This window comes from Jaculus jaculus, unplaced genomic scaffold, assembly GCF_020740685.1.
Source record: "Jaculus jaculus isolate mJacJac1 unplaced genomic scaffold, mJacJac1.mat.Y.cur u25, whole genome shotgun sequence".
NCBI classification, from domain to species: Eukaryota; Metazoa; Chordata; class Mammalia; order Rodentia; family Dipodidae; genus Jaculus; species Jaculus jaculus.
In genome coordinates, this window is record NW_025423515.1 from 5,706,314 (window position 1) to 5,850,492 (window position 144,179).

Below are 144,179 nucleotides of genomic sequence, written 5' to 3' on the forward strand. Positions count from 1 at the left end.
ACATGCTCCTCTAGACCCAAAATGACCTGCATATCCATGACTTCACCGTGCCTGACACTACCTACACAAGACCATCATAAGAGGAGGAAAAGGTCATGAAATCAAAATAAAAGAGAGACTGACTGAGATGGGGAGGGGATATGATGGAGAATGGAATTTCAAAGGGGAGAGTGGGGGGGGGAGGCTATTACCATGAGATATGTTTTATAATCACAGAAAATGTTAATAAAAATTGAGGGAAAAATAACATTGGAAGAATCATCCAAAACCTCTATTACACAAAATTCAATAATTGGGAAGAAATGGAAGAATTCCTAGAGACTTACCACTTACTAAAACTAACCTCACAGCAGATTAATCTTTTAAACAAAACTATCACATCCATGGAGATTGAAAGGTAATCAAAACCTCCCCCAAAATGAAAGTCCAGTTCTGGATGGCTTCTGAGCTGAATTCTATCAAACCTTCATGAAGAACTGAAACCAAAATTTCTCAACTGTTCCATGTAATCAGAACAGAGAATCCCCCCAACTCCTTTTATGAAGCTAGCATCTTGCAACAAGAAAAAACTATAGGCCTATATCCCTAATGAACTTAGATGCAAAGATCCTCAACAAAATCCTAGCGAGTCAAATTCAACAACACATCAAAAGAATTATCCATAGTGATTAAGCAGGCTTCATCCCAGGCCATGCAGGGATGGTTTAACATATGGAAATCAGTCAACGTAATACACCACATAAATAAACTAAACAATAAGAACCACATGATCATCTCAACTGATGCAAAGAAGGACTCTGACAAAACACAACACCACTTCATGATCAAAACAATGGAAAAAGTAGGTTTTATATCTCAACACAATAAAGGTTATATATGCAGCTCCTAAAGTCCAAACAATACTTACCAGAAGAAAATCAGGAGTCCCCACTGAGATTGGGAACAAGAGGGGGTGCCTGCTCTCACCACTGCTCTTCAACATCACATTAGAATTACTAGGACAAGAGATAAGACAGGAGAAAGAAATATAAGGGATTCAAATTGGCAGGCAAGCAGTCAAGACAGCCCTATTTGCAGATGACATGATCTTACACATAATTGACTCCAAAGACTCCATCTCAAAACTTCTAAAGGTGATGAATTCCTTCAGAAAAGTGGCAGGGTATAAAATCAATGCACAAAATATGAGTAGCTTTTCTATATGCTAAGGACAAATACACAGAGAAAGAAATCAGTAAGGCTTCCCCATTTTCAATAGCAAGAAAAATATTAAATAACTTGCTATAACATTAACCAAGGATATAAAAGAGCTATATAATGAAAACAAACAAACAACAAAAACAAAACCTCAAGAAAGAAATCAAGGAGCACTTGAGAAGATGGAAAGACCTCCCATGCTCCTGAATAGGTAGAATTAATATTGTAAAAGTGGGAATCCTTCCAGAAGCAAAATACAAATTTAATGCAGTACCAATAAAAATATGAGCATCGCCTTTCCTAATCCCTCAGGAAAGTAGAGGCAGTCACTCTTCCCAGTGACACCATCCAGCTGCTGTCAGGAGTGACAACCCTGGGGGTTACAACCCCCGTGGCCTGCACCGAGACTGTGGATGGCACTGGGCCCATCAGCAAGCTGGAGTGCCAGTGCTTGGCCATGGCTGGGTGTGGTGCCTGGGGCTGAGGGTTGCACTTGGGGTGAAGCTGGCTGGGGGGTGGAGGGAGCTGCTCCCACTCAGCCTTCTGCAGCAAGCCCAGACTCTAAGACCACCCCCCAGCCCCATACCATGCCCAGGGACCCTTCGTGGCCAGGAGCTGCCACTGGCCAGGTACTTCATCAGAGCTTTCAAGAACAGCCAGGACCTGCTGCACAGGAGGAAGGATGAGGTTGGTAGAGCTGACACAGTTGTTGGCATTTCTGTAGATGGAAAAGGAAGTCTGGTCAGAAGGTTATGTGGCAGATGTGGAGAACTAGGTACCATGTACACCAGAAACAGCTGTAAGGATTGCCAGCATCAGCAGAAGCATCACCATGGTTACTCTTGCCAGACTGTTGGAAGATGGGAAACTAGGTCTTAATGTGCCAGTGCAACAGTATGTTCCTGAATTTCCAGAAAAAGTCCAAAGTTGGAAAGGTTTCTGTCTCAACAAGATTACTCATTTCCCACTTATGTGGAATATGTCACTATGAAAAGGACATGAATAAAGTGAAGGAAGAGAAAGCTTATAAAGTATGAAGATGAGGAATGGGACAAAGGCATCAGATCAAGAAAAGTAACTGTAGCAGACAGCTTCAGGTTCACTGAGATGAACTTCCAGACAACGCACAGTTATGGAGGAAGGGATATTTATTGAAGCATACAGATCCAGGGGAAGTTCCATAATGGCCAAAGGATCTGGCCTACCTTCACAGGTCCAAGCAAAGAGAGAGAAGCACAAGCCTAAAGCCAAAACCCGCACAGTACACTTCAGGAACTCCTGCTAGGCAAACTTTTCATATCCTTACATTGAAACCTGAAACCCACCACCACATCTTAGGATCCACCCAGTGACACTGCATCCAGCCAGGTAGCTGCAGATGCAAACTAGAAACAATTGAATATACTGGGGGCCATCTATTCAAACCACCACAGAAACTAAATGAGAAAGGAGGGAAAAGTAATGACAAGAATGACTTCCCTAAAGATAAAACTAAACAGGATAGTGAAGTCAAATATCAAAATTCAAAACCCAGCAAGAAAAAAAATAATTTTGAAAAAGGTGAATTATATTTGAAAGTCTGAAAATTCAATTGAGTCACTAAGATTATTTAAAAATGATACTTTAGCCAGGTGTGGTGGTGCATGCCTTAAATTCCAGCACTCAGGAGGCAGAGGTAGGAGGATCGTTGTGAGTTCGAAGCCACCCTGAGACTACATAGTGAATTCCAGGTCAGCCTGAGCTAGAGTGAGACCCTACCTCAAAAAACAAAAACAAAAACAAAAAATCCTTTGTTCCTTAAACCCGGTAGTCAGTTTTTACATTCAACTTTTGGCAGCTATAGTAGAAAGAGCTTCTGGATATAAATATTTGGACTATACGCAGAAAATATTCCATGACCTGGATATACTGACAACTGTGCAGGAAGAAAATGAGCCAGTTATTTACAATGAAACAAGTGTCTCACTTTAGCCCAGGATAACCTGAAATTTTCTATGTAGTCTCGGGATGGCTTCTATCACATCCAATAGAAAGAAAGAGGACAGAGAGAGAGAGAAAAGAAGGAAAAGGAGAAGGAGTAGAGAAGAATGGGGAGGGGAGGGAAAGGCAGAGAAGGAATTAAAGAGAATGGGCACATCAAGACCTCTATCTGCTGCAAACTGCAGACACATGCACCACTTTGTGGATCTGGCTTTACATGGTAGTGGGGAACTGAAATCTGGTTGTCAGGCTTTGCAGGTACGTGCCTTAACCACTAATTAATCTCTCGAGTTCCCAAATAAAATGTTTGTTTGTTTTTCAAGTTAGGGTCTTGCTCTAGCCCAGGCTGTCCTGGAATTCACTACGTAGTCTCAGGTGGGCTTGAACTCCAGTGATCCTCCTACCTCTGCCCTCCAAGTGCAGGGATGAATGAGGTGGGCCATCTTGCCCAGCCACTTTGAGAGTTTTTAAGTTTTGCATTGCAAGCTCCACATTAGTTTATTCAATCGTCCTGTGGGTTTGACTATTTCATCATTTGAAATTGTTAGCTCATTTTAAAGGAATAAATATGCATTGCAAACCAATGAATCTGCAGTCTGAAAGGACCAGAAGAAATTAGGTTAGCAACAAGCAATGACTTTTAATGTTGGAAAAGCCTGTAGTTCTCGACCACTTCAAACTGTGTTTAAAATAGTGTTACCTGATTATTATTCTTAGGTCTAGCATTGTATTCTACTGGAAATCAGAAGGGACAAGTGTGAGCACCCATGTCTAAATCTATAAAAAGGTCCTGTAGTACAGATGACCCAGATGCTTGACTTTTGTACCTCTCAGCATTTGAAAATGCATGTTTAGGTGTGGATAAGGGGAAGGACATGGTGTGTACCAGGTCAGCCCCATTCCTGATCTGTGGGTGTGCACACCGTAGAGCAGCTATCATGTGCTGGTTCTTGATGAATAAATTGAAGAGACCAAAATATGGCATATGATGTTAAGTTAGCCAAAGGAATCAGGTTTGATTTCACAGGACCCACATAAGCCAGATGCACAAGAGGCACATGTGTCTGGAGTTTGTTTACAGTGACTATGGGTCTTGGCATGTCCATTCTCTGTCTTCTCTTTCTCTCTCTCTCCTTCTTCCCTCCTTCTCTGTCTGCTGCTCTCAAATAAATAAAAAATAAACAAAAAATTAAAAAATATTAATGTTCCAGAAGGCATCAAAGAGTAAGTTTGTGAGCTGAAGAGATGGCTTAGCGGTTAAACGCTTGCCTGTGAAGCCTAAGGACCCCGGTTCGTGGCTCAGTTCCCCAGGTCCCACATTAGCCAGATGCACAAGGGGGCGCACGCGTCTGGAGTTCGTTTGCAGAGGCTGGAAGCCCTGGAGCGCCCATTCTCTCTCCCTCTATCTGTCCTTCTCTCTGTGTCTGTCACTCTCAAATAAATAAATAAATAAATAAATAAATAAATAAATAAATAAATAAATAAAAGAGTAAGTTTGCAATGGAGTTCAATTAAGCACAGACATTATGAACCTCTAATTGCTTAATTTTGTAACTGACTTTTTATTGTAAAATTAATGATTCACACTCACAGAAATAACTATGCTTCTACTTTTTGAAGACAAAGTATTAACTCTTGAAATAAAATACTCTGATTTAAAAAAATGTAAAAAAAAGAAATAAAAACAGCATCATTCTTTGCAGAGATTGAAAAAATGACCTCAAAATTCTTATGGAATGGGAGAAGGCCTTAGATAGCCAAAACACCACCTCTGGAGGTATCACCATACCTGATCTAAAGCTATATTATAAATACAAACATGGTGACAAAAACAACATGATACTAGAATAAAAACTGAAACATATACCAATGAGATGGAAAACCCAGAACTTAGGTCAAGTAACTACAGCTGCTTGATCTTTGAAAAAAGTGCCAATAATGTAGACTGCAGAAAAGACAGCATCTTCAACAAATAGTGTTGTACAAATTGGATGATCATATGTAGAAAAATGAAATTAGAACCACTCATTTCATAATACACAAAAATCAAGTACAACTGAATTAACGGCCCCAATATAAGACCTGAAATACTTCAACTACTGGAAGAAAACACAGGAGGCATGCTCCACAATATAGGACTGGAAAAATCTTCCAGATCACAACCCAAATAACCCAGGAAATTAAACAAGCACTCATCAGGTGGGGTGGTACAAATATTTAGTCCCAGAAATGGAAAGGCAGAAATAGGAAGATCACTGTAAGTTCAAGGCCACACTGAGACTAGATTGAACTCCAGGTCAGACTAAGCTAGAGTGAGACACTACCTCAAAATCCAAAAATAACTAACTAAATAAAAATACTTTTTAAATGCACTCAACTAATGGGATCTCATGAGTTTATAAAGCTTTTGCACAGACAGACATACCATAAGGACAGCCAATAGATTACCCACTGAATGGAAGGAAAATATTGGGAGATAGTCCACTGATAGAAGCCTAATATCTAGAATCTACAAAGAACTCAAAACACTAAACAATAATAATAAAAAAAAGCAACCCACTTCAAAACTGGGGCAGAGAATTGAATTGGGAGTTCTCAGGAGAAGAATTACAAATGGCTAACAGACACATGAGAAAATGTGCAACATCCCTAACCATTAGGGAAATGCAAATTCAAACAACTGAGATTCTACCTTATCCCAGTAAGGATAGCAAACATTAAGAAAATCAAATGAAAAGAAATGTTGGTATGTGGAGAAATAGGAACACTCATACACTGTTGGTAGGAATGTAAGTTGGTACAACCACTATGGAAATCAATATGGACACTCTGGAAAGAATGAATATAGAGTTACTAACAGACCCTGTTATTCCCTTCAATGGGCATTTACCCTAAAAGCACCACATTTCAGTTTAGAGACATTTACACAATTAGGATTACACACCAGAGGTTAATGGTAAGACCCTACTGCAGAAGACACTATATGCTGTTGGCACAGACCATGGACAGACCTAGTTGGAATTAGCCCATCTAGTGCTAGAAGGTGCTACATGAGCTACTGGAGGAAAGTGGCCAACATCTGTCCAAGCAACTAAAAGTTAAGTGACTCAGTAGCAAACAACCTGATGTGATGCTCACACAAGTTCAAACAGTGGCACACAGCCATGACTGGTAAACAACTGCACTTTCATTGGCTGACAAATCTATTCAATGGAAAGGAAACCATATCTAGAATGGGAAAATATGTCAGAATCATATCCAGATAACAATTTTGCTTCCCAATGTCAAGCTCCCACTAATCTTGGTATATAAGTGGGTCTACACCCTTTAAATTCTTTCTAAATTAATAACGGTTATACCATTTAACCAATGCTGTCTTCACTCTTGCTGCTCCTCTTTTTTAGATGGGAGCAGGGTCTGAGGAGATAAACAACCCAGTGCACTTCACCACAGAGGAAGTGGGAAAATGAGTAAGAGTGCTCCTTTCTCAGTGAACCTGGTATCACTACAAGGGTGAATGAGATAGACACAGGGGACACTCAACATCTATCAAACCAGAGATCCAGAGGCTCCTAAGAGGCCATCACTAAAATAGATATAAAACCCACCCAACATGGTTCAGGAAACTTTGCAGAAGAGGACATGGAAAGATTGTTAGAGCCACAACTTGGGACATATTTTACAGAGACATTGCCTCTCCCCCATAACTAATTGCTGCCCCATAAAGCATGACCCACAGTCTCCATGAGGTTAACCTGCCTCGCCAACAAAAAAGGCCTCTTCAGGAAAGGGTCAGGGAGGTGGGAAAGGATGGTATCAACAGTGTTGTTTAAATACTAAAAATGTCCATATCTAATAAAAAAAATTAAGACTGAGATTGGAAAAATAGATATATTTTATATAAAGGAATCTGCATATATGCTGGTCTTGGTTTGTCCTGTGTTAACTTTTTATCTAGATACAATGCACAGGCTATTAGCTTTGGTGTATATGAAACCCCCACTATATGGAGAGAAAAGTCTACAAGGAGACATACAGAACCAGTAACACCATAAATCTCAGAGTCATGACTGATTACTTGTCCAAAAAAAAATTAAAATGGTTGCCTTTCTTTCTCCTACTGTATTTACGGTTAGCTATAGATGATATGTAGGATATCCCTAAGAGAAGATGTCTTTCTTATTCCAAATTGCCAGCTCTTGCAATACAACACTGGTTTAAGGATAAATTCCTGTCTTTACTTGCTTGTCTCTGAAAGTACAAGTATCAAGGACTGAATTCTCGTTTGAGAAATACTGAATCACTGACATAGATAACAGTTGTAGAAAGAAAAGGAGATTCTGAAACCACCAATCAGTGGGGTGAGAGGGAAATGATGTAACAAAGACTTCACACACAACAATGTCTCATACATTAGACCCTCAAGAGATAGATACATCAGAGCCCTGAGCAAACTCCCTGCTTCACAGGCAGTCTGAGCTTGGCTTCCTGTTTCTCCACCTGGTTACTTCTTCCTCCACATCCCCATGAAGACCAAACCACAGTTTAGAGGAGAACCAACCCAGCACCAATTTCCAGAATGGGAAAGGTGGGTTGAGAATGGTCACTCATCCTGCCCAAGGCATGTGGTGCCTTTTCTCCCTATGAAGAAGACCACACCTACCTACTTCTATCCTGGTGATCTGAATTGCACACACTCCATGTTCACTTCTAGTTTCTTAGATTTTTATTGCCTACTCCGAGTGCCAACGCCAGTGTAGAAGCCCAGGGACCAGCCTCCCAGGATGTCCTCACTATGAAAAATGAGGTGATGGTTGTGTGTCTTTGGTCCTCTACCCACTGGCTCTCTTCTGCTCCTGTCCAGTGGCTGGGAAGCCACAACACGCATGTGAGTTTCATGTAAGCCCTATGGTACCCTGCCTGTTGCCTCATATTTGGGCTGTGTGCTTCAGGCCATGTTATTGGCTATATCACAGAAAACATCCTTGTTCAGGGAGGTTTGAGGTGTGCCATTTCAGGAAGTTGAATAGGTCTCACACATCCACATATCAAATGAGGGGTCAAAGGAGATGGTTAAAGGTACTTCCTTACAAGCTTCACAACTCCAGTTCAATTCCCCACCATGCACATAAAGGCACATGCACAGAGCACACCAACTCCAAGGCAATGAGAAGTGGAGCCAGGAGAACCGAGAAGCTTGCAGGTCAGTGAGAACAGTGCACATGAAGCAGAAAAAATGCACAGCACACCCAGTAAAACAAGTGCAATCTTGTGTTCAGCAAAGTGGAAGTTGTCCGCAGACCTCCACATGTACTCTGTGGCATGCACATGCCCATTAATGCCCCATGTAATTGAATCACATCAGTTCTCTCTTTAATGCCATCTTCTTCTCAATTCCTACAAACACCCTAAGTATCACATTAACTAACAAATCTGAAGATCTCACTCAAATAACAGGTTAGGCATTTCTGTGCCTGGAATACTCTGTTGTTCCTTTTGATCAAGTACCTAACTTATTCTTCCCTTCATGAAGTGTCAGGCATTTCCTGACATCAGCCGGCCCCTCCCAAGCTGTCATCTCTTCACAGGTCTAATTACTCCTCTAACATTCTCTATCAGCCTCTCACCTTTTGTACATTAGGTCGACACCTTTTCTCAAATTAGAGTGAGCTTATTAAATTTAGGACATTCCTAATTTTATTAATCACATTCAGTAGTACTGGATATCTGTTTCTCACATCCCAAAAGCTTTTAAAATTTTGAGTTAAGCCGGAGACTAGTAAAGCCAAGACTTCAATTATTCTCCTTCCTGCTTTTCCTTCTAGCATTTAGTACCTAACACTTGGTTTTTACTTTCTGTCCATATGCCCAGGAACATGAAGGCGCTGTCTCCAAGCACATCACACTGAGGTCAGAAAACCGGCATGGGGAGATGAAGACATTGGAGGCGGCACGCTGGAGCTGGCTGTGGGCTGCTGCCAGGGTCCTCGCTGCGTCACCAGGGAGCTCCCATGGACCCCTCACCACACCTGACCCTCCTACCTGATGCTGAGTGGTCTGACTTGCAAGGAGATCACCGGGGCGCCTCCACCACCACCATCTCACCACACAGAGGCCCAGGAACCTGAACTCTGCTACTACCTCCTTGCCATTTGCGCCTCCGCGCAGTGCTCTGGCCGAGCTGCAGCTCTGTGACATCACGGGCTGTTCCACTTGCCCTGGGTATGGGGGAGGGGGCAGAGCCATCCACCATTCCTGACGGGAGGGGGCTTGCAGAGGGGATTGGGACGCAGCTGTACTGAAGCAGGGACTTTGCAGCTCACAGGGATCATGCCCCCACCTACCCACAGAGCAGATGCAGGACTCCGGGGGCCTGAGGAGGCCTCATGGGACAAGGTGACTCCTGGCCCGAAGACCCCACATGCCCACTGTGTGAGCCTGACAGCACCATGGTCAACCCACAGGGACTGACTGCACTCAGGCCTGGGTTCTGCAGCCCTGCCCTGCTTCCCTTGCTCGTCCTTCTTTTCGTCCTCCCTTTCTCGACTTCCATTTCCCCTTTTTTTCTGTCCTACTTCTTTCACTACCACTCTCCATCCTTCCTTAAATTCCTGTCTCCATTCTTCGCTGTTTCCCTCACACTTTCCCCCTTTTCTTCCTTCCTTCCTTCCATTTTCTTCTTCCCTTTCCCCATTTTCCCCTTTCCTTTTCTCCCTGTCTCCCTTTCCTCTTTACTTACCTTCTTGCTTTATCTCCCCCTCTACTTTCCTTTTTGATCTTTTTTTTTAAATTTATTTATTTGAGAGCGACAGACGCAGAGAGAAGGACAGATAGAGGGAAAGAGAGAGAATGGGCGCGCCAGGGCTTCCAGCCTCTGCAAACGAACTCCGGACGCGCGCGCCCCCTTGTGCATCTGGCTAACGTGGGACCTGGGGAACTGAGCCTCGAACCGGGGTCCTTAGGCTTCACAGGCAAGCGCTTAACCGCTAAGCCATCTCTCCAGCCCTCCTTTTTGATCTTTTGATTTTTGACAGGGGCTCTACATAATCCAGACTTGACGTCAACCCTTTTCCTTCCTACTTCTGCCTCCCACTGGGGCTACAGGGGTGGGTCGCACCCAGGTTTTGGGAAGGAAGACGCCTGCATGTGCGGGTGTGTGTACGTTTGTAAGCGCGTGTGCGTGCGTGCGTGCGTGCGTGCGTGTGTGTGTGTGTGTGTGTGTGTGTATGGATTCATGTTGCAGGCCGAGCTCTGGAGCGGGTGGGGCGGCGGCAGCGCACCCCGGGTTCCTCCGGCGCCTCCCGGTCCCCGCGGCCCCTCGCGGTCCTCCTACCCGCAGGGGGCGCTCTCGCTCGCGCACAGGCCCGCCGTGGCCGCCGCCGCTCCGCAGCTCGGTCTCGGGAACAGGAGCTCCGCGTCCTCCGCTGCTCACGGTCCGCCTTTCACGTCACGGTTTCTGGGCGCTTTCCCGGCCGCAGACACGCCCCCGCCGCCGCCCGCCGAGCCGCTGGGGAGAAGGTCGGAGAAGGAAGCGCCCCCGCCTTTCTAACCTCCCACGTCCGAGGAGGCGCTGGTTCCGCCGTGACGTCACGGGAGGTTCCACTGCCCGCGCCGCGGGGGGGGCGGAGCCGTCCACCGGTCAGGGGGGGCGCGGCTGTCCAGGACACAGTACTGACCATGCAAGTGTGAGGACGTGAGTTGAGCTACAGATCCTCTGTGTAAAATGCCTGTAATCCCAGCACGGGGGAGCAGGACACAGGAGGATCCCTAGCAGCATCATTGAGCACTGGGTTCAATGAAACCTTGTGTGACGATCAACTAAGAAACACAAGCTCAACCCCTGCTCTCCACAAACACACGTGTATTGCACCTGCACACGTGCACACATATACGCTTACCACACATACATGCACATACAACTTTCTGTGTGTGGATTTTGTTCACACCATTGGAGACGTGGATACTCGTAAGTAACTTCTAATGCAGAGGTGGATTCTTGACAACACAGTGTGGTAGGGACCTCCACCGTCAATTGTGCTACAGTGGACACTCCTACTCTAAGAGTTCCATCATTTCCTGTGGACAACTTTTTCTAGCCTGTGATAACCAGCCAGGAGGAACTTTGCCTTACAAGGAACATCAGCCTGAAGGCATTTTGAGGTGTCCAGTAGGATGGCAGCTGTGCACACAAACATCCAGCAATGCAAATATTCAAAAATGCACACGAAGGAGAAATAATTATCCACCTCCAAATATCCGCAGTACGAACGCTGAGAAACCTGGGTCTATATATACAGCAGCTGCTCCATCATGATCCATGGTGTCACTCTCTGTGGTAGCAGAGATAGACAACCTCGGACTGCAAATGCCAGTATTTGTCTCAACAACTTCCCAGACACAGAAAAAATACATCCATGTTTCTGATTAGATTAGATCCTTGCTGTGTGTGGTGTGCACATCTGTGGGTATGGATGCATGTGCACGTGTTCATGCATGTGTGTGTGCAGATGATCATGCATTGAGTGCATGTATGTGGTGGGGGGCCAGAGTGAATTTTGAGTGCCTTCCCTTCCCCCTTTTTTTCCTAGGTGGAGTTTCACTCTAGCTCAGGCAGACCTGAAATTCACTGGGTAGGCTCAGAGTGGGCTTGAACTCATGGCAATCCTCCTACCTTTGCCTCCTGAGTGCTGGGATTAAAGGCGTGCACCACTATTCCAGGTCCTTTTCTTTTTTTAATATTTAATTTAATTAATTAATTTTTTCTTGAGAGAGAGAGAGAGAGAGATTGGGTGTGCCAGGGCCTCCAGCCACTGCAAACAAACTCCAGATGCATATGCCAACTTCTGCATCATACTTTATGTGGGTACTAGGATATAAAACCCAGGTCCTTTGGCTTTACTGGTAAGTGGCTTAACTGCTGAACCTTCTCTCCAGCCACTTTCCCTGCTTCTTTGAGGCAGGGTCTCTCTCTGAACCTGGAGCTCACCAACTCTGCTAGAGGAGCCATTTAGAGCCTGAGGGATCTGTCTTCTGTGTCTCTCTTATGCTGCGATTACTGGCACACCCCATTGTGCATGGCTTCTATGTGGATACTGCAGATCCAAACTCAGGTCCTCATGTTCATGTGGCAAGCCTGTTACCTACCGAGCAATCTTATTAACACCAAAGTACACTCTTATAATTGTTTTATTCCATGATTCTTATTTATGTAAGAGTAAGAGAGAGAATTGGAACACCAGGGCCTCCAGCCACTTAAATTGAACTCCAGAAGCATGCAACTCTTAGTGCACGTGTGACTTTGCACACTTGCATCACTGTGTGTATAGCTTATGTGAGACGTGGAGAGTTGAACATGAGTCCTTAGGCTTGCAGGCAGGCACTTTAACTGCTAAACCATCTCTCCAGCCCAATGTCATGATTCTTCATTGTTAATGATCCAGCTGTGTGTATGGCATTAATCAAATTTTTTTTTTTTGTAGTGGGGTGTGGTGGTACATGCCTTTAATCCCAGTACTCAGGAGGCAGAGGTAGGAGGATCATGATAACTTCAAGTGCAGCCTAAGACTACACAATGAATTCTAACCCATTAAGTACCTCATACCTTCCTTTCTCTTCCATTTATATCTCCTTTCTATGTTACTGGCCTTTGATACTGAGTTTTCTTCTACTCACATAGAAATCCAATCATCTCTAGCTAGGATTCAGATATGAGAGAGAATATGCAACATTTGGCTTTCTGGGCCTGGGTTACCTCAGTATAATCGTCTCCAGATCTATCCATTTTCCTGCAAATTTCATAACTTCATTTTTATTTACCACTAAGTAGAACTCCATTATGTAAAGGTGCCATATTTTCATTATCCATGGTTGAGCAAGTATCTCTAATGTAGTGACATGAGTATAAAATAAGGAACTCTGAACATGGAAGGAATGTAAAATTACAAAATACAAAGTAAAGATAGCCACATAGAATCCAAGGAGAGCGACCTGGCAAAAGGAGTCCCTTTTTTTTTTGTTTTTGTTTTTGTTTTTGTTTTTCAAGCTATGGTAAAACTCATGGCAATCCTCCTACCTCTGCCTCCCCAGTGGTGGAATTAAATATGTGTACCACCACGCCCAGCAAAACGTTCCTTTTTTGCGTTATTTTTTTATTATTATTATTCTGGTAGGGCCTACCAGGTTGACTTGGATTTCACTATGTAGTCTCAGACTGGCCTCAAACTCACAGCGATCCTCCTACCTCTTCCTCCTGAGTGTTAGGATTAAAGTTAGGCTCCACAATGCCCAGCCTACATTCCTTTATTTGACAGTCCTCAGGAAGAAATATCTTGCAGTCATGAACATGACCTGGCATCACAACTGTAATTCATTTCTTTTCAGACAAGATAATTCCACATCTGTGCATATCTGGCTGTGGTCCTAATGACCTTCTCCTAAGGGGCTGGAGAAATGGCTTATCAGTTAAGACGCTTACCTGCAAAACTAGAGACCCGGATCAATTCCCGAGTACCCACGTAAGCCAGATGTAGAAAGTTATGCAAGGATCTGGAGTTCCTTTGCAGTGGCTAGAGGCCCTGGTCTGCCCATTCATTCTGTTTCTATTTCTCGCCTTGGAAATAAATAAATAGTTTTCTCCTAGACTGTTTTCTTTGAGACCTAGCACCCCCTCCAAGAAGAATCACGATTGCATTGCACAATCGCAAAAATCTCACAGTAATGTCTCTAAAGTGATTGTAATTGAACCTCTGCTAAGCTTTAGTTACCAGGTCTTCACCTGCCCAGTTTCCTTGGGAACTCACATTCTACACCTGAGGAAACTGGCCTAGACATTTATTACTTATCAAAGAACATATGTTAGGTCAGCACAAAATGCAGTTACAGCAGGAGGGCAAGGTGAATCATCCACATTCCTCAAGAAATTGTCCACCCATTCTCTCTCCCCTGCCTAACAAGATTCTAGGTGTAGATTTACTGCTCCCCCACCCTGGCCATCACTCACTGGGTAACTTCTGGTCTTACCCTATGGCTAATGTAAAGAACAGAGATTTACTGGCCCCCCAAACAAATCTTTCCCTTCCTCACATTCCCTCAGCTGAAGAGCTTATAAAGCCCACTATCTATAACCCCAAACTGATTGCTCTACTCTTGAGAGTCAGTCCTGTCAGCTAGAATTTCCGACCCCCTGCAACCGAATAAAAACTTCCATCTTTGACTCCATGTCTACATGCTATCCCGACTTATCTAATCAGTCCCTCACTTCTTTAAAAAAAAAAAAAAAGTATTTGTTTATTTGAGAATGAAAGAGGCAGAGAAAGAGAAGTGAAAGAATGTGCCTGCTGGGGCCTCCAACTACTGCACATAACTCCAGACACACATACCACCATGTGCATTTGGCTTCATGTTGGTCCTGGGAAAGGCTTCACAGGGAAGCCCCTATTTAAGAGAGAAACAGGCAGAAATGGGGGGGGGGAAGGGAAGAATGATAAAGAGAATGCTGGGTGTGCCAGGCCTCCAGCCACTGCAAACCAACTCCAGATGCCACCATGTGCAACTGGCTGTACGTGGGTCCCGGGAATCGAAGCCATGTCCTTAAGGCAAGTATTTCCCCTTTCCCAATTCAAGACCTGCACATTCGAACACGGAAGGAAACCTGGCTAAGCAGACCAGCTTGTTTCTGTGCATAGAAAAATAAATACATAAATAAATAAGCGCTTAGAGTGAGGGACATAGCCAGAAAGGAAGAACTGCTACGCCTGGGCGCCTGCGCAGAGCCGGTCCAGGCCCGCTTGCACCTGCGTGCTTATGGCTTTGAGGCAGGCCTGGAGGAGCGCCTCGTGCGGAATCGCCGCTAAGGGAACGCATGCGCAGTAAGGTGGGGCCACAATGTGAGGACCGTGCGGCTGAAGGAACGCATGCGCAGTACGGTGGGTGCCCACAATGTGTGGACTGTGCGGCTGAAGGAACGCATGCGCAGTACGGTGTGAGGGCGTGGCGACGTCTTGTGGAGCACGAGGTCTCGGGTAGCGGTAGGGCACTGCGCATGCGCAAGGCGGCTCCGGGTGAACAGGGAGGTGCACAACTCTTCCCCGCCCGCACCCACGCCCTTGGTAGCTGAGGAGGCTCCTGTCCAGCCTGTCCCCCACCTCCATCTTCGCCATGGAGGGAGTAGCTTCCGGCAAAGGCTGTCCCTGGGGAGGCCTGACAGCGAGGACACTGGGCCCAGATACCATGCTTCCGGCCGGCGGTCACGTGGGCTTGCAGTCCCTTTGCGGTCACTTGGCCCATGGACAGTGACCACACCAGAGAAGGCCATGCCCCTTCTTCCCCTCCCGACCCACCAGTGCCTTTGTGTCCCCATCTGTATAATAACCCACAGGCTCAACTACCCCCCATCTACCCCACACCCCTTTCTCCTATCCTACCTGTGCCTCAGTTTCCCCTTCTGTAGAACAACCTGGAGGGTTACCTTCCCTCCTTCCTCTCCCCTCCCTAACTCCTTCCTAACCCACTGGTGCCTCAGTTTCCAGTACTGCAAAACAGCTGACAGGGTTACATGGCCACCTGCTCCACAGCTGCTGTGAGGTTGTGTGGCACCTTGGTCATAGCATGTCAACACTTTGCCCCATCATCTGGCAATTTTTCTTGTGATATTTTGGGGGTAGGGGGATAGAGAGAGTGTGGGGGGGTGGGTTGAATGGGGTGGTGTAGCCTGGGGTCAGAGTGTTTGTAGGGGGGTGATGGGGGTTTAGCTTGGTGTAGCAGCATGATGTGGGAATGAACACTCCAGAGCCTCCAGTGACTGCAAATGAAATCCAGAGGCATGTGCCACCTTATGCATCTGTCTTATGTGGGACCTGGAGAATTGAACGTGGGTCCTTAGTGAAGGACTCAGGAACCAGATGGGTGCCATGACAGGCTTCAGTGTCCTCAGTAGGCCTAAGTTTCTATTTCCCAACAAGGTCTACTTTTTATTTTCTGGTTAGGGTGGTTTTAACAGTTACTGGAAACTGCTTATGCCATACATTCCTGTAGTCTTAGATAAGTTTAATTCCCCTAACCCCTGCCTGCCAACTTGGCCCACCAGTATCCTAAGCCAATCAGAAGAGTACAAGTGCAGTTACTGTTTAAATCAACCAATCATGTACCCTTCCCCATCTTCTTTGTTCAAATCCCTATAAAAAGCCTATCCTCTCACTACTCAAGGCTCTTGTATGGATCCACTGCATTGGTGAAGTCAAGAGTGAGTCTGAGCTTAAGCCTGAAACAAAGCTCCTAGTACTGCATATGTGTTTGGTTCTCCTTGGTGGTCACTGAGGATGCTGAGAACTGGGCATAACATTTGGGGCTTCTCCCAGATCCCCTCATAGGCACCTGAGGACCACCAACATGTGGAGCTCAGATTGCTGGCTGGTAATTGTGCTTCTGTGTTTTGTCTTTTCTGAAAACTTGTCCTTCATTCTTGCATTCATAAGAAAATTGTGGTTGGGATGACGCACCCCTGGAGGCCACTCTGTCTGGACAGCATGTCTTGAACAGAGGCCATTGTTTCAGTTTTGGTTTTGTAGTCACTGGCCAGCTGAACTTTTTTGCTGTCTCTTTTTCCTTTTCTTTGTTGTAATTACTATTTGTGTATTGGACAGATGGGACAGATGGAGACTGCCCTGCTTTCTTTACTGACAGACCACTTTCAGAACATTAAAACTAGGGCCCCTCAGAGTCAAGCCCTGGACCTAGAGGCCACAGTATTCCCCTCCAGGTTATGGGGCCCTCAGACCAAGATGGTAATCAGCCACATCACTACTGGCCATTCACAACTAGTGATCTTTATAATTGGAAAATGCAAACTCCTAAGTTTTCCAAAAAGTACAGGGATTTAGTGACCTTTTGGATTCTATTATTTTCACCCACCTACCAACTTGGGATGATTGTCAACAATTGCTATAGATTATCTTTAATACAGAGAAAAAGAGAGCAAATCCAGACTAAAGTCCAGAAATTGGTTCCAGGCACTGATGGGAATCCCGCCAATAATCAGGCTATCATTGATACTTTCTTCTCTTTGACTAGACCATACTGGTATTTCAACCTGGCAGGAGGTAAGAAGAGAGCTGTTCAACATTCTCCCAGGAGTGTCTTTCTCTGTTCACATGCTCACCCACCCCCAGTTGCCTGGATGCAGTTGGGGTGAACTGCGGCTGCCCTCCAACTCCCTAGCAAAAATCCAAAAACCCACAGCTGGTACCTGAACAAGGACCTTATGAGATGGACAGGATAGGTGAGTGCTGTTCCAGAGGGACTGGGAGACATCGTCCCATGTGGGCTTGCCTTCATGTTTTTGAGAGCTGGCAGGTTTCTCTTTCTCCTCCTTTATTTTCAGTTCGCACCGTTGTCTGGGACCAGACACAACTAACTGATGGCTCATGTCTCTTGGCCAAGGCCACTCTTCGGTATTGACTGAAGGCCAGCTGTCCTCTGCATGGACCCCAACAGCCTGTTGGGTGTTGGCAAAAACCCTCTACCTATTTATGTCTGTGTGGTTATTTGTATAGAATAGATGGCTCCCAATATATTCATTTGTTTATTTGTAGCTTGCTGGCTGGAGGCAATGTCACTGGGTGTATCTTTAGGTGTTGTGGTGGGTTTCAGATTTCAATCTAAAGATATGCAAAGTGTACCTAGCTGGAGTTCCTAAAGTGTGCTGTGCTGTGTGGCTTTTTGGATTTTGGCTTATACTTCTCTCTCTCTGTTTGGTCCTGTGAAGGCAGGCAAGCTTCTGCCATTTATGGAACTTCCCCTGGATCTGTAGGTTACAATATGTATCCCATCCTCCATAACTGTACCTGGTTTTGAAGTTCATATCAGCAAACATGAATCTGTCTGCTACACTCTGACATACACACACAAAAAAATCATAAACACATCAACCTCATAAAAGCCTGTAGGGCAGGCCACTGGCCTCTTAAACTTGTGGGCAGGCTCACGCCCAGATCTTTGGGGAATCTCCCCCTGTGCTAATCAGCCCTTGGGAATGTTGCCCTCTGGTCTTGGCATTTCTAATCTTTTCTTTCATGGGTAACATTGCCTCAGATTCATGGAATAAGAGCTCTTCTGAAAGTTAAGGAAATTAAGATTTCCCAGAGGGAGGCTGGCTCCTTTTGGGAAGAAGTCCTCCAGGTAATTTCTGGATTTCTGGGCATCCACATGGCCCAGACATGTAGACCCACATAGCTTATCTGGCTAGGAAACTAAAAGTTCAGTAAGGAAATTTCCACTCACTCCCTTTAAGCAGTGAAACTGCAAGCCAAGTGCTCCAAAGTGGTCTGAATCAGGTGCCATGTCTCTGCCTCCTCTCTTAGTGGCCCTGAGCAGGAGCCCCCTTTTATCCCAGCAGCCTCCCAGCAGTCCGGGTGGGCCCCTCTTTCCCAGCAGTCCTCTAGTGGGCCCCCTATTTCTTCAGTGGCTTCCCAGTGGGCCGCCTTCTTCAGAGGCCTCCTGGCAGTCCTAGAGGCCCCCCTCTTTCCCTAATGGTCAAAGGTACCCCCCTTTCCCCTTCAGGTAGCCAGAATGGCAGTCTTGTTGCCATTGCCTCCATGTGTACTAGACCGGACCCCTGGTGAGTGCTGAGAATAGGGCAGGGCTGACCTAAGGTGCATGCAAGCCCTGCCCTGCACCAAAAAGTTCATGAAAAAGTGGCAAGAAAGAAAAAAAAGAGTCACGCTTAACTACAGCCTATAAAGAACTGAAGTTTTACATAAAATAGTGTTATAATTTGTGACATGATATGATAAATATAATTACTGAATTTATATTTATATTTGAGGTCAGGTTCAAATTACATAGAGGGTTATTAAAATAAACAAAATTCTGTCTAAAATGGTAACTTATAATTTGTCAGGTATTAAAAAAAAAAAGGTTGTAATGTCTTTAATGTACTTAAAAGGAGGAGGCAACTAACCTGACTTCTAGGCCAGCCTGCCTCAAGATACCAACAATATTTGCCTTATTTTAGTGTCTTATTGGTTTTAATGACATAAAATTGCCTTTAGACTACTTACTTGTTAGTGAGTAATGGGATTAATTAATTTGGTGTAGTTTCCATAATAGGCTTATACGAAAGATGGTTAAAAATAGGGTGAGATGAATTGATTGAAGGAACTGGGAAGGAATTTTTCAATGTTGGGACATAGAATGTTTGTTAAAAATGCTTTCTGAGTGGTACTTAGATGAGAATGTTAAAGTATGTAGATAAAGGTGTGCATATGTAGGAAAGAGTTTTCAGGCTAAACCTAAATGCCATGCCTAAAGTTAGAGATTTTTCAACTGCTTACATACTCTTAAGGAATGAAAAACTAATTTTCAAACTAAAATATTATGGGACAGCTTACTTAAGCTTTATCAAATTTAAGTTATTGGTAAAACATAAAATTGTTTTATGTTAATAAAAATTTCTGTGATACATAAAATCAATAGCTATCAAGTTTGAGCCAAAATCATTGGTTGTCAAACAATGTTTTTTTCTTTCAAAAAGATATATCAAGGGTTATATTAGAATTTAGCTAGCTGTTTTTTTTTTTTTTAAATGGATTCTTCTCTATAGTATGTAAGTCCAGTGCTTATAACAAAAGTAACTCTTAAGACAGATTCCCTACTTTAGGGTACAACCTCATGCTAAAACAATGGTCCTCATCTGACAAAAAAAAACCAAAAAACAAAAAAAAATTCAAGCTCTGTGGTTCTGTTTCGAGTGTTCTCTGGGTACTTTGTACCCACACACAGGTATCTGAACTAATTAACGATGTTTTCAAACACAGGTGCTAAGACTTTATACTGCCTTACTTGTCCTTTCCTGACAATATCTACATTAAATTAGTTAGTTTGTAAATCAATCGGTACTGTTTTCAAGACTAGTAACAGGTTCTGCCTATATTTATAAATGTTAGATATTTATAATGTGAGGTGCGCCTACATTCTATATCTCATATATAAGGCTTATGCTGCCACAGTACAATAAAAATTTTAAAGATAGGACAAAATGATTTTAGAAGCCCTTGTGCCATTCTTTAACTAAGTCTATTTCAGTAATCAAATGTGCTCTATAGGTACATACTTCCAGGATGGTGTAACTTCCTTTCTCAGTGTGTTAATTACCTACTAGTAGCCAAAGCCAATTGGAATCATCAGTGATTCCAGTTCATGAGGCCACTGGATATGATGGGACACTTCTACACTGGCCCCCTGGTAAGTCACCTGTCTTCCTGAGCAGGGAGGATATGGAGACCCAAACAAAATTGTTGTACAGTCTGAAATGGGAGAGTCACAATTGAGGAGCAATCAGTCCTCCTGACTTCCCAAAGAAGGGAAAACTTCTTGGTCAGCATGGCCCTGACTCATCTGAACAGACAAAAGACAACAGTAAGCTAGGGGCTACTCCTGTGTCTGTAAAGTCTCTTTGGAGAGCTATTAGTGACCTTCAAAAAACATGGGTCCTGGGGAGTTGAACCTGGGTCCTTTGGCCTTGCAGGAAAGTGCCTTAATTGCTTAGCCATTTCTCCAGCCATATTTTTTTCAAGGACAGGGCCTTGTAAAGTTGCCTTAACTATTCTGTTGAGAACCCATCAGAAATAGACAGCACTTGAACTTCTCTTTCAAGAAAAGATCATTAAGGGCTGTGGAAAGGAAGGCTGAGACCCTCCTGAGTGGATATAATTTAAATGTGGAAGGGAAAAAAAGAATAGCTTTCTGTAATTTTCATCCAACCCATCCCACACCTAAGGTCATCAGAAAGGCTCTTCTGTGGCTTTTCTTGGCAGCTCTTTGGACCGCACTCTTAAAAAGAGGTATCCATTTATATCTGTGCTTGCAAAATCCCTGGATCATAGAATACTAATGCAAAAATGAAAAAAAAAAAAAACCATCCCTTTCTCCTTTGAACAGAGCCCAAGGGACGGAGATAATTGTTTTCCTTAAAGGCGTTAAAGAAAGTCATGCATGGAGTACAGTACACTTAAGAGGAAACAATGAACCTCCTGGAACAATGTAAAAATGGTTCTATGACTAATTTTTCTAAATGGTGGCAATTGAAACAAACTACAACTCTTTACCAAGCATCCTTACAGAAAAACAACTGAAGTTAGAAAGAGTTCAATCAGGGGGACCAAAGTCTACGTATTGGAGGGACATGAAAAGGAAAATTCAAAATAAATGATTAAAGGATAAATAGATCTACTAGATCAGTGATTAATGATGGAAAGCCCCATTTGTGGTTGTTTTGCCTCTCACGTTTAATATAGTAATTGAAAGTAGAAGTTCAGGAAATCACAAGTGCTTGACCACACATACATGGGGAAAATGTGAAAACAGTTAATCATTATAGGGGCCTGATGACTTTACTTGAGGTGAATTATTATGGGATTGTTTGATGAAAAGAAATAGCAGAATGTTTCTATGAATTCTGTGAAATTGTACCTTTCCTGAAGTTTGTTCTTACATGACATAATCAGAAAATAAGAGACTGAGGCTAAGAGCTATGGCAGCAGAGAAGTAGAGAAGCATAGAAGCATGGACACATAGAAACAGGAAAAAACAGAGGACAAAAAAAGGATAAAAAAAAAATAAAAAGAAAAAAAAAACAAGAAAAAACAGAAAAAAAGAAAAATAAAAAGAAATAGAAACAGAGAAGAAGGCAGAGAGAGAAACTGGAAAAACACAGCTTCCTTCAGCATAAGCCTGTCAGCTTGCACCAGAACGTGACTTCGAGTCATTATTTTGCCACTCCCTTTCACACCTCTCTTTGGGAAGCCTCCTTCAAGTCAGGGCTGGAACCTGGCACAAAAGATTATCCCAAGGTTGGGAAACAAACAAACCCTTTGATCTTAGTAATAGAAACGTAAATATTAAGGAATGGCCAGCTCTTATCAGTAACACTGAATGTGTATAATCTTGTTTATATGTAGGTGTTAAACTCTTGCTGTCAAATGGCAAGATATGGATACAAAGCCAGGCAAATGGTTTTAGACAATTTTCCCTTTTTATATATTATTTTTTATGAACCAGGCCCTTCTGCGCCTCGGTGCAGAAAGACTGTGTCTGTCTTAGGTTGTCCTCTATGATATTTAGGCCTTCCCCATCATCAGTACATGAATTTTATCACTTATACCCTGTTTTAGGTTGACCTAACTCAAGGGAACCTTACCCATCTTTGACTACCAGCCTCCGTAGGAGCTTTAAGATAACGTGTTAGGAAGCTGGGGTCAGTCCGTAGCTGTATCCCATGTACTTCTGTACAGATATTATTTTTTTTTAATTTTTGTTAACATTTTCCATGATTATAAAATATATCCCATGGTAATTCCCTCCCTCCCTACCCCCACACTTTCCCATTTGAAATTCCATTCTCCATCATATTACCTCCCCATTACAATCATTGTAATTACATATATACAATATCAACCTATTAAGTACAGATATTTATAAAGGATCTTAAAAGGCATTTAATGAGTATGAGCAGCAAACACAGAATGAGCAAAAGACAAACACCTGTAGCAGGAAAGCTTCCTATCCAAGAAGTGAGAGAATTCCATCTAGGCAAGGCAGACGTAAGAGTAGATATTAAGTCATCAGCAGTTTTAGCTGCATCAAAAATAAGATGATTATTTTGCAAAGACAAAATCTCTGAATGTAACTGAATCAGATCTAAGGAAATAGTATTATTATGTCAAATATTTCTTAAATGTATTTTCTTAACACTGTTGACTATCATTATATTTTTTAGAAGTAACATAAATCCATTGAAAATTTATATGATACTCCAAATGAGTTCTAATTTTTAACTCTATTGTATAGAAAGTCTAACAGGTGAAACTGTATCTAGGGTAAGGATCAAGCCCAAGATATTGAAGGGAGGTACAGTTTGAACTTTCTCCAGGAGCTACTTTAAAGCTGTGAGTATGCAGTGAACTTACCCAATCACAGAAAAAAATCACCACATAGTCTCACTCATCTATAGCACCTCACCTGAAGCTACACAAAATACCTTACACACCCAGGAAGCGTCTCATGGACTAGACACTAGGAGGGATGGAGAGGGAGGGGAGGGCATTGAAGGGGTGGGAAACACTAACCTAGACCCAAACAGCAATGGTACCATAAAATTCTACTTCCTAGAAGGCAGACCAAATGGCTGAACCTCCACCAGGCCCTTACAGGAAACACCTGAACCACAAGACACTGGAGAGGGTAGGATCAAGTCTAACCTAAATCCTCTACATCTTAACTCTCTCCCTCCCTCCCCCCTCTCTCTCCTCTCCAACTCCTTTATATCAGATACCTTTTTTCCTGCTGGTTCCTCCCAAGAGGTTAAGGAGGAAGGTGAGCGTACAACGACTCAGACCTCTCCTAGTCACTGGAGAAAAAACACACTGATTTGGGAGTCTTTTCAAAGCAGGAACTCTCTTTATTGTTATGAGCAGTTGTCTATATAATGTTGGGGATGAAGGCAGGGATTTTAGGATGGGGGCTGCAAATGAACTCCACACACATGCACCCACCTTGTACATATGGCTTATGTGGGTCCTGGGGAATCAAATCCTTTGATTAAATCCTTTGGCTTTACAGGCAAATACCGAAATCCCTAAGCCATCTCTCCATCCCAGAAACTGATAATTTTTACAGTGTTGTGTACTGCAACCCAGAGAGGTAGTATGGACTTTTTTGTTGTTTTTGTGAGGTAGGCTTTTGCTGTAGCCCAGGCTGACCTGGAATTCACCATGTAGTGTCAGGATGGCCTTGAACTCTCTGCAATCCTTCTACCTCTGCCTCCCAAGTGCTGGGATTAAAGGCATGTACCACCATGCCTAGCTTTAATTTTTTCCATCTCTCCTGCCCAAGTTTATTAATTCAAATGAAAATGAATGAGTCACAAGCTTCATCCTCACTATAATTACTCAATTTGCATATAATGCCACAATCATATTTTCCATTCTACAGATCAGACCCAGACCCTTGCATATACTAAGCAGATACTTTACCATTAGGCTATATCCTCAGTCCATTAAGTATTTTCATAACCAAGTAACTCTGTGACTTTTCTTGGTACCTTTAAAAAATATGTTTTATTGGCAACTTCTCTACTTGGAGATAATAAACGATTATATTTCTCTCCCCTTCCCAATTTTCCTCTTCACCACTCCACTTTCTATCATATCCCCTCCCTTTCTCCATTAGTTTCTCCTTTATTTTGATATCATTGTCTTTTTCTCCTACAGATATGCTTTTTTTGAGCACCTGGAACAACTATCATGACCTGTTTGAGCATGCTCAGACTCCTTATTGCTGAACACAGCTCTTTGATCCTTTCACTGGGACTGTGGTGATTACAGAATTTGACAAGGTAACTTATCTGGCAATGGGCTCAGCCAGCCACAGTGGTTTCCAGAACTGATTCCCCCCATAGCACTTCTCTGCCTGTCACTCACCATCAACAGGGGCCACAGAGGCAAAAGCGGCAGGTCGATAAAGTAAATAAGCTGGGTGTGATGGTGTATGTCGTTATTCTCAGTTCTCCACTGATGCAGCACCTGGGATGATGTGTGCTTCCAGGGGATGGTGTCTGGGGAAGGGCATACCATGTTCTCAACTGTGGTTATGTAAACATTAGGGCCCCACAGGGAGACATGTATACTCCCTCTCCCTAGCCAATTCCCAGCCTCCTGAGAGTCTCCCTGACTCTAAAGTTTCTCCTTAAACATGGTCAGGAAGACTGAAGTTGATGGGCCCTAGGACCTCCTTCATCATGGCACCCAACTACTCATTTTTGATATTGATGTAACCTGGAGGAGAGAGGTGAAGCAGGGGTATGATGGGCACAGAAGAACACTCAGCTCACAAGCCCATCAATCAGTGCCATACCTTGGTATGTTCCCAGCCACCTACTCCTGATTGGTGGCTTGCACATTGCAAAACCTCCCCCCACCCAGTCTCGAGTTTTCTGCATTCCTACCTCATCCAGCCAGCGAAGCAAAGGTGTCCCTCATGTCTTCCTTGTCAATGAAGCCATCCTAATTTTGGTCCATGATGATGAAGTCCTGACAGACATGGGCCCTGAGCAGCCATGATATACCCAGCCCAGATGGCGATTCACCGTTCTGCAGTGGTGCTCCCCTGACATCTGCTACCAAAAGAACCTCATTTCAGGTTCCTCCTTCCCCTAGCTCTATCCACAATCTCTGACTGCTTATTGCACTTCAGCATGCTGGGAGGCTCCACTCTCAGTCCCTCATTTCACGACCACACCAACCCAAAGAGGGAACCTGAGGCTTAGAGAGGGAAAGGCTTTACTGAGATCACGTGACATACACTCAGGTATAGATACAGGAGACAGAAAGTCATTTCTCCAGGCAAGGTGACATGCCATAGTGGCCAGGGAGAATGATGCCAACATGTGCAGCACTTGAGGTCTCCTTGAATAATTTTCTTTTAGAAATAGTTTTTTTTCATTTATTTGAAAGGGAGAGAGAGAATGAGTGTAGCATGATGCATGAGGGCCTCTTGCCACTGCGAAAAACTCCAGAGACACAAGCCAGTTTGTGCATATGGCCCCATGTGGATATTGGGGAATTGAACACAGGCCTTCAGACTTGCAAGCAAGTGCTTAAACCACTGAGCTCTCTCTGCAGACATCCTTGAATAATTTTCATGTGTTCTGTTAGTCCCTACAAAGGTTGTCTCAACCTCTTTAAACTCCTGGTTCTGAGTCTGATTCAACAGTGAGAAGACATTGGAGCTGGGTCCACTTTCTGCTCTCTTCCAGGCTCTGGTTGGTACCTGTAGGGGACCAATTGCCACTTTCTCAAGAGGTCAGCCAGAACCAGAGCCAAGACTCAAATCCCAAAGTATCACAATGCTGGCTGACAGCCCCTATCTCCTGGTACCCACAGGAATGCCATTGACAGTGTTTGAAATAGGGTCTCTCACTGGCCTGGAACTCACCATATAGGTTATACTGGCTGGCTACTCAGCCCTAAGGACTCTCCTATCTCATCTCCCCTGTGCTAGGAATCCAAGCCTGCAGCATCACACCTGGCTCTTGTATATGGATTTTGGGGATCAAACTCAAGTCCTTAGGCTTACAAGGCAAACACTACCCAATGAACCTAGTCGCCAACAATATTTTTTGGGGGGGACCAGGTCTTGCTATACATATCCCAGGCTGGCTTTGAGCTCATGGTGTTCCTTGTCTCTGCTTCCAGAGTTCTGGAATAACAGGTGAGTATCACTGTGCCTGTTTGTACTCCCCAGTACCCTCCTCCAAGAAGTCTTTCTGGATGCCAGAACTCAGATTTCACCTACACCACACATAAAGCTATGCCTCCCATGTCTCTAGCCTGAATTCTTGCTTCTAGATGTTTCTTACAAAATATCCTGTTAAACAAGAGGCACTTTCCTCTCCACACTGGGCATTCACCAAGTGCATTGTCTCCAGGGCCCACTGAGGGACTTTTTCCTAGAAATCATCATTCTAGCCTGAAACCTTCAACAATAGGAGAGAGGATGTCTGGGATCAGCGCCCTCATCCCAGCCAGCAATGTCCTCCCTGGCCAAGCCCTGTCTAGTTGTCTCAGCAGGGGTTTCCCAAAATTCCTCACCTCTACCCAAACACCTGTGTGGTCTTCCCAGGCCCTTCTCCTCCCGTTCACTTCCCTGAGACTCGGGCCTTGTAGGAGCAGCAGCACCCAGATACTTACAGTTAGCCTTTACTGGATGATTTGTCTCTGCTATTCCTTTGAAAGTGGGCTGAGAGGACCACCAAGGCCATGACATTAGGATGCTGTAAAGCTTCTGTACTATATATAAATCCCTTCAGATCTCATAAAGATAAAAATCTTGTTTGTGAGTTTCATCTCTTGTAATTATACATAATGCAGTTACACATACAATGCAAATATACCTTCCACACTGGTTTAAAAAAATCACTTCTGTTGGTGATAATATTTTCCTGTTCTCAGGGCTGCTTTCCATCTCATCACTCCCAACACACTACACCCACCCCCCCACACACACACTTTTCCACCCCAGCTTTTCATGTCTGTCTTTTGGTTTCCTGTTTGCCAGAACTTTGCAAGGGAGGAAGGCAATATTATAATTCTGACGGGACAAAAGAAACATGAGATGCAGTCCTCACCAGGCATCTGTGCTCCCGAGAAGCCAAAGATAAAGGAGAGAGGAGAAAAGAGGAAAGAAAGAAGGAGGGGAGAAAAGAGTTGGGAAGGGAGGAAAAGAAAAGGAAGAAAGGGAGAAAATAAGGAGGAGAAGGTGATAAGAGGTATGATTATGTGTGAAAAAGAAGGGGGAAAGTAAGGGGAAGGATGGCTAGAAGTAGAAAAAGGAAGAAGGAAGTAAGGGATAAAAGAAATAGTGGGAGAAAAAAGAGGGGTTAAAGAGAGAAGAATGGAAACAAGGTGGAAGGAAGGAAGGAAGGAAGGAAGGAAGGAAGGAAGGAAGGAAGGAAGGAAGGAAGGAAGGAAGGAAGGAAGGGACAAGGGAAAGAGGGCAGGTCTGCAAAATCCTGGTTTGAGCACGGTCAATCTCTGTAGGCTGACCCCAGCGCTGTCAGGTACACACATTGGGCCTTTTGGGATCTTCTGGCTCCAGGAGTCACACCATCACACCAGGCCTCCTCAGGCCTCAGGTGTCCCCACACTTTTTCTCTGGGTAACTGGGGGGGGGGGGCAGCTCTGTGAGCTGCAAAGCTTCTGCCTTATTATAGGTGCATCCTAGGTACCAGGACCTCTTGCATCTGCTGTCTGGGCATAGGCTCTGTGAGCTGCAATGTCCCTTTTTCTGCACAGCTGCACCCCAGTGTCTATGTAAAAGACACAGCTCTCACTTCACAGGAGATTAGAGATATTTTAGTCTTGGGCCAAACATGAGTGACCATGGTCCAGGAACACAGATGTAGGTTACCCTAAATTCCATGTTCAAATGTGTTAAAAGTTTCATGAAGGTTTTTTTTTTTTTTTTTTTTTGAGTTAGGGTCTTCCTCTAGCCCAGGCTGATCTGGAATCCACTCTGTAGTTTCAGGCTGGCCTTGAACTCACGGTGATCCTCCTACATTTGCCTCCTGCTTGTTGGGATTAAAGGCATGTGCCACCACGCCTGATTCATAAAGCTTTTATTGTTACATAAATGAAGGCGCTTTTCAAACATGCTGGTTGGCCATCAGGTAGGCGGGTTTTAGCAAAGCAGTGATGTCTCCATCATGGGCTTCCGATGCTATCAGAAGACATTCTTAGTCCTTGGGTTGGTGGAGGCTGCTGGTCGGTCAGTACACAACTGCACCTCGGGTCTCAGGAGCCGCTGCCTCTGCCCTCTGAGTGTTTGGGGGCGCACACGCTCCATTATCTGCAGAGTCCCTGCTCCAGTCCAGCTGCCCCCTCTTCCGCCAGCCGCGCCCCCCCTGACCGGTGGACGGCTCCGGCCCCCCCCCCGCGGCGTGGGCTTTGGAACCTCCCGTGACGTCACGGCGGAACCAGTGCCTCCTTGGACGTGTGAGGTTAGAAAGGCGGAGGCGCTTCCTTCTCCGACCTTCTCCCCAGCGGCTCGGCGGGCGGTGGCGGCGGCAGGGGCGTGTCTGCGGCCGGGAAAGCGCCCAGAAACCGTGACGTGAAAGGCGGACGGTGAGCAGCGGAGGACGCGGAGCTCCTGTTCCTGAGACCGAGCTGCGGGATGGCGGGGGAGGCCACGGTGGGCCTGTGCGAGAGCGCCCCTCGGCAGGTGGGAGGACCGCGAGGGGCCGCGGGGACCGGGAGGCGCTGGAGGAACCCGGGGTGGGCTGGCCGGGACCCACACCCACTGCAGAGCACCTCCCTGGAACGTGAATCCATCCGCCCAGACCACACCGGCGCACAGCGTCTTCCTTCCCAAAATCCTGGGCGCGGTGCCCTGTTGTAATCTGCGTGGGAGGTAGAAGTAGGAAGGACAAGGGTTGACTGCAAGTCTGGACTATATGCAGACTCTGTCTCAAAGCTCAAGATCAAAAAGGAAAGGAGAGGGAAGGAATGAAGGCAGGAAGGAAAAGGGGGGAAAGGAGGAGAAGGAAGGGAAATGAGGGGGAAAGGGAAAAGAATAAAAGAAGGAAAGAAAGGAGTGAGTGAGGGAAACAGGGAAGAATGGCGAAAGGAATGGAAGGAAGGAGGGTGAGAGAGAGAGAAAAGGAAGGAAGGGAGGGAAAAAAGGGGGAAATGGAAGATGAGAAAGGGGAGAAGAATGGAAGGAAGAGCAGGGGAAGCATGGCAGGGCTGCAGAACTCAGGCCTGAGTGCAGTCAGTCCCTGTGGGTTGACCATAGTGTTGTCAGGCACACACAGTAGGCAGGAGTCACCTTGTCCCATGAGGCCTCCTCAGGTCCCAGGAATCCTGCGTCTGCTCTATGGGTAGGTGGGACGAAAGATCCCTGTGAGCTGCAAATTCCCTGCTTCAGTACAGCTGCATCCAACTCACTTCTGCAAGCCCCCTCAGCTAGGCTCCACCCCCGCTCCCATACCCAGGGCAAGTGGAACAGCCCGTGATGTCACAGCGCTGCAGCTCGGCCAGAGCACTGCGTGGAGGCGCAAATTTCAAGGAGGTAGCTGCAGAGTTCAGTTTCCTGGGTCTCTATGTGAGATGGTCGTGGTGGTGGTGGTGGTCGAGGCTCCCATGGTGATTTCCTTGCAAGTCAGACCTCCGAACTTCAGGTAGGAGGGTCAGGTGTGTTAGAGGGTCCGTGTGAGTTCCCTGGTGGCAGTGCGAGGACCCCTGGTCACAGCCCAAAGCCAGCTCAGGTGTGCCACCCTCTAATGTCTTTACCTCTCCATGCTGATTTTCTGATCTCAGTGTGATGTGCTTAGAGTCATTGCCTTCATTTTCTTGGGTATATGGACAGAAAGTAAAAACCAACAGTGTTAGGTAGTAAATGCTAGAAGGAAAAGTCTGCCTTTTACTAGTCTCTGGCTTTAACTCAAAATTTTAAAAGCTTTTGGGGTGTGAGAAATGGATATTCAGCAATACTGAGAGTGATTCAGAAAATCAGGGATGTCCTAAGTTTAATAAGCTCACTCTGATATGGGGAAAGGTGTCTACCTAAGGCACACATGGTGCAAGGCAGATAGAGAATGTTAGAGAAGTCACTAGACCTGTGAAGAGATGACAGTTTGGGAGGGGCAGGGTGGTGTCGGGGAATGGCTGACACTTCATGAAGGGAAGAATAAGTTAGGTACTTGATTGAAAGGAATAACAAGGTATTCCAGGCACAGAGATGCCTTGCCTGTTATTTGGGTGAGACCTTCAGATTGGTTAGTTAATGTGATACTTAGGGTGTATATAGGAATTTAGAAGAAGACGGCATTAAAGAGAGAAGTGATGTGATTCAAATATCTTGTGTATGTGTGGGCACGTGCACACCACAGAGTACATGTGGAGGTCTGCGGACCACTTCTGCTTTGCTGGACACAAGGTTTCACTTATTTTATTAGGTATGCTTTTTTTTTTTCTTTTTCTGCTTCATGTGCACCATGTTCACTGACCTGCAAGCTTCTGGGTTCTCCTGTCTCCACTTCTGACTGCCTTGAAGTTGTTATGCTGTGTGCATGTGCCTTTATGTGGATGGTGGGGAATTGAACTGGAACTGTGGTGCTTGCAAGGAAGTACCTTTAACCATCTCCTTTGACCCCTCATTTGATATGTGGATGTGTGAGACTTATTCAACTTCCTGAAATGGCACACATCAAACCTCCCTGAACAGGGATGTTTTCTGTGATATAGCCAACAACATGGCCTGAAGCACACAGCCCAAATATGAGGCACGAGGCAGGGCACCTTAGGGTTTACATGAAACTTACATGCATAGTGTGGCTTCCCAGCCACTGGACAGGAGAAAGAAGAGAGCCAGTGGATAGAGGGCCAAAGACACACACAACCATCACTTCATTTTTTCATAGTGAGGACATCATGAGAGGCTGGTTCTGGGCTTCTACTCTGGAGTTGGCAATAAAATCTAAGAAATTAGAACTGAACATGTAGTGTTCACCAGGATAGAAGTAAGTAGGTGTGGTCTTCCTTATAGGGCAAAGAGGCACATGCCTTGTGCAGGATGAGTGCCCATTCTCAACCCACCTTCCCCATTCTGGAAATTGGTGCTGGGTTTGTTCTCCTCTAAACTGGTTTGGTCATTATGGTGATGTGGAGGCAGAAGTAATCAGGTGGAGAAACAGGAAGCCAAACTCAGACAGCCTGTGAAACAGGGACCTTGCTCAGGGCTCTGATGTATCTGTCTCTTGAGGGTCTAATGTATGAGACATTGGCTTTGTGTGTGAAGTCTTTGTTACATCATTTCCCTCTCACCCCACTGATTGGTGGCTTCAGAATCTCCTTACTTTTTTTTCTACAGAAAAAGTGATTCATTGTTTCTCAAAACAGTATTCAGTCCTTGATACTTGTACTTTCAGACACAGGAATTTAACCTTAAACCAGTGCTGTATTGTAATCGCTGGCAATTTGAAATTAGAAAGGTTTCTTCTCTTAGAGATATCCTACATATCATCTATAGCTAACTGTAAATACAGGAGGGGAAAGAAAGGCAACCATTTCACATTTTTTTGGACAAGTAATCAGTCATGACTCTGAGATTTATGGTGTTACTGGTTCTATATGTCTCCTTGTGGACTTTTCCCTCCACGTAGTGAGGTTTCATATACATCAAAGCTAACAGCCTGTGCATTCCCCTGAGTCTATCTCCTTCACCAGGTTCACTGAGAAAACAGCACTCTTATTCATTTTCCCAATTCCTCTGTGGTGAAGTGTACTGGGTTGCTTATCTCCTCAGATCCTGCTCCTATGTAAAAAAGAGAAGCAGAGAGAGTGAAGATAGCATTGGTTAAATGGTATAACCATTATTAATTTAGAAAGAATTTAAAGGGTGTAGACTCACTTATATGCCAATGGGATCTTGACATTGGTTGAAGGAGATAGACTCTGAGGACATTCAACATCCATCAAACCAGAGATTCAGAGGCTCCTAAGACCCTATCACTAAAGTAGACATAAAACCCACCCAACATGGCTCAGGAAATTTTGCAGAAGAGGAGATGGAAAGATTGTTAGAGCCACAACTTGGGACATATTTTATGGAGACATTGCCTCTCCCCCATAACTAATTGCTGCCCCCATAATGCATGACCCAGAATCTTTGTGAGGTTGACCTGCATTGCCAAAAAGGGAAAAGAAAAAGCAAAAAGAGAAGAAAGAAAATCAGGAGAAATTTATGGTTAGGCTCCATCTCACCTCTCCAGAGCCCTTCACTTCAATTGCTTCCTCTAAGGTACTCTTGAGGGTTGTACTTAAAAAAAAATTTATTTATTTGAGAGAGAGAGGAAGAGAATGGGAACACCAGGGCATTTCACCACTGTAAATGAACTCCAGGAGCCTGCGCCCCCTCGTGCATCTGACTTACGTAGTCCTGGAGAATTGAACTGAGACCCTTTGGCTTTGCAGGCAAATGCTTTAACCACTTAACCATCTCTCCATCCCCAGAGTTCCACTTTTTAGTCTAACTTCCAGGATGTAGGATTCTATGGTACCAGTCCAATTTATTTGCAGTTTTGTGTCCGTCCCTCCAGCCCTTCTGCTTGCCCCACACCCTGACCTACCTATTGTCCAAGCCTCAAGATGCCATTCAGGTATGCTAGCAACTCAGGATGATCCAGATTAGGAGCTGCAGATGAGATTGACCATACGATGGTTGTCTTTCTGTGATTGTGTGAATTCACTAAGAATGATCTGTTCAGTTTGACCATTTTTCTACAAATTTCATTGTGTCATTTTTTTCTTACTATTGTTTACTTCACATATAATAAATAGGAAAATATGTAGAAGTCAAATTGCATTTCAGTGTAGTGATCATACATTAAACTATAAGCTTGCCACAAAATTTCAGGATGATTCAGATGGTAATGACACACAGAAAACTGGGTAAGTTATTTACCTCATGAATTAAAGTTTTTTTTTTTTTTCTTTTTCTACCAGTATGGCTTTTCCATACTGAATATATCAGACACTTAATATTCCAAAATGTACTGATTAATATTACACAGTATAGTTATTTGCACAGTGCACTTTCCATTTGTTGTATATTCATAATTCATGGGCTTGATGTTGAATCCTGTGGCACACATGAATTTTATAACTAAAAGTATGCACACTCTGATGCTTAGAAATAAGGTTGATATTTCTTGTATAAAAATACAGTGCAAATGTCATGTATAAAGGATTTGATGTACTACTTCCTTGGTTGTGTGGGGGAGGCTACATTTAGCAAAGCTCAGTTTGAATCCCCAAGGTTCACTACTAAGGTTCTTTTATGTGAGCAAAATGTACAGTTCTTCTTATAGGTCAGATTACTGGAACAAGAATGCAGATATGAATTAATTTCTTATAACAATGGTTTTTTTTTTTGTTTGTTTTGTTTTTTGTTTTGTTTTTCGAGATAGGGTCTCACTCTGGTCCAGGCTAACTTGGAATTCACTATGAAGTTTCAGGGTGGCCCCGAAATCACTGCAATCCTCCTAGCTCTGCCTCGTGAGTGCTGGGATTAAAGGAATGCACTACCACGCCCAGCTCTAGTACATTTTTTTAATTAATTAATTAATTAATTTTAAATTTTTATTAACATTTTCCATGATTATAAAATATATCCCATGGTAATTCCCTCCCTCCCCACCCCCACACTTTCCCATTTGAAATTCCATTCTCCATCATATTACCTCCCCATTACAATCATTGTAATTACATATATACAATATCAGTCTATTAAGTATCCTCCTCCCTTCCTTTCTCTACCCATTATGTCTCCTTTTTACCTTAGTGGCCTCTGCTACTAAGTATTTTCATTCTCACGCAGAAGCTCAATCATCTGTAGCTAGGATCCACATATGAGAGAGAACATGTGGCGCTTGGCTTTCTGGGCCTGGGTTACCTCACTTAGTATAATACTTTCCAGATCTATCCATTTTTCTGCAAATTTCATAACTTCATTTTTCTTTACCGCTGAGTAGAACTCCATTGTATAAATGTATTGTATAAATCTTCATTATCCACTCATCTGTTGAGGGACATCTAGGCTGGTTCCATTTCCCAGCTATTATAAATTGAGCAGCAATACACATGGTTGAGCATGTACTTCTAAGGAAATGAGATGAGTCCTTTGGATATATGCCTAGGAGTGTTATAGCTGAGTCATATGGTAGATCGATGTTTAGCTGTTTTAGGAACCTCCACACTGTTTTCCACAATGGCTGGACCAGATTGCATTCCCACCAGCAGTGTAGAAGGGTTCCTTTTCTTCCACATCCCCGCCAACATTTATGATCATTTTTCATGATGGTGGCCAATCTGACAGGAGTGAGATGGAATCTCAATATAGTTTTAATCTGCATTTCCCTGATGATTAGTGACGTAGAACATTTTTTTAGATGCTTATATGCCATTCGTATTTCTTCCTTTGAGAACTCTCTATTTAGCTCCATAGCCCCCCCTTTTTTTTTAACATGGACAAAAATGTTTATATGTTAAGTACAAAAGTGACATAAAATTTATATACAGTTGAATAACAACTATGTAAACACACCAAAATTCTATGCACAGAAATGTCTACAGGAACATTTAACATCAAAAGAGTAGCAGTGGTACCATTTGGATGGCAAACTGGTTCTTTGTAAAATTCCCAAATTTTCCTTAACAAGCAATAATTATTGATTATACAACAGGGAATAACTTCTTAAAAATACCTTACTGGCTGGTGGTTGAGCAGTGCAGTCAGGTGTCACACAGAAAAGCAGCGGCTTTGGCCAGTTCTTCAGGTGAGAGGCTCTTCCTGATCAACAAACCCCTGCAGTGCCAGCCGTCTTCTCCCTCCTTCCTACCTCAGTGGTCGCACAGCACGTCACTTCCAGCTGCATATGTTCCATTTCTTCCCAATTCAGGAGTCAGCTCTGCTGCCACAGGGCCCACAGGTAAAGGCTGTGAGGCAGTTTTTAAAGAGCATGGTGTCTCAAGCTTTGGGCACAGATGAACTCAGATTTTCCTGTTGCCAGGCAAGCCGCTCTCTAGTTACGGATTATGCAGGTTTTCTTGTTAATCCACAGAGCCAAGCATTTTCCTGACCAGTTACTCCTAGCATGGATCTTAGGTGCTGAAAGTGGGCGGTAACAGCTCAGGCCATTGGGTTTGAAAGGGCAGCCATATGGGAAGACGGAACAACAAACGGGTGGTGTGGCACCACTTGCAGATTTCAATCCTTGCCCTTTCAGTTTGAATAAACGAAAGTGCTTGTGATTCACAGCCTAAGTTTGCAGCTGAACAGAAACAGTGATGGTTTGATTTACCCACCAGCAGCTTTGTACTCTTGGGAGAGTCACAGCCTTGATGGGCCTCGATTTCTGGATCTGCAGGGAGTGTTGCTTACATAAATGTTTGGGTGGGAACTTGTGAAATAACACACCACTCATTCTGCTCTAAGGCGGCCATGCAGAGGAAGGAAAGTTCAGGGGTCAGCTGCAGCTCTTCCCAACCTGGGCCTAGCAAGAGCCCCTTCCTCTCAAGAGAAAGTAAGAAAAACAGCCAGAAAGCAGGTATCACAGGTAAGTGGGCAGTGACATGTAATTGGCAAAGAAGCTTCAGACAAAGGGAAAACACTGGTTCCAGCACCCTGCCTCCAAATGCCACAAGCTAGGCACAGAAGCCATGCAAAAGTGACTGTCACACATACACAGGTGCAGACAGAGCATCATCAGGCAAGAGAGAGACCAATACTGTAGAAAGGGCCCCAAGTATGCTCGAGGAACACACAGGACTCATCCTAAGACCCTCACATAGCTGCCATGGAAACAGCAAACACTAGAAGCTTTGCTTCACTTAGTCTCCTGAAAGGAAAAGGTTAACAGCGAAGACTTAACACTTGCAGCAAACACTATTAGCAAAGACGTTTTTCCCTGGGCTGCAGGATTCCCTTCCTTCAGCTGTCCTCCCAAGAAACTACAGATGACAGATATGCATACACAAAGATATGTGTATGCCTGCACAATATATTTAAGTGGACATGCACACTGTGCTAAAGTACAACAGAAATCAAGGGTCATATATAAAAAGGCTAAATATAACATATAACACAGGCCTAATACCAGCTCTTGGGGGAGAGCTGGGAAAGAGGGGTGCCATCTGCAGACTATGTACACAATTTGTTGTGGGCAGGGAAGGAAGGCATTAGTGTAAACTCAAAACTCATTCCACAATACTGACCCACAGGAAAACGTGATGCGACTAAGGTACAAAAATAGACTCCTACCTTGCTTTTGAATAAACCAAGCTTGGTAGGCACACCCTCCCCCTGCAAACACTGTGGGTTTGTCTTGATGTTGGGGGATCACACCAGGCTTCTAGCCTTTCAGCTCTTGGAACTTACCCACTAACCCCCTTCCCTCCCTTTTTAGGCTCTTGGGCCTTTTGCTACCCAACATCAGAGCTTAAGATTTGCCCAAATCACACACCCTTACAGGACTAATGGTAAAGCTTCCTCACAAGCAAAGTCCCGTGTATCTGTCCCTTTCTGACCCCAATGCATATGAAGACTTTTTTTCTGTAAATGTTTGGCACCTAAGAAACATGATGATTGTGGGATAATGCCACAATTACACAGGGAGACTGAGTAACAAGACATGCAGGGTGAGGGCAAGGGGCACTGAACTGCCCTAGCATCTCAAAACCAGAACTGTGGCTTCCCAAGCATTATGTGGGGGGGGGGGAGGGCGAGAGAAGGATATGCAGAATTGGTGGCTTCACTGGCTCTCCAGCAGCAAATACATTCAAAATTGAAGGAGCCTTGAAAGCCACACCATAACTTAATTGTGAGTCTAGTCACCCCCTTGAAGGAACCTGGTGCAGTGACAGCTGGAAAGGCTGAATCCCAACTGAATCTGCAGCCCCAGGAATCCTTCTGAAGAAGCTCAGCAAAGTCATGTTCTTCTGAGCAGATGTGCAGCACGTCCATGGGAAGGCCATGTGAAAGGAAGTTCTCAGCCCAGTCAAGTGATCCAATCCCATCATCATTTCAATCCCCTCTGAGTTTTTCCTGCTGGCAACCATCACAGTACAGAAACAGCCACGCATTAGGGTCAGTCATCAATGGTGGGCAACCAGAAGGCCATGTTGGAACATGCGCTGGCAAAGGTCATGAACTTGGGGTTGAACTGCAAACAGGTGATGGGACCCGTGTGTTTACCATCCAGTACAGCTACTTTGATACCACTCTCCCCATTCCAGACATGGATTTTGCCATCTTCTGAACCAATCATAATAAATTGAGAGTCTAGAGTAAATGAGACCTCCAGTGTGACGGCTTTGCTGTTAGCATAACCCCCAAATGTGTGCATGACCACTCCTTTAAATGCATCAATGAGACGGATGAAGCTGCCATTGGTGGAGATGAGTATGAGCTTGCCATCATTGCTAAACTTAAGTCCTGTCCACTCACACGTCAGGTCATACTGCATCTTAAAGGTTGCAAATGGTCCCTTATCAAAAGAACGAAGGTCATAAAGTTTGACCGTTTCAGAGTTGACACCTGCAGCAAAAATTAACCCATCTGGACCAAATGAACAAACCGGCTTGCCCTGTAGATGCATGAGACCCTGGCAGAGTGAGATGGAATCTCAATATAGTTTTAATCTGCATTTCCCTGATGATTAGTGACGTAGAACATTTTTTTAGATGCTTATATGCCATTCGCATTTCTTCCTTTGAGAACTCTCTATTTAGCTACATAGCCCATTTTTTGATTGGCTTGTTTGATTCCTTATTATTTAACTTTTGGAGTTCTTTGTATATCCTAGATATTAATCCTCTATCAGATATATAGGTGGCGAAGATTTTTTCCCATTCTGTAGGTTGCCTCTTTGCTTTTTTCACTGTGTCCTTTGCAGTGCAAAATCTTTGTAATTTCATGAGGTCCCAGTGATTAATCTGTGGTTTTATTGCCTGAGCAATTGGGGTTGTATTCAGAAAGTCTTTGCCAAGACCAATATGTTCAAGGGTTTCCCCTACTTTTTCCTCTAGCAATTTCAGAGTTTTAGGTCTGATGTTAAGGTCTTTAATCCATTTGGACTTAATTCTTGTGCATGGCGAGAGAGAAGAATCTATTTTCATCCTTCTGCAGATATATATCCAGTTTTCAAAACACCATTTGCTGAAGAGGCTGTCTCTTCTCCAATGAGTATTTTGGCATTTTTATCGAATATCATGTGGCTATAGCTACTTGGGCTTACATCTGGGTCCTCTGTTCTGTTCCGCTGATCTACATGTCTGTTTTTGTGCCAGTACCATGCTGTTTTTGTTACTATGGCTCTGTAGTATAGGTTAAAATCAGGTATGGTGATGCCATCAGCCTCATTTTTGTTGCTCAGTATTATTTTAGATATTCGAGGTTTTTTGTGATTTCAAATGAATTTTTGGATTGTTTTTTCTATTTCCATGAAGAAAGCCTTTGGAATTTTGATAGGGATTGCATTAAATGTGTAGATTGCTTTAGGTAAGATTGCCATTTTCACAATATTGATTCTTCCAATCCAGGAACAAGGGATGTTTCTCCACTTTCTAGTGTCTTCTGCAATTTCTCGCTTGAGTGTTTTAAAGATCTCATTGTAGAGATTCTTTAATTCCTTGGTTAGGTTTATTCCAAGGTACTTTATTTTTTTTTTTTGATGCAATTGTGAATGGGAGTGATTCTCTGATTTCATCCTCTGTGTGTTTGTTGTTAGAATATATGAAGGCTACTGATTTCTGTGTATTTATTTTGTATCCTGCTATATTGCTGTAGGTTTTGATCAGCTCTAACAGCTTGCTAGTAGAGTCTTTAGGGTCCTTTATATAGAATCACGTCATCTGTAAATAATGATAACTTGATCTCTTCCTTTCCAATTTGTATCCCTTTTATGCGTGTCTCTTGCCTTATTGCTATGGCTAAGACTTCCAAAACTATATTAAATAAAAGTGGGGACAGTGGACACCCTTGTCTTGTTCCTGATTTTAGTGGAAAAGCTTCCAGTTTTTCCCCATCTAGTAATATGTTGGCTGTAGGCATGTAATAATTAGCCTTTATTATATTGAGATATGTTCCTTCTATTCCCAGTCTCTGTAGGACTTTTATCATGAAGGGATGTTGGATTTTGTCAAATGCTTTCTCTGCGTCTTATGAGATGATCATGTGATTTTTGTCCTTCAACCCATTTATGTAATGTATTACATTTATAGATTTGCGTATGTTGAACCATCCCTGTATCTCGGGGATAAAGCCTACTTAGTCTGGGTGAATGATCTTTTTGATATATTCTTGTATTCCGTTTGCCAATATTTTGTTGAGAATTTTTGCATCTATGTTCATGAGGGAGATTGGTCTGTAATTTTCTTTCTTTATTCTATCTTTGCCTGGTTTTGGTATCAGGGTGATGCTGGCCTCATAGAAGGAGTTTGGTAGAATTCCTTCTTTATCTATTTCCTGGAAAAGCTTAAGAAGCAATGGTGTTAGCTCTTCCTTAAAAGTCTGGTAAAATTCAGCAGTGAATCCATCTGGGCCTGGGCTCTTTTCAGTTGGGAGATTATTGATAACCTTTCGGATCTCCATGTTTGTTATAGGTTTTTTTAAGTGATTAATCTCATTTTGATTTAATTTAGGTAGGCCATATAGATCAAGGAAATCATCCATTCCTTTCAGATTTTCATACTTTGTGGAGTATATGCTTTTATAGTATTTCCCTATGATTTTTTGAATTTCTCTGGAATCTGTTGTAATGTTACCTTGTTCATCTCTGATTTTATTAATTTGTGTCTCTTCTCTCTTTCTTTTGGTCAGATTTGCTAAGAGTTTATCAATCTTGTTTATCCTTTCAAAGAACCAACTCTTTGTTTCATTAATTCTTTGGATTGTTCTTTTTGTTTCTATTTCATTAATTTCTGCCCTAATCTTTATTATTTCTTCCCATCTACTGATTTTTGGTTTGCCTTGTTCTTCTTTTTCCAAAGCTTTAAGGTGAAGCATTAGGTCGTTTACTTGCGACCTTTTTAATTTCTTAATATAGGCACTTAAGGCTATAAATTTAACTCTTACAACTGCCTTCATTGTGTCCCAGAGATTTTGGTATGTTGTGTTCTCATTATCATTTGACTCTATAAATTTTTTGATTTCCTTTTTGATTTCTTCATTGACCCATTCATCATTTAGTATTGTATTGTTTAGTTTCCATGATTTTGTGTATGCTCTATAGCCTTTCTTGCTATGGATTTGTAGTTTAATTCCATTGTGTTCAGATAGAATGCAAGGAATTATTTCAATTTTCCTGAATTGGTTAAGATTTGCTTTGTGTCCTAATATATGGTCTATTTTAGAGAATGTTCCATGTGCTGCTGAAAAGAATGTATATTCTGCAGCCTTTGGATGAAATGTCCTGTATATATCTGTTAAGTCCATTCCTTCTATGACCTCATTTAGTCCAGATGCCTCTCTGTTTATTTTTTCCCTGGATGACCTGTCAATTGATGAGAGTGGGGTCTTGAAGTCACCCACCACCACTGTGTTTGGTGTTATCTGTGACCTTAGTTCTAATAGTGTTTGTTTGACAAATTTGGGAGCCCCCATGTTAGGTGCATATATGTTTAGGATTGTAATGTCCTCCTGTTGGAGTGTGCTCTTAATCAATATAAAGTGACCTTCCTTATCTTTCTTGACTAACGTTGGACTAAAGCCTACCCTGTCCGATATTAGGATAGCAACCCCTGCTTATTTTCTAGGCCCATTTGCTTGAAACACCGTCTTCCAACCTTTCACCCTAAGGTAATGTCTATCCTTTGTAGAAAGGTGAGTTTCTTGGAGACAACAAATTGTAGGATCCTGCTTTTTAACCCAGTCTGCGAATCTATGTCTTTTCGTTGGGGCATTGAGGCCCTTGATATTAGGAGATATTATTGAAAGTTGTGTATTTGTGTTTGCTTTTCTTTTTTTTTATGGTGGTTCTGGTTCTACCTGTGCTCTCTTCTGTTAACTAGTATTTGAGTATTGCTTGTTTTTTCTAGGTTCCTTATATGTGTGCTTTTCCTTTTCTTCAGCATGGAGGATTCTATCAAGTATTTTCTGTAGAGCTGGTTTTGTCTCCAAATACTCCTTCAACCTGCTTTTGTCATGGAATGTCCTTATTTCTCCATCTATTTGAATGGATAACTTTTCAGGATAAAGTAACCTTGGTTTACAGTTGTTATCTTTCAGAACTTGGAATATATCACCCCAAGCCCTTCTGGCTTTAAAAGTTTGTGTTGAATAATCTACTGTAATCCTGATGGGCTTACTTTTGTAGGTAACTTGATTTTTCTCTCTAACTGCTTTCAATATTTTTTCTTTGGTGTGTGTGTTTGGAACTTTGATTATAATATGGCGAGGAAAGGTTCTTTCCAGATTTTGTGTGGCTGGGGTTCTAAAGGCTTCCTGTATCTGTATTGGCACCTCTTTCCCAATTTGGGGGAAATTTTCTTCTATGATTTTGTTGAAGACACCTACTATGCCTTTGGAGTGGAATTCTTTTCCTTCTACTGTGCCCTGAATTCTAATATTTGATCTTTTCATAGTGTCCCAAATATCTTGAAATTCCCACTCATACTTTTCTATAAGTTTGTCTTTCTCTTTGTTGGCCTGTATTAGATCTGCCACCTGGTCTTGTAGCTTAGATATTCTGTCCTCTCCTTCATCCATTCTACTGGTGAGATTTTTTACAGAGTTTTTTAGTTCATTAACTGTGTTCTTCATTGCTAGTAATTCTGACTGGTTTTTCTTTATTATTTCTATTTCCTTATTTATGTCTTGTATTGCCTTCTTTATTTCATGAAATTGGTGTCCTGCATCTTCTTTGATTCCTTTGATATCCTCTTTAAGTTCCTCTTTGACTCCTTTGATTTGTTCTCTGACTTCTTTGAACATATTTACCATCATTCTTTTGAAATCCTTCTCAGGCATTTCCTCTAACTCGTTCTCACTGGAGGTCATTTCTGATGCATTAATATTTTTAGGTGGATTTATATCGTCTTGCTTTTTAGTGTTTCTTGTGTTATAATGTATATATTTTTGCATCTTGGATTATGTTAATGCTTGGATTTTCTAGCTAGCTGGGTATTCTTAGCTGTATCAGTTGATTTGATGTTATATATTTTCAGGGTAGGAGCTTAAGGTGTTAGATGTGGCTCTTAAGACTCTGAGAGTATCTACAAAGGTGCTCCTAGGGGTTGAATTTCCCTGCTATGGGAGTACTCAAGTAGGCTGAGTAGAAGAAAACACAGGTAGATTCTAAAAGTTAACTAAACACTGTACCCATTTAGTCAAAAACAGCCCCAAGTATTTATGCCAGAGTAGTTATTGTAACAACCAGAGCCTCTATCAACACAGAGGTTAAGATTTCTGGTCTGTTGAGGGATCTCAGTCAGCTTGTGACCAAGTGAGACCCTTCCCTGGTGCAAATCCAGTTACTTTGGATGAGTTTGGTCTCAGTCAAGTTGCTGTCTGGATCGTCGGGCTGCTGTTCTGATTTCTGGAGCTGGGCACTGGCTTTTCCTGCGGGGCAAACAAAGCCTGGCAAATGTGGCCCTGCAGATCAGCACCCCCGCTGCTGGAACTGCTGCTGCTCCTGGGTCTGCCGCTGCTGCCGCTCCTGGGTCTGCTGCTGCTGGTGCCGCTGGGACCATTTCCTGAGCTGCTGATGTTGCTGCCAAACTCTGCTCCTTCTTGTTCCTGCTGTCGGCTCAAGTTGGCGTGGCCCGATCCCTGGACGCTGCTCTGTTCGCTGGAGCTGGGCTCAGGCAGTGGGGGAGGGGAGGGAGCCGCAGCTACTCCGGTTCTCTCGTTGCTCCACGTGTTGTTCTATCTTGCGGTCTGCTCCTCCGTTGCTCCCTGCTGCTCTCCCTTCACGTTTCCTGAGTTGCGGAGAGTGTGGTGTGAGGGGAAGCTCTCGCCCCTGGTTTTTCTTGCAGCTGGAGCCGAGCTTGGCAGCTTTCTAGTGCACCGCTGCCGCAGTAGTTGGCGGAGCTGCTGGGGCCGCTTTTGCCGGCCTGTGCAGGCTCTGGATTCTCTGGATCTCTCCTACTTCTCCGCTGCCACTTCAGTTTCATATACACCTCACTTTTTAGTAAAAGTGTGTATTTTCCTGAGGTTTTTTGGTCTTTTATCCCCCCAGGCTGCTTTGGCGTGGTACCTACGCCATCTTAATCGGAAGTTGGTTTCTTAATATAGGCATTTATATTTATAAATTTCCATCTTAGAACTACTTTCATGGTGTCCCAAAAGTTTTGGCATGTTTCATTCTCATTGTCATTTGATTCTATGAATTTTTGTTCTTTATTCTTAATTGACCCTTTCATCATTTAGTAATGTATTGCTTAGTTTCCTTGATCTTGTGTATGTTCTATACCTTTTTATTGTGGTTGATTTATAATTTAATCTCCTTGTGGTCAGACAGCTTGCAAAGGATTATTTCAATTTTACTATATTTGTTAAGGACTACTTTGTGTCCTCATATATGATCTATTTTAGAGAATGTTCCATGTGCTGCAAAAAAAGAATATGTGTTCTGTAACATTTGAGTGAAATGTTCTGTATATATGTGTTTGGTGTTATCTGTGACCTTAATTCTAGTAATGTTTGATGAAATTGGGAACCCCCATGATAGGTGTTTATATATTTAAGATTGTAATGGATATAAAGTGACCTTTATTGTCTTTCCTAACTAATGTTGGTTTGATGTCTACCCTGTCAGGTATTAGGATAGCAATGCCTGCTTATTGTCTAGGCCCATTTGCTTGAAACAGCATTTTCCCATTGTAGCAGACAGCTTCAGGATCACTGAAATGAACTTTCAGACCAAGCACAGTTATGGAGGAAGGGATATTTATTGAAGCCTACAGATCCAGGGGAAGTTCCTTAAATTGCAGAATAAGCTGGCCTGCTTTCACAGGTTCAAGCAGAGAGAGAGAGAAGCACAAGCCAAAAGGCCACAGACATACCTCAGGAACTCCAACTAGGCACCCTTTGCATATCTTTAGATTGAAATCTAAAACCCACCACCACACCTTAAGATCCACCCAGTGGCACTGCCTCTAGCCAGGTGTCTATAGAATGCAAACTACAAACAATAAAAAACTGAGTATATTGGGGCCATCTATTCAAACTATCACATTCCACCCCTGGCCCCCAATACATTTATAACCATCGTACATTGTAAATTTTATTCAGTTCAATTTCAAAGGACCCCAGAGTCTTGACCAATTTAAGATAGTAAGCCTTGTAAAATCAAACAAGTTAAATTTTTCCAACATATAAAGGTACACAGTAAACATTTTTAAGTGGTATAATGCATAGGAAGGAGGGTCTAAAACAATGCAAACTCAACCACCATCAAGCAAACATCAAACTTCTGCAGTTTAAGTTCTATACAAGCTGAGACTGACAGTCTCCAGATTTTCCAATTCCTCCCCTCCAGGTGCGCAGAGTGGCCAGGAAACCCTTCCATCTTAGGCTAACAGTGCACTCTATGGTAGCCCTTGCATTGTCCTGGTATGTACAAAACATCTTGAGGTCTTCATGCAAACAGTGGTCCATCTTCCAAAGGCTCTTTCAGCCTATCAGGGTATCAGGCCCCCCTGCCTCATGCTGCATCTTCCATCTTAGGCTAACAGTGCACTCTGGTAGCCCTTGCATTGTCCTGGTATGTACAAAACATCTTGAGGTCTTCATGCAAACAATGGTCCATATTCCAAAGGCTCTTTCAGTCTATCAGGGCATCAGGCCCCCCTGCCTCATGCCGCATCTCAGCATCAGCTTCTGGAACCATGTGCAATTCATGACCACTCCTCACATCTTCCATGCTTCTGAATCCAATACCAGGTGTACAGGACACAGCCATATTCTTATTTCAGGGACAAAATAAATCCTAACCTTGAAAAGCAGGTTCCTTCTCCAGTCATCTCTTTCCAGAAGACTTTGCATTTCTATGATAGTCTTTCCTCAGGCATCCTTTCCATGGTCAAGCAATTGGACCATCTTCCTTTAAGATTGCTAATGTGTGAGAAAATAGCAAATTCCGTAACCTAAAACCAGTCTCAGTGCCTGTAATTTTAACTTGCTTGAGGTTTTACAGCTTAAAATCTTAAAATCTCTCAGTCCAATATCTCTAGCCAAGCACATCAGTCCATTACAAATTTAACCTTGATCAAACTCTCTGGGCCTGGGCAGCAGGATGCAGCCAGCCCTTATGCCAGTAGCTCAGTTCCAACAAAGTCCTCTGTAGTCTTTCGTTCCCCTTAGAAAGCTCATAAGCCAATCTTTGAAGTTCAATACTGTCTGCACTTAGCATTTTCAAACTCCCATCAGAATAGTCCATACAACTTGGCTTACTACTCCAGACAGCATCTTCAGTTACAAGCACCAAGTCCATGGCTATTCCTCAAAAACAAAGGTTCCAAAAGATCAACATCCTCATTGTCACGTTCATCTCAGCCCACTCCTTTATACCAAGTTCTGTAGCAGACAGCTTCAGATTCACTGAGATGAACTTCTAGACCAGGCACAGTTAGGGAGGAAGGGATATTTATTGAAGCCTACAGATCCAGGAGAAATTCCATAAATGGCAGAAGAAGCTGGGCTGCCTTCACAGGTCCAAGCAGAGAGAGAGGAGCACACGCCAAAAGGCCACAAACACACCTCAGGAACTTGAACTAGGCACCCTTTGCACATCTTTAGATTGAAATCTAAAACCCATCACCACACCTTAAGATCCACCCAGTGACACTGCCTCTAGCCAGGTGTCTACAGAATGCAAACTACAAACAATAAAAAACTGAGTATATTGGGGGTCATCTATTCAAACTACTACACCAACCTTTTTACCCTAAGATAGGATCATCTTTTTATGGAAAAGTGGGTTTTTGGATGCAAGGAATAAAGGATTCTACTATTTTTTTCTTTCTTTCTTTTAATTTTTTTTCACAGTTATAATTAACATTTTCCATGATTATAAAAAAAATCCCATGGTAATAGCCCCCACCCACTTTCCCCTTTGTAAGTCCATTCTCCATCATATTACCTCGCCATCTCAATCATTGTCCTTACCTATATACAATACCAACTTATTAAGTACCCCCCTCCCTTCCTTTCTCTTCCCTTTATATCTCCTTTTTAACTTGCTGGCCTCTGCTACTAAGTATTTTCCTTCTCACACAGAAGCCCAATCATCTGTAGCTAGAATCCATATATGAGGAGGAACATGTGGCCCTTGGCTTTCTGGGCCTGGGTTACCTCACTTAGTATAATCCTTTCTAGATCCATCCATTTTTCGGCAAATTTCATAACTTTATTTTTTCTTTACCGCTGAGTAGAACTCCACTGTACAAATGTGCCACATCTTCATTATCCACTCATCAGTTGAGGGGCATCTAGGCTGGTTCCATTTCCCAGCTATATTATAAATTGAGCAGCAATAAACATGGTTGAGCATGTACTTCTAAGGAAATGAGATGAGCCCTTCGGATATATGCCTAGGAGTGCTATAGCTGTGTCATAAAAGATCATTCTTTAGCTGTTTTAGGAACCTCCACACTGATTTCCACAGTGGCTGGACAAGACTGTATTCCCACCAGCAGTGTAGAAGGGTTCCTCTTTTTCCACATCTCTGCCAACATTTATGATCATTTGTTTTCATGATGTTAGCCAATATGACAGGAGTGAGATGGAAACTCAATGTAGTTTTAATCTGCATTTTCCTGATGACTAGTGACATAGAACATTTTTTTTAGATGCTTATATGCCATTCGTATTTCTTCCTTTGAAAATGCTCTATTTAGCTCCATAGCCCATTTTTTGGTTGGTTGGTTTGATTCCTTATTATTTAACTTTCTGAGTTCTTTGTATATCCTACATATTAATCTTCTATCGGATATATAGCTGGCGAAGATTTTTTCCCATTCTGTAGGTTGCCTCCTTGCTTTTTTCACTGTGTCCCTTGTAGTGCAAAATCTTTTTAGTTTCATGAGGTCCCAGTGATTAATCTGTAGTTTTACTGCCTCAGCAATTGGTATTGCATTCAGAAGGTCTTTGCCAAGACCAATATGTTGAGGGGTTTTCCCTAATTTTTCCTCTAGCATTTTCTAATAGTGTTTGTTTGATGAATTTGGGAGCCCCCATGTTAGGTGCATATATGTTTAGGATTGGAATGTCCTGTTGGAGTGTTCCCTTAATTAATATAAAGTGACCTTCCTTATCTTTCTTGACTGACGTTGGACTAAAGTCTACCATGTCAGATATCAGGATAGCAACCCCTGCTTGTTTTCTAGGCCCATTTGCTTGAAACACCGTTTTCCAAACTTTCACCCTAAGATTATATCTATCCTGTTTAGAAAGGTGAGTTTCTTGGAGACAACAAATTGTAGGATCCTACTTTTTAACCCAGTCTGCTTACCTGTATTTTTTGGTTGGTGGTATTGAGGCCATTGATTATAAGAGTTATGATTGAATGGTGTATTTATTTATTCATGCCATTCTTCTTGTTTTGCAGTTCTTTTGGTTTTTCCTTTGCGCTCATGTATTAACTATTATTAGAGTGTGGTTTTATTCCTCTTTCCTTATGTATGTGCTTTTCTTTCTTTTCCTCATAGAGGATCCTTTCAAGTACTTTCTATAGGGCTGTTTTAATGGGCTTAATGTTCATATATTCATTTAGTCTTTTTTTTTTTTTTTTTGGAATGTCCTTTTTTTCTCCATCTATTGGAGAAATTCTTCTTTGCAGGATAAAGTAATCTTGGTCAGCAGCTGTTGTTTTTCAGAACTTGGCATTACATTGTTCCAAGCCCTTTTGTATTTTAAAGTTTTTGTTGTGTAATCTCTTTGTTCTGATTGGCTTGAATTTGTATGTGACTTGATTTTTCTCTCTGACTTCTTTCAACATATTTTATTTGGATTGTGTGCTTTGTAATTTAAATATAACATAGCTGTCAGAGGTTCTCTCTGGATTTTCTCTGTTTAGCATTCTAAAGACTTCCTGTATCTGCATTAGGATTACTTTCTGTATTTGGGGGTGTTTCCTTTTATGATTTTGCTGAAAATAACTCCTATGCATTGGGAATGAATTTCTTCTCCTTCTACTATGCCCTGAATGCTTACTGTTTGACCTCTTCATTGTGTCCCTAATGTCTTGAAATTTCCACTCATGCCTTCCCATTAGTTTGCCTTTCTCTTTGTTGGAAAGTATTAGATTAGCCACCCGGTGTTCTAGTTTAGATATTTTGTCCTCTCCTGGAACCATTCTACTGGTGAAACATTCTACAGGATTTTATATTTGACTACTATGCTTTTCATTTCTAATATTTCTGATTCTTACTTTTTCTTCATTTCTATTTCCTTACTCATTTCTTGTATTGACTTATTTCATTAAGTTGTTTTCCTGTGTTCTTCAGGAACTTCTTTTCTTCTTTGCTTCCTTTGGTTTCTTTGAATTTTTTGAGTATAGATGTAATCTTTTTTTTTTTTTTTAATCTTTGTCAGGCATTTCACTTTAAACAGCCTCACTTGATGTCATTTCTGAAGGACTTAACAGTTTTTCTTGGAGTGTATTGTCTTGACTTTTTGTGGTTTTTATATTAAAGTGCAGAGATTTTTGAATCTTGAGTTGATTCTTGGGTAACTTAAAATATCTCTTTTGCTCTTAATTCTGTAAATCTGATTTTATATGTCTTCTGGGTAGGAGTTTAACGTGCCAAGTGTAGCTCTTTTCTTTTTTTCTTTTTCTTTTTTTTTTTTTTTTTTTTTTTTTTGTTTGGGTCTTGTTCTAACCCAGGTTTATCTGGAATTCTCTATGTAGTCTCAGGGTGGCCTTGAACTAACAGTGATCCTCCTTTCTGTGCCTCCTCAGTGTGTGGACTAACAGCAAGCAACACCACTCCCGGCTTCCAAGGGTAGCTATTATACACCAAGAAAACAGCAGAGGTGACCCTAGGTATTGGGTTTGTCTGCTATTCAAGTATTGCGGTATACTTGGTGGGTCAGTTTTTTGGCAAATTCTAAAATTTAACTGAGCAGTATACACATTCAATCCAGAATACTTATGCTATAGTGGGTGTTAGAATTAAGGATTGACCAGGGTGAAATGAGGGATATAGCAGAAAAATGCCAATCTCAACAGCACAGACTTTAATGTAGTATACTGAGGGACAGCCTTCTCCCACAGGAAATGAGAATGGTGACTCCCTTGATTGGGCATTGGGGATTTTAAGGAGTTAGGCTTCAGGACAGCCTGAGATGAGGGTAGTGGGTGTTGGGTTAAACAGACTTTAGATTGTCTTTATCTGTTGTTTACTTCTCTCTGGTAGTTGATGATGGGAAGGCAGAGCCTCTTCTTTTGTTTATTAATTAACCACTGAGAGGGTATTAGAGCTGGCTCTTAACTGGCCTGATAACTCCAGGAGTTTGGCCACCTTTAAATTGTCAGTTTTATGGTCTAAAAGAATTGAGGCCAGTGATTCATAAATCCTTCATTTCAGACCATGAAGTCATGAAAAAGGGAGCAGGATCAATGCAAGTCTCTTTTTCCTGCTGACCAGTGGGACAAAGTTGGGGTTAGTCATCCTGTCTTCTGGGTCTGGGCTTAGGCATGGTTCTCCTTTGAACTTGGGATGTTCTGGTTGTCTGATGTCTGTTATCTGTTTTCTCTCCCTTTTGTTTTCCTTTTTAATGTAAGCCCTGTGAGAAGAACTGGGGGCAAGGAGAAGCTTATTCTGGGTGATTAGTCATGGGCATGGGGGTGTACGGAGTGCTAAATTCCTTTTTACAGAATTGATTTTTTGTTTGATGACTCAAAGTAGAGAGGGAGCTATGATAATGATGGTAAGAATACTGATCAAAGGACCCAGTAAAGAGCATAATCATGGGGACCATTTTCCTAAACCTGACCAAAAGTTGCTTTATGGATTTTGTTAACATCTTCTTTTATTTTGTCTATCTGTTGTTTAATAATATTGTTATTTTGTGTGATATTTAAAGAACACAGTCTAGAGAATTGCTGACAGCTTACATGATGCTTCAATAATATAAAAGTAACATTGGCTCTGTTTTGTAATACTGAGAATCTTAAGTTCTTTCATTTCTTGGTTAATTTCTGCCAGAACTTGTGTGGTGAGATTAGCAGTTTTGCTAAAGATGAAGGCCAATTTAGGTACTTTCTTTTATATCCCTATCACTAGGCCCAGAATGGGCAGGATAACAGCTGTTTTGACTGCTACCACTTGTGTTCTAGGAGGATTAAATTATTGTCACAATTGGAGGGCAGACTTCAAGTATTCCAGTGAGGTGAGGTTAGGGATGGCAGTAAGGGAAGGGTCCATCCAATAGAGCAGAATCTAGAGAAGTTAGCAGGCTTGAAAGGCCACTTTATTTCCGAGGAAGACATCCCATGAGCAACCATTTCCTGTGGGCAGGGAGGTGTTTTGTTCAAAAGGACAATTAGGAGGTGGTTTAAGTGGACGTCAAGGTGGGGGGATACAAAGGGATTGTTGTTGAACGACTTGGGTAACCGGTAGTGCTGATTCTGTGTGGAGCACAAGATGATCTTGTTTGGTAATTCTATCTGCAGTGAAATTAACATATTAATGATATGTAATACATAGACTTGTGAGATTATTAGCTAACAGTTGGTGGACTGAGTTTCCCTCTTCAAAAAGAATGTTTGTTCCTGATAACAACAGCCAATTGAATCCAGAAGTTTTGAATATTTAAATGCTCAAGAGGCCCAAATATAATGTTAGGGAACAAAAAATTACAGTTTAGTATAAGGGGAAAGCCTATTTTAGCAGATCCTATTGGGCCACTGAGGATATACATGTGTCTGGTGTAGCATAAATATGAATGACAACAAGTATTATTACTAGGATTATAGTAATGTAAAGAGGCGCTATAAGTTTCATTATGTTTCATCTTTAGGAGTTAAAGAATGGATGACACCTAGAAAAATTACCATAAGGAAGCATACCCAGAGTAGTAGTGTTAAGAGGGCTTTTTGGTGTGAGAACACTCTAGAAATTAACAATTACAAGTTCTGTCAACAAGCAAATAGTACTGTGGGAAGAAGGGGTGGCAGGGCATCCCCAAGGCTCTGAGAGGAGGTTGAGGAAGTACAGGGCAATGATAAAGAACTGTATCTGTTCTGGTGTAAAGGGAATGGAAATTCCTTGTAACCAGAGTTCTTATATGTCATCCATGAGCTCATCAAATGTGGAGAGTGGCTGGGGCATCAATCAAAGCTCCTCCTGTATATGAGTCAGGAACAGGTGAAATTGTTGGAAAGTGAGTGCCATCTGGCAAGTCTGGCTTGAGGTGGTCTTGTTCAGGTGTAGGAAGAAGTTCAGTAATCTTCAAAGAGGTGGGACCAATGAGTCTCCCCAGGAAAGAGGGAGGAGGAGATAAGGGGATGATGGGGCTCTTTTCATGTGGAGGGATGTACCCAGGGTGGGAATCCCTGGAATTTGGCTGCAGTGGGGGTTAGTGGGATGACCTTGTGGAGTCCCTGCCATTTGGGAAACAGATTGCTGGGTGGGATGAGAGATATAAGCCATATCTCCTATCTGAGTTATGAAGAGGAGCCTGTGGATTGAGGGAGGGCAGGGTGGTATTAGTTTGTCTCCATATTTCTGTTCTGAGGAATGGGATGAGACTAGTAGATATAGAAGGAATGTGTAGTGGAGTCTCAGGAGAGAGTCTAGGGGGAACATTGGCCTCCCATGCATGAGCTCAAAGGGGCTGATCATGGAAAGTTTTTTGTAGGTCTCTAACTAACACTAGAGGTAAAAGTTTAGTCCAATCCCATTTTAGCTTCATTGTTAGCTTTGTAAGGGTTTCTTTCATGTTTATGGTTCTTTCTATCAACCTTGCCAGAGGATCAGGGAAGGTAGGGAATGTGAAACTTCCAGGGGATCTGTAGGTACCTGGAAATGTTTTGGGAGATGGGGGAGATGAATTCTGGGCCATTGTCTGATTGTATTGAGGATGTCAAGCCAAATTTGGGCACTATTTCTGTTGTCAGTGTCTAAGCTACTATGTTAGCTTCCTTGTTTGTCACGAGGAAGGCTTCTACACATCCAGAAAAGGTATTTGTATCATTTAACAGGGGGCATATGGGTGATGTCTGCTTGCCAATCCATGGATGGTAGAAGGTACTGCATCTGGTGGGTAGAGATTTGAGGGTGTTGATGTTGGAGTTAGGGTTTGTTCTTTGGCAAATATAATATGAGTCTGTAAGAGCTTTGAGAAATTGTTTGTCCAAGGTTTGAAAGGAAGAGAAAATAGAGCTTGGTTAGAAGAATGAAACAAAGAATGAAGGTATGAAAGAATCTCTTGAGTGATGGGGACTTGCTATGCTAGGAAAGATGGGGAGGTGGAGGAGAGGTCTGGGTGTGTCAGGGTGATTTCGTAGGCCAATTTTTCAGCATGGTTGTTTGAGAGGGAGATCTAGTATTTGTCTTTCTGATGGCATTGGCATTGGATGAATGAATCCTTAAGGGGAGAAGAGTGACATCCAGAAGGTCTTGGATTATAGAAGCATTAATAATTGGGATCCCCTTTTCTGTGAGGAAGCCCCTTTCCCTTCACATTGGAATATTTGAGTGGATGATGATATAAGCATATTTTGAATCTCTATAAATGTTAATGGAAAGAACCTTAGCCACAATTAGGGTTTGACTCAGGGTTGTTAGTCAGGAGTTTGGGCTTCTTGGAGAGGGTGATCATTGATGTGAATAAACGGTTAAAGAAGAATTATAAAATTCAGAACATAAATGTAAGTGAGCTTGGGGAGTGGTAGAATGGGGGCAGCAAGCAGGTTAGGTGAATTGAATGTTGGGCAGGGCTGGAAGGACAGGTTATGATCAAGGAGGTATGCATGCAGGAATTGGGAGGCAGGGCCAGGAAGGCTTGATTGGTGAGGAGGCCTTTAAGGGAGTGAGAACAGTAGATGTTTAAGGGGCTATGTAAAGAGATGTTATTAGTTTCATGAATTATTACAGGAGCTGCTGCCAAAACATGTAGGCAAGTGGGCCAGCCCTTGGTGACCATGTCCAGTTGTTTGGATAGAAAGGCTCCAAGGTCATAATTATCTCCTGGCCACTAGCAGAGGAGTGCTAGGGCCTGCCTCTGGTTAGTGTGAAAGAAAAGGCAAAACAGCTTAGAAAGACCTGGTAATTTGGGGGTGGTAACCCCACCTAAAGCTTGTCTTAGGACTTTGATGATTGTATTTAGCATGACAGGAGTGAAGAGGGCTTCATCAAGGGATCTTCTACCGGCTTCACAGAGGGGTCAAGTACTGAGAGAGCAATTAGGTATCCATATGTGGAAGAAGTTCAAAAGGACCAGCAGTGACAGGTTCCTTTTTTGAGGCAGACATGGGAAAGTCTAGGAAAGTTTTTTTTTTTTTTTTTTTTTTTAACCTCATTTGGGGGAATAGCTCAAGTCTGGTGTGAGAGAGATCTGATTAAGCTACAGTCTGCTGACAGATCTCAGCTTTGTCTTTTGAGACCCGATAGCTACACACAACTAAGGGATTAAGGAATTTTAGCAGTGTGTGTAACACAGATTTCATTGGCTGGACTACATAGGAGAAGGTCATCCATGTACTGTAAGAGATGGCTGGAATGCTGGAATGGAGCCTTAGGGATGAGAGATCTCGTTAGAGGGCCTGACCAAAGTAGTGGGGACTGTCCCTAAAACCTTGTGGCAGGACTGTCCAAGTTAGTTGCTGAGCTAAAAATGTCTCCAGGTCCTCCCAAGTAAAAGTAAAAAGAGGATGTTAGTCTGGGTATAGGAGGATGGTTTAAAAAAAAGGGGCATCTTTAAGATCTAGGACAGTCAAATGGGTTTCAGTAAGTGGGACAGAGGAAAGGAAAGTGTAAGTTTTAGGGATGAGTGAGTATGTGTGTATATGTGACTCATTTATATTTTTGATGTCCTGGACTAACCAAAAAGTTCATTAGGGTCTTAACCCCAAGGATGGGGATTTTGTGAGGATAGTTGACATGTCTTAAAAGTTGGGCCTTTAGGAGGCAAACAATTAAGGGCTTAAATCCCTTGTCAGTGGTAGGGAGTAGAGGGTTTTGGTCTAGAGTAACAGAGGGGTGAGGATTTTTTTAAATCAACACAGATAGGCTCACAGTATTGAGCAATTGAAGGGTTTTCAGTGTCCAAAACTGAGGGGTTAATGGCAACAGGGGGGAAGAGGAGGCGATGTGATTCACAGGGTCTTCTATTCAGGTTCAACTGGAGATTTAAAACATGTTTATTGTATCAATTATAGGAACATGGACCCAGACTTTGAATTTTGAAATAACTTCCCTATGAAAGAGAGGCATAGAGCATTCAGGCATGACTAAGAAATAATGAGTAAAGCTTGAGACTCCAAATTGGCAGAATAAAGGAGGCAAAGGTCTGGGATTGGAAGGAGCACCTGAGGCCCCTATGACCATCATGTTAGAACTCAATGTTTTCCCTTTTCTGGAAGTAAGAAGCAATAGGTAGGCCCCGGTGTGTAGGCTAAAGAGACTTTGTTCCCAGCCACTGTCCCAGTCACCCTGGGTTCATTTGGCGAATTGGAATTCCCAATGTGGGCTGAAGAATATGGGCTCCTTCATTAACCCTGTGGGAGTTGGGTGTTCACCAGGGTGTCCACAATGGCTGTCCCAAAGCAGTGAGGACTTGTGAATTGAAATTTCCCAATTGCAGCCAGGTGTGATTATTATCCAATTTTGGTTGTGGCCATTATTTGAGTGGAAATCTGAATTAAATGATTGCTGGTGCACACCTTTAATGCCAGCACTTGGGAGGCAGAGGTAGGATGTTGCCATGAGTTCAAGGCCACACTGTGACTAGAGAGTGAATTCCAGGTTTGCCTGGGCTAGAGGTAGACCCTATCTTGAAAAACAAACAAACAAACAAACAAAAATTGGTTTTATGGTCAGTCACACCTGATGATTCTAAATCTGATTTTATTCAACCCAATGTAGTATCCTTGTGAATGGAGAATTTAGAACTCATTTTAAGGATAGGCAACGCAGTGCTAGATCTTGGTATCAAGTTATCACTTTATATCAAGGTAGATTGGAGACTTTAGAGCTTGATGGAGATTCCAGAAATAGAGACAGGTGTCCCTAATCTTCTCCCTCTGGGAGGCATACAGCTGGAGGGAAGAGAGCAAGAGGACCCCTGGATTCCAAGAGGAAAGAGAACAACAGTTGAGGGTACCTCTGAACTGCGTTTGAGCCTACCTTAATGATGTTTGGAAGGTGTTGGATGGATGGAGGATCAAATGGCAAGTGATCTTTGAGGTGGGAGTGGAGGGGATCGGAAAGGGAATAGGGGCTTGGAGAGGCTAAAAGACTGGGGGCTGAGTTACTCAAAAGTGCCCATAAAACCCAACTCCATGGGGCCTGCACCACCTGCAAAGACAAAAGCTGCAAAAGCCAAAGCTCCAGTTAGTGTGCTGGCCTTTGCAGAAAATATGGCCAACATTTTAGCTCTTGATGGCACCCAGTGTGAAAGGGGGAAAACTAGGGAGGGGGGAGAGTAAGAGGAGAGTTCAGTCCTCTGCAAAGAACCATCGGAGGTCTGGCTAAGCTCTAAAGTCTTTGGACTTTTGTCAGAGAGTAACTCTGATCAGAAGGTCCTTATCTCCACAAGCAAGCTGCCAGTCCCCATGTAGTCCAGCAGGCTGAATGTAGGGAGGACAAAATCACCTGGATAGAGCCAGATTTGGCACCAGTTGTTTGAATTCAGGATTGACTAAGGTGAAGTGAGTTACCGAAGAAATAGGGAAGACCCAACCTCAACAGCACAGACTTTAATGGAGTGTATTGAGATGCAGCCTTCTCCCACAGGAAATGAGAATGGAGGGAGCATTGGGATTTTTAAGGAATTAGGCTTCAGATCAGCCTGATATTGGGGAAGTGATAGGGTTACACAACTTTAGGTTGTCTCTATCTGCTGTTTCCCCCACCCCACTTTGGGAGTGAATAATAGGAAGACAGAAGCTCTCTTGTTAACTAATTACCAACTGAGAAGGGATTAGGGCTGTTTCATAAGTGACCTGATAACTCTAGGAGTCTAGCCATCTTTAAATTTACCAATTTTGTGGTTGAAAAGAATTTTCCAGCAAGGTCATTGAGTCATAAATCTTTCAGTAGATAATCTAACAAAGCCAACATCCCCAGGGGTGTGTGTTGCTCCACACCCGTATTCCTGTCAACTGGGAAGTTCAGATTTCTGTTCTGAAATGATTTCCAGGTCAGCTTGGTGCCAAGTCAAACCCTGCCACCCATAATGACAGAAGAAAAAGAGAAAGGTATTATGAATCAGGGAATGTCAAAAGCAACAATAGTTAACACCCAAATACCATTTATTTGACTATGATAGTCAACCAAGGTTATGTGACAGTAATCTGTCATAACATGAAAGGGGAGATTAGCACTACCATTGCCGGCCTATATACCTGACTGTGTGCTAGTTGGCCCTGTTAGCTTTGGGTATGGCTTCCAATCATACCAGTGATGCGTGCTCACCTTGGTCCCTGTCTGTTTCACTATGGATCTAGTCTTCTGACCATTTGTGCTGGATGTGTGGCCAGGGGAGAATGAGTTCTCTGATGGAAGAGTGATGGGAGGCCATGCAAGATGCCTGAAATTGTACTGGAGCTTCTCAGTTGTTTCCATTTTTGTTCTCCTTCAGCGGGTGCTCAGTTGGTCCCTGTTGTCTTCTCCTTCAGGTTTGTTGACTTTTCAAGGAAGCTTATGTGATTAGAAAATCCCCTCACCTGGTTTCTGCTCTTCCAGCTATGTGCTGGCTGGGTGAGTGGGCATGTGAATTGGGACCGCTGGTGACTAGGAAGGATTCTAGCCAGTTTCCTCCTTTGTGGAATATTTTAGTCGCCCCTGCTTCTCTGTGGTTGATAATAACTTGTACACCTTCTCTTTTAGCTAGAACAGTGCATTGTGCAGGGTTTTTGTTTTTTTGTTTGTTTGTTTGTTTTAATGTTTGTTTTGTTTATTTCCTTCCCTAGCTTTCTTTGGCATGGCTGCTATGCTAACATCTTGCCTGGAGGTCTTTAAAAAAATTTTTACATTTTTCAATTAAAGAAAAAAAATCACCACATTGGGGAAAGATGAAATATCGAGATTAGTCATCCTGTAGCCTCAAAATTTACTTTTGGGGCCCAGACATAAGATTTGTATTTAAATAATGAATGTTTTGCGTAAGTAATCAGTCATGATCAGTATTCATTTATCCATTCTTTTCTTAATTCAGTTACCTGTGCAAGGTGTTCTGAAATTCATGTTGTTTCATTGCCGGAATATTACGTAAACGTCCTCCAGTTTAGATTCTCATGGAGACATTTTTCCCCTCTGAAACCTCTTCAAGCCTCTACTATTCAATTGTATGTCACTATTCTTGTTCTTGGAACTCCCATGAAAATGGCTTCTTACAGTATTCTAAGTTTCTTCAATCTAAACTCAGCCACATGTCCTCAGATTCAAATGCTTACAACCTACATCATCACATTTATCACTATGATACCCCACTTTTTCGTACCTGTTTCTGTGTTAGTTACTTTCTCAGTGTAGGAACAAATACCTACCAGAACCAACTTGGGGTAGAAAAAGGGGTTTTGTTTGTTTTGTCTTAGGTTTTGGAGGGATCTCTTTCATTATGGTGAGGAAGGCATGGAGATTATTTTGTCCCATTTTCACTAGGAAGCAGAAGAACAGGAAGTAATGTTGGGATATAAAACCTTAAGGACCATTGTTCCTCTCAGTTACCCAGTTTCTCCAGCAGGTTTCCATCTGTTGAAGGTACTATAACCCTGTATCTACAAACATCAGCTAGGGATCAAATGTTCAAACATAGGAACTCACAGGTATAGTCTTTATTCAAACCACAGCAATCAGTAAGTTTTATGTTTAAGGTTTCATATTTTGTAATTTGCACTATAAGCATTCCTCTTATGATATCTTGAATATATATGTTAGAGGTGTTGGCAAGTTGTGCTACAAAAGTAAATTGTGGAAAATTGAATTTTCCTCTTATTTCTGCAATAAGCCATGGTTCATTCAAAAGTAGATTGTTTACTCTTCAACTGTTTGTAGTGTTTTTGGACTCCTCTTGCTATTTATTTCAAGCATTAGTTTTTTTGAAATCTGATAAGAATTAAAAATTCATCTCATTTTCGTGTTGTGTGTGTAGCCTTGCTCTGGGGACTACAATCTGATTATTTTTGAAAAGTTTCTATGTATAGCCAAGAACAATGTGTATTACCTTTTTATTGAACACAATGTTGTGTACATGTTTGGAAAGTTCAGTGGATTTAGGGTTTAACTTCTTTGTTATGATTCTTTGTTGATTTGTAATTTAAAAGAGTTATACCAGGTTGTTAATGGTTTTCATTTTCTTGTATGATTGTTTGCATTCACTTTGTTTTGTGCAGTATTCTTGCTAAGTTTCTTTGAAACAACAGGTAGTAGTGTCTTATTTCTCCGTCTTATAAGTTAGATTCTTTCATTTAATTGATCAATTGTTATTCATATTTATAGCTACTATTAAGAAGATGTTGTAACTTATCATTTTGTTAGTTGATAGTCTGGTTGTTTGGATAATTGTTAAACTTGCATTAGCAGTTTGTCTCAGTAGCAAAGCTATCCTAGTCCTTGTTAGGTATATCCAGCTACTCACTAAGAAGCAGCATCTGTTTTTAAATGAAATCTATCATGCAATCATGCTCACAAGGTTAATCACTCTAATGTTCTTCTTTAAATATTAACAGCATGATTTGTATCTTCACTTTTATCCTAGGAACAAATTGACATTAGTATCTGTCACAGTCACCTCCATACTGCTGGGATGAACCTCCAAACCAGATACACTTTATGAATAGAATAGTATTTACTGAAGCCTGTAGCTCCAGGGGAAGTTCCATCATGGCAGAGAACCTGGCCTCCTTTCATAGGTCCATGCAGAGAGAAATACCACCAGTCGCACCTTATGCAAGCACACTCCAGGAACTCAAGGCAGAGCTCAAGCACTCTGCATATTTTTACATTGTATTTCAGACCTGCTCCCAAATGTATCTTCAGGTTAGACCCTAGGATCTGCCCACAGTGACACCTCTTTCAGCCTGGTAGCTTTAAATCCAAGAAGCGTTAATAAAATCAATCTACTGGGGCATATCTATTCTAATGGCCACAACAACTTTGAAGGTTTAGATGATGGCTGAGTAGTTCAAATTGCTCATTTGCCACACTTGCCAATCTCAGCTCCATCCCAGAGATGTAAAACATGAAGCAGTGGTGTCAGATACATTTGGTATTCACTTTAGTGATTCACTGGTGTTCCCATATATACAGGTTCATATACATTAAGATGATTAATTTATCAATTTTAAAATTAAAGATTTTATTTATTTAATTATATGGGGGGCAGACAAAGAGAGACGCACAGAGAGGGAGCATGTGAGAGAGAGAGAGACAGAGACAGAGAGGGAGAGAGAGAGAGAGAGAGTGAGTGAATGGGCATTTCAGGGCCTCCAGCCATTGCAACTGACTCCAGATACATGTGCCACCTTGTGCATCTGTCTTATGTGGGTCCTGGGGAATGTAGCTTAGAACCAGTGTCCTCAGCCTTCACAGGCAAGCAGTTAACTGTTAAGCCATCTTTCCATCACCCAACTTATCAACTTTTTAAGTTGGCATCTTTTCACAGTCTTTTAAAGTGAGATAATTGACTTACTTACTTTATTATACTTTGTAGTAACTTGGGAATATGATGTTCTCAGGGTAAAAAGCCATGTCAATTTTTTGGCATTGTGGTTTGATTTAAATTTTCAGTAAGAAGGTAACTGCAATTACCATCACACCTGAAAGATTTGTTCCTAGATCATGGAAATTTGCGTCGTGGATACTTTCTGGAGGAGTTATGTTCTTGGTATTGGACTTCGGGCTGTAATAGACAGTTCCAGCTTGAGAAACTTGCCTCAGTCTCCTGGTGCTGTTTTCCACCAGATGCTTACAAGAAGATGATGTCCAGTCTCTGCTCTACTATCTCTTCCCTACTATCAAGAAGCTTCCCTTTGGTACTGTCAGCTAAAATCAAACCTTTCTTTCCACGATTTGATTTTAGTCTGATGCTTGATCTGAGAATTGAGAAGGTGACTACAGCACAAACTTGGTGCCTGTTGGGCCTTGCCATGATCAGGCTAGAGCCTTCAGGAGATGGGCCCGAGCTGCCAGGCATGGTTAAGGAACACTGGACTACAGGAGGACGTTCCCTTTCCAAGCCCAGCACACCTAATCTTGGGCTTTGCTCATTGCCCTGTGACCCTTGGCCATTTATCTAGGAAATTCTTATCAGCCAGCAGTCTTCACACATCCCATCTCCCTGTGACCCTCTTTCCACCACTCTGTAGATCACCGGACTCTCTCCCTACATGCTGAACCTGACTCTCTTCTACATGCTTGAATGACCATCCCTAGGTATTTGCTAGTCAGTCCCCTTAGGCCCTCTTCCAACTTTCAACTGTTTTTAAACCCATTTCCCTATCAAAAACTGAGCTATTCACTGGAGACAGCCTCATAAAAGTGGTTCTTTACCCATGCGCCTGGCTGGTCTCTCATGACTCTGCTCTCCACGGATGCCTGGAAGATCCAGGGACCTTCTGCTGGCACGTGAACCCTTTGAGATTGGCCAGGATAGGTGAGTACTCTCCCATGTGCCCTTCCTCCACATTTTTGTGAGCTGCCAGGTTTCTCTTTTCCCTCCTTTATTTTTGGTTCATGTCATTGCCAGGGAGCAGCCCCAATTAACTGTCCACTGAAGTCTCTTGGCCAAGGCCACTCTTTGGCACTGACTAAAGGCCAGCAGTCTTCTCTCTGGGCCCTGACAGCTGGTTGGGTGTTGTCAAAGACCTATCTACTTTTCTGCAACACATAATACAGGTAATACATGCACCTCTTAAAAGCCTGTTAGACAGGTCGCCTGTCTCTTAAACTTGTGGACAGGCTTTTGTCCAGATCATTGGGGCACCCCCTGCAGTACTATTCAGGCCTGAGGGATGTTGCCCTCTTTTCTTGGCATTTTCACTCTTTTTCTGCCATGAATAATAATGTCTCTCACCAAAAGGTAGATTAATGGCTCTGCTGAAAGTTAGAGGAAATAATCTATCACAGAAGGAAGCTGCCTCCTTCGGGGACTAAGTCCTCACAGTCATCCCTAGATGATTTCTGGGAATGCATGCAACCCCAACATTTGGACCCATATAGCTTATCTGGCTAGGAAATGAAAAGTGCAGGAAGGAAATTTCCCCTCACTCACTTGTCATCTCCTTTCAAGTTTCTTTGCTACGCAAGTGCTCCAAAGTAGCTTGGGACCAGTGGCAGGATCATGCATACCAAGATAATGGTACCTTGGCCCATAAAGGCACTAGTTTCCCTGGGCCCCTGGCGGTCCCACGGGCCCCTCCCATCCCAGCAGCCCCTGGTGGTCTGTTAGCCCCCTACTTTCACAATGGCTTCTGACTGTCCCAGTGTCCCCATCCCTTCCTACTGGACCCTGGTTTTCCTAGGGCCCCCCCTCCCTTCTTTCCCCTTTGCAAAGCTAGACTAGGTGGTACTTAGATCAGAATGTTAAAGTGTATGGATAAAGATGTGCGAATGCAGGAAAGAATTTTTAGTCTAAGCCTAAACACCATGCCTAAAGTTAAAGAATTTTCAACTGTTTACAAACTTTCAAGGAACAAAAAGCTAATTTTCAGACCAAAATGTGTAAAATGCTTAAGCTTTACCAAATTTAAGACATAGGGAAAACATAAAATTTCTTTATGTTAATAAAAATTTCTATGGTACATAAAATCAATGGCTATTAAGATAAAGCTAAATTCATTAGTTGTCAAATGATAATTGTTCATTTAAAGGAGATTTGTTTAGCGTTGTCCTAGAATTTAGCTGGGTGTTTTGGCTCACAAAGGACCAGATTCTGCTCTATGGTATGTAAAGTAACTGTTTCATTTTTGGCATCTTATTTCCAGTACTTATAACAAAATTAACTCTTAAGATACATTTACTACTGTAGGGTACAACCTCATGCTCAAACAGTGGTCCTTATCTGAAAATAAATACAAGCCCTTTGGTTCTGTTTCCAATGTTCTCTGGGTATTTGGTAACCACACAGGTATCTAAATTAATCAATTTTCAAACACAGGTGCTAAGAGTTTATATTGTCTTACTAGTCCTTTTCTGACATGTTATAGGTTAAATTAATTGGTTTGTTTTTTAAATTAATTGGTATTATTTTCAAGATTGTTACCAGGTTTTTCTGTATTTAAAACTGTTAGGTATTTAAGTATAAGATGTAACTATTATCTGTACCTCTGTTGTATGGTTTGTGCTGTCACAGAACAACAAAATTTTAAAAGGTCAGACACAATGATTTTAAGAAGCTCTTGTGCCATTCTTTAAGTAAATTTATTTCATTAATCAAATGTGCTCTATATGTACATACATCCAGGCTGGTGTAACTTCCTTTCTAAGTGTGTTAATCACCTATGTAGAAGCCAAAGCCGATTGGAATCATTGGAGCAAAAAAGGGCCAATATTTTGGCCTGTGCTTCCAGGTTATGAGGCCACAGGAGATGATGGGACACTTCTACACTGTCCTCCCCCCCCCCCCCATGTCACCTGTCTTCCTGAGCAAGGAGAATATGGAGACACAAGCAAAAATTGGTGTACATGAGAGTCACAGTTGGGGTCCAATCAGTCCTTCTGACTTCCAAAGAGAAAGGAAAACTACTTGGTCAACACATCCCTGACTCATCCTAATGGAGAGAAAACACCGGTAACTTACAGGGCTACTTATGGGTCTCTAAAGTGGACTTTGAAGAGCCATCAGTGACCTCCAAAATTAATCCTTAATTAAATTTTGGCTAACTGCTTTGTCTTAAATACTCAAAAAGAAATGTATAGCCAAAGATAAAAAAAATACCTAAATATGCAAATGACCTATTAAGTAATACAACAGGAGCTTCCCAAGAGGGGAAACAAACAAGACCTTAAGACATTTTTTCCCCATCTCTAATAGTTGTACTTCTGTAATAATGAAACACAGCAATAGACATCAAAGGGATTTTCTTTTTTTTTAAATTTATTTATTTGAGAGTGACAGAGGAAGAGAGAGAGAGAGAGAGGGAGGGAGGAAGAGAGAGGGAGAGAATGGGCGCGCCACGGCCTCTAGCCACTGCAAACAAACTCCAGATGCATGCACCCCTTTGTGCATCTGGCTAACATGGGTCCTGGAGAATTGAACCTCAAACCAGGGTCCTTAGGCTTCACATGCAAGCAATTAACACTAAGCCACCTCTTCAGCCCCAAAGGGTTATTTTCAAATCTAGAATATTTAAGTAAGTTCTGAAGCCACAATATATTTGTACAGCCTTTAATGACACCCAATGGCTCTCTATTGTTAAGATTAAATGTTGTTTGTATGCTTCTGATAACTCGGATAATATCTCATCTCTTTTACAAACCATTTGGAAACAGATTAAGGCCATGTTAAATGCTATTGTGCCATTCAATGAAAATTTCTGGAATTAAATCTCAGCCAGCTCATGCTCAGATGGCCCTGAGACAATCCAATTCCATCTACCTGGGTTCCCTGAACCACAAGAAGGACTAATTTGCTATTGCATATTTCTCATAAACTCCTTACTTTTATTCTTCCTCCCCAATGTTCTCTTCCAAGACTATCTTCCTGCACTCCATCAGTGCACTTCCAGGGTCCATTAGAATAGTTCCCCTCTGTGGGAGAGAATCTAACTGCCAAAATTTCATGCCCCATTCAGCAGGAAGTAGTAAATGATCTTCCTCCCTTGTCCCCCAGTAGCATTGAGAGTGTCTTCTCAAAAGAGGGTGAAATAAAGGGGGGGGTAGAGTTGGAGTGACTGGGCCTTGGAGGTAAAAAGAGTGGGAATGTTTTTCTTATCTTTTGCCCAATTCTAAAGAATTGTTTTTCCATCATGAGTACCATGTCCCTGGCTCTGTAAAGGACAGGCCTCACTCTCTATGATGTCAGTCAAGATGTGCCTGTCTGCTTGTCCAGTCCAAAGCTGAAAGGAGCTGATATTTCGATAACCAGGATCACTTGTGTCAAGAGACCCATTCTCTTGGTGCAAAGGGGAAACCACCCCATGCATAAATGTTTCCTCTCCCACTTATTGTTCCCCAGTCTTGATTGCTTCACAGGCGTATCTCTATGAGGAAGAAGAAACAGCCTAAAAACTCAGCTGGTGGGCCTCTGTCTCTACATGCCTCTGTTGACCAACAGCCTCTAATCTCTCCAGAGACAATTGAATTCTTTTGTGGTTGTCGTAATTCAAAACTGTTTACCCTTAGACTTCTTTACTGTTGAATATTGGGGAACATGTGTGGTCTGAAAATAATGTTTTTTTTTTTGTTAATGAATCAAATGTTATTAAAAAAATGTTAAAAGTTCCAAAAAACTCTAAAAGTAGCTGCTGGACCACTACAACCCTGAGCACCCTATCACCTGGTTCAAAAACCCTTTAGTAACTTGGCTTATCTCCCTCATTAGCTCCCTTCTTGCTATAGAAACCCTATTGCTTGTAGCCCCCTGTCTCCACAAATTTCTAATATAACAAATGACTAAAATTTCTAAGGTTGCTACTAATTAGGTCCTTGTCCACCACCTAACTCTATCTGGACCTATGGTTAGTTATAAATAACTCAGTCAGAATGACACTGCTCCATTATAAAAACAAAGGGGGAGTTGTTGGCCACTGGCAGGCACTGGTTGGAGCCTTCAGGAAATGCCCTGAGATGCCAGGCATAGCTAAGATTCCCCCGGCTACAGGACGCCACTCCCTCTCCAAGCCCATCACACCTGAAATTAGGCTTTGTTCATAGCCCTCTGACCTTTGGCCAGTTGTCTAGGATACTCCCTATCAGCCAGTACCCTTCACAAATCCCATCCCCCAGTGATCCTTTTTTTTTTTTGCCACTATGTAGATCACCTGACTCCCTACGTGCAGGAATGAATGTCCATAGGAATAGGCTAGCAACTTTTTAGTCCACCATCCCTGTAGGACCCTCTTCCCACTCTCAACTACTTATAAACCCATTTCCCTATCAGTCAAGCAAGCTGTTCACTGAGACTGCCTCCCAAAAGTGGTTCTTTCATTGCACACATGGCTGGTCTCAAGACCCTGCTCTCATGGTTGCCTGGACGATCCAGGTACCCACAGGTGTAGGCAAGTTTCTGCTCTAAGAAACATGGCTTTGGGTCTTTTGGAACTTATTTGCAGAAGGAATTTGTAATATTGGCCCAAAAGAAGCCATGTAGTGTGTGCAACAATGTTTGATGGACTATTCTGGTCAGAGTTTAGAGATCTGAATGCAGTAAGATCTATGGACTCTGAGGTTTGGTTTATGATAAAAATTAAGAGATTTTTCTGGGCTGGAGTAGAAGAAATTTATGTGGAAGTCTTATTTAAGTTTTCCTGTGTCTTAAAAACTTGTGTGGGGTTGTATTTAGAAAAAGATAGCTGTGAGTAGATGGAGGTGGCACAGAAATATATAATCATTTCATGCTAGAGACAGTTCCTATTCAGCTGTAGTTCCTTGAGAATTGCTTAACAAACCATTGGGAATGAGCCAGGTGCTCTGCATTGGGACATCAGAAAGACTGTTGTCTCTTTAAAGTCAGGGTGCCTGAATACTTAAGGAGTGTCTTGCTGTTCAAATTCATCTTTATTCCCCACAAATTTACCAATTTCATAGCCCACCCAGTAGTATAAAGCATATCAACTGCAGGAATGAAATCATCATTAGAATTGCTGCATTTTCTTCAACATGGCCCCTAAGTAATGTGTAGCACAGACATAGTCCCTAAATGTAGACCTTTGGGGCCATGGCATAGATAAACAATTAGCTGCATTAGAAGCCCCAGTATTTTATTGATATCCCATATTGTAAGAGTATTGGCAAGGAAAACCAATGCTTTGGGATAGGTTCTTCCCCAGAGTGTGAGCAGCACAGCTATAGGCAGCACTGGAATACCATGAACTTTTTCAGTGGTTACACACGTCAGAGTTGGAGTTAGTAATTGTACAGAGATTCTAGGATGAATAATGCAGATTGCCCAATTGGCAAAAGGTTTTTTTTTGGGTTTTTTTTTTTTTTTTTTGGTGTTTTGAGGCAGGGTCTCACTCTGGCTCAGGCTGACCTGGAATTCACTATGTAGTCTCAGGGTGGCCTCGAACTCACGGCGATCCTCCTACCTCTGCCTCCCGAGTGCTGGGATTAAAGGCATGTGCCACCATGCCTGGCTTTTTTTTTTTTTTGGTTTTGGCAAGAGTTTTTTGAGATTGTTGTTAGAAGGATGGTTCAAAAAATTGCCTAGTGTGTATGACCTGGAATTATCTGAGTTTTCATTGATTAAAGTATACTATTACTGGTTATTGATTAAAGTAACAATTGTATACTAGTAGATGACTTTCATTATCTAGCCACACTATAGAGCTAGATAACAGTTTCATATTTAAATGCTGAGTAATAATGAGGAAACTTCAAAAACTTCTTTATTTGTAACAGCCCTAAATATATCCAGTGTACCTTGATAAAAATCCTATCCCACCACCCTCTATTTTCTTCCTCTAACATCCAATGTACATTGAGTCCCTTCTTTCCAATTAGTCTCTCTTCTATTTTAATTTCATTTATTTTGCACTTATTTTGCAGGTTTTGTGCAGATAGCATCAAACACTCTGAATTCCTTTTTTTGTGTGTGGAATTTAGATGTAGGGTCTCACTCTAGTCTCAGATAGCCTGAAATTCACGATGTATTCTCAGCATGCCCTGAAACTGCTGGTGATCCTCCTACATTTGCCTCTCTAGTTTGGGGATTAAAGGCATGCACCACCATGCTTAGCTCTGACAATTCTTAACCCACCTCTTCCACAATGGTTCCTAAACATTGGAGTAAGTGATAGTGATGTCTCATTTAGTACTGAGTATTCTACTGTCTACTCTTGTGTGTTGAACATACCCAGTGGTAACTGTCATAAGAAAAAGGAGGCATGAACATATTTAGAGGGCAGATTGGTGAAAATAATATATCAAATTAACAGTATAAGACAAGTAGTTCTCTAAAACTTATGGCTTGTTGTGGTGTTATGATCCAGCTGTCTTCTATAAACTTAGGTGTTCTGAATGCTTGTGTCCCCAGCTGCTGGCAATTGGCAATTGAAGCCTCCTAGATGCACTGTATTGTTATAGCCATCTTTTCCTTGCCAGTGTTTGGCAGACCCTCCTGATATTGATTTGCATGTGATGTTGTCCAGGAGGTGATGTCCACCCTCTACTGATTACATTATTTTCCCTGCCAGTTTAGAGCTTCACTTCAAGTGTGTAAGTCAAAATAAACCCCCTTTTCCCTAGAAGCTGCTCTTGGTTGGCTGTTTTCTGCCAGCAATGTGAAAGCAACAGCAACACCTCCCCAGATAGTGCCTTTTGATTAAGTATTCAGTACCAGGAAGAAATTCCCTCTTATGGAGTATGCCTCAAGTCTAATCACTGAGCATTTGATGTGCCCCATAATTGACATAGCACTATTGTACCAATTGATACATTTGACCTGGTTGAGTATCAATAAAACTTGCATGGCTCACCACAGGCTAACACCATTGATTACTTTTCTATCCCAACAGGTTACATAGCTCTTCCCAGAACATTGATAGCCAGCTAACTGGGAGGAGGCTTCCATCTTTGCTGCAGCTTGATTTCCCAGAGCACTGCATCTCACGCATGTGGAGTCTTTGCAAGATAGTCTTACCATTTGGTTCTGAAGGATAACTAAGGGTCTTGGCAACGCTTGAAGTATTCTGTCACGTCAGTGGATTTTATGACTAACAGTCAGTGAAAGTCAACCTACCCTGGCACTGAATTTTTCTAATAACAATGCATTGCTTCTTTGTACAACAATATCTATCCCTAAAGTACTTGTGCTTAAACTGTATTTTTACATGCAAATTATGAGCTAGACAAGAAATAGGATTTAAATACCATTTATCTGTTAGTAAACCATTAGGGTTCAAGAGAAGAGAAAAAGCCCTACATTATTAACACTATTTGTAACATACATTTGAGCCATGATGTTTCAGAGTGTGTGTGTTCATTGGATTGGAGTTGCATGGCATAGTGGCATGCACAGTGCAATATGCTTGTGTGGATTCCTACAGAAACTGCAGTGAAATTGACTGATGCAACATGGTAGATTGTTGGTCAACAGCTTGAGTTTATTGTTTATAATATATTTGATCTTGTAATAATATTTGGTTATTATTTGTACAGAATCCTTTTAGGTTTGCCATATTCATTATTACCCGAGCATTGGTAACCAGACACCAAATGGAGTCAAAATCCACAACTTTATTGAGAACTATTACACTACTAGTATTAGGAATTGAACCCATGGCCTTGTGTCTTCTGGGCAGGCAGTGTACCATGTTGTTATGATACAAGCCCTAATATACACGCCTTTCCATTCCATTTCACTTTCATTAAAAATATTAATAATCTTAAGTCAGGTATGGTGGCACAAGCCTTTAATCCCAGCACTTGGTAGGCTGAGGAAAGAGTGAGTTCTAGGCAACCCTAATACTACATAGTGAATTCCACATCTATCTGGGCCGCCATGAAACCCTACCACAAGAAAACAAAAACAAACCAAAACAAAACAAAACAAAACAAAACTTTTATTTCGTTGAGTCACTACAGCAATAATCAGGAATGTTATTAGTCTTGAGTCTTTTCTTCCATGGCACAGCACATAAACTTTGTGGTTATTGAATAAGTCCCTACCAAGGTACACATAGAAGCATGAATCCCAGTTTACTAGTCCCTCGTTTGTAGTCTTGGGTTGAAGAGAAATATCTCATTATAGGAGTTGGTGTCATTTGAAGACATAGCTGTGGACTTCACCTGGCAAGAGTGGCAGCACCTGGATGTTGTTCAGCGAAACCTCTACAGAGATGTGATGCTGGAGAACTACAGCAGCTTGATGTTCTTGGGTGAGCTAAACTCCCATGAGTTTCTGAGTAGCAAATCCTTTCTTTTTGGTTGATAAGTATAGTCATTATTACTAACATTTAGTATTGTTTTGTTATTGTACTCTTAAAGTAACATACTTAATGGAACATGTTTTATAAAACAAAGTGGCTTTACAGTGTACGCATATATAATGACAACAGTCTGTCAGATCAGCATTAGTTGCATGGTGAACACCCAAAAATTCTAGTAGCTATTTTGAAATGCTAATTTAAGTGTTGCTAGAAGTATACTAGCTTCTATGCTTTACAACATTAGAAATACTTTCTTCCAAATACATCCAGTTAATTCTAACTATGCTCGTTCTATCCCTTTTCTTGTACTCATTTTCCACATTTTAATTACTTGTTATATTTTCTACCTGTATTATGTAAAACTGGACTTGTAAGTATAATGTGAACATGCAAGATTTTTGTTTCAGTTTGTCATATTTCATTTATATCCCATGAAATTTGGGGGGGACTAAAATCACATCTAATTCGGTGTAATCATGGGGAGATGTGATAGCCCAAAGGAAAAATTATAAATTCCCCTTTCTGAGTGAGCTTATTGGGTTACTTAGAAAGCAAATGCTTCTATGATACACATTTTCACTGCCAAAAAATCAAAACCATAATATGTTTTTTATTGCTTATCTACACATTTCCAATTGGAATATCAAGTGAGAAATTTATAGCATTTATTTCTGGTTGTTAAGTGTTGATTGTCTATTTCCATTACGATAGACTTATGTAAGTATTGCAGCATTCTTGATTTCATTGATAAGACTGTTGAAAATCTCCAGAAGGTCAGTGGAGCTGCTTTGATTTAAGATTATGACAGTCAATTGATAATGCAGGACATAGCTATATATCGTTTCATATGATACTCTACAATTACCTTCATACCACCATTGTTAAAGTTTTCTTTTTATTTGGAGGCTGGATCTCACTGTATCCTAAGATATCTATATCTCTATATCTATATCTATATTTATCTATCTATCTATATATATGTATGTGTGTGTATGTATGTGTGTATTAGGTTAACGTTGCAGTTAACCTAACAGGGATCAGTTATAGAACTACAGCTGTTATGTTACAGAAGTCCACTTAATATAACATAGTAGTGACACAATTTATACAATATTTCCCAATGACAGGGAACTGTATGACCAAGCCAGATTTGATCTTCAAGCTGGAGCATGGATTTGCACCATGTAGTGTCTTAGAAGTCACAAGTCAAAGGCGTCCAGGCAAGTAAATGCATAATGTGTAGCATAGGTCAGTGAGATAGGAACCCACCAGGAATTGTCATGATAAATGTATTACTGTGACTCATCTTTTATGACATGGAGAAAATTCTACTCTTTTTCTGATATTGAATCATGTTTTCTAATTTGTTCCAAAAATTAATTCCTTGTATAGGTTATCTGGGAAAATGTGTTAGATGTTGTACTACATTGTCACCTGACCATCTTCTATATGTTTCAGTACAATAATGACACTAGTCACTTTTCACTGCTGCAACAAAATCATTAGAAGAAACACCTTAAGGAAGAAAAATATTTATTCAAGTATACAATTCTATAACAGTGGTTACAGTGTTGACCAAAAGAAAGTATTTAGCATAAATATATTCATAATTACCTGTGAAATTTAGGTGTAACTGTGAAAAGGCAGCATCAGAGATTCCATGACAAGAAACGAGAACACGTCTGTGCAATGTGCCTGAGAATGAACATGACAAAATTATATTAGATTCTTGAAATATAGGAAGTGTTTCAGAGATTTATAAATAAGCATTTGGGACATTGAGGAAAGAAAATGTAAATGACAGTACATATAAAAGTAAGAAATCATCCATTCTCATGTTCTATATGAAATTAAAATGTAAAACCACATGTACAACATCAGGCCAGACTGTACAAAGAGCTCTTATGTCAAAAGTGGTATCTGTAGTGTTACTAGAAGTATGTGTCTCTCGCAAGTGTTAATTCTAGAGATACAGATCAGTATGGTTGTCACTTAATCTGTAACAGCAGACTCACATCAGAGAAATGCTACAATTAACCATTTTAAATTTTTTTATCCTGAAAACTTGGGTAGTCCAGGGCATCTTTATACATTAAATATTTATTTGTGGGAGATGGATACAAGAAGAAATATTCAATCTGACATGACCAATTGGAGAATTGCTGAACATGGTTTACATTAGAGTGTCCAAGGAGGGAAGTCTTGCTGTTCTCACTCTTCATGGTGGAGAGTCAACCATATTGCTTACTGATGTTCAAAGTATAGAGAATGTTAAGCCTATATTGATTATGCTGTTTGCCTTTAGATATTCTTATATAATAGTCTCATGTTTATTTGTGAAATGACTGAAAATTATAAAACTGGGTCAATTATATGGGTGGAACCTTCCCCTTACCACATGTATGTGATTCTTGCTTGGGTACTTAAATCCCTGAATTGAACTAAAAGTAGTTGGTTCTCATTTTTCACTGTCTGATAGACAAGGTAGAGCCCTTGTATTTTTGCCTGTATGTGGAATAAATGTAGGACTCTTCCTGTTACGTCAGTCTCGAGGTTGTCTAGTGGCTTTGTCTATAAAAACAGAATTTCATTTGCCTGCAGAACTGCCATTGATCTTACTTATGAGTCCATCCATCAAAGCATATACAATACCAACATCAGCAGGGAGCATAGAATTACTATATCAATCTATAGGTGAAGCAGCTTTACTTCTGCCAACAATCACTTGTACAAAGAATGCAGGTGTGGGCTGGAGACATGGCTTACAGTTAAGCGCTTTCCTGTGAAGCCTAAGGACCTCGGTTCAAGGCTTGATTCCCCAGGACCCATCTTAGCCTGATGCATGAGGTAGCTCACATATCTGGAGTTCATTTGTAGTGGCTGGCGGCCATGGCATGCCCATTCTCTCCAACCTTTCTCTTTCTCTTTGTCTGTTACTCTCAAATAAACAAAAAGAATACAGGTGTTCTTCAATTTGTTTTTTCTCCTTATTTCTCAATTGTTTTTTCTGCATTTATAGCTTTGTTTTCATGTTACTGATAGTGTCATGCTTTTCATATTCATATGTTCATCTTTATTTTACTATTATTATTTTTCATATTCTAATGTCTTTTGTTTTTGTTCTTTCTCATGCAGATTTTTTGAGTCATTTTCCTTCTCCTTTTCTCCTTCATTCAGAACACTAATGATTGAAACAATGTTCATCTGTGATTATAATTGCATATTACTACTTAAAAATATAAAAATATCATATCCACAGACATAATGAAATCCAACATTGGGGGGAATCTCCGTGGGTTAATATGCTTTTTACCTAAGCATGAGTTCAGATCCTCACAATAAAACAGAACACTGAGAATCCTCATAGGGCAGAATTTTTGCAGATACAGTCTTTTACACCAGGAGGCATTGTTAAACAAAGGTAAAGACAATGAATGTCACCCAATCTTGACTTGTTATCACAAAGCATGCATTTTGTAACACACATTTCCAAACTGATAAACATTCACATATAAACATATAAGAAGAAAAAAAAAAAAACCTATTTTGAATAAGTACCGTAGAGAAAGGTGGTAGTTGCCAGATTAGAAACAAAAACATAACCTGCCCTAGGTTTTTGTAGAACAATATTATTGTAGAATTTGGAAGTAGTTGTTGTAAATAAACCAAATATCTGTAACGAAAATTTACAGTCAACGTGTGCTAAAATGATGTGTAAACACTTAGGCAAGTAACTTCCAGTGGTAAATATCAAATAAGTTATTTCACTGAAAGTTAAATTGTTAAATAAACTAAAGCCAAAAGAATTACTGTCTTCACAATAAACTAAACCAGAACTTATTGAGGAATCAAGAAAACCAAACACCAAAAAAGTCTTACTGGACATGGTGGTGCATGCCTTTGATCCCAGCACTTGGGAGGCAGAGGTAGGAGGATCACTGTGAGTTTGGGACTACCTTGAGACTACCTAGTGAATTACAGGTCAGCTTGAGCTGGAGTGAACCTCTACCTCAAAAAAATAAAGTTCATCTCACTTAGATGTCTCTATTAAGTTCTGCTAAATAGGAAAGTATTTATTGCGTTTGCACTTTGTTTTGTATGATATGCCCTAAATCAAGGAACTCTTTGTAGATAATATTAAAGAAGTGAATTGAAAAGTAGTAGTATTAGAATTATTTTGAGTGATGTTTTTGTAAATTATAATACTGTACCAAATACTATGAAGCCCTTGTGAGGCAATTTATTTTTAGTATTTTGAATGTAATGTTTGTTTTTATTTCTCAGAAGTAACAAGTCCACAGAAAATGTACTGGACAAAGTCTGATCATTTTAAACAATGCCAGAATACCATTTACCAGAAGTTACATAAGATGTATTATCATGGAACAAACACAGGTGACAAGGTATATGAATGGAAGACAGGCTTTATCTCCAAGTCTCACTTGACTAAGCATCAGAGAACTCAAGCAGGGGAGAAAACTTATGACTGTAATGTATATGGAAAAGCTTTCCTCACCCAGTCACTTCTCACTGTTCATTATCAAACTCACACTGGTTATAAGCCCTATAAATGTAGCAAATGTGGGAAAGCCTCTGTTCTGAACTCAGATCCTAATAAGTATCAGAGAACTCATACAGGTGAGAAGCCTTATGAATGTGGAAAAGCTTACATCACCAAGTCACAGCTTACTGTGCATCATCAAACACACACATGTGAAACGCCATATGAATGTTTGGAATGTAGAAAAGCTTTCATCTCCAAGTCATGCCTTATGACGCATCAGAAAACTCACACAGGTGAGAAGCCATATGAATGTACTGAGTGTGGGAAAGCTTTCATCTCCCGTTCAAAACTTAATAGGCATAAGAGAACTCATACAGGTAAAAAGCCATATGAATGTACTGAGTGTCGGAAAGCTTTCTTCTCCAAGTCATATCTCACAGATCATCAGCAAACACATGCAGGTGAGAAGCCATATGAATGTTTTAAATGTGGGAAATCCTTCCTCTACAAGTCAAAATTAATTACTCACTTTAGAATTCATACAGGGGAGAAAGCATATGAATGTACTGAATGTGGGAAAGTATTCAACTTCAAGTCATATCTTATTAAGCATCAGAGAACTCACATAGGTGAGAGGTCATATGAATGTACTAAATGTGAGAGATCCTTCATGTCCAGGACACACCTAATGACTCATTGGAGAACTCATACAGGTGAGAAGCCATATGAATGTACTGTTTGTGGGAAAGCCTTCATCTCCAAGTCAGGTTTTAGTGTGCATCAGAGAACTCACACAGGTGAAAAGTCATATGAATGTACTGTATGTGGGAAAGCCTTGTTCTCCAAGTCATGTCTTATTATGCATCACACAGTTCACACAGGTGAAAAGCCATATGAATGTGCTCAATGTGAGAAAACCTTCATCTGTAAGTCACATCTTATTACTCATCAAAGAACTCACAGAGGCGAAAGGGCATATAAATGTACCAAATGTGAGAAAACTTTCATCCACAAGTCATATCTCATTAGGCATCAGAGAACTCATACAGGTGAAAGGCCATATGATTGTACTGAATGTGGTAGAGCCTTCACCACCAAGTCATATCTTAAATTGCATAAGAGAACTCACACAGGGGAGAAGCCATATGAATGTACTAAATGTGGGAAAGCCTTCAACTTCAAATCACATCTTAATAGGCATCAGAGATCTCACACTGGTGAAAAGCCATATGAATGTACTGAATGTTGTAAAGCCTTCACCCAGAAGTCACATCTCACTAACCACCAGAGAACTCACACAGGTGACAGGCCATATGTGAGAAAACTTTTTTCTCCCAGTCATGTTTTATGACACATCAGAGAACTCACAGGTGAAAAGCCACGAATGCACTGAATGTGGGAAAGCCTTTATCACCAAGTCTTGTCTTAGAAGGCATCAGAGAACTCATACATGTGAAAATACATAAAAATGTACTGCCTGTGGGAAATCCTTCATCCACAATCCAAAGCTCACTAAAAATCAGAGAACTCACAAATGTGAAAAGCCATTTGAATGTGGTGAAACTTTCATCTCCAAGTCAGATCTTAAGAAGCATTGGAGAAATCACACAGGTGAGAAAGCCATATGAATGTACTTAATGAGGGAAAACCTTCAACCACAAGTCACATCATAATAGGCATTAGAGAATTCACACAGGCAAAATGCCATATAAATGTACTGAGTGTGGGCAAGGTTTCATCACCAAGTCATGTCTTATTATGCATTTGAGAACTCACACAAATGAAAAGCCATATGAATGTTGTAAATGCAAGAAAGCTTTCATCTGCAAGTCAAATCTTATTAGGCATCAGAGAACTCATAGAGGTGAAAAATCATATGAATACTGAAAGTGGAAAAGCTTTCATCTCCCAGTCATGGCTTATTAAGTGACAGAGAACTCACACAGGTGAAAAGCCATATGAATGTACTGAATGCTGCAAAGCCTTCACCTCCAAGTCGTGTGTTAATGGGCATAAGAGAACTCACACAGATAAGCCAGATGAATGTAGTGAATGTGGGAAAACTTTCATCTGCAAGTCATGCCTAATGATTCACTGGAGAGAAAGCCTTCATCTGCAAGTCAAATCTTACTAGGCATCAGAGAACTCATACAGGTGAGAAGCCATATGAATGTGGTAAGGGTGTGAACACCTTTATTGGCAAGTCATATCTTAATAGGCATAGGAGAATTCAACACAGGTGAAAAGGTATGTCAGTAGGGGAGTGTCAGAAAGCTTTTCTCTCCACATCCCAGATCTTAATGATTCATTCATCAATGAATTAATACAGTTGAGAAGCTATATCAATGTAATGAATGAAGAAGAGCTTTCTTTGCAGAGTAAGACCTTAGGAAATGTCAAAGAGTCCATATCAATGTATTAAATTATTCTGTATAGTTTCATCTTCAAGACATATCTCACTCTGCACTAGAGAACTAACACAGGTTTAAAGCCATATGAGTACTTAATTTGGGAAAACTTTTCTTGCTACGTTACAGCTTTTTAATAATTAGAGAATTCATACAGGTGAGAAGCTATATGAATATAATGTATGTGTGAAAGCTTTTATTGCTAAGTCAAATGTTATTAAAATTATAGAACACCAGGTTAGAATCCATATGAATATACTACTATAGGATAGTTATCAACTTCAAGTCACAGCTCACTATGCATTAGAGAACTCACAATTTAAAGAAACCCTATGACAATTACCCAGGACCCACATTAGCTAGATGCACAAGTGGGCATACACATCTGCAGTTGATTTGTAGTGGCCTGAGTCCCTGGCACACCCAGTCTCTCTGTCTCTGCCTCTTTCTCCCTCTGTTACTCTTAAATAAATAAGTTATAAAAACAAAAAATAAAAATAAAAAGCCTGTGCCACTATCCTCAGTTGTTATTCAATTTTAATGTATGTAATTGATATAAGAGGTGATGGATGTAAGAATATTATCTGATATATGATGATCAAAAATGTTTTAATGGACTTAGGAGATGGTTACTTGGGTAAAGTTCATACCATGCAAGCATGAGAGAGTGACTGAATCCCCTTAACCCATGTAAAAATGCTAGTTGTGGAGTTGGCAAAATTATTCAGTGATTAATGCATTTCCTGTAAAGCCCTGTGACCAATGTTTAATTCTCCTGTACCTACATTAAGACACAATGAGAGTGTCATGTTCATGTTGTTTGTAGCAGGTAAAGGCCCAGGTATTCATTCTTTCTTCTTCTTCTTACAAATAAAAAAAGAAAATTGTGTGTGTGTGTGTGTGTGTGTGTGTGTGTGTGTGTGTGTGTATAGGTAGATAGATAGATACATACATACATACATACATACATACATATATATGAGATATTTTGCAATATTGGTTGTGGTTGTCCATGTTTGTAATTCCAGAAAAAGGAAGAAAGTACACACAGAATCCCAGATCTGAGTATTTCAATTGTCTAGCTGTACTGATGATCTCCGAGTTTAAGGCAAGACTTGGTATGGATATATCCAACCTCCCAATGTCTTAAACAAGAGATTTTGCTAATAATTTAAACATGTCTATAACAAACAGTAACATTTAATGGCCATTCTCTTAAACATAGAAGCAAAAGTTTCAAACACTCCTTGCAAATAGATGCAAGAATACATCCAAAATATCACTTATGATAGCAGCATGGCTATATTCTACAATTATAGGTATGATTCATAAGGTGTGATAGTTTGAAACAATGTGCCTGTTGCAGTCAGGTTTGCACGGCTGGCCTAAATTACCTGACCAAGGCTATAATACCCATAAGCCCACATCCAAGATTACACTGCTTCCAGGAGGCACTAATTCTCAAATCTCTGCTGGGAACCTAGCATTTAGAACAGGTAAGTTTATGTGGGACACCTGAATGAAACCACCATATTCCGTCCATAGCCCCATGAACTGATAACCATATGTGATATAAAATACAGTGCATTCAGTCCAACTTTTAAAATCCCCATAATTTTATCAATTCCAATGATGTTCAAACATGCCGATAGTCTTTTAATTTTTAAGATGTTTTAACTGATCTGCAGTAGGAAAAATAAACACAAACCTCCCAAAATAGATTACAGTATAAGCACTCACACTGAAAAAGATGGAATTTAGCATAGCAAAAGTTAATTCAACCCACACAAGTTTTAAACATGGTGAATATCCACCTTTTTTATCTCTAGGGTTGAACAACTCTAATTCATGACAAACCCGATAATCCTCCTTAGCAAGAAGTCTCAAGCTCTAATTCTGCCCCTTTAGCTACACTATTCACAGTCCTGTAAGTTCATCCATGGCTAGCAGCTCTCCTTAGCATAACATCTCATGGTCCACACATCTCCAGTAGTTTTCCACTGCAATCCATGGTCCTTGCTCACAGCTCCACTGGGTCTTCATGCAGGCATCCAGCAAGTCTGCTTCACACTGGCAAAGGCTGTTTTCAAAAGACTTCATTGCAAATTCAATGACCCTCTCTTTACTGCATTTCTCATACTCCACAATACCAGGTGGGGTGGCAGTTGGCTAATCAGGGGACTGATAAAGCAGACTTTGAAGAGCAGGATATTTGAGCATTCAGGCCCCTTCAACTGAGTCTCAATTCTTCCTCTTTCCCAGTGTGGCTGGCAAACCGAATCTCAATGATTGTAATCTCTCTTATAATTGCCACTGAAAGACCAGAAGTTTCAGCCTAATGATTTCATTTTTTGTGCCAAATCCCTCTGCTCACACAAGTCCATTTCTATGTAAAGCAACCCTGCTTAAGTATCATATCATGGGCATTGCAGCAAGCCCCTCAAACTGTGTGTAGCTCAATTCAGGCATAGGTTTGTTTTTTTTTGAGGTAGGGTCTCTAGCTCAGACTGACCTGGAATTCACTATGGAGTCTCAGGGTGGCCTCAATTTCACAACAGTCCTCCTACTCTTCCTCCCAAGTGCTGGAATTAAAGGCATGCACCACCACACCGTGCTTCTGGTCTTTATTGCATCCATGTAATTAAAGTCTTATCCGAGTAGTCCATCAAGCTGTATCTATTCATGGCAGCACGACAAGGCATCTGTTAGGCCAGTATTTTAAGTCATTCCACATTCCTTTTGAAAATCAGCTCCTAAAGGCCAAAGCCACACAGTCAGGTGTCTAGCAGCAATGCCACTTTCAGTACTAACTTTACTGTTGTAGTCACATTCACATTGCTGACAGAATTCCCCTGACCAAGAGTAGCTCTGGGTGAGGGGAAAGTTACTTTGGTTTACAGACTCCAGGGGAAGCTCCATGATGGCAGGTGTTGCATTCAGGTTTGCATTACTATTTTAAAAAGACCAAGAACAGTTTTGGGGGAAAAGGGTTTATTTCAACTTATAGGCTTGAGAGGAGTCTCCATGATGGCAGGGGGAAATGATGGCATGAGTAGAGGGTGGACATCACCCCCTGGCAAACATAAATTGGACAACTGGAACATAAGAGTGTGCCAAACACTGCCACAAGGAAGGTGGCTTTAACACCCATGAGCCCACCCCTGACAATACACTGCTTCCAGGACGCATTAATTTCCAATTGACATTGACTGGGGAACCTAGCATTCAAAACACCTAAGCTTATGTGGGACAGCTGAGTCAAACCAACACAACGGGAAAATGATGGCATGAGCAGGTGGAAAAACCTCAGCCAAATATATAATTACTCACAATGAAATTAGTTGCTGAGGCTGCTCTTGTTAAACACGTTAACAATCTCAAGGGAGATGGATCACCTGCTTTACATTAAAATAATTGAGAGAATGCCTGAGGTTATTCTAACCCAGACAGAGTAAATAGTAGGGTCACAAAATGTTTTGAAAAGAGATCTGAAAAGAAACTATCCTTAGATGTCATGATTTATTTCATTTATGCATTAAGATTAAGGTTGTGTCCTACACACCTCATATTAGGTTATGAACCACGAAAAATATATGGGGGTAGTCAACATGTTCCTGTTTCCAGGAGCTTCTGCTGAGGCATGTCATATTGGCAAAGTGTGATGACCCTAATGAAGAGGTTGGTGAATTCACTAGAAGATAGATCATGGTTTGCATGACCTGATAGTATTTTAGTTATACCAGGGTTATGCAAGGACTACCATGGAGCACTCTTGGGTCAGGACAGAATTTTCCCTCACTATTCAGCAAAGCCTGAGGTGAAGATCTGGCAATTTCATAGAATGTCAGTCACTGTTTATAATATCAGACTTGAACTGTAGATATTTGATGTTTCCTTGATGGTTATTGAGTTTACATTGGTCCAGCCTCTCCTTGTTGTGCCTTATGCCACTTTGAAACATTTACTCTATGTTTTTATATGTTGAAAGTATTTAACTTGTTTTGATTTTACAGGACTAACAGCTAAACAATAATCTTAGAGCTTCCTGGTAAGACTATAGGGACATTTATATTTTAACTGAATACAATTTACATTGTAGATGGCTATAAAACTATTGGATGTCAGGGGTAGAATGTGGTAGTTTAAATGGCTGTCCTTCAATAGATTCAGGGTAGATCCTATGCATTCTTGCTTCTGATGCTAGTGGTTTCACTTTTCTCTTTGCATGGACCTATTATGGAACTTCTTCTCTATCTGCAAGATTCAAATAAGTTATGTTCCTCCTATGAACTGTGCCTGTTTAGAAAGTTCATCCCAGCAGCATACAGTTGACTGAAACATAAGGGATATACGTACCATACACACATGCACACGCACACGCATACGCATGTGTGCGCGCACACACACACACACACACACACACACACACACACAAATACTGGGGACCATGTATAACATACTGTTAGCTCACATTCCAAGTGGATAAGTTAAAATCATTTGCAATAAAATTAGAAGTCAAGGGTGATACTTCCTCTGTTCTTATTAATTACACTGCTGGAAAATTTAGCTAGAGAAATAAGAATAATGAAGTAGAAAAAATAAGGATACAAGTAGGCAAACAAGTCAATGTACCTTTATTTGCAGATGTTACCAGTTTATACATGGAAGAAGTAAGTTTATACATGAGTTTACATTGGTCATTGTCTTTAAAATACCAATAATGATATAATTAATACACATTTTGAATGGGATACTTGTGATTCCTTAAAGGATGTGGGCTTGGCAATCCAACAATAGATACCTACAGACCAGAAAGCATATCTTCTATGTTCACAGGCTATAGGTGTGGATTCCTCAGCCATCCCAGCCTATCTTATATAGCCACTTGCCATCAATACACATGTGTTCCAATGCTCATGAAGCATACCAGAAACAGATTATTTAATGTACATACCAGAGAATGACCGAGGCAGCTGGCTAAAAGGCACAGACCGGTCAGTAGCAAGGAAAGCCAGAAAGTATACTAAGTATGCTTTGTGCTCTGCCCAGTCACCTAAGAGAGACTTTACTTAAGAAAACAGCAGGAGATTGGTAGAAGTTTTCACATTCCAAAAATTATACAAGCACTAAGAAAAACAAGTATGGCTGACACAACTCTGACAAATAACAGTTTGAATATGGCACACTAATGAACAGTCTGTCCATAACAGATATTAATGTTTTTAATAAGATTTCATAAGTATAGTCCAATGCCACAGGTACAATGATTATTAAAAAATGCTCCTTATGAAAGTAGTCCCAATGTCAACAAGGTTCAATAATAGTGAGTTCTAATCCTTATAAATGATTTTAAGTCTAAACCTTCAGTCTTCCACCATGCATTCTTCAGCTTATCCATTACCTCCTTTCTTCTCAGACTCACTTGTATCCTGGCTGTTCCTGAAACACAGTAGGCACATTCCCTTAAGGAACCTTTGTTCAGGTTCTTTGCCTCACATACACCAGACACATACCCTTGTGGAGCCTGTTCAGAGGTTCTCTACTTTATGCACACCAAACAAGTTCCTTTATGGGAGTCCTTGCACAAACTATTAGCTCACACTTAATATGGAACTTCCCACCTTGGAGTCTTTACACAGTTTCCTTAATCTTCCTGTAAATATCTACCCCCAGATTCCTCATAGTAGTAGAAAAATAGGTTGTTCCAAGAGGGGCATCATGTACTAAACAATGCAGGCCATTTCCACTGTGCTTGGTTACCCACCAAAACTAGCTGTTTAGATATTTCTGCTGAATAAACCACAGGCTGTGGTGCCAGTGAACTGAAAAATAAGGTTAAAACAAATTGAAGCCATCTCACTGTGAGACTATTGCCATAGTTATAAAGGGCAATGTGCGAGGTGCAAGATGTAGCCAACAGTGCATAGTGGCACATAAGTGATGGGTAATCAACTTCTTTTCATTGAATAGGAAGCCTTGTTCAGTGGGTGGAAATATATGCTGCTTCTGACTGAGACTGACTGAGCTACCCACAATTTCCCATCCCTACCATGTTAGGGAGATCTTAATGTTTGTATCCCTCATTTTAACCAAACACTATCAGGAATTTGACATTTGAGAGCATAATCTTTGTCTTCATAGGATTCAAAATTGGTTTCCAGTGTGATATAGGCCCCCTTTCCACTGAGCAGATTACTTAGCCAATCAGAAATTCACTGGTTACTTACCAAGGCTGTTTCAGTACCATTGCACAGGTGTGGACTTTTGTCAGAATCATTGCTTGTGAGTAGCTTAGACCCATGCTTTTTCACACCATTGTTGTCCACTTTCCCTCAGTAGCTCAATCAGTGCCTTCCAGCACTAGATTAGCTAACTGTCTGGTTACTGGCTGTTGTCTGGATTCCAGCCAGGTTTCTTTGCATTCTGTTTTGGTAGCATATGGTGCACAGCAATAGGGTCTTTATATAGTTTAGCAGTATCAGATGATGTTTTCGGCAATAGGGTCTCCCTCTATCTGTTTGGTAGTAGTATGTGTTGTATTCAGCAATAGAGTTTTAACTTTTATCTCCGTTTGGTAATCAAGTGCTTTAACAGAAGCCTGTCTTAATCTGAGAACCTTGTAGTCTTGTCCAACCAACAGCTCAATGTAGATATCACTGATAACTGGTACTGGGTGATAAATGCCAGAGTCAATGTATTTTTAAGGTTAGTATTCATCCCACCATTTCCAGGGCCCTTCTTTTCAGACATTCTTCCTACATTTCTGTTGAGGGTTTGATCTTTTAGTGTACCTTCAGGAAGAAAGGTTTCTGTGGTATGGGTTTATTTAGGGTTTATTTATGTGTTTATTTCTCCTCACTCTCCCCTTCCCCTCCCCCAACCCTTCCATCCCTATTGGTGGGCCTCAAGTTGCCTATCCAAGATATCAAACATCTCAAGCTGTTCCACATTAGGAACCACATGTAAGTGAGAATATGTGGCATTTGTCTTTCTGTGATTGTGTGTTTGCTGAGTATGATGTGTTCTAATTCCATCTGTTTTCCAAGAGATTTCATTGTATCATTTTTCTTCTTAATGCTTTGTTGAATTCCATTATGTATGTACCACAAACTTTGTTTTCCTTTCCTCACATGATGGTCACCTGTGTTAATTTCAGTTCTTAATCATAATGAAATGAGCAGCTATTAACATAGTTGAGCAAATATCTCTAGTGAAGCATGGGGATATTTAGGGTTAATGCCCAGTAGGGGAATAACTCAGTCTGTTGGTAGTTCTATATTCATATTTCATAGGAACCTGCATATTGATTTCCATCTCGGTTGTACAAGTTTATATTTTTACCAACAGTGAATGACAGTTACTCTTTCTCCACATCCTTGTCAATGTTTGTTGTTTGATTTTTGAATGATTACTATCTGTTGTCATATGGTTCACATTGCTGGTAGAAATCACCCAACCAAGCTTGTGGGAAAAGAGGCTTATTTTGGCCTACAGGCTCAAAGGGAAGCTCCACAATGGCAGGTGTAAAAGATGGCATGAGCAGAGGGTGGACATCATCCCCTGACCAACGTAAGATGGCCCATAGCAACAGGAAAGGGTGGCAAACACTGGCATGGGGAAACTGGATATAACACAAATAAGCCCACCCCCAATAATACACTGCTTCCAGGAGGCATTAATTCCCAAATCTCCATCAGCTGGGAACGTAGCAAATCAGAATACCTAAGCTTATGGGGGACACCTGAATTAAACCACCACATTCCACCCCTGGCCCCTATAAATTGATATCAATGCATGATGCAATGCATCAGTCCAACTTTAAGAGTCCCCATAGTTTTTGTCAATCTCAGTGATGTTCCAGTATCTCCATAGTCCAAGATCTTTTAACTGGGTCATAATCACCAAAAATTGCCCCCCAAACCCATAATGACACAGAATAAATACTCATACTGCAAAATATGGCATTGGGCATAGCAAAGAAATAGTCAATATAAGATTAAAAACAACCAGGGGAAACATCAAACTGTGTAACTTCATGTCCAACAACTGTAGTCAGTGACCTATCTCCAAGTCTGATAATTCTAACCATCAACAAGTCTCTGGCTACAATACTCATAAGCCCACCTCCAATAATACACTGCCTTCAGGAGGCATTAATTCCTAAACCTCCATCATCTGGGAACCTAGTATTCAGAACACCTAAGTTTATGGGGGACATCAGACTCAACCCTGCACAACTTCTCAGGACACAGGTATAATAGCAAGCCTCACAAAAACTGCTAGCCCAGTCCACGCAAAGCTCTTTCTCACCCTCATAGGCCAAACCTCATAGTCCGTAGTTCTTACTGCATTCAGGTCTTTCAACTCTGGCCACAATAGTTCATCAAGCTGTACTTATAGCATTGCAAGTCACTCTTCAGCCAAAGTTCAACGCCTTCCACATTTCTCTTGAAAATCAGCTCCAAAAGGTCTAAGCCACATAGTCAGCTGTCTAGCAGCAATCCCACTCCTCAGTACCGCTTTACTGTTGCAGTCCATTTTGCATTGCTGGTAGAAATCATCCAACCAAGAGCGACTTGTGGGGAAAAAAAGGTTTCTTTTGGCTTACAGGCTTGAGGGGAACCTCCGTGATGGCAGGGGTAAATGATGGCATAGGCAGAGGGAACCAACCTAAGGTTGACCATAGCAAGAGGAGAGTATGCCAAACACTGGCATGGAGAAACTGGCTGTAACACCCATAAGCCCACCCCCAATAATACTCTGTTAGTTCCCAAATCTCCATCAGCTGAGAACCTAGAATTCAGAACACCTAAGTTTATGGGGGATGCCTGAATAAAACCACCACACCATCCTAACTGGAGTAAGGTGGAATCTCATAATTGTTTTAATTTATATTTACATGATTAGGGTAGCAGTCAGCTTCCCATTCCTGTCTGAAAACACCAAACCAAGAGTAGCTTGTTGGGGGGAGGGGAGGTTTGGTTTGTTTTGGCTTACAGACTAGAGAGAAAGCTCCATCATAGCAGGGGGATACAAAGGCATGAACAGAGGTTGGACATCACTTGGGCAACATTAGATGGACAACAGCAACGGGAGAGTGTGCTGAATATAAGAAATAGGAATCTGGCTACAGCACCCATATGTCTGCCCCCAACAATACACTGCCTTCCTGAGGTGTTAATTTCCCAATTCCATCAGCTGAGCACCTGTCATTCAGAACACCTAAGTTTATGGGGGACCCCTGAATCACACCACCCCATTGTGCCCATGGCCCCATAAAGTATTAACAATCCATGATGTAAAATGCCACGTACTCATTGAAACTTAAAAGCACCCCATAGTTTTCATCAATCCCAATGATGTTCAAGCATGCCAAAGTCCAAGGTCTTTTAACTGAGCCATATACCAAAATACCCATAATGGCACAGAATAAACATTCACACTGCAAAAGATAGCATTTGGCATATCAAAGAAATATTCAACCAATATAATATTTAATGAGGGAAAACATGAAATGCTGTACCTCCAAGTCCAACATCTCTAGTCAGTGATATATCTCCAAGTCCAATATCTGTAACCAATGGCAAGTCTCTGGAGCATCAATTCAGCCCCTCCAGCTATGCTACTCACAGTCTGAAAAACTTCATCTGTGCTGGTAGCTCTTGGCAGCCATCTCATAGTCCTTGCATATCCATTGCATCTCCACTGCAACCAGCGGTTCATCCTCATGGCTCCATCAGGCATACACACAAGTAATCCAAGAAGCCTGCTTCACTCTTCCCATGGCCATTTCCAAAGTACAAACTATGTTGCAAATTCAATGACCCTGTGTTTCCTGCATTTGTTATATGCCTTAGTACCAGGTGGACTACTGACTTTTTAATCCAGGGGGTAATAAAGCTGACTTTGAAAAATAGGACAGGCCATCAGCATTCAGTCCCCTTCAAAAGAGTATGCATTTTTTCCTTTTGTCCCAATGCGAGTCAGATATCCAAAATTTCAATGATTGCAATCTCTCAAACAATTGTAGCTAAGTGGGCAGCAGTTTTGGTTCAAATATTTCTTCTTTTTTTTTCTTTTGGCCAAATCCCTCTGGTCACATAAGTTAATTTCTACATAAAGGAGCCCTGCACAGGTTCTCAGGACACAGGAATAATAGCAAACAAGTCATGCAAACTGCTTCTAGCCAGTCCAGGCAAAACTTTTTCACACTTAGAAGCCAAACCCCACAGTCCATAATTCTTTGTGCATTCAGTTCTTTCAATTCTGACCAGAATAATGTGTTAAACTGTACTTACAGCAGTGCAAAGCATCTCTTAGACTAAGATTTTAAGTTCATCCACATTCCTCCTACAAAGCCATTCCAAAAGCCCAAAAGCCACAGAATCAGGTTTCTAGCAGCAATGATCCCTCTCCTGGTGCCAATTTAACTGTTGTAGTCAGGTTCACATTGCTGTCAGGTGCAGCTTGTACAAGATGGTTTATTTTGGCTTATAGACTCAAGGGTCTGGTCCATGATGGAAGGGCACACTGAAGGCATGACAGAAGGTGGGCATAATCTTCTTGGAAACATCAGACGGACACTAGGAACAGAGTGTGCCACACACTAGCAAAAGGAACTTCGTTATACCACCCATAAGCACATCCCCAAGAAAACACTGACTCAAGGAGGCATTAATTCCCAAATTGCCACCAGAGAAGTGTGTGTTAATCATTTGCATTTCTTCCTGTGAACACTACTTCCTGACCCACTTTTTTTTGGGGGGGGGAGTAATCGGGAGGGGTTTATGGTTAAATTGTATATGCGCACAAAACTGTCAACAAAATAAGGCATAAGTCACAAGAAAAAAAAAAAAAGACAGGGTCAGAGCTGGACGTTGTAACACATGTCTGGAATCCCAGTAGCATCAGAAGAAAAAGGCCATTCTTGGTTATGAGTCTGAGGCCAGCCTGGACTGCATGAAAAAGAGTGGTGGGGGTGGTCATAGTTGTAGAGAGTGGTCTAGGACTGGTCACCCTGGGGCTTCCCAGGTGGAGGGTGTGTGTCCAGGAGTAATGTTTGAGTTCTCAGCATGCCTGGCTTCAAAGAGGAGGCTACAGTATGGTGTGTGCTCATATGCAGTCAGGACAGTATATACAAATACAGTGAACTCTCACAAAACTACGCATAAGAGCCATTCACAGAGTACTTGCCCAAAGTCCCGTAGGATCGTTTGCCCCTCACCAGCCTCAGGGTCTTGTGTATGTGGGTTGTGGGGGGGGGGGCTAGCCCAGGCTGGGCTTCCACTCAATATGAAGCTAGCTTTGCACCTCCGATCCTCCTGCCTCCACCTCTCCAGTGCTGGGATCGCAGGTGTGCCTACCGTACCCCGCATCACCTGGACTTGGCTGCCATTAACTGTGCCAGTGGTGGGAGTTCTAACCGCAGATGGAGGCACCTCTGCCCAGCTTCAGACCAGCAACCCTTGTTCTTGGCCGCGGATGAACTACTCAAGGTGCAGCCTGTTCCAGACAGACAAGAAGGCACTGGTCCCAGAGACAGGACTGCAGCAACGCTACCCTTGCTTCCCAGGGCTTCCGCCTCCCACCGTGCTGTCCTCTCCCTGGAGACATCAGCCGCTGTGAGAACACACCGACCACTGCCGCCCGTCAGTGTTTGGCAGGACCGGCCACTGTGTGTCAGGCACTGCTGTCAGAGCTGGGGTTGGTTACACCAGAGACCACTCTGGGCAAGGAGGCAAGAATACCAGCAAACAGGCAAATGCCTTAATAAGGTCATTTTGACAGTAATATGTGCTATAAGGAGGACTGGAGAGATGGCTCAGTGATTAAGGCACTTGCCTGAGGAACCTACGGACTTAAGTTGGACTCCCTAGTGCCCATGTAAGCCAGATGCACAGGGTGGCACATGCATATGGAATTTGTTTGCAGCGGCTGGAGGTGCTGGCATGCCCATTCTCTCTCTACCTCTTTCTGTAATAAATAAGAGAGGACTCTCACAAAACAAAACAAAATAAAATACTATTTGCTATGAGGAAAACTAACTGGTCAGTTATGTGGATGTGCAAGCTACCCAACTTGAGGTAATCAGAGAAGTCCTCTTTGTGGGGACATTTCAGTAGAGACCTGGACAAAGAGCCGGTCACAAAAACAATAACCGGTCGTCGTGGCGCATGCCTATAATTCCAGTACTGGGGAGGCTGAGGTTGGAGGATCACTGTAGTTCAGGGCCAGCCTGGGCTCAGTGAGGCCCCTTTCCTGCCTCAAAACAACGAAACAAAAAGACAGCGTGTGCATAAGTCCCGAGGCAGGACCTACTACGGCCAACTCAAAAACAAAAAGGGTTTAAAAAAAAAAGTCATTACAACAGAGGAAGCCAATAACCATAATATAGAAACCCCTTAAAGGGACAGGAACACACATGCTAGAAACACCCTGAAACACCCAGCACCCATAAAATGGGGGTAGTCACACCCTTTCCCAAACTCAGAGGGATAGCTCCATGGTCACAGGGATGCCGGGCAGGAAGTAAGGACTTCGATTCCTGCATATCCAGAAAGCCTCATTCCCATCTGTTCGCTGCCATGCCCACACACTTGCCCCCTCCCTTCGGTTTTGTTGGAACAAAAAGAGAGAGGGAGAGCAGAGTCCGAGGGTCTCTCCAGGGGTCATTGGTTCACCCCACAGGGAAACCTTCCATCAGAAAGAACCGATTAAGGTCCGAGAGGCCTATTTCTAAGCGTAGAGACAACGGGAAGCCCTAACCTGTGGACCCCACTCCAGCTCAGGAGTCTAATAGTCACTGAGCATAACAATCCCAGAAATCAAACCCAACCCCTTCAAGCCCTCAGGATTGCGCTGGAGAGATGGCTTAGCTTGCAAAGCCAAAGGACCAAGGTTCGATTCCCCAGGACCCACTTAAGCCAGATGCACAAGGTGGCCCTGGTGTGCCCATTCTCTCTCAAATAAATAAAATCATATTTAAAAAAAATAAAGGGGGGGAAAAAAAGTCCCCAGGATTGAGTAGCACCCTTCCACCCACCCCACAACCCGTTTTCACAAGGCACCCCAGCCACCCCCACGCCTGCCCCTCGCTGGGTGGACTCAGGGGGGTGTCAATATGACCTGGGCATCAGCTAACATCTCGTCCAAGGCCTGCAGCAGGACGCCGTGGGCAGCCCGGTAGCCCAGCCCGCCTGTGGCCGCGACACCACCCGCGGGCCACAGGAAGGACAGCGCGCCCAGGGCCGCCCCGCCCGCCGTGCCCTCGCCCGCCCAGGATCCCAGCCGGGCTTCCACCTCCGCGCGTGTCACGGGGCCCGGGAAGAACGCGCGCTCGGCTAGCGTCCCCGGAGCCAGGCCCAGGGCGCGCTCGCGCCGCGCAACGACCGCCGGTTCGAGCCCCAGCGCCCGCCGCCACTCGGCCAGCTGCCCGCGGAGAAGCGCCACGTCGCAAGCCCAGCCCAGGCCGGGTACAGGGGCGGCGGCGGCCGCCAAGCTGGCCAGTAGAGCCGGCCTCCAGGCCCCGGCCCGCAACGCCGCGGCTTTCCTCCGGGCTTCGCGGGGAGACGCCGGGGGCAGCGCCAGCTGCAGGGCTCCGGCCTGGGCCGGGGGCAGCGCGCGGCGCAGCCAAGTGGCCAGTCCAGGGAGGCCGTGCAGCCGTAGGGGGAACACGGGCGGCGGCGTCTCCTCCAGCACCTCCCACGTCTCGTCCTCGGGGCTGCACGCGGCCGTGCGCCCCGTCTCCCCACCATCAGCTTTCTTAGCGCTGCCCACAACCGGTGGCAAATCCCCGCCGCCTGCTTTCGATCCGGCGCCACAGTTTTTTCCCTCCTGAAATCCTCCTCCTCCTCCACTAGTCTTCTCCAACTTGTCCTCTTCTTCCAGGGATTCCAGGGGATCCTCGCCCTGGCCATCGGTTCGCACGCCGGCTAGGGGCGCATCAGGTGACACCAAAGCGCGTCCCTGAGCCCAGTCCTCGGCCGTGGGGACCCCGGGCGTGACGAGGATGAGGGCATCGTAGTGGGCCTGACCCACTTTTTGAGTGTAATGTTTGTTTTTATTTAGTATTTTGAGTTCCTTACAGATTTCAGATACTCGGTCTCTGTCAGTGGTATCACTGGCAAAATTTTTCCCCATTCTGTGGGTATTCTAATGGCTTTGATTACGGTATATTTGTCTGTGCAAAAGGTTTTTAGTTTAATGAGGTCCCATTGGTTGAGACAGTGTTTATTTTTCTGGGCTACTTGACATTTGAAATTACCCTTTACAACAATCACTGAACTACTCATTTTCTGTTCTCAGATATAATTCCTAATTTCAAATGCTGGCAATTTTAGGTAAATATTAATCTATTAGAGAAAGAAAAACAGAACAAATGCCCATGAGCTGAGAACAGTCTGTGACAATAACTCTTTTGAATTAAAGTTTTTATTGAAAACTATGCATATAAACAGTGTACCCTGGTCATAATCCCCTTCCAACAACTTTTGCCTCTTCTTCCATACACTCTGAACTGAAACCCTTCTTCTTTCCAACTAGCCCTTCTATTTTGATGTGATAATTTGCCTTCATATTGTACAAAGCCTGTGTACCTGGTGCCAACCTCTATGGAGGCATGAATACAAATCCCACAATTTGTATGGAATACTGCACTCCAAAGAACTCCTTCCTATGCCTAGGCTCTTATCTTCCTTCCATTCCTTCTTCCGCAGTGGTTCCGGGCCTCTGAAGGGTGTGATAAAGACACTATCTCCAAGAAAAGGGAATACAGACACCTTGAAATGAGCTTCTAATTTCAAAGCGTGCACTGTGACAAACTCCAAATGCACACCCTTATATAAAAGTAAATTTTTCAATTAAAAAAATTAAAGCATAGAATTTTTATACTGTCAGATCAATTTCAAATAGTATCACTCATTTACAAATCACATTGCTTACTGCAATAAAAACAATAATCACAGGTCTAAATGAAGTATTTCCCCCACGGCTTCAAAATATTTAGTCAACTACTTCCTTTACTATGCAGTGTAATGAGTAAAATGCCTAAATATTAAATGTTTTAAAACCCTCTGAAAATAATTTTGAATAGTCATCTTTCAGTTACTTAATGGAAGAGAAAAGAAAACATCATGGTACCTAAGTCTGAAAATCTGTATTTGCCATTGTCATGCATATTTAGAAGGTACTATAGGTATTATTTTATCTCTGGAATTTTATTAAAAATAATAAAACCAAACAGATTTAAAACAACCTAGAAAATAGTTAATCTTTCTCCCTCCTGAAGTCTCTTTTTATCTGAAACAGAAGACTACTATTAAAAGCTATGAAAAATCCATAAAAATGGATGGGTCTCTGAAGTGTGAACTCATCTGGGGGATGACTTTGAAGGGCTAGGTATAGTAGGGCTATTCTGCTTACAGTGGAGGTAGAGTATTTTATTTGAAAATTAATTTTATTTTTTAAAAGGTTGTACTCTTATATACCCCTACTGCCCCCATGCCACTGAAGTCACAGTGTAGTTATTGGTATTCACTGTCTGTTTCGGAAGGCCTCAGTCATACTCTAGTGGGAAGCATGCTTCAGGATATTGCTGCATACAATATTCCTTTTACAATATCTCTGCCCCTTCTTCATCAGTGTTCTCTGAGCCATGGTGGGTGTCTTAGTAGTCTAATTTAGTGTTGAGTTCTCAGTACCCTCCAGAATTTTTCCTTGATGAGTTTTGAGTAAACACCATGTTTGACACCATCTTCCTGAAGCTGGATGTCAGGCTAGCAATGAGAGCAGTAGTCGTGTCTCTGCTTGTTCTCTCATTTCTCCTGGGACATGGAAGATGTGGTAGAAGTAACATGTCTTCTAGCAGGTAGTTGGCTATTTTTTCTCACTGTATTGATGGGATTTGGATGTCCTCACTATTCTCTGTTTATCTCCCTTGCTGTTCTTCTCTTGCTGACTCTTTAGAAGCACTTCAATGCCACCATAGGCTGTAGCTGATACTTACTGGTCGATTGGATGTTAGAAGATACTGGCTTCCTCACATTTCTTTGCTACAATCTCTTCTCAGTTAATCATTCTTTTTTTTTTTAATATTTTTTGTTCATTTATTTTATTTGAGAGCAACAGAGACAGAGAGAAAGACAGATAGAGGGAGAAAGAGAGAATAGGCATGCCAGGGCTTCCAGCCACTGCAAACAAACGCCAGGTGCGCCCCCTTGTGCATCTGGCTAATGTGGGACCCGGGGAACAGAGCCTTGAACCGGGGTCCTTAGGCTTCACAGGCAAGCACTTAACCGCTAAGCCATCTCTCCAGCCTGGGTTAAGAATTCTTTACATACTCTTAATTATTTATTTATTTATTTGGTAGAAGAGTGTGTTGTATGTTTGCTATCTTGCCTCCTTTTTCCCAAAGATACTTTGTTGTGTGTCCTATTCCTCTATATTCACTGGAAGTCTTTCTTTCAGTGTCCCAGCAGTCTATCCAGAACCATTCATTCTCAGGGATTGCAGAAATATTGGAGTGAGAATTCTTGTTCTTTAGAAGCCAAGAATAAATCATTTCATCTTTTTCGTTGTGTGTGTGTAGAGAGAGAGAGGGATAAAACAAGAACACTAGGGCCTCTAACCACTGAAAACCAACTCCAGATGCATATGTCACCTTGCACATCTGACTTATGTGGGTACTGTGATTGAGCCTGGGTCCTTAGGCTTCATGGTAAAATGTCTTAACCCCTAAGCTATTTTTTCCATTTTATGTTTCTGGATTTGATTATGCTACAGTTGTCCAGGAAGTTTCCATTGGAATCTGAACTAACAAGCTTCAGATTTATTTAGTAAAATGTTACATAAATGGAGAGATGGCTTAGTGGTAAAGGTGCCTACCTGCAAAGACTAAGGACTAATGTTTTATGCTCCAGAATCCATATAAGCCAGTTACACAAAGGTGAGGCAAGTGCAAGGTCACCTAAGCCCACTAGGTTGTACCAGCACCTGGAGTTCAATTGCAGTGGCTAAAGTCCTGGTGTGCCAATTCAGTCTTTCTTTCTCTCTCTTTCACACACTATCTCTAAAATTAAAAGAAAAAAAAAAGTTAAACAAAAAGTTTGCTTGTGTCATGGCAATGTACCAGATGATATTACATATTTACCTTGGAATTCTGAGAATTGGGGAAATGGCAAGTGTCATTTCAGTTGAAAAATTCTTCTCAGTATAGTAGATAGAATTACTGGGGCACCCAAATTAACAGCCAAGTGAACTCCAGTTTAGCGGAAATTATGGGTTAAGATTCAAGCTCTGGGGGTGAAATGATGGCGCAGCAATTAATGGTACTTCTTTACTAAAGCTGATAGCCGGAGTTTGATTTCCCAGTACCAGTGCAAAGCCTGATGCACAAAGTGGCACATGCTTCTGAAGTTTGTTTACAGTAGCAAGTTGTCCTGACACATCAATTCCCCCTCTCATTCTCATTCTTTCATTTATTTCCACCACTCTCTGCTTGGAAATTAATTAATTAATTAATTTAGGAAACAGATACAAAGACTCCAGTAGCTCTTCATTTGAAGATTCATAAAGCATACGGGTCAAAGATGAGACTATCTAGAGGAATCCTGTAGTCCACAGCATACTGACAGGATTGTGCTAAGCCAGACATTTTACAAGTTCTTCCTACACTTCTACCAAACCTGAGGAGCAAGCGTGCCACCCACTACTGATATTTTATCCCTTCTTATTGCAACAGGATAGGGAATGGATTTACATATTTAAATATTTACTTTTATAGCATCTTAGGTTACTTTCTGCAACACAGTGCACATGTTTTCTTTTGAAATCAGTGGCTTTCATAACTTGTCAGCCTAATGAAAATATGATAGGGAATTAAGAATTACTGAATCTAGTGTGAAAATTAATGATTCCTTTCCTAAGAAAAAGAACCTTGTTAGGATTGTCCCTCATCACCTCACCTTCCAGTGGGCTCCAAAATAATTATCCAGTAATGCATCTAATAGTTGAGTTCATGTTAAGACAAAGAACATAATGGGGATGGCTATGTACGATGGTCTCACCTGTCCTCCTATCATTTAGGAGAGTCTGGGAAGATTGTGAGTTGAAGGGCAGCCTGGGATACATAGAAAAAGTTAAATGAATAAATAAATAAATAAAAATAAATAAACGCCAATGCTGAATGTATTTTATGACCTATTCAAGCTTGTGTGTGGTCCTCGTTGTTTCCTCTGGATCCTATTAATGTTCAGTCTCTCTAGGGTCTATTCCTCTTCTCTGGTGTGAATGACAGAATTCAGGTATTGTTTTAATATTTATGTATATTAGGGATTTATTAATGGCCATCTCTTACTCATATGTGCCATTTTCTCCCTTTTCCACCTCCACATTTTTTTTTTTCCTTTTTGGTTTTTGAGGTAGGATCTCACTCTAACCCAGGCTGACCTGGAATTCAGGAGTCTCAGGGTGGCCTTGAGCTCATGGCAATGTCAATTCTCCTATCTCTGCCTCCCAAGTGCTGGGATTAAAGGTGTGAACCACAATGCCTGGTCCACCTCCACATTTTTTTCTTCCATCTCGTTTATTTCTTACCTATGTCCTATGTCTTAGGCTCAACCTCCACTCTACAGAGTATACCAAATCTTGGGTTCTCATGCAAACAACAAGGTGAAAGTTTAAAGTTGACTGGAACTTAGCTTTGCTTCATTCTTTTATCACCTGAAAATGTTCTACCTAAATAGAAATTATGATGTCCTATGCCTAGAAAAGAAAAATCTCACAATGTATACTGGAAGTTGAACATTTTGGTTTTTCTCCTGCAGTGCAAGCAATAGAAAGGGCATACAAAGAGCCATATTCCAGTAAAAAATTATGTTAGTTGTCTTTTTGTTAGGTTTCCTTTTCATTGATTGGTGTCTTATTCCTGTTTATGTCCTATATGCATTTTTTGATTTTTATTTGATATAAATAGCAAGATAATATAGTAAGTTACCCACATATCTGAAACCGTCTGAAAGGCTACTAGATCACTAATATGCTTCACAAGTTTTAGGTGATTTCTTCATGCAATTTTATAAATTTATAAAAAATATATAAATTTTATTAATTTTATTCCTACAAGATATAAAATATTTAAAGGCAAATAAATCAATAAAAACAATCAGTGTTTTCAATCAAAATTTAAATTTGTGGCTGCAGAAATTGTATGGTGGCTATGGCACTTGCCTGCAAAGCCTAAGGACACAGGTTTGATTCCACAGGGCCCACATAAGATAAATGAATAAATTGGTATATGCATCTGGAGTTTATATACAGTGGCTAGAGGCCCTGGCATACCCATTCTCTCTATCTGCCATTCTCTTTCAAATAAATACAACAAGTAAATTTAAATTTCTTGTGTTTAGATACAAGTTTGTTATGGCCATATTAGAAGTTAAGTTTTAGTTTTCAGAGAGAATTTCAGTATGCTAAAATGAGAGAGAAAATGACAAAATGTGCATATTGATAGTTAGAATTTCAAATCAGATATGTTTTATTTTCACAATATTTTAAATAACATTTTTACTTATTTAGATGTGAGGATATACATAAGACAGAGGGGAGAGAGTAATAAAATGGGTGTGCTAGGGCCACTTGCCATATTAAACAAATTACAGATCCATACACAACCTTGTGTATCTAGGTTTATGTGGGTGTTGGGAAACTGAAACTGGCTGACAGGCTTTGGAAAAAATGGACATCTAATCATTGCACTTCTTGCCCAACCCCTCTTTACATCCTTACTTAAGATTAATTTAATTTCACTTATCTTCAAAAAATATGTTCTTTTATACAAGTGTATACTCATTCCTTTTAATGTAGACACAGATTCTACTAGAATATAAGTGAAAAAATCATGAATTAATTTCATGTTTTCTAAAATTCAAGTAAGGAAAAGACCCACCTAAATTTATTTGAAGACTAAACCTTACATAAACTCTAGAAACAATAAGAAATAATGACATCTTTGAGTCAAAGATGAAGTGTCACATATTTGAAACAATCACCTATTCTCAGCATTGTAGGCATGATATTTTGGGAAAAAAATCTATTTTAGGTATTCATATTTACTCATACACAAACTTTTAAAAAAGTCCCCCAGTATCTATAAGCAATTAATGTTGCTAGAGGAGGTGTTCACATGGTTCCATCTTCACACTTAAGGTTATGGGGTGGGGCTCAAAACACATCCTCACTAATGAATCTATGAGAAGTTAATTGTTGCTAGGAGGCAAAGACATTTTATTCAGCAGTGCAACTGCTGGTAAGTTGTCTATGCTCGTGTAGGTAACCGCTCAACCCTACTCCTATTAAGTAAATAACTCCAATTAAACTCACTGAATTATCAAGTTAGACTTGAGCATTGTCATTTCCTTGGACTGTTATTGATGCCCACTCAGTGGTGAACAGATGTTTTCCATATATTCCCAGGAGACAGTCACATAACACCTCTGAAAATATAATTACATAATATAGCTACATTTTTATATTTTGTACTAAAAGGCCTTTTAACAGGATTGTGGATTTTTTTTCCAGTTTATAAGCTAGAATACTCTAGGTTTTTCTTCTCTTCCCTGCCTACTGGCCTCTGGATAACTTACATAATAAGCTATTTCTATAGCTCCTTCTTAGGTTTCTATAAAAAAGTAATTCCTACACTGAGGAAGGTAAGTAGAGGGCCTTCATGAGTTTGAGGCCAGCATGAGATAGTGAGACCCTGTCAAAGACAAAAATGAAAAGTAGAAAAAAATCCACGAAACATAATTACTCTAAATGTAGACCCATGGAGGAGCAACAACATGTTAAGTTTTCTCTTTAATAGGAAGGATTGCCTTTCATAGAAGTTATGAAGAATAATGGTTTGAGCAACTGTGTTTATGTAGGTTGACTTGTGACCTTTGAACTGAGAAGCTACTAAAATGGTTTCTCATTTATGTGATTAGCAGCTTTACATATATCCTCTACAATGCAGACCTTTGAATTTCTGTATCTTCAACAAAAACTATTCTTAAATGGTGTCTTTAAGCATTTTCATATTTTTAAATTAAATCTTAATTTTGTGAGGTTACACTTTTTTTTGCCTTGTCTTCTGCCCTCCTACTGAGAGCTCTCAGCAGTGGAGTTATTGGTATTCACTGTGGATATCCTGAATACCTCAGTCACTCTGGGGTTGGACATGCCTATGGACATTCCTATACACTGTTGGGCTGTTAAAATATGTCCACCCCTGCAGCAATGTTCCTTGAGCTTTGACTGGCATTTCAGTATTCTGATTTACTGTTGAATCTTCTACAGCAACTAGTCTTCTGCTTTGATTAGTTTTAAGTGATCACAGTGGTTGACACCATCTCCCTGGAGGATGTTCTCAGGCTAAGAATGAGAGCAGTACTTGTATCTGTGCTTCCTCTCCAATGTCACTTGGCCCAAACCAGATGCAGTAGAAGTGACACATATTGTGGTAGGCATTCAGCTATCTTTTCTTATCATATGCAGGTGAGGCCTGGGGAGACTTGATCATCACTGTGGTACAGATGAGGCCTGGGGAGATACAATCATCATTATGTTTCACTTGAGACCTGGGGAGTCTTGATATAATTATGTTATATAATAGAGCTGAGGACATCTGAACATCATTGTATTAAAGATGAGGCCTGGTAGACCTAATCATCATTGTCTTACATATGGGGCCTGGGAAGACATGATCATCACTGTGTTACAGGTGAGGCCTGGGGAAACATGATCATGGAAACGTGATCATGGAAATGTGATCATGATTGTGTTACATTTTAGGCGTGGAGAGACAGGATCATCATTATACTACAGATGAGGCCTGAGAAGATGAATTTATCACCACTGTTTCACAGATGTGCCCTGGGGTCATGATCATCATTGTGCTACACATGAGGAATGTGGAGACATGATCATCATTGTGTTATAGATGAGACCTATGCAAATGACTTGATCATCATTGTGTTACAGATGAAACCTGGGGTTACATGATAATCACATATGAGACCTGGGAAGACAAATTCATCATCATTATGTCACAGATGAGACCTGGGGATATATGACTCTCACTGTGGTACAGTTTAAGACTGTGGAGACATGACCATCATCTTGTTACAGTTTGGGCCTGCAGAGACGTAATCATCATTGTTACAGATGAGAACTGCTGAGACATGATCACCAATGTGTTACAAATGTGGTCTGGGTAGACATGATCATCATTGTCTTACAGATGAGAAGTGTGGAGACATTATCATTGTGTTATAGGTGAGGTGTGAGGTGACAATATCTTTATTTTGCTACAGGGGATGACTGGGTAGACTTGATCATCGTTGTGTTACAGACGAAGCTTGGGGAGACTTGATCATCATTGTGCTACAGAAGAGGCTTGCGGAGATTTGATCATCACTGTCCTACAGACTTGATCATCATTGTGCTACAGATGAGGCCTGTGGAGACATGATAATCATTGTGTTACAGTAAAAGGCCTGGGAAGATGTGATCATCATTGTGTTATATTTAGGCCCTGGAGAGACATGATCATCACTGTGTTACAGATGAGGTCTGAGGAAATGACTTGATTATCACTGTATTACAGATGACATGCTCATCATTATGTTGGATATGAGGCCTGGGGGAGTCATGATCATCTTTGTGTTACAGATGAGCACTGGGGATACATGATTATCATTTTGTTATAACTGAGGTATGGGGAAACAAGATCATCATTGTATTGCAGATTGAATCTCAGGAAACATGGTCATCATTGTGTTTCAGAGGCCTGTGGAGACATCTTCATCATTGAGCTATAAAGCCTAGGGAGATGTCTTGATCATCATTGTGTCACAGATGGGGCCTGCAGAGACCTGAGCATCATTGTGTTACAGAACATGGCCTGGGGATATCTGATCATCATTGTGTTACATTTGTGCTCTTGAGAGACATGATCATCTTTGTGTTACAGATGAGGCCTGGGGAGAAATTATTATAATTTTGTTACATCTGAGATATGGGGAGAAAAGATCATCATCTTATTGCAGATTAGTCCTTGGGAAACATGATCATAAATGTGTTACAGAGGAGGCCTGTGGACACATGTTCATCATTGTGCTATAGATAAGGCTTGGCGAGATGACTTGATCATAATTGTGTTACACATAAGTCCTGGGGAGACATGATCATCACTGTGTTGGAGATGAGGCATGGGGAAATGTGCATTTTGGTGTTAACCATGAGTCCTGGGAGGCATGATCATCATTGTGTTGCCTATAATGCCTTGAGAGTCATGATTTTCATTGTGTTACAAATGAGGCCTGGGGAGATACAATCATCATTGTGTTACAGATATGGTTGGGGGAGTCATGATTATCAGTGTTTCAGATGAGACCTGATGAAACATGGTCAATATATTACAGATGAGGCCTGTGAACACATGATCAACATTTTGTAACAGATGATGCCTGGGGAGACATGATCGTCATTGTGCTGCAGATGAGGCCTTGGGAGACATAATCATTTTTGTGCTACAGATCAGGCCTGAGGAGACGTGATCATCAGTGTATTACAGCTGAGGCCTGTGAATATATGATGAACATTTTGTTACAGATGAGGCCCCTGAAGACATAATGATCAATGTCTTACAGATGAGGCCTTGGGAGATATCATCATGGTTGTGTGACAGATCGGGCCTGAGGAGACATAATCATCATTGTGTTAAAGATGAGGCATGGAAAGACATGATTATCATTGTGTTATAGGTGAATCCTTGAGTGACATGATGATCATTTTGTTACAGATGATACATGGTGAGACATGATCATCATTGTGTTACAGATGTGGTCTGAGGAGTCATATCATCATTGTTCCACATGAGACCTAGTGAGACATGATCAATGTACTACAGATGATGCTTGTGAATGCATCATCAACATTGTGTTACAGATGATGCCTGGGGAGACATAGTCAGCACTGTGTTACAGATGAGGCATGCAGAGACATGATCATCACTGTTAAAGATGAGGCCTGCTGAGACATGATCATCATTGTATTTCAGATGAAGCCCTGGGAGATATGATCATCATTGTGTTACAGATAATAACTGTAAAGACATGATCATTTTGTTACAAATTATTCCTGGGGAGACATGGTAATCATTGTGATACAGATGATACTGGGGTATACAATATCCTTGTGATAAAGATGAGGCCTTAGGAGACATGATTATCATTTTATTACAGATGAGGACTGGGTAGACTTGATCATTCTTGTGTTATAGATAAGGCCTGAGGAGTCATGATTATCAATGTGCAACAGATGAGGTCTGGTGTGATTTGATCATCATTGTATTGCAGATGAGGTCTGGAGATCACAAGATTTTTACTGTGCTTCAGATGAAGCCTGTGGAGTAATGATCATCATTTTGTTGTAGATGAGGACTTGAGAGACATGATCATTATTGTGGTACAGATGAGGTCTGGGGAGACAACTTGATCCTTATTGTGTTACAGATGAAGTCTAGGGAAACATGATTATCATTATATTGGATATGAGGCCTGGGAGTCATGATCACCATTGTGTTACATATGATGCCTGGAGAGACATGGTTATCATTATGTTAAAACTGACCCTAGGGAGACTTGATCATCATTGTGTTAAAGATGAATCCTAGACGACATGACCATCATTTTGTTACAGATGATACCTGGGGAGACATGATCATCATTGTGTTGCAGATGTGGTCTAGGGAGTCATGATTATCATTGTTCCTGATGAGACCTAGTGAGACATAATCATCAGTGTATTGCAGATTATTCCTGTGGGTATGTGATCAACATTGTGTTATGGATGAGGCCTAGGGAGACATGATCATCATTGTGTTACAGCTGAGGTCTGGGGAGACAAGATCATTGTATTACAGACTAGGCATCAGAAGACATGATCATCATTGGTTTACAGATGAGGCTTGAGGAGACAGTCATCATTTTTTGACAGATAAACCTGGGGAGACTTGATCATCATTTCGTTAGAGCTGAGGCCTGGGGAGACATCATCATTGTATTGCAGATTAAACCTTGAGAGACAGGATCATCAATGTTCTACAGATGGGGCCTGGGTAGATGACATGATAATTATTGTATTACAGATGAAGCCTCGGGAGACATGGTCATCACTGTGTTACAGATGTGGCCTTTGGATAGATGAATTTTACTGCACTTCAGATGAGGCCTGAGGAGACATGATCATTATTGTGGTAGAGTTAAGGCCTGCAGAGTAATGATCATCATTTTGTTATAGATTAGGCCTTGGGGGACATGATCTTCATTGTGCTACAGATGAGGCCTGAATAGACAACTTGATCATTTTATTGTTTAGGTTTTTGAGTTCTTTGTAGATTCTAGAGATTAGACCTCTGTCAGTTGCATAATCAGCAAATATTTTCACCTAGTTTGTGAGTAATCTATGGTTTTGTTTATTGTATGCTTGTCTGTAACGAAACTCTTCAGCTTCATGTGATCCCATTGGTTGAGTGACTGTTTAAGATTTGTTCATGAAGTCTTTTTTCCATTCCTATATCATGGAAAGTTCTTCCTGTATTTTCTTCCAGTAATACCCGAGTTTCTTGTCTTAAATTGAGGTGTTTTATCCATTTGGACTTGAGTGTAGTGCATGGCAAGATGTGTGGATCAAGTTTCAATTTCCTGCATATGGTTATCCAATATGTCCAGCCCTATTTGTTGAAGATGCTGAGTTTTCTCCAGCCTATATTGTTAGGGCCTTTGTCAAAGATTAAGTAGCTGTAGTTGCTTGATCCAAGGTGTGGGTCCTCAATTCTATTCAACTGGTCTATACTCCTGGTTTTATGACAGTACCATGCTGTTTTATTACTATGGCTTTGTAATATAGCTTTAGATCAGGTGTGGTGATGTATCCAAAGGTATTTCTTTTGCTGAGGATATGCTTGGATATCTGAGGCCTTCTGCCTTTCCATATGAAATTTGAGAACTTTTTTTTTCTATCTCTGTGAAGAACACTGTTGGGATTTTAATTGGAATTGAATTCAATCTGTATATTGCCTTTGGTAGGATTTCCATTTTCACAATGTTAATTCTTCATATCCAGGAGCATGGGAGGTCTTTCCATTTTTTTAAGTGCTCCTCAATTTCTTTTTTGAATTTTAAAAATGTTTTCCTTGTATAGATCTTTCACTTCCTTGGTTATCATTATTCCAAGGTATTTTCTTTCTTTTTGTTGCTATTGAAAATGAGATCATGTCCCTTATGTCTTTCTCTGTATCTTTGTCATTTACATATAGAAAGTCTACCGATTTCTGTGCATTGATTTTGTATCCTGCTACTTTGCTATAGGAGTTAATCCCCTTCAAGAGTTTTGGGATGGAGTATCTCAGGTTTCTTACATATACAATCATGTCATTAGTTAATAGAGCTAACAACTTCTTCCTTTCCAAATTGTATCCCTTTTATTTCTTTCTCCTGTCTTTTTTCTTGAGCTAGGACTTACAGTACTATATTGAAGAGCAGAGGTGAGAGTGGACAACCTTGTATTGTTCCTGATCTCAATGGGAATTCCTCTAGTCTCTCCATTAAGTCTTATTTGGGCCTTAAGATCTTTGTATATTGCCTTTATTATTTTAAGATATGAACCAATCATGCCAATTCTCTACAATGTTTTGATCATGAAATGATATTCTATTTTTTCAAAGGCCTTTTGGGCATCTATTGAGGCATTTGTGTTTGATTATTTGATTCTTCTGTGTGGAGAAGTTCCTGAAATACTCTCTGTGGGTTTGATTTTGTGTTCATATAATTGTAAAGCTGAGTTCTGTCATGGAAAGTTTTTCTTTCACCATCTATTATGAGACATTCTTTTTCTGAGAAGGATAGTTTGGGTTGGAAGCCATAGGCTCTTAGACTTTGCAGTGTTTCATTCCAGACCCTTCTGGCTTTCAGGGTTTCCATTGAGAAGTCTGAAGTAATTCTTATGGGGTTACCTTTAAAAGTGATATCCTGTTTTTCCCTAGCTGCTTTTAGGATGTTCTCTTTGGTGTCAATGTTTAGAGTCTTAATGACAATATGTTTTGGAGAGTTTCTCCTTTGGTTCAGTCTGTTTGGAGTTCTGTTAGCTTCTTGTATCTTGATGGGCCTTTCTTTTGAGAGAGTGGGAAAGTTTTCTTTGATTATTTTGTTAAGTAAGTTCTCCATACCTTTGTTTTGAAGTTCTTCTCCTTCTGGTATTCCAGTTATCTGTATATTAGGATGTTTATGTGTATCCCACAATTCCCTCTTGTTCTGTTCACAGAACTTTTTGAACTTATTGAAACTTTTGAACTGTTGTACTGTTTCTTCATCTTGTCTTCCAGCTTGGAGTTTCTATCCTCTACATGGCTGACTCTATTCTTGAGAGCTTCTAGAGAGTTTTGGACTTATTAAATTAGGTTTGCATTTTCTACTACTTTTCTATGTATTGTTTCCATGTATTGTCTCCCTTTTCACATCATTTTCTGATTTTCTTGATGCTTCTTGGAATTCATCCTTGCATTTCTTTATATCTTCATTTAGCATTGCCAGCTGATTTTTGAGGTCCTCTTTTGGTTTTTACTGTCCATCATATCTCTTAACTATGTAGTCTAACTATGTAGTCTAGTCTAGTGATGGCAGCATCCATGCCATTATCGGTCCTTTGTTGCTTTTCTGCAAGTTCTACCAGTAAACTGGCCAGGGTTGCATTGCTCATAGCTTTATTTTGGTGTTCTGTACCTAAGGTTTCTTCTGTTTTGAGTAGAGATGTTCATTGTAGGGCTGGTGATTTAACTGGATTTACTTGCATTTGATTTTTTATGTCATTTCTTTCGTGCTGTGGTCTGCCCATCACAGTGTATGGGCAGGGAGAGTTGAACTGTGGTTTAGATGGGCGGGTGAAGTGGTGCTTCTTGGGGGAGTTGGTCTAGGCTAGCTGGCAGGCAAGAAGATGGGCTGAGTGCCCTTGAGCTAACATGTGGGTGGGTGTATCAGCCTGAGCTCAAGCACAGTTGTAAGCTGTAGCTGCCTGAGGCTGGATAGCAAAGCAGTCTGAGCTCTCACTTGGCACAATGACAAAGCAGCATGAGCTCCTGCATGGCAGGGGTGCCAAACTTTCCTGAGTGGTCAGAGGGAAGCTGAAACACCAAAGCATCCTAAACTTGCATGGGGCGGAACACTGGGACACAGAAGAAGTCTGAGCTCACCTGAAACAAGACATTGGCAGTCAGCTAGTATAGCAGACAAGCAGGGGCTTTCACCTGAGGTGGTGCAGGCAGACCAGCAGACTGAGCCTGAGCTCACATGGGCAGGCAGAATGGGCTGGAGCAGTAAGTGGTCACATGGATAGAGCAGGCTAAGCTTGCACAAGCAGGAATCAGCTGCGTGTGTGTGGCTGGCAAATGGACCAATGGAGCCTGAGCTCCAGCAGGCCAGTGGGCAGAGCCTGCTCAAGATCACATGTGGGCAGGGGTAGCAGGGAAATCGCCCTGTGCAGTGAGGCAAGTGGAAATATGTTGGCCTGGGTCCCCTTTCCTACCTTAAGTGCAGGGGTATCCTGAAGGTGGGATTGTGGTTATGGTGGCTGCTTGGGGGGGGGGGAGTTGCGGGACTCGTGGGCTACACGCAGCGAGAGAATCAGTGATTCCCTTTTGTCTCCCACTCTCCCACTGCCAATCTATTAGAGATTGCTCTCCCCTAAAAGATTCTGTGAACCCTTAATGCCTTGCATTTCTTTCCCAGAGATGTACAGCAAAGTTAGGAGGTTGCCATCTTGGCCCGAAGTCAGATCAACTCTCTTGGATCCCACATTGCAACTTGGTTTCCTTGTCTCACTCAGCTCACTCTCCATAATGTCCCCTAGGATCCTCTGTACTGTCTTTGTTGTATGTGATAGTATTGTGCTCCACATACAGAGCATGGTTCCTTAATTCATCCAAGGATAAACACTTATGACATGTTGATTCTGTGCCATGTTCATTGGAAACATTTCTAAAATAAACACAAGCGTGTACATATTTCTGTGATATAATTACATTTTTCATATTTGGTGGAATCTCCTTAGTGTGTTCATAATGTCTCTACTTATGTATATTTCATGAAAACTGTGCCAGTGTTTCCTTTGTTTCATATCTAAACAAACAGTGCTAATTATATTTAGTTCTCTCTTTCTTTGCTTATGGGTATACATATTTGTCCTTCCAGTTTGCTGGAGGGCTTGAAAGAATTAAAACGGTTAAAAACTTCCATATTATCCAAAGTGATTCACAGATTCAACCTAGTATTGAACAAAATTCCACTCTTCACAGACATTGAAAAAAAGTAGTTGTATGCTGGGCTTGTGAACGCAGGCTTATAATCCCAGCTATCCATGTGGGTAAGACAAAAGAATGTTAAGTGCAACAATTGTCTGGAGTACCAAGTGAATTCTAGGCTAGCCTGGACAACTTAGCAAGGCCTTGTCTCAATATAAAAAGTAAAAAGAGTGCTAGGGATATACCTCAATGTGGAGCCCATGCTAGCCTGTGCAAGGTCCGTGGATCAACTATGTTCAAGCCCCCATAATGGAGTGGAGGGTGCAAAATGAAAAAAATGCTAAAATTCAATTGGAACTACAAAAAAACCTTGGTTAGCTAATGTTTGGGTGGGGACACAGTAACTATATACATTATACTACTTGGTTCCTAAGCAGAGTACAACATCATAATAAACAAAACATCAGAATGTTAGAATAAAATCACAAACACTCATGCACACACATGTACATGCACACATAGAACAACATATAAAATGCACAAATAAACATACATGCTTCGTGGGAGGACTAATTTTCAGCAAAGGAGCCATAAATACACAATTTGAAAATGAAAGCCTCTTCAGTAACTGGAATTGAAAAAAAAAAATAGATTGTAACCTGAAAAATAACTTAATTAAACCTTTATAGTATGAATACAGAACCAGCCTGAAGTTGATAAAAGAATATGAAACCTAACACTAGGAAGCTACAAGAAGAAACAAATAAGAAAGTGAATCTTAGCAGCATTAATTTAGGCAAGGACTTTCTTTGTTTTCCCTTTTAGAGAAGAACCCAAAAGGAAAGAGGACATGTAGATGGTCCTAGTGTGCTCAGTCCACATCATCAAATTTTCTGGGTTATTCCATTATTTTTATGTGTATAAAGGAACACTGAGTTGAAAATATTTGAGGTCTGTTTAAATAATTATCTTTGTATTATTTTATTTAGTTATTAAATATTTTTAGATTAGCATACAAAGTAATGGACTTAATCATGACACTTTCACATAAGTATGTCATTATACTTTGTTCTCATTGGTTTCCCCATCATTTGACATCCCTTGGCTCATTCCCCCACCAGCTTGTTTCTTTTCTTCTCCCAGCTATTCCCCCTTAAACTTTATGATATGGATTCCATTACTATCTCTCTTTCCCACCTCCTATAATATGACCCCTTCCTGCCACAATTCTCTTTCTAGTTTCAGCACACACAGACAGACAGACACACACACACGCACACACACACCCCCCTTTAAATCTAGCTTCTACATATTAGAGAATACATGCAGCCTATGTCTGTCTAAGAGTGGTTTATTTCTCTTAGAAAATGATTTTCAGTTACACCCATTTGCCTAAGAATGTCATTATTTCAATATTCTTTACTGCTGCACATAAGACACCAGAGTAGAAAAGGACTAGAAAGGAATAAGGAGAGGTTAAGCAAAAATACGTACAGTATGAAGAGCACGTGTGCTTCCTGGTGCACAACGGTGCCCCTGAATGTCCCTTCTGTCGTCACCTATAGATATTTTCTAGATATCTTCTCTCTCGTCTTTGTCTGTCTCTGTCTGTCTGTCTCTCTCTCTCTGTGTAGATATGTTTTCCCTCAGCATTTTGTGATTTTGTATCATGTGTACCCTGGCATTCTTACACAGGCTTCAGATGCTTATTGGAAAAGGTCAAAGTGAACTTCATGTTAAAAAAAGCACACAGTTGGACTAAAAGGATAGATTAAAAAGTATTAACTCCACATTTAATTCAATATTTAAATCTGCACTTTTTATCAGTTCATGGTCTGAGTTCAAGACCAGGATTTAATTTTGATTAGAATCTTCAAGGTGTAGTAAAAAAAAAAGATAAATGGTTTGTTTAAAAGAAGTCATGATATGCAGAGACATTTCTCCTACCCATTACTGTGGGCTTACTCCACAATGCATGACCCATATACCTCAACAAGGAGGTGCCGGGGGAGGGGGTGGTACATGGATGAGCCTAACAATGGTACCAACTTGACTGTATTCACTGAGTACAAAACTAATTAGTAAAAACATAATAAATTTTTAAAAAGTGTGAAGAGGGCTGGAGAGATGGCTTGGTGGTTAAGCACTTGCCTGTGAAGCCTAAGGACCCCTGTTCAAGGCTCGATTTCCCAGTACCCACGTTAGCCAGATGCACAAGGGGATGCACAAATCTGGAGTTAATTTTCAGTGGCTGGTGGTATGCCCATTCTCTCTTCTGCCTCTTTCTCTCTCTGTCTGTCATTCTCAAATACATAAATTATACATATAATTTATTTTTATTTATTTATTTGAGAGAGAGAGAGAGAGAGATGGGCACACCAGGACCTCCAGCCACTGCAAACAAACTCCAGATGCATACACCCCTTGTATATCTGGCTTACATGGGTTCTGGAAATTGAACCTGGGTCCTTTGGCTTTGCAGGCAAATGCCGTAACCACTAAGATATCCCCCCAGGCCCATTGACAATTTTAAGTAAACAGTGGGATCATTTAGTGTTTACAGTTCAGTATCCCGCTTATTTCATTACCTGTATTCCTGGAGAGCTTTATTTCAACCAAGTAGAGGGTTTGTCAATGTCAGCTTCACTGCCTGGCAAATGTTCATGTTATTCCTATGCAGAGACCTATGCTTCACATATTCTAAACATGTAGTACTGTCATGAGAATAGTTAATTTCAAAATGTTAGCTATGTCATAATGTTTTCATTTTAATGAAGGCATTAATCTAGATGCCAAATACTACTTCAATTGGATAATGTCATAAACTGCATGTTTCCCTTTTCATAGCTTTTAGTCTTCCACTTCTAAAAAGTTTTCTCTCTGTTGAGTTCCAGCAGTTAATTCTTCCTTTTGCAGCAGGATCCTCAGTCTGACATTTGGAATGTGGGAGTCCCCATGCACCAACCAACACTATACTCATTGAAAATTATAACTGGAATTTGATATAAACTGTCAAACTTTAAAAAAAAAAAAAAGAAGAGAAGATGGAGAGATGGCTTAGCTGTTAAGGCACTTGCGTGTAAGAACTCTGTTCATATCTCCAGGTCCTACAGAGTGAGGCAAGTATGCATTGTTGCCTAAATGCCACAATGGGGTACGTGAGTCTGGAGTTCATTCACAGTGGCTAAAAGTCCTGGAAACCCATTCTCTTTCTCTCCTTCCCCCGTTCTTCCCACTTTCTCTGTTTCTCAATAAAAGTGAGAGAAAAATCTAGAATACAGCTGTTATTGGTAACACTGTGGTCTGGTTGTCTGTGTTTTCTTTAGAAGTTAGGGCTGACATGTTAATGGAGAGATTGTTAAAATAATGAAAGTTGTCTGGGGTCCTAAGAACAACCATTATCACTCTATGAAATGTAGGTAGGTTGAAATGAAGATGTGTCTGAAACATGGAGGATTCACAACTGGCCCTGACTTTGCAGCCATTTGTGTAAAAGGGTGTTTATATATTAATAAAACAGGTTAGTGTAAGCAATTGAAAACTATTATCACTTTAGTTCTTCCTTTTAACTTAATCATAGCATTTGACTTGAGATATAAGATACTACATTTTGCAAAAACCCTATGTAGTCCATCCTATTTTTGAGAAAATATATAAAAGAGAAAAAAGGGTGTTTCATATTTATTAAGCAGTTACTTTTCCACCAGTGGGACTGCCTTTAATGAATTTTACTAATGACTCTGTAATACATGCTAAAAACTATATGAACAGAACTTCAAAATTTTTTTTTAATTTTTATTTATTTATTTGAGAGTGAGAGACACAGAGAAAGACAGATAGAGGGAGAGAGAGAGAATGGGCATGCCAGGGCTTCCAGCCTCTGCAAGCGAACTCCAGACGCGTGCGCACCCTTGTGCATCTGGCTAACGTGGGACTTGGGGAACCGAGCCTCGAACCAGAGTCCTTAGGCTTCACAGGCAAGCGTTTAACCGCTAAGCCATCTTTCCAGCCCCAGAACTTCAAAATTTAATATGGGACAATAAAAAAGAATGCAGTGAGCCACTAAAGACTTAAATACTATCATTACTGTCAATAAATTGAATACTATCAATAAATTATTCAATGAGCATACCTTTAATATGTGCACATGCACATATATGTACATATATTTGTATATATGCTGTACATATTATGTATAATGCAAATATTCAAAATATATGTATATAAAGAGTAAGAAATGCAAGTAAATGGAAGCAATATGTGAAGTATATCCATATCTGAATAATTAAGCCATATATTTCAGAATTAATTCCAAATAATTCAGCCAAAATGGCAAATACTTACACTTGGACTTGGACAGTTGCTAAACCTCCTCATTACTTAGGACATTACCAGAGTAAAAAAGAATAATGTTTCTCCAAAGATGTCCATGCTTTTATCCCTGAAATCTGTGAATTCATTCCATTACAAAGCAAGAAGAATTGGCAAATTTAATTAAATTTATGGAGGTTGATGTGGAGCAATTTGTTCTGGGTTGTCCAGATGGGTCCTGTCAGATCCTCTGAATCCTGTAAAGCACAGAACTTTCTTCTGAAGCTGGCACATGAGCTGGATAACAACCAGGAAAAGTCAAACATAAAGGAGACTTGACTTGGCCTTGAAGAGGAAGCTTGATGTTCTTCAGAAGCTGAGGACTAGTCCTGATCAAAAGCTAGCTATAGGGGAAATGGGGGCCTATTGAAACATTAACCTGGAGATGCTTTCTGTAGGCAACCAAAGGATCCAGAAGTGGATGCAGCCCAGCTCCCAGCAGAGAACACAGAACACAGAGCTCTATTTTCAGTCTTGTGAGACCAGAAGCAGATATTATCCAGGCCACCTGGGTTTCTGCCCTACAGAATTATACCCTGTTCAATCTCTGTATTTGTGATGACTTGTCAGAATATTAGGGGAACAAACTTTGGAGTACATACAATTATTTGATCCTTTATTTCTCTCAAGGCCATAGCTGGAATGTCTAAACAGTGTGGTTTCTTGCCTTCTGCTAATAAATCTTATTTTGTTGACCAAAAAAAAAAAAAAAAAAAAAAGTAGGGGCCATGATATTCTTAAGTAGGAGCAAATTTACCACAGTGGCTGTGTTTCATTTATTTTTCTCTGAGCATAGACAAGGGTGCTATGTTCTTTCAGTTCTTGTTCTAGATAAGTAATATCAAGTTACCTGAAACAATAAGAGACATTGAGCATAAACTTAACATAATTGTGGTACACTTAGTACACCATAATGAGTGTCCTCATTTTCAGTTCTTCTTGAACATTTTCCAAGCTTAGACAGAGGTTTATTTATAACTCTTTTAATGACTTTGTTTTCCTGCAATGAATCCCTTCCCAGTATCTTTTTTGCATGTGTATGTGTTTACATATGTGTTTTTACATATGCACATGTGTGTAGCTGTGCATGTACATGCATTTAAATATATGTAGAGGCAAGAGTTTGAGGTCATGTGAGTTCTTCCATCACCATACACGTTATTTGCTGGGGAAGGACCTCTCACTTGAACCCAGGACTTGCCAGTGTGGCAGCTTAGCTAGCCAGATTGCCCTGGCTGCCCTCTTTCCCCCCTCCCCCAGCACTAGGATTACAGGTGGGTGGCCATGCATACCCAGAATGCATGTTGGTTCTGGGAATCCAACCTTCAGCTCTCATATGTGTGCAGAAAGTGTTTTGTCCACTGAACCATCTTACCACCTCCTCTCAATATCTTGGTTGATAAACTTGAATTTAATCTTTTTCTTTCAAGTTTCTAACCCCATACTTATAACCTAACACCATGACACATTTATATTTTTATGAATTTCAATAATAAATTATTTTTGACCATGTCAGAATACACAATTAAAACACCTCTAGATTTCCCTTAAAGCACGTCACTTCCTTTAAGTTCCATGAGCACTCTTGGCACTGTGACACATTTTTCTCTAAACAATATCCATTGGCTCATTTTTACCATTACCTCAGAGTCAACAATCTATTTTATAATGAATAAAATAGTCAGAGCTGCTTAAACAAAAATATTTGCTCCTGACTCCGTTGATGAAGCTCTGTTTTCAGTGGTATAAAATGTTGTCAACATAAAGCATTATCAGAAGTTTCACCTCTTGAATACATTTGACCTAACAATAAAATATACTCTTATGTTTAATGTAGGGTCTTGATATTTTTCTTCCTTTTTTCCTTCCCAATACTCATCAGCACAAACACAACAATGTAGTGTTGGGTGGCCCTTCTGTGACTAGAAACTAGTGTGGGAAGATGAAAACAGGCCATCCTAGGAGATGCAGATTTTCCAGGGGCACCACTGATATGTAGAACAGAAATTCCACCTCAATCATATCTTCTTAAGGGAAGAAGTTCATAAAAATCCTTTTTCTCTATATAAAGTCAGTAAGAACATCTCAGATCATGAAAGCTGCTGCAGTTAGGTTTGCATTGCTGGTAGAAATCACCCAACCAAGCACAGCTTGTGGGAAAAAGAGGTCTATTTTGGCTTACAGGCTCAAAGGGGAAGCTACACGATGGCAGGGGGAAATGATGGCATGAGCAAAGGATGGATATCACCCCCTGGCCAACATAAGGTGGACAATAGCAATAGGAGAGTGTGCCAAACACTGGCAAGGGGAAACTAGCTATAATATCCATAAGCCAGCCCCAACAATACACTCCCTCCAGGAGGCATTAATATCAAAATCTCCATCAGCTGGGAATCTACCATTCACAGCACCTAAATTTATGGGGGACACCTGAATAAAACCACCACATTTGGCCTCTGGCCCCCATAAACTGATAATCATCCATGATGTAAAATGCAATGCATCCATTCAACTTTAAAAGTCCCCATAGTTTTTATCAATTCCAATGATATCCATACATCCCCATAATCCAAGGTCTTTTAAATGACCAATAATACCAAAAATAATAATCTCAAAAAAACTCATAATGCCACAGAATAAACATTTACACTGCAAAAGATGGCATTAGGCATAGCTAGGAAATATTCACCTAATACAAGATTTAAAACAACCAGGGCAAACAGACTCTGTAGCTTCAAGTCCAACAACCCTAGCCAGTGACAAAACTCCAAGCCCAATAATTAACCAGCAATAAGTTTCTAGCATTCCAATTCCACTCCTCCAGCTAGGCTACTCACCGTCCTCGAAAATTTCATCTTGGGCTGGCAGCTTTCCTTAACAGCCATCTCGTGGTCCCAGAGTCTCCACTGGGTCTCCTTTGCAACCCATGTTTCACCCTTGTGGCCCCATGGGGTCTCATTGCAGGCATCCAGCAAACCTGCTTCACACTGCCCATGGCCATTTCCAAAACACAAGACCAGGTTGCAAACTCAAAGACCCTCTGTATATTCTTATATTCCACAATACCAGGTAGGGTGCCAGTTGGTTAATCCAGGGGGTATAAAGCAGACTTTGAATAATAGGACACTCCTTGAGCACTCAGGCCCCTTCAAAAGAGTCTACATTCTTCCTGTTGCCCCAGTGCAGGTGAGCTGGCCAATCTCAAAGGTTGTAATCTCTTAATTACAGTTGAATGGTCAGCAATTTACATGAAGTTTTTTTTTTCTGTGCCATATCCCTCTGCTCACTCCAGTTCATTTCTATGAAAAGCAAACCTGCACAACTTCTCAGAACACGGGAATAACTGCAAGCTTTCCACACAAACTGCCTTTAACCCAGTCTGAGCCTCATAAAGCCAAACCTCATAGTCCACAGTTCTTATTGAATTCAGATCTTTTAATTCTGGCCAGAATAGTCCATCAAGCTGTACTTACAGCACTACATGGCTTTCAAATCCTTCCACATTACTCTTGAAAATCAGCTCCAGAAGGCCAAAGCCACACTGTCAGATGTCTAGCAGCAATCCCACTCCTTGGTACCACTTTAGTGTTGCAGTCAGGTTCACATTGCTGGTGGAAGTCACCCAAACAAGAGCAGCTTGTGGGAAAAAAGAGGTTTATTTTGGCTTACAGACTGAAAGGGGAAGCTCCATGATGGCAGGTGAAAATGATGGCATGATCAGAGGGTGGACATCACTGCCTGGCCAACATAAGGTGGACAAGAGCAACAGGAGAGTATGTCAAACACTGGTAACATGAAACTGGCTATAATTAATATCCATACACCTGCCCCTAACAATACACTACCTCAGGAGGCATTAATTCCCAAATCTCCATCAGCTGGGAATCTAGCATTCAGAACACCTTAGTTTATAGGGTACACCTGAATAAAACCACCACAAAACCTCACACAGGTGCTGTTGTCTATGGCAGTGGTAATGCTTCAATTCCTAAGATGGTAGAGACAACATCAAATAGCCTTTCGTAGTATTATCAGGTGTTTTTCTGTTTGTCCAGTATTAATCTTAAGCTATAAAGGTCCCAAATGACAGTTTAATTAAGAAATAAATCATGAATAATGTATTTATGTAGGAAATACTAATTAGATGAGGAAAAGGTGTTATTTGCAATTTTACTGAAAAGAAAAGCAATAGTAATTACGTAATATCCCTGGATCAGGTCTTAGTCTTCACAGGACATTTCTCAGCACAAGGCAGAAGTGACCACTGTTCAGAGCTGAAGAGCGGGATTAACTAGAGGACAGGGTCAAGGTTGGAGTGGCCTCCATTACTAATGCCTGGGCTGTAGCCCATCATCATGGTCTCAGAGACTGGCCCAGGTGGAGATGCTGCCAACAAGTGCACAGACTTCCTAATGAGGAGTTAGGTGTCTTAAATACTTAGTAATAAGATTTTTCATATGGTGTGTGGAAGGCAATATTTTATAGTGAACATTTCACACTGAAATCTTAATTGAAACTTAGCTAATGTTCTTATCCCAGAATGTTACATCAGCCTCCCTTCCTTCTATTATATAATTTGTTTCTCCTTCAGTGAATGCCTTCAATTTTCAGGAGACATTCTGAAGGAAGAGATGCTAAATTGGAAAGTGTGAGCTATCACCCTCATTCCCACAATGGGGTTGTCAAAAGAGGCATTGTGATGGCTGACTCTCTCCTGTTCCAAGTCCGTTCTCAAAGCTTTTCCTGAAAGGAGGTTCCCCCCCAAAGTACAAATATGCTGCATATGAGGGCAAAATATTTCAACTGAACTCCCTGCTTAAACATTCCAAACAAACTCGGTGCCCAACAAAAAGCAATTCCTTCAGGACAAAGCCAAGAGAGTACATCCAAGCTTCCCTTTGTGCCTAGGTATTGATTCATTGCTGAAGTTGCTTGAATAGGTGTGTGGAAACAGAATTTAAAACTAGACAACAGACTTCAGATTAGCTCCTTTAAAAGCTATTAATGAGGAGTGCTCAGTGCCATATGTCTGAGAGCATGGAGGTCCTGGCGGAATTTCAGGATAGGAAGGAAAGATGTGTAAAGATGTGTGATTCCAGCTAAGTCTTTCCAGTGGTGAGGCAGTCCCAGGTGGAGAAGCAGGAGCTGAGGTGCAGACGCTGACAGCCAAGATGAGAACAAGCACATGGAATGCTGTCTCAACAAGAAGCTCATTCTCTGGTGAGGAGAGCTGCCACCTCATTTCTCCGGGCTCCTAGGCCATGGGACATTTCAGAAAAACAGGCATGCAAGGACTTGGCCAAATTCCAGGGTCCGTATTTCCCAGGAGAGTGAAGAAGGAGTTCTCCCTAGTACAGAAAGAGCTCTCCACATTCCTCTTCTTACTTCACCTCCCCCGACCCAGCACCCACCAACGATCCCCATGCTACGTGTTCTCACGTGCACACCTTCACTCTCAGAGACGTAGGCCCTATTTATAAGCTGAACCTCGTATCCTCACACACAGCCACTGTGGCTGGGACATAATTCTTGAAAAGAAGCACCATAAAAGGGGGAAGTGTTTACTTCTGCTGTCAGTTTCAGGCTACCGTCCATCAAGAAGTGGGAGGCATGGAGGTGGGAGGAGGAAGCACCTGACCACATTCAATTCAAGGTCAGGAAGCAGGGGAAATTCTGCTGCAGAGCCTGTTTGCTCCTTTATATTCAGTCGGGGACTCAGTCCACTAGGAGCCACCCACAATCAGGCTGGATGTTCCCAATTCAATTAACCTAATCTAAAAACTCCCACACAGACCAACATGCCCAGAAATGGTTTTCCCATAGTGATTCCAAATTCAGCGGAGATTAGCCATCACACCTACCCACCGACTCCAACACATTTGCGAAGGTTTTCTAATCCATGCATGCCTACTCTCTCACACTCATTACAGACTCACACACTCACAAACAACATTTGAAACAGGCAGACATAGAAAAAAGCTTAGCAACCTGGGTTGCCATTTGTCTTTGCAATCAACACCCCTCTGTCTTAACAATGCACATAGCACCCTGTAACTCTCATCGGCATCAAGCTGTAAGCAATCAGTTACTCCTACTATTAACCCCTCGGCAATGCTTTGTTTCTATTTAGACATGTTCTAGTGTATCTCTAGGGTCAGGAGATGGTGGACAGTTCAGCCTGAGCTGGTTTTGGTTGTGCTCGCAGTCAGATGCCCCATGCCCAACATAACTGTGGTGTCATGCAGCTGCTATTTTATAAATTTTATGATGCTGAATTTTCTGGGAAAACTTTGAAGGAAGATGTCTGTTTACCAGCTGCTACTCATGGGTGATTACATAGGGTTACTCATGTGCACATAGGGTTACAATTAGATTCATCCTGAGCAGGGACATGCACAGGAAAGAAAAGCTCATATGATCCAAACCAAATCAAATCAATCAAAACAGAGAACCACCCTCAGATCTCCCTAGAAACCAGACCCTTCTTTTCCTGGACATAATGTAAAGAATTCCCGGCAAGATCTCAGGCCCTTCAATGTCCCATGCAGGCTGCCTGCTACCCCTCTAGATTGTCCCATGTAGGTTGCCTGCTGCTCCCTCAAATGTCCCATGCAGGCCATTCACTGCCTCTCTGGAGCATCCCATGTAGGCTCCCAGCTGCCCCACTTGGCAGTGCATCCAAACTTGTACTTTCACTTTTCTCCTACTGAAACTTCTGCTGTTTCACTTTTTGTGTGTTCACCCTTTCCAATTATTTGAGTAAAGTGATAAGAACATTGAAACATCCACACAGATGCCAATAATAACAATTTTACATGTTCTGCAAGCACATGCACTCACGTTCTTGTTCTAATAATCTCTCTCTCTCTGTCTCTCTCTCCTCTGCTAACTCATCAACATTTGATCTTAGCTCCAGTCAATAATGTTGAACATACAGGGAAGCTGAGATTCCACTGTGTACTTTCTCATCATCAGTGTAATTATTGCATTCCAGGCCCTTCATGAGTAACATGGTTACAGAGAATGCACATCAAACATATGTGCAGCTTCTCACATCGAGCACTGGAGACGGGTATTTGTTGGGACCCAGAGGAATTAAACGTCATGTGAAATTTAGTCTCATGTCAATTTTCAGCTTTACGCTTCAAGTGATTTGCCCTTGAAAGAAAACTGGGCCTAGGGTGGAGTATAGCTTTTCTTCAAAAACTTGGGAAAGCTGTGTACAAGCACCAGTGGTGGGCAAGTATTATCATCTTTAGAATTCCATCAGTTTAGCTGCTGGAAGAAGTCTGGTGCAAGGCCCTGGGGAGGGAAGGGAGTCCATCGGATCCCGTTCTGTCACCAGCTGGTTACAGGTACAGCCGTCATCTCACTTCATCTTTTCACTCAGGTACTTACAGGGTTGAGTGCCCTCCAGAACACTAACTCACTCCTGCTGCCTGCAGGAGACCCAGGCAGAGCAAATGTCACTCAGCAAGGAATGCCTTTCCATCTCCTGAGCTGGCTTCATGGAACAACGAAGACATATTCAACTTCTCCTTTTAACTCCTCCAGCAGAACATGCAGGATAACGACTTGGCAGAAAAGAACTTAACATGTGAAGCGTAGAAATAGCTGAAACAAGACTAGGAAACATAGGGTTAAGAGACGTGGCTGCCGGGAGGGAGCTCCTGTGAAGTTTATCACCGGGAACTTGTTCTGCTGTGGCTTGCCACCAAGAGGGCCCATGACAGCATGATATAATATACACCTTTATGCAATCATTTACTGGAAGAATGTCATGCTTAGGTTGTAACTGTTAATAAAAAAAAGAAAGAACCCAGAATTTTAGATTAAAAGACTAATGCATGACTTTCACAAATGTCTTTGGCAACTATGAAGATTTGATTAATTAAATTTCTAGAATGTCAATTATGATTTGTGTGTATCACACATTTATGATATTATCAAATGCAATTAAAGTGTGTGAAAGTATGCTCATCAGCATAGAAGCTGTATGTCTTGTTCCTATTAAAGTCTCAAGTTTGGGCAGCACAATTCAGATCACTTAACTCATTAATTGGATAGTGTGACTGTCTTGTAACTTAATAGCTGGCAAACATATTACAGAGAAAGTGCAGGATTCAAATCTAGTCTGCTCACCCAAGAAGTCAATACCTTAATTTCCATGTAGGTAATTTTTTGTTTGTTTGTTTTGTTTTGCTTTTCAAGGTAGGGTTTCACTCTAGTCCAGGCTGACCTGAAATTCATTATATAGTCTCAGGGTGGCCTCTAACTCTTGATGCCTCTGCCTCCTAAGTGCTGGGATTAGAGGCTTGCACCATTATGCCAGGCTAGACTGGCCTTTTGTGTGTGTGTGTGTGTGTGTGAGAGAGAGAGAGAGAGAAAGAGAGAGAGGGAAAGGGGTGGGGGAGGGGGAGAGGGAGAGAATGGGTACACTAGGACCTCCAGCTACTGTAATGGAATACTAGACATTTGTGCTCCCTTGTGCTCATTTGTGGCATTGTGTGTTTGCGTCACTGTGGCTTATATAGGACCTAGGGAGTTATTGAACATGAGTCATTAGGCTTCACAGGCAAGCACCTTAACTGCTAAACCATCTCTCCAGCCTCAGGTAGGAAGTTTTGAGCAAAAGGAATTGTGTGAAGAAATTGGGTATGCTCCACCACAGTCTTTGGATATGTATTCTTATAGTTGTGGTCCTAAATGATGTTGAATTCTTAAGTTTCAATTCACAGAACCCATGACAGTGTGATATAGTTTTTTTTTTGTTTTTTTTTTTTACAGAACGATTATATTTGGGGCTGGGAGAAGGTAAAGTGTTTGTCTCATAAGCATGAGGATCTGAGTTTGATCTCAAGCACCTATAGAAAATGCTATGCATGGTGGTACACACCTGTAATCCCAGTGCTGGGGAGCCAGAGACAGGAGGATCATTAGTATTTGCAGTCTGGCTAGTCTGGCCTAATTGGTAAGCTCTGAGCCAATGAGAGATCATGTCTTTAAAAGAGTTGGATACTATTCTCAAAGCTAACACCCAAGGTTGACTTCTGGCCTCCATATATACAAGCTCATACATGTACACACACACACCTGCACACACATACACATACATGTAAACAAGCATACCTACATATATGCACAGCACATGCAAAACGTAAAGAAATTATCTTTGATGAACACACACCATTTTATAAACAGAAATCACTTTAGATTCCCAGTACTATCACAATCAAAAAGCAAATTTGGAGTTGGAGATGGCTTAGCAGTTAAGGCAATTGCTGGCAAAAACAAAGGACCCAGGATTGATTCCCCAGTACCCATGTAAAGCCAGATGCACATGCTTGTGCATGTGTCAGAAGTTCACTTGCAGTGGCTAGGAATCCTTGGTGAAACCATTCTCTCTCTCTATCTATTATCTATCTATGTATGTATCTATGTATGTATGTATGAATCTATGTATGTATGTATGTATGTATGTATGTATGTATGTATGTATCTGTCTATCTATCTATCTATCTATCTATCTATCTATCTATCTATCTACCTATCTATCTATCTATCTATCTATCATCTACTGCTTCTGCCTGTTTCTCTCTCAAATAAATAAATAAAATATTCTTTAAAAAATAAGCAAGCTATTAAATAGGTGGCCAGTGTGTGGTGTGATGATGTTGTCACTAACTCATCTTATACTTGCAAATGCATGCTCATCTGCCTCTGAGAACATCTGCAAATGAGCACACACATGTGGTTGTACCTTCTCTGTACAGTCTTTAACATTCTGCCTGTTGTGTGTCACTACCTTCCCATTCCAAACAACTACAATCAGTGTCACCACAGCCCACAGGTCCACTGGCTGAGACCCAGGGACAGCTTTCCCCTAGGTGTGGTCCCACCCTAGTAAGAGGTCTCTGCTGGATCATAACAATCTGTGACTCCACTCCAGATGAATCTGATTCTGCTGTCCTTGGAAGATCCCTTCCTGTCACCCATAAGAGTGATCTTTCCCCTTACCTTTCTTTACAGTGTTGCAGACTCACTCAGTATTAGGCAGCAGCTGCCACATTTTGCTTGAAAGGAGCGTCTGTCCTGCTAGAGATGAACCCATCCATTTGTCTTGTATCCAAGTTCAACAAAGAGAGGCTTTTAAACCATTTTATTCAGGAATCACCTTTATCTGTTAACATTCAGATTTCTAATGGGCAGACTTTAGCTACCAGGGCTTTTGAGAACTCTAAAGTGGTTCCTGTACCCAGTGGTGACAAAAGACCAAGTCTAGTAACAGATCAGTCATTGTGGAGAATTTACACCAGGCAGCACCACACAGTGTCTCAAAGCAGATGACTTCCTTGTTTGTAAAAGGAGCCAGGTCCCATTTCTGGTTTCCACATCAATAAGTTTCCAGCATCCTCCATGTCTGGAACTATTCAAGGTCTACTAAACTCTAAGCAATAGTGAGACCCCTCTGCTCCTGGTAATAGAAAAGTTTCTGAAAGTTACATATCACATTTTACCTTCCAACTTCAGTTGGGGTGTTTAATTCTTTACTTGTAAGCAAGAAGAAATGGTGTTGTATGGCTTTCGTTTCTTACTTCTTCCCCAAATATAGCACATATTAAAGGGTAATGAATGGCCTCCAGACTCATGGAACATCACAGAAGCTGGGCCTTCTTCATGGCAGAAGAAATGTAAAAGCTGAATGATGGAGAAACATGCTGGAAATACTGTCTTCTAGACATGACATGGGTGTCACACCCATGTACTCACATCAAGTGTGGTCTCCTGCACAAGTGTGAAACCATCAACCTTCTATCATGAATAGGGGAGGGTCCCAAGAGACCTCACTACTCCTAGAGTGGCTGTTGGCAGTTAATGGTTGCTGGGTTGAGAGTTAGAGTCTGCAGTAGCATAGCCACTGCTAAGTTGCCTGTACTTTAGTAAATAACTGCATACTCATATGCATGCAAGTGACCCTACTTTAACTCAGTAGACCATAAGACAGACATGGAAGTCGGGAGGGGATTAATTGGTAAGAAGAAAGGATTTTGTAGGAGTGAAAGGGGATAAGAGAGGGCAGTGTAAGGTGATTATGACAAATACATTACATACTTGTATGAAACTGTAAAAAAGTAAATTTTTTTTGGGGGGGGGCTGGGGTAGAGTCTCACTCTGGTCCAGCCTGACCTGGAACTCACTATGTAGTCTCAGGGTGGCCTTGAACTCATGGTGATCCTTCTACCTCTGCCTCCCAAGTGCTGGAATTAAAGGCATGTATCACCATGCCTGGCTTAAAAAAACTAAAGTTTTAAAGTAACGAATGGTTTCTGTCTTTCACAGGCCTCCCATGTGGTGTTTACCGGCAGAAACAGCACAGCTCAGATATTATTTCAGACAACCTAGCCCAAAACCGTTAATGTTCCCCAAGTACATAAGTATAACCTCCTTGTAATTAGTTCTCCAGGTGGCGCTGATGAGCTGTGCTTGTAGGGGCCACACTCCTGAGATGCTCCTCCCAGACTGAGTAGCATTGGGTCCCGTATAACCAAGAGCATAGCGTCATGATGCTGCATAGCTTTCAGAGAAATTAAAGGAGGCTTCAATGGCCCTGTGGAATTCTAATCCCCTTAGATGATGACCAGAGGAATTCCAAGCCACTAATAGTTAGAGGGCTCTGAACTATATCCCAGCTGTTCCAGTCACCACAAGAAACCTGAGTGAAAAGGCCTTCAACCCCAGTCTAACTACACTGATGGGGTCTCACTCCAGAGAGATGTCCACGTGAACCACCAACTTCCATGATGGGGACTGTGATCATTAACTTTTGTGTCAACTTGATCTGTTTAGGAATCCACATACATGCCCCTTAAGTGGGTCTCTGAGCTTGCTTCCAGGGAAAATTTACTAACTGAGGAATCTTTCCTCCAGGGTGAGTCCTTCCACAGAGTGGGTGGCCTGTCTTGGACAAGGGTCTTTATCTAAGGAAGCTTGGGGAAAGAAAGGATCTCCTCCCCCCACCTGCTTGCTGCTTTCCAGTGTGAACTGAAGTCCAGTGTGTACTGAAAACCAGCAGCTTTCCAGAACACTCCAGGCTGGATTGGCACTGCTGAGGCATCCAGCTTTGTAGACTGAACAGCTACCAGCTTCTTTGGCTCTCAGGCCAGCATACTGCTGTTGTTGGACTGCTGTGTGCTACTCCAATAAATTCCTTTTTAATACAATTCATTTTATTGGTTCTCTTCCCCCAGAGAACCCTGATTAATACAGATTGTAGAACCAGAATGGTTCTAGAGAAACAGAATTGCAAGGACGGATTTCCCTAGTGGGCTTGGTGCTCTCCAGAGTTGGTTATCCAACTTCAGTTTTCCTAAAGGCTCTACTGGTAATAAGGAGAGCACTTTTACTGGTAAAACAAGAACACTAATAATTCATGGTGTGAACTATCTACAAAGCTCCATGTGATAGATGCAGCAGGTGATCCTGAGTCTTATCTTGTGAAGAGCAGAAAATTTAGTGACTCTATATCTAAAACTTTTGAATATTTGTGGAAAAGTATGATGAATGATAATGATGGTTGGTTGCTTCTAGCATCTCTGGTTAAATGATTAAGGGAATAGCAGAAGCTCAGAAAAGAAATTTCCAAGCCCGAGACCCACACACATGAGCTGAAGGCTTCTAAGGGTACCCTAGAGAGGAGTGTCCTCTCTATTCAGAATAGGACTCAAAGTGCAGAAAACCAAACTCAGGCTTTTATTGTAAGATTGGCTAACTTGCAATGCAAACTCAAATCCCAGCCTCATAGGCTCTCAGAAGTTAAGGTGGGAGCACTGATTGCAAAAAGAGTGTAAACCTATGACTTGGGATGTGAATGTGTGAGAATAGCTTACGAACCTGGGGACATTGAACACTCAGACTCTGAAGAAGTTGTTTTGGATGACAATGAGAATAAGAATGTCTTCCGGCCAAGATGGCGACCGCCTATCTGCACTGCAAATACTGGGGAAAGAAAGGCAAGAAATTAAGGGTTATCAGGGTCTTCTTGCCAGTGGGAGGGAACAGAGTGGGGAAAAACAGGGAATCGCAGATCCCATCTCAGGTGGATAGTTTATACCCCCATACAGCCGCAGCACCCCGCGCCCCAAGCAGCTGTGCTCTGATAGCACACCTGCCAGTCTGCTGCCTTGTGCTCTGATCACACACCTGCTGGGACCTCCACCGCTGTGCTCTGTTTGCACACCCGTGGGGATCTCTACACACATGGAGACCTCAGCCACTGTGCTCTGATCACGCACGCTGGGACCACCTCTGCTGTGATCAGGGGGCCACCAGACCCCCCGCTGCTGTGGTCCAATCGCATGCCTGCCAGCCAGCCTCCTCTGTGCCCTGATCCCGTGCCCGCAGCAGCTGCCTCTGCACTACAATTGCACATGCAGCAGGACCAGTCCCACAGCAAGGGCCACACAAGCCCAGCCTGAGTCACTAGCACCAGCCCAGGTGTCATCCCCTACCTGTCTGTCACTGCCCATCCCCCATTCCCCTGTGGCAGGACAGCACAGACTCTTTGCAGGTCCCAGTGTTCCCAGCCAGAGTTTGGGCAGCTTCAGGGCTTGCTACCTCAGTCCCCTTCCAAGCTCAAAGGCAGGCAGCTTTGGTGCATTACTGGGTGAGAATTAAGGCAACTTTGGTGCCACTGTCATGCAGTAGATACGCAGCTTTGGCAAGAGAGAGCCAAAACCCAGGCTTATTGGCAACTGCTCCAGGCTGCCTTGGATTCTCATTGAGCTAGAGCCAGGCTGGTCCACCCACCTACCTGCCCATACACTGTCATGGGTACACCACAGCACAAAAGAAATAACATGAAAAATAAAATGCAAGAAAATCCAGACAGATCACCCAGTCCAACAAGGATTACATCTAACCAAAACATAGAAGAGTGTTTAGGATCAGAACATCAAGTGGAAACTATGAGCAATGAAACCCTGACGAACCTACTGCTAGAACTTGCAGGAAAGCAACAAAGGCCTGACAATTGTGTGGATGCTACCATCACTAAGCTAGAACAATATGATAAGACACTGGAAGGAATTCAAAGAGAGCTAAGAGAGTTGAGGGAGAGTGAAAAATAAAGAAGACCTTAAAAATCAGCTGGCCACACTAAATGAAAACATAGAGAAATGCAAGGATGATTTCCAAGAATCATCAAGAAAATCATAAAATGAGGTGAAAAGGGAGCTGGACAGAGCGATGGATGTGATACATAGGAAAGTAGTAGAAAATGCAAAGTTAATTGAACAAGTCCAAAACTCTCTACAGGCTCTCAAGAATAGAGTCAGGGAAGTGGAGGATAGAACCCTGATCTGGAAGACAGTATGCAAGAAACAGTTCAAGAGTTCAAAAATTTCAGTAAGTTCAAAAGTTCCTGTGAACAGAACATGAGGGAATTGTGGGATACACTTAAACGTCCTAATATCAGAATCACTGGAATATCAGAAGGAGAAGAATTTCACACCAAAGGCATGGAGAACTTACTTAACAAAATAATTGAAGAAAACTCCCCCTGTCTCTTAAAAGCATGGCCCATCAAGATACAAGAAGTGAACAGAACTCCAAACAGACTGGACCAAAGGAGAAAATCCCCAAGACATATTATCATTAAGACTCTAAACATTGACACCAAAGAGAACATCCTAAAAGCAGCTAGGGAAAAACAGCACACCACTTTCAAAGGAAACCCCATCAGAATTACTTCAGACTTCTCTATGGAAACCCTGAAAGCTAGGAGGAACTGTAATGAAAATCTCCAAACTCTAAGAAACTATGGCTATCAACCCAAACTACTCTACCCAGCAAAAGTCTCCCTTATAATGGATGGTGAAAGAAAAACTTTTCATGACAAAACTCCGCTTTACAATTATATGAACACAAAAGCAAACCTACAGAAAGCATTCCAGGAAATTCTCCACAGAGAAGAAACAAATAACCAAACACAAATGCCTACAAGAAGTAGATCACAACAACAAAACCCAGAGTAGACACAAAAATTTCAAATTCCATGAAAACACCAAACCACATATACCATCATAATATGGCAGGGATCAAATCAAATCTCACAGTCATTACCCTAAACATTAATGGCCTTAATTCACCCATCAAGAGACACAAGCTAACAGGGTGGATCAAAAAATTAGAACCTTCAATCTGCTTCCTTCAAGAAACCCATCTTACCACTAAAGACATAAACCTCCTCAGGGTGAAAGGGTGGAAAACATTATTCCAAGCAAATGGGAATAAGAAACAAAGCAGGTGTGGCTATATTAATATCGGATAAAATTGACTTCAAACCAAAAATAATTAAAAAAGACAAAGAAGGCCACTTCCTACTTATAAAGGGAAAAATCCATCAAGAGGATATTACAATCATAAATCTGTATGCACCAAACACAGGGGCACCACAGTTCATAAAACAAAACCTACTTGACAATAAAACAGAAATAACCACCAACACCATCATAGGTAGGAACTTCAACTCGCCATTATCAGTAATAGACAGATGATACAAACAGAAACTCAACAGGGAAGTAAGAGAGCTCAACAAAGCCATAGAACACTTAGACCTAACAGACATCTACAGAACTTTCCATCCCAAATCCACAGACTACACATTCTTCTCAGCAGCCCATGGAACATTATATAAAATAGACCATATACTGGGTCACAAAGACTGCCTCCACATATTTAGGAAAATCAATATAATTCCCTGCATGATATTAGATCACAATGCTATATTGCTAGAAATCAACAACAAAAAACCCACCAAGAATCCCGAGGGCACATGGAAACTAAACAGCACAATCTTAAACAATAAATGGATAGTGGATGAAATAAAAAATGAAACTGCAAAATTCCTGGAATTGAATGACAATGAGAATACATCATACCAAAACTTATGGGACACAATGAAGGCAGTCCTCAGGGGAAAATTCATAGCACTCAATGCCTTCATAAAAAAGACAGAAAGATCCCAAATCAATAGCCTAACCATCCACCTAAAGACACTGGAAAAACAAGAAAAATCCAACCCAAAGAGCTCCAGAAGGGAAGAAAAAATTAAAATCAGAGCAGAAATTAATGAATTGGAAACCAAGGAAACAATTAAGGCAATTGACAAACCAAGAGCTGGTTCTTTGAAAAAATAAACAAGATTGACAAACCTCGCGCCAATTTGATCAAGCAAAAAATGGAAAGACTCCAAATTAACAACATTCAAACTGAAAAAGGAGAGATCACAACAGACATAAGTGAAATTGGGAGAATCATCAGGACTTATTTCAAAAACCTCTAGTACAAGAAACTGGATAATATGGAGGAAATGGATATATTCCTATACACATGCCATCTACCAAAGCTAAACACAGACCAGTTTAATCTCCTAAACATGCCTACCACACTCTTTGAGATTGAAAACGTAATAATAAAAATCCTCCCACAAAAGAAGAGTCCAGAATCAGATGGCTTCTCAGCTGAATTTTATGAAACTTTCATGGAAGAACTGAAATCAATCTTTCTCAAACTGTGGCACACCATTGGAGAACAGAGAATGCTCCCCAACTTCTTCTATGAAGCTAGTATCACCCTAATACCAAAATCAGACAGACATGCCACAAGAAAAGAAAACTGAAGGCCTATTCACTGATGAACAAAATCCTCACAAACTGAATCCAGCAGCACATAAAAAACATTATCCACCTTGATTGAGTGGGATTCAACCCAGGAATGTAGGTAGTTCAACACAGGGAAATTTGTCAATGTAAAACACCACATAAACAAAGTTAAACAAAAAATCCACATGATCATCTCAATAGAGGCAGAAAAGGCCTTTGACAAAATAGAACATCATTTCATGATCAAAACATTGGAGAGAATTGGCATGATAGGTTTATATCTTGATATAATAATGGCTATATATAAAGCTCCTAAAGCCCAAATAAAACTTAATGGAAGGAGACTAAAGGAATACCCATTGAGATCAAGGACAAGATAGGGGTGTCCACTCTCACATCTGCTCTTCAGTATAGTATTGTAATTACTAGCTCAATCAATAAGAAAAGTGAAAGAAATAAAACAGATATAATTTGGAAAGGAAGAAGTTAAGTTAGCTCTATTCGCAGATGACATGATTCTATATGTAAGAGACCTGAGACCCTCTATCCCAAAACTCTTAAAGGTTGTTAACTCCTTCAGAAAGGTAGCATGATACAAAATCAACGCACAAAAATCAGTAGCCTTTCTATATGAAATGACAAATATATGCAGAAAAAAATAAGTGACAATGTCCCATTTTCATAGCAACAAAAATATACCTTGGAATAATATTAACCAAGGAACTGAAAGATTTATACAAGGAAAACAAAAATAGTCAAAAAAGAAATTGAAGAGGGCTGGAGGAAATGGAAAGACCTCCTAGATAGGCAGAATTAACATCGAAAAAATGGCAACCCTACCAGACAATACACAGATATAGTGAAATACCAATCAAAATCCCCAAATAGTTCTTTACAGAGACAGAAAAATAATATCAGAATTAATATGGAAAGGCAGAAGGCCTTGGATATCCAAACATATCCACAGCAAAAGAAATTCCTCTGGAAGCATCACCATACCTGTTCTTAAACTATATTACAAAACCATAGTGATAAAAACAGCATGGTACTGGCATAAACACATGAGTGGAAACCAATGGAATAGAATTGAGGGCCCGAAATTTGGGTCAAGTAACTACAGCTACTTGATATTTGACAAAGGGCCTAACAGTATATGATGGAAAAAAATACAGCATTTTCAACAAATGGTGCTGGACAACCTGGATAACCACATGCAGGAAATTGACACTTGATCCCCACATCCCACCACACACAACAATCAAGGCCAAATGGATGAAAGACCTCAATATTAGACCAGAAAATCGGTTATGACTAGAAGAATAAACAGGAGGAACTTGCCATGGTATAGGAATGGGAAGAGACTTCCTGAACAAAACCCCGGTAGCAACGGATCTTAAACATTCACTCAACCAATGAGATCACAGGGAGATGTAAATTTTCTTCACAGACAAACATACATTAAACAGAGCCAATAGATTACCCACAGAATGGGAGAAAATATTTGCTGAATATCCACCTCACAGATGCCTAATCTCTAGAATCTACAAAGAACACAAAAAGATAACCAATAAAAGTCAAACAACCTACTCACACAATGGGGAAAAGAAGTGGACAGGTAGTTCTCAGAGAAAGAAATACAAATGGAAAACACTTAAGAAAATGTCCATCATCCTAATCATCAGGGAAATACACATTAAAACAAGTATGCAATTCCACCTTACCCCAGTAAGGACAGCAAACATTAAAAAATCAAATGAAAATAAATGCTGGCAAGGATGTGGAGAAATAGGATCTGTCATCCACTGTTGGTGGGAATGTAAGATGATGCAACCATGTTGGAAAGCAATATGGAGACTCCTAAAGAGGTTGACTGTAGACTTACCAACAGACCGAATTATTCCTTTCCTGGGCATGTACCCTAAAACTTCCCAGCCTCAGTCCAGAGACATTTGCTAAACCATGTTTATAGTGGCTCAATTGATAATACCTAACAGCTGGAATCATCCCAGATGTCCATCATTAGATGATTGGGTGACCAAGATGTTGTGATCTTTCCATTTTCTAAAAATTGCACAGTATTTCTGGGCATGGTGGCTCATGCCTCCAATACTAGGACTTCTGAGGCAGATGTACAAGGATTTCCATGAGCTCAAGGCTACCTTGAGAGGACATAGGGCACTTCAGGTCAGCCTGTGCAAGAGCAAGACCCTACCATGAAAAACAGTCAGAGTGTAGTTGTATTTTTTTTCTCACTGCTCAATAGAATCCCATTGTGTAAGTGTACACTACATTCATTATTCATTCATCTAGGGATGAACACCTGGATTGATTACAGTTCTAAGCTATTATGAATTGAGCAGCTATAAACATGGTTGAACAGATATCCCTTAGGTGAGACATGGGACATTTTGTATAGATGTCCAATAAGAAAATAACTGTGTTTGTTGATAGCTCTATGTTCATCCTTTTCAGAAATCTCCATATTGACTTCCATACTGATTGTACAAGTTTACATTCTCCCCCTACCCGTGAAGGACTATTCTTTTTCTTGCATATCCTCAAAAATATTTGTTTTTATTTGAATTTTTAGTATCACCATTCTTACTGTAGCAAGGTGGAATCCAATAGCTATTTGCTGCTGACACAAAGCATGTAGAGGCTGTCTGGAGTCTGGAAGAGAGGCAGTAGCCAGACAGTTAGCCTGTCCAGTGGAAAATATGAGAGGTACACACATAAAAAATGTTGTAATAAAGATTTATATTTAAAAAATAAAAAGAAGGAAATAATGACAGTAAGTACTAATGACAACATGCTCAACACTTTGCATATAAACTTTATGTTCTGTCCCCACGGATGAATTTTCTCCCCTTCCATGGCAGGTTTTCCCTACTTTCTCTGCATCTGCCTCTGGGAACTCTCCAGGATCAATCTTTGCAGATTTATAATTAGTGAGTAATGATTTTTTGTTCATTTTTTTGTTTGTTTTGTTTCAAGATAGGGTCTCACGCTAGCGTAAGCATAACTGGAAGTCACTATGTAGTCTCAGAATGGCCTCAAACTCATGACAATCCTCTTTCCTTTGAATCCCATGTCCTGGGATGAAATATGTGGGCCATGATATTTAAATATTAAGTACATATGAAATAAGGTAATAAATCGGGAGAGTTGAGCCTTATATCATGTTCCAAAATCTATCTCTACTCACCAAAAAGAAATTACCTAAATTTGTGCAAATTTCTATAGAGTTCATATTAATAAAAACAGGCTCCTCATCACAAGCTCGTTTATTTATTTTATTTTATTTTCATTGTATTTATTTAAGTGAGAGAATGAGGCAGAAGAACAAAGGGAAAGCAAGGAAAAGAATGGGCTGGCAAGGGCCTCCTGCCACTAATAAAGAACTCCAGATGCATGTCCTACCTTGTGTATCTGGTATACATGGGTGCTGAGGAATCAAACTGAGGTCCTTTGACTTTGCAGACAAGTGCCTTAACCACTAAGCCATGTTTCCAGCCCTTCACACTCATTTATTGAAACACATAATGTGAAAGCAACAACAAAAAATAATTCCTTACTCAGGTTGTGGAAGTTCATTGTGTAAACATAAAATATAAAGTTAAATACTGTGTGGAATCCTGTTTGTAGGTAAAAGTAAAAAATGGAGAAAACAAAGCTAAAGATGATAATCTGGCTCACCACAGCTTATTACTCTGTGTGAACTGAGGACAAGGATGCAGGTCATGTATCACAACAAAAGCATGAAGCTTAGTGTCTGCACGGTTATCTGGAGAGTGACTGGGAATTGCTGGACTTGCCATGATTGTTTTCCTTACGGTGTTCTCAGACAGTGGGAAACATGGGGTCGTGGGACACTGCCAGCATGACACTGCTGTGAGCCGTGCCTGGACCTCACAGCACATGCCCTGATGCTGACGGAAGTGAGGGTGTGAGGGTTCTCCCCACTGCTTGAACAACGGAAGAAACAGGACTGCCACGTGTTCTTAAGCTATGACAAGCAGCAAAACTTTCTGACCTGTTCACCTCACATCTTGACTCGGAAACTCCAGTGAAATTCAGTGACATGATTTCAGGTGCTATTCATCCAAGTGGCCTGTTGAAATTAGTCTGAAAACAATTACGGAGATGAGAGTATCCCGGTGGCATTCATACCTGGAATTATGTGAACTTACAACACCTGAAGCAAGAGAAGATCCTCACAACATGTTTTTCAACTGGCTTTTATGACGTTGATGTAAACCACAGATGCAGAGCCCCTGGTGTCTCTTCGGTATTCCCCAAGGGAGAGTGGCACAGACTAGAAAGAGAAATTAGAGATATAAATATACCCTCTAGTCAGGAACATTAGTAAGGATGGATACACACACAAGCAGGCATCTGTGATGTGTGTATGTACCTGACACTGCACATTACATCTGAGGTCAGACTGAGAACTTCTAGACATGGGTTCCCTGATCATTTTCTTTGCTGTCTTATTTCTTTCAGTGCTTTCTGTCCACTTTTGCAGTTTGACAGAAACGGGCTGCTTTTGGAGAATAAAACAAAATACAGAAAGTGATGGAGATATGTGGAAGGATTGTATGTTCACAGTTGAAACCTCAAAGAAGCATGTGATAGACTATGATTTAATGAACATGCTTTACTAGTAAGTGTCAGTTTTGTTACTTAATTTTCTATATTAAAGTCATGAGTAATGTGTAAAAGTTCTATATATGAGTACACTAACAGTTTTCACTCACTTGCACATTTCCTACCAAGAATACCACTTATGAATGAATAAAAATTCATTTTATATTTTACTGAGCAGAACTTTCCCACAGTGAAATGTATCTGATTTGTTTAGACTTCAACGTAGGTTTTCTTGTTGCCAATTTGAAGTTTAATCCTACCTTGGTCAGATAGAGTACAGGGGATTATTTTAATTTTCCTGTAGTTGTTAAGATTTGTTTTGTGCCCTAGTATATGGTCTGTTTTAGAGTTTGGTTTTGGTGTTATCTGTGACCTAAAGTCTAATAGTGTTTGATAAATCAGGAGCCCTCATGTTAGGTGCATATATGTTTAGGATTGTAACGTCCTATTGTTGGAGTGTTCCTTTAATCAGTACAAAGTGAACTTCTTTATCTTTCCTCACTAATGTTGGTTTGAAGTCTCTCCTGTTTGATATTAGGATAGCAACCCCTGCTTTGTTCCTAGGCCCATTTGCTTGAAATACTGTTAGTCACCATTTCACCCTAAGACAGTGTCTATCTTTTACTGAGACAAGAATTCCTTGGAGGCAACAAAGGGCTGGACTCTGTCTTTTAATCCAGTCTTCCAACATGTGTCTTTTTGTTTTTGGCATTGAAGACATTGATATTAAGAATTATTATTGAAAGGTATGTATTTGCTCTTGTCATTCTTCTTGTTTTGTGCTTCCTGTTTTCCCTTTATTTGCTTGTTTAAGCTGTTATTTGAATACAGTATTTCTTCCCCTGTTTCCTGTGGTCTTTGTTTTGCTTTCTCTTCAGCATGAAGGATGAATATTTTCTGTACAGCTGGTGTAGTTGTTGTAAGTTCCATTAACCTGCTTTTGTTGTGGAATGTCCGTATTTCTCCATCGATTTTGTTGGACAGCATTGCAGGATAAGGTAGTCTTGATTTACATTTGTTATCTTTCAGAATTTGGAATACATCATTCTGGCTTTTATAGTTTGTGTTGAATAATCTGCAGTTAATCTGAGTGACTTGCCTTTGTAGTGACTTGCTTTTTCTCTCTAACTGCTTTCAGTATACTTTATGTGTTCTGCTGTTTATTATTTAATTATAACTGGGTCAAGAGAGGTTCTTTCAAGGTTTTGTCTCTTTGGTCTTCTAAATCCTTGAATTTGCATTGGTATTTCTTTCCCAATTTGGAAAACAAAAAGTTTTCTTCTATGATTTTGTTGAAAATGACTACTAATCCTCTGGATTGAAATTCTTCTCATTCTAATATAAGCAGAATTTTTCTGTTTGATCCTTTCATACTGTCCCAGTTATCTTGAATTTCCCAATCATACCTTCCTGTTATCTTGTCTTTCTCTGTGTTAGACTGTATATGATCTGCCACCTGATCTACTTTAGATATTATGTTCTCTCCTTCATCCAGTCTAATAGTGAGAGTTTTCACAGGTTTTTTTTTTTTTTTTTTGACTGACTGTGCTCTTCAGAGCTTGAATTTCAGCCTGGTTTTGTTTCAGTATTTCTATTTCTGTAGAAAGCTAGAATTTGCAGAGCACTTTCTTTCTACATGGCTTTATATTAGATCCTCCTTTCTTGAAAATAAACACTACTTGTCTTTGTTTAACATTGAGTGGATGACACAAATTATCCATTCAAGTAGATGCTCACCTTTCACCCATGAACACATAAAATCTGTGAGAAGGGCACAGATTTCTTCGTCTAATCCTGGACAATCTTTTCTCATAGATGCTAATCTCTCAGACAACAGGTTTATGAGATTCCATGATAATTTCTTCCTTTTGTAATAAGGTATTGGGAGAGAAGAAAGGTGCTAAGTATACCCTGTTTTCCTATATCTCTGTTTTTGTTGTTGTTGTTGTTGTTTTTGTTATTTTTAGTGAGAGCTTCCATGATTTTAAACAATGTCCCATGATAAGCCCCTTCCACCACTTTCCTATTTGAAACTCCAATCTCCATCCTATCCCCCCCCCAGTCTCTCTTGAATTTTGATGTCATGATCTTTTCCTCCTATTATGATGGATTTGTGTAGGAAGTGTTAGGCACTGTGAAGTCATGGACATCCAGGCCATTTTGTTTCTGGAGGAGCATGTTGTAAGGAGTCCTACCCTTCCTTTAGCTCTTCCACTCTTTCCTCCACCACTTTGGCAATGGACTCTGAGCCTTGGAAGTTGTGATAGACATATGTCAGAGCTGAGCACTCCTCTGTCACTTCTCAGTGCCATGGTACCTTCTGTGTCATCCCAAGGTCATTGCCATCTGACAAGAGAAGGGTCTCTAACCAAACTTGAGAGCAGCATTAACCTATGAGTATTAACATTTAGAGAATTTCTTAATGGGCAGTTGGTTAGCATAGTATATATGCTATCCAGACAGCAGCAGACGTTACACCGTTAGTACTCAAGAGTACACCTGTTTTAGGTTTAGAGAATCAGGGATATATTCCCTCCCATGGAGCAGGCCTCCAGTCAAGTTAGAGGGCAGTTGGTTTCCCCAAACAGATATGCCACTATTGTACCCACTGGCTCATTTGGCCTGGTTGGCCAAATATAAGGCTTATAGTGTCCACTGTTGAGTACCTTCATGGCTGATTTCTATCTCCTATTGAACCAAATGCAGGGTGGCTTTTTTCAGCTATATGGCTGCTGATCTCCATGAAGGAGTATTTTAATTAAGCTCCAGCAAGATTTCTTAGTCCCCTTCCTGCCAAAGTATGTGGATACTTCAGCAATTGTGAACTACCATCTATTCAGAGTAGGAAAAGAAGGGCCTCATCAATGGCCTCTAATGATTTGAGGGCATCAGAGACCTCCAACAACTCACTGAAAGGTTTCCCATCCCTGGCACTTCAAATTATCTAGTAACAATGTCTGGCTCGAGTGTGTTCCATTGTCCAAACCATAGGTTTCCATATGACTAATTTATATTTTCTTAACTTTTGATTAGCCATCCCTCCATCTTTCCTTTACTCAGTCTTTCCCCCTTATTTCACATAGGTCTTTTGACCTTCATTATTGTGTTCTTCTAATTACATATATACAATAACATGCTATTTAAGTACCCGCTCCCTCCTTTTCTATTCCCTTTATATCTCCTTTGTAGCTTACTGGCCTCTGCTACTGAGTTTTACTTCTACTCACAAAGAAGTCCAATTATTTGTAGCTAGGATCCACATATGAGAGAGAATATGTGATGTTTGGTTTCTGGGCCTGGGTTACCTCATTAGCATAACCCATCCAGTTTCATCCATTTTCCTGCAAATTTCATAACTTTATATTTCTTTAGTGTTGAGTAGGACTCCATTGTGTAAATGTACAATATTTTCCTTATCCATTCATCAGTTGAGGTATATGTAGGCTGGTTCCATTTCCATGATTATAGTGGCAATAAAAATGATTGAGCAAGTATCTCTAAGGTAGTGAGACAAATCCTCAGGCTATATGCCTGGGAGTGGTATAGCTGGGTGACATGGTAGATCTATTTTTACCTGTCTCAGGAACCTCCACACTGATTTCCACAATGGTTTGGCCAGATTACATTCCCACCAAGAGTTTAGAAATGTTCTTCTTTTTCTGTATTCTTACCAGCATTTATTGTTATTTTTTTCTACTTCTTTTTTTTTAGATTTTATTAATAATTAATTATGTACTCAGTGAATACAGTCAATTTGGTACCATTGTTAGGCTCATCCACGTTCTACCCACTCCCCCTGGCCTATTCTTGTTAAGGTATATGGGCCATGCATTCTTGACTTAGCCCACAGTAATGGTAGGATAAATGTCCCTGTATATCATGACCCAAAATATACCTCAGACATTTTTTCCACCCCCTCTTCTGCAAAATTTCCCTGAGCCATGCTGTGCTACGTCCACGGCGACCTCGCCTGTGTAGCAAGCAGAGATGCTTCTGTACTGGATGAGAGCTGAGGACAGAGGGCCAGCACTCCTCGGAGGGATGCCCCTGGTGACCCCTTGGCAGTCGGTTACTGTAAAGGTTCCTGCTGCCCATGAAGTCACGACGACCTAATTGCCGGTGCCAATGAGCTGTGTTCTGCGCTGTTTCTTTCCTACTCCCTTCTAGTTGTTTGTCAAAGAACAGCTAGTTTCTACGCTACGCTTACTATTAATCATGCACACAATCAAAGTAACAATTTGAGTATTGAATGTGCCCCTCCTATGATTAGGGCAATGGAGGAAATGTATAACTCTACTAGGAATAAAAAATTAACTCTAAAACAGTTTTTAGATGGTGTAGAGTAGAAACAGCTTATGATGTTTTAGAACAATACTGATCCTGAGAAAGTGAAAGTAGAAATGTTAATCGGTAATGTTCATTAAAAACATGACAGTTCTACAGATAAGGAGTTGTAAAACTTAGGCATTCCCACCAGGAAACTTCCTGGAGGGTATGTTCAGTACTTGATCAAGGGCTGATAGTAGACTCCCAGAGCTGGGAACTACCTAGATCCACTCCCCTATGAGGGAGGATATGATAAATTCGGTAATAGATGAATGAATTATGAAGGAATAAGGAGGCTATGGCATTCTCTTCCATTTATGAAATGCTTAACAAAGACACATAAGCCTTAGTGCTTATACTCTAGACAAGTAAGAAAAGAATTCCTGGAAAACATTAAACCAGCCTTAAAATATTGGTGGTCTTTTGGATAGAAACACTTTTATAATAAATATGAGGATTATATAAATAATCTAATAAATGAAAAGAGATGGCTCTTTGCTCGGTTTATAAAAAATAAATAACCTATTGTTCACCTTACATCCCTTACCCCAAGCTTCTATTCATGTAAAGCTATGGTAAATGATGCAAGGCGTCCTTCTTAAAAAATGGGTACATTCCTGCCTGATAAATATTACATGTATGCTTACAATAGAACAATACTTAAGATTGTTTAGATTAATGATTTCTGAGATCACTTGTTGGCTTGCTAAGTTTCCCTGTTCAATCTGTATAAAACCTTCATGAAACCTTCAGTAAATTACAGCAGCATATTCTACCTAGAGTGTGTCTGTCTGTCATTTCCTCGCCGAATCCCGAGTTCTCCTTGAGCCTTCGCCCTTGTTCTCCCTCAGTCCTGATCTCCCCAAGAGTCAGTCCGCGGCAATGCTGGATTCATTTTTGGTCTACTTCAGTGATGAGGTGTTGGGGGCCTCTGGGTCTCTGGATCTCTGTTTTGGTAGGAGTTTATTTTTCTCTGTGTTGATCTCCTTTACCCTTGTGCTGGTACCCAGTTCATCAAGAAAACAGCACCCTTGCTTGTTTAACCAGTTGGTCTTAGTTCTAGCCAGGGCCCTTTTGAGGTATGATGGGGTGGCTCTCTCCTTAGGATCTATGTCTATCTGAAAAGAGAAGAAGGTTCTCCAATGGAGAGAAAGTTAGCACCAAACAAATGAGATAACCATTTTTATAGATAATTTAATATGTGTAGACCCTCTTGAAGCCCATGATTGGTGGTAGCTTGATAATGGAGAGAGGGCTTGTGTTTGGATATGGTTCTGACTTGTTTCCCAGCTCCAGCTATGGGTTCCATACCACTGAGGGTATGAGTTAGATAAACCAAGAGCAGTTGGTTTCCCACAATGGCTGTGTGCCACTATTGCACTTGTGTGAGCATCACAATAGGTTATTTGTTGCTAAATAGGTTAGACCATGAGTTGCTTGGACAGATATTGCTCACTTTAGTGCAGTTGCTCATGTAGCACCTTTTGGCACTAGATGCGCTGACTGTCTGGGGACTGACTCTCTTTCAGCTTCCAGACATGCCATTCCATTTTATGTGTCAACTGCATAAGGTGTTTTCAGCAGTAAGGTCTCATCACTAACATTTGTTGGGTCATCAAGTACTCTAACAGAAATCTGTCTTTCTTTTAGGAAACCTTGTAAGTCTCTCTGATCAAAAGCTCATTGTGGATGATAGCCCCATGCTGATACTGGGAGTTACAGGCCAGTGCCCACTAAGAAAAGGAAGAAAAAGATAACTAACATAAAAGAGTTAGTGAAGAGAGAGAGAGAGAGAGAGGCTGTAGAAGATTAAGATCAGTCTTCATAATACACTTTCCAGTGTCTTGTGGCTAATGTGTTCCCTCTAAGGGCCTGGTGAAGGTTCAGCCATTTGGTCTGCCTTGAAGGATGTAGAATTTTATGGTATTATTGCCATTTGGATCTAGATTTGTGTTTCTCATGCCCTCCCTTCCCCTCACCTCTCTCCCCATCCATCCTATTGTCTAGTTCATGAGCTGCTTGCTGGATATGTAAGGAATCTTGGGTAGATCAGGTTAGGTGCTGTAGGTAAGTGAGACTATGCAGTGATTTTCATTCTATGATTGGGTAAGTTCACTGAAAATGTTTTTGTTGTATAGATCTTTCACTTCCTTGGTTACCGTTATCCCAAGGTATTTTGTTGTTGTTGTTGCTATTGGAAATGGGCCCATGTCCCTTATTTCTTTCTCTGTATTTCTTTCTCTGTATCTCTGTCACTGGCATATAGAAAGGCTACTGATTTTTATGCATTGATTTTGCATCCTGCTACTTTGCTATAAGAGTTAATCACCTTCAGGAGTTTGGGGATGGAGTCTCTCGGGTCTCCTACATATACAATCATGTCATCAGCGAACAGTGCTAACTTCACTTCTTCCTTTACAAATTGAATCCTTTCTATTTCCTTCGCCTGTCTTACTGCTTGAGATATGACTTCCAGTACTATATTGAAAAGCAGAGGTGAGAGAGGACATCCCTGCCTTCTTCCTGATCTTAATGGGAATTCCTCCAGTCTCTCTCCATTAAGTATTATTTGCGCCTTTGGAGCTTTGTATATTTTCTTTATTATGTTAAGATATGAACCAACCATGCCAATTCTCTCCAATGTTTTGATCATGAAGTGATGTTGTATCTTGTCAAAGGCCTTTTCTGCATCTATTGAAATGGTCATGTGGTTTTTGTTTAACCTTATTTATGTGGTGTATTACATTGACAGATTTCCATATGTTGAACCACCCCTGTGTTCCTGGGATGAATCCCACATGGTCTAGGTGGATAATGCTTTTGATGTGTTGTTGGATTCGGTTTCTGAGGATTTATTCATGATCTTTGCATCTAAGTTTATCAGGGAAATAGGTTACTATTTTCTTTACTGTGGCATCCCTGCCTGGTTTTGGAATTAGGGTGCTACTAGCTTCATAAAAGGAGTTGGGTAGCTGTTACAGGCCTGTTCACATTGCTGGTAGAAATCACCTAACCAAGAGCAGCTTCTGGGAAAAAGAGATTTATTTTGGCTTACAAGTTCAAGGGGTAGCTCAACGAAGGCAGGGGAAAACAATGGCATGAGCAGAGGGTGGACATCACTCCCTGGACAACATAAGGTGGACCACAGCAACAGGAGGGTGTGCCAAACACTGGCATGGGGAAACTGGATATAAAGCCCATAAGCCTGCCCCCAACAATACACTCCCTCCGGGAGGCATTAATTCCCAAGTATCCATCAGCTGGGGAGCTAGCATTCACAACACCTAAGTTTATGGGGGACACCTGAATCGAACCACCACAGTAGCTTTCCCTGTTTTCCAATTGTGTGGCACATTTTGACAGATTGTTTTGAGTTCTTGCATGAAGGTTCGATAAAATTCAGCTGAGGGGCTGGAGAGATGGCTTAGCGGTTAAGCGCTTGCCTGTGAAGCCTAAGGACCCCGGTTCGAGGCTCAGTTCCCCAGGTCCCACGTTAGCCAGATGCACAAGGGGCGCAAGCGTCTGGAGTTCGTTTGCAGAGGCTGGAAGCCCTGGCGCGCCCATTCTCTCTCTCTCCCTCTATCTGTCTTTCTCTCTGTGTCTGTCGCTCTCAAATAAATAAATAAAAAATTTAAAAAAAATTCAGCTGAGAAGCCATATGATCCTGTACTCTTCTCTTGGGGAGGTTTTATATTATGCTTTCAATCTCAATGAGTGTGATAGGTTCACTTAGGAGATTAATCTTCTCTGAGTTAAGCTTTGATAGAAAGTATGCATCCAGGAATTTATCCACCTCCTCCTCATTATCTAATTTTGTGGAGTAGAGGTTTTTGAAATGAGTCCTGAAGATTCTCCCAATTTCACTTATGTCTGTTGTGATCTCTCCTTTTTCATTTTGAATTTTGTTAATTTGAAGCATCTCTTCCTTTTTTTTGCTTGATCAAATTGGCCATGGGTTTGTCAATCTTGTTTATTTTTCAAAGAACCAACTCTTTGTTTTGTCAATTGTCTTAATTGCTTTCTTAGTTTCCAATTCATTAATTTCAGCTCTGATTTTAATTATTTCTTTCCTTCTGGAGCTCTTTGGGTTGGATTTTTCTTATTTTCCAGTGCATTTAGGTGGATGGTTAGGTTATTGATTTGGGATCTCTCTGTCTTTTTTATGAAGGCATTGAATACTATGAATTTTCTCCTGAGGACCACCTTCATTGTGTCCCATAACTTTTGGTATGATGTGTTCTCATTGTCATTAAATTCCAGAAATTTTGCAATTTCCTTTTTTATTTCATCTACTATCCATTTATTGTTAAAAGTGTGGTGTTCAGTTTCCAGGTGCCATTGGGATTCTTAGTGGATCTTTTCTTGTTAATTTCTAGCAGTATAGCATTGTGATATGATATCATGCAGGGAATTATGTCAATCTTCCTAAATATGTGGAGGCAGTCTTTGTGACCCAGTATATGGTCTATTTTAGAGAATGTTCCATGGGCTGATGAGAAGTATGTGTAGTCTGTGGATTTGGGATGGAAAGTTCTGTAGATGTCTGTTAGGTCTAAGTAATCTATCATTTTGTTGAGCTCTCTTACTTCCCTGTTGAGTTTCTGTTTGGATGATCTGTCTATTATTGATCATGGTGTATTGAAGTCCAAAACAATGATGGTTTTGTTTGGTTATTTCTGTTTTATTGTCAAGTACATTTTGGTTTATGAACTGTGGTGACCCTGTGTTTGGTGCATACAGATTTATTATTGTATTATCCTCTTGATGGATCATTCCCTTGATAAGTAGGAAGTGGCCTTCTTTGTCTTTTTTGATTATTTTTTATTTGAAGTGTATTATATCTGATATTAATATAGCCACACCTGCTTGTTTCCTATTCCTGTTTGCTTGGAATATTGTTTTCCACCCCTTCACACTGAGGAGGTGTCTGTCTTTAGTGGTGAGATGAGTATCTTGAAGGCAGTAGATTGAGAGGTCTATTTTTTTTATCCATCCTGTTAGCTGGTGTCTCTTGATAAGTGAATTAAGGGCATTATTCTTTAGGGTAATGACTATGAGACTTGATTTTATCCCTGCCATATTGTGATGGTATATGTGGTTTGGTATTTTCATGGACTTTGAAATTTTTTGTGCCTACTCTGAGTTTGGTTATTGTGATCTGTTTCTTGTAGGCATTTGAGTTTGCTTATTTGTTCCTTCTCTGTGGAGAATTTCCTGAAATACTCTCTGTAGTTTGTTTTTGTGTTCATATAATTGTAAAGCTGCAATATGTCATGGAAAGTTTTTCTTTCACCATCTATTATGAGGGATACTTTTGCCGAGTAGAGTAGTTTGGGTTGGAAGCCATAGGTTCTTAGACTTTACAGTGTTTCTTTCCAGGCTCTTCTAGCTTTCAGGGTTTTTATTGGGAAGTCTGAAGTAACTCTGATGGGGTTACCTTTGAAAGTGGTGTGCTGTTTTTCCCTAGCTGCTTTTAGAATTTTCTCTTTGGTGTCAATGTTTGGAGTCTTAATGACAATATGTCGTGGAGAGTTTCTCCTTTGGTCCAGTCTGTTTGGAGTTCTGTTGGCTTCTTGTATTTTGATGGGCCTTTCTTTTAAGAGACTGGGGAAGTTTTCTTCAATTATTTTGTTAAATAAGTTCTCCATGCCTTTGGTCTGTGTTTCTTCTCCTTCTGGTTTTCCAGTGATCCTGATATCAGGATGTTTAAGTGTATCTCACAATTCCCTCATGGTCTGTTCATAGGAACTTTTGAAGTTACTGAAATTTTTGAACTCTCGAACTGTTTCTTCCATCTTGTCTTCCAGATCAGAGTTTCTATCCTCCACTTGGATGACTGTATTCTTGAAGGTTTCTAGAGACTGTTGGACTTATTCAATTGTGTCTGCATTTTCTACCACTTTTCTATGTATCATTTCCATCCCTCTGTCAAGCTCCCTTTTCACATGATTTTCTGATTTTCATGATGATTTTTGGAATTCATCCTTGCATTTCTTTATGTCTTCATTTAACATGGCCAGCTGATTTTTAAGGTCTTCTTCTTCTTCTTCTTCTTTTTTTTCATTCTCCCTCAAAACTCTTAACTCTCTTGGAACTCTTTCCAATTTTTTATCTATTAGTTCTAGTTTAGTGATGGGAGCATCCAATGATTATCGGTCCTTTGTTGCTTACCTGCAAGTTCTACCAGTAGGTTTGTGAGGGTTGCATTGCTCATATCTTCAATTTGATGTTCTGATCCAAATGACTCTTCTATGTTTTGGTTAGATGTACTCATTGTAAGACTGGGTGATGTAACTGGATTTTGTTGCATTTGATTTTTCATGTTATTTCTTTTGCACTGTGGTCTCTCATGACAGTAAATGGGCATGTATGTGGGTGGATCTGTCTGGGCTCAAGCGCAATGGTAAACTGAGGCAGCCTGGGCCCATTGCCAAGCAGCCTGGGCTTTGGCTCTCACTTGCCATAGCTGCCTATCTACTGCCTGGCAGTGGTGCCAAAATTGCCTGAGTTCTCAAGCAGTAATTCTCCAAAGGCGCCTGTGTTTGAGGTAGGAGGGACACTGAGGTACCAAGCACTGAAGCAGCCCAAGCTCTGGCTGGGAACAGTGGGACCCGGAAGCAGTTTGCTCTCCCCCACCACAGGACAATGGTGGATGGTTAGTGAGGCATACAGGTAGGGGATGGCACCTGAGCTGGCTCAAGCAAGAGACAGTCTGAGCTTGTGTGGCAGTTGTTGTGGGATTGTGCTCACTGAACATGCAGCAGCAGGAGCAGTATGTGAGCCGGTGGGTGGAGCAGTCTAAACTTCCACATGCAGGGATTGATCTGTGTGCCACTGCACTGTGGATATGGGGATGGGTGGGCTACCCACTCCTGAGGGAATCAGGGATTCCCTGTTATTGCCAGGAGTCACTGAATGTGCGGTGGCTGGTGCAGTAAATGCGCAAGTGTGCAGAGCAGTCTAAGCTTCTGCACACAGGGATTGGTCGGCATGCAGCTGTAGTGGTGGTAGATACAGCGACTATTTGGGGAGAGGGGTGGGCTACCCAGCTACGAGGGGTCTATGATTCCCTGTTTTCACCCCCTCTGTGCCCTCCTACTGACAATATATTGGAGACTGCTCTCCCCTAAAAGCCCCAGTGCACCCTTAGTGCCTTGCCTTTCTTTCTCCAGGATTTGCAGCGCAGCTAGATGGTCACCATCTTGTCCGGAAGTCCCCCAATGTGACCTTCTTCATCTTCCCTCACTAATGTCGGTTTGAAGTCTATCCTTTCAAATATTAGAATAGCAACCATTGCAATTCTCTGGTGGTTAAGAGCGTTGAAAATTTTCATAAATGAATTTAACCATTTTATTCCTTCTTTGACAGCTTCCTGTTGAGTTCTCTGCTCCACTGTTTGAGTGAATTTAGATTTTTGAGTCCTTGTAGATTGCGGATGTTTTGCCCCTGTCAGTTGTCTAACTGGCAAGGATTTTCTCCCCATCTGTGTGTAATTTGTGGTCTATGTTTAGGGGATGTTGTCTCTAGACAAGCATTTTATCTTCATTGTATGCCACTGGTTGAGGAATTTACTGTGTTACTGTGGTATTTTGTAGAGGGTTTACCTTTTGTTCCATCCTGTAGCTTCAGATCTTTGGGTCTTATTCTGAGGTATTTCATCCATTGGAGTTTTTGTTCCCCCCACAAGGAAAGTAATGTGTCTAGTTTCATTTTTCTATATGTAGTTATTCAACATGTTCAGCAACATTTGTGGAGAATGCAATGTTTTCTCTAGTGTATATTGCTGCTGTCATGTGTTATGTGAACTCATTAAATATTAAATGTTCATAAAAGTACTAGATAGAGGGCTGGAGATATGCCTCAGTTGTTAAGGCGCTTGCCTGCAAAGCCAAAAAACCTTGGTTCGATTCCCCAGTACCCATGTAAGCCAGATGCACAAGATGGAGCATGAATCTGGAGTTCGTTTGCAGTGGCTAGAAGCCCGGGGGCACCCATATTCATACATTCATTCATTCATTAATTCTCTCCCCTGTCTCTCTCTCTGCCTGCTTCCAGATCTCAAATAAATAAATAAATAAAATAATAAGAATTTTTAAATTGTACTAGACTGAGTAAATGGTTATGCAGAACTGATTTTAACATGAAGTCAAAATACATTTACAGAAGAATTCAAATGAGCTAGAAAATATCATATATATATATATATATATATATATATATATATATATATATATATATACACACACACACACACACACACACACACACACACACAAGACAGGAGTGAATGTCCAAATGATATCACAGAGAACACAAAGCAGCAATGGAATGAATTCTAAGTGACATATACAAGTGCTGAGTGAAATCCAAGACAAAAGAAGCAAATATCACAATCAAGTTGATATTTCTAAACAGGATATTATAAGAGAGTTCAATAAATGGATAGCAT

The 144,179-nt window shown here is 41.3% G+C and overlaps 2 protein-coding genes and 1 pseudogene across 2 annotated transcripts; 2 read left to right on the top strand and 1 right to left on the bottom strand.

Moving 5' to 3' along the window:
• The window catches only part of LOC123457519, an 8,223-nt pseudogene extending 5,055 nt beyond the window's left edge, over window positions 1-3,168 (top strand).
• Window positions 3,169-37,035: 33,867 nt separating this feature from the next.
• On the bottom strand, window positions 37,036-68,866 carry LOC123457520 (WD repeat-containing protein 82-like). Its single transcript, XM_045141402.1, has 2 exons — window positions 68,744-68,866; window positions 37,036-37,888 (listed from the first exon to the last, which is right to left on the bottom strand). The coding sequence occupies exons 1-2, from the start codon at window positions 68,864-68,866 to the stop codon at window positions 37,373-37,375; spliced, it is 639 nt and encodes a 212-aa protein (XP_044997337.1). The 3' UTR covers window positions 37,036-37,372.
• Window positions 68,867-74,253: 5,387 nt separating this feature from the next.
• On the top strand, window positions 74,254-75,336 carry LOC123457521 (zinc finger protein 182-like). Its single transcript, XM_045141403.1, has 2 exons — window positions 74,254-74,782; window positions 74,867-75,336. The coding sequence occupies exons 1-2, from the start codon at window positions 74,254-74,256 to the stop codon at window positions 75,334-75,336; spliced, it is 999 nt and encodes a 332-aa protein (XP_044997338.1).
• Window positions 75,337-144,179: the final 68,843 nt, after the last annotated feature.

Bases quoted from the DNA above. Each gene is read 5' to 3' on its own strand.
- LOC123457521 (XM_045141403.1), top strand. From the start codon at position 74,254: ATGACGCATCAGAAAACTCACACAGGTGAGAAGCCATATGAATGTACT. The intron at 74,783-74,866 runs GTGAAAAGTCAT...CAGTTCACACAG, and splicing joins GCATCAGAGAACTCACACAG to GTGAAAAGCCATATGAATGT.
- LOC123457520 (XM_045141402.1), bottom strand. From the start codon at position 68,866: ATGGTACACTGCCTGCCCAGAAGACACAAGGCCATGGGTTCAATTCCT. The intron at 37,889-68,743 runs GTAATAATGAAT...TCACTCTGCCAG, and splicing joins GTCTGGTTACCAATGCTCGG to GGTCTCATGCATCTACAGGG.